This window comes from Aotus nancymaae, unplaced genomic scaffold (assembly GCF_030222135.1).
Source record: "Aotus nancymaae isolate 86718 unplaced genomic scaffold, 86718_ANA_hifiasm-v0.15.2.pri h1tg000009l, whole genome shotgun sequence".
Taxonomy (NCBI): Eukaryota; Metazoa; Chordata; class Mammalia; order Primates; family Aotidae; genus Aotus; species Aotus nancymaae.
Genome location: NW_026988420.1, coordinates 2859541 through 3003719, shown reverse-complemented (window position 1 = coordinate 3003719; position 144179 = coordinate 2859541). Strand labels below are relative to the sequence as shown.

The 144179-nt window shown below is 40.4% G+C and overlaps 1 protein-coding gene across 2 annotated transcripts; it reads left to right on the top strand.

Moving 5' to 3' along the window:
- Window positions 1-36491: 36491 nt before the first annotated feature.
- TNFRSF19 (TNF receptor superfamily member 19) lies at window positions 36492-143807 on the top strand. Of its 2 annotated transcripts, XM_012441496.3 has the most exons (10): window positions 36494-37231; window positions 56688-56791; window positions 59320-59430; window positions 80780-80958; window positions 91795-91880; window positions 126932-127096; window positions 128180-128305; window positions 135704-135806; window positions 136423-136828; window positions 141112-143807. In XM_012441496.3, the coding sequence occupies exons 2-10, from the start codon at window positions 56723-56725 to the stop codon at window positions 141118-141120; spliced, it is 1254 nt and encodes a 417-aa protein (XP_012296919.2). In that variant the 5' UTR covers window positions 36494-37231; window positions 56688-56722; the 3' UTR covers window positions 141121-143807. The 2 variants fall into 2 exon arrangements, with proteins under 2 accessions (XP_012296914.2, XP_012296919.2); XM_012441491.3 differs by lacking the exon at window positions 141112-143807 and having other exon boundaries at window positions 36492-37231; window positions 136423-136855.
- Window positions 143808-144179: the final 372 nt, after the last annotated feature.

Below are 144179 nucleotides of genomic sequence, written 5' to 3'. Positions count from 1 at the left end.
GGTGCTTTTAAAATAAAAGGAGAAGTGACCTGTATGTTATCATTATGTTGTTATTATGAAATAGAGTTTGTATAGTTATTAGTTGTATGCAAAACACTTTCCTACACATGAGCTCATTCAAGTCTACCAATGAGATAGCAAAGACAAGGATGATAATGATGGTGATGATGGCGATGACAGTGTTTATCGTAGCAAAAGACACTGAGATCCAGACACGTTCACGACTGGTAAATGTCAGAGTCATTACTATTGTGACTTTTAAGACCATTCTTTCCCACTTCACACCATTGCCCTATACCAACATTTTGTAGATTAAGTCCTGTTACGGAGCTCTATGGGCAGGCTAAGCTTCTTACCCACTTAAACAATAGCAGTAAAGCTGAATCAGTTGCACTGGAAGCCTGGATGTAATAGGATCCTTTAAGATGTAAATGGCATTCAGTATACCCGAAGTACCAGAAAAATAGGACTTGTTATAATACAGTGCTGCCACATTATCAACCCGAGAACACCAGTTCTGGGGGCATAGTTAATGAAACCACTGCAGTCTTTTCTGCTACAGCAGCTGAGTTCTCTACAAGCCTTCTTGCCCTAGTATCTAGCATTGCACCCAGCAAAAGTCAGTGCGCAGTGCAATTTTTCATTAAATGCTTATAGAAACATGTCATTTACCTCTTCCTAAACATGACTGATGTTGACTCATTTAAAATATTGGTCAATAAACATACATCTTTGAACACACAAATATGCCGCTCCTGTTAATAAACAAAATGTGCACAAAGTATATTTTCCCTCTTTTATTGATTGGCATTCCTGTTCCAGACAGAAATCCTCTCGATTAAGCTGTCTACATCATTTTGAAGCTATGATGTGTACCTGAAATCTCTCATAACTGTCTTTTTTCCCTCTTATTTTGTTGCCTTAGTTCAATCACCTCACAATATCTTTAATTTGATTCTTTACTAAGCTGCTTCTAGACAAGCAAACTGCCCCAGTTCACTCACAGTAAAACACAAACTAGCAAATGGAGTTACTGGGTTAGTATAGACTAATCAGATGCTCACGGTTTCAATGAATGTTTGGTGAGTTCCTGAAAGCACATGGCTACACAGATACCTAATTTTAATGCTGTTGTTTTTAGCAGCACTAAGAACAACAATCCTTCTTCTATAAATCATTATTTCCCTTTTCAAACAGTTCTGATCCATTATTTTCTGTCCCTTAAACATATTATTTCATGAGCCTATGAAGTATGGGAAGTTTAGAGTGCAGGGTTTCAGACAATTCTTCCAAATCTAAGGACTGGGACCCACAGGTAAGTGAAGGTGCTTATGATTGGATAGAAAAAAAAAAAAAAAAACTGAGCTGGGCTTGGGGGCTTATGCCTGTAATCCCAGCACTTTGGGAGGCTGAGATGGGCAGATCACAAGCTCAGGAGTTTGAGATCAGCCTGGCCAACATGGTGACACCCCCTCTCTATTAAAAGTACAAAAATTAGCTGGGCATGGTGGTGCACACCTGTAATCCCAGCTACTAAGGAGGCTGAGGCAGGGGAATCACTTGAACCCAGGAGGCAGATGATGCAGTGAGCCGATATTGTGCCACTGCACTCCAGCCTGGGTGACAGAGCAAGACTCTGTCTCAAAAAAAAAAAAAAGAAAGAAAGAAAGAAAGAAAAAGTAAAAAGAAAAGAAAGAAAGAAAAAGAGAAAACGAAACAGAAGGGATTACTTAATAATTATTTCCACCAGGTGCGGTGGCTGACACTTGTAATCCCAACACTTTGGGAGGCAGAGGCGGGCGGATCACCTGAGGTCAGGAGTTCGAGACCAGCCTGACCAACATGGTGAAACCTCATCTCTATTAAAAATACAAAAATTAGCTGGGCATGGTGGTGTGTGCATGTAATCCTAGCTACCAAGGAGGCTGAGGCAGGAGAATCTATGGAACCCAGGAGGCAGAGGCTGCAGTGAGCCGAGATGACACCACTGCACTCCAGCCTGGGCACAGAGCAAGACTCCATCTCAAAATAATAATAATAATAATAAAATAAATAAATAATGTCCAAAGTCTGTATCCTTAGTGGCAATAATTTAAGAGACGGTGATTCTCAACATGTGGTCCCCAAACCAGAAATAACAGCATCATCTGGGACCCTATTAGAAATGCATATTCTCTGGCCCCATCCAGACCTACTAAACCAGAAGTCCTTCAGGTAGTTCTGATACATAATTTAAATCAATGGTTCTCACAGCTGAGGATGCTTTTCCCCCCAGGGGAAGAAAAAAAAACAAAGGGATAATGGTGATGATTATTTCCATTTTTTCATCACCAGCAGCTGATGCTATGAAGCGATTACAAGTTATCAGCGACATTTTAAATTTATGATTGTGCCTACATGAACCTCTTCATAGGTTGCTCTTTCCAGAAGTTTGACAAGACGCAAGACAAGCAGGCTTGTACAGGGTGTACTGAAGACCCACCCAATATTAGACATCCTGATCTGGATTTGTTTTTCCTCTTCATTTCCTGAACTGACCTGACTATGGATTAATGTTATCTTTAACTCTAGTTTTAAGGCCTTAGAGAGTTGATAGTCACATATCATTTCCATGATCACATGTCATTTCCATTAGGAACCACAGTCATTGTTAGATCTGAGATGGGTCCTATGTACCCATTGTGCCTTAGATTTTAGACTCCATAATAATGAAATTTAACGTGGAAATGTTTCCTGTTGTATTTAACAGAACACGTTTTGACCTACCCAACCCAGGATGAAACAACAGAAATCCATAAATAGATTTTAAAAGCAATCAAATGCAGTGCAAATAATAATCCACGTTCAAGGTTCAACCTTGAAATTCCAGAAAGATTGGATGGCTTTACAAGGTTTACTCACTCATTATATTCACATCCACCTTTTTGTAGTATCTAACTTGACTGTTCTGAAAGACAATTATCAATTTTTTTTTTTTTAACCAGGATTTGCCTATATATAATTTATTTCACTAACTATCAAATATTTTCTGCCTTTGGGGGTAGTATCTTTAAAAAAAATATTAGATGGCTGGGTGTGGTGGCTCACACCTGTAATCCCAGCACTTTGGGAGGCCGAGGCAGGTGGATCACCTGAGGTCAGGAGTTTGAGACCTGCCTGACCAACATGGTGAAACCCCATCTCTACTAAAGAGTACAAAAATTAGCCAGGCATAGTGGTGGAGGCCTGTAATCCCAGCTACTCAGGATCTGAAGCAGGAGAATTGCTAGAACCCAGGAGGTGGAGGTTGCAGTGAGCCAAGATCACACCATTGCACTCCAGCCTGGGTGACAGAGTGAGACTCTGTCTCGAAACACACACACACACAAAACAAAAAACAAACCAAAATTAGATGGCAGTAAGTTTGTCAGGGTGCTGCTTTAGGTGGACAAGATTTCTCTGGTGGAATTAATTATATATGACACTATATAGTATGGTGTTTAAAATCCAGAAACCAGAGTCAGAATCCCTGGATTTAAACCCAGCCTTCCCACTTCCTTTGTGTAAGTCTGTATAAAAAGTATGTTTCCAACTTAATCCTCCATGTCTGTTTCCTTGTGTGTAAAATGCTGATAATAACAGTATCTCCCTCATAGGTCTCTGTCAGAATTAAATTAGTTAAACCAGTGATTCTCAACGTGTGGTCCCCAAACCAGAAGTAACCTATTAGAAATGCATGTTCTCTGGCCCCCATCCAGACCCACTAAACCAGAAGTCCTTCAGGTAGGTCTGATGCAAATAAAAGTTTGAAAACCCCTGTGATAAAACATGTAAAACATGGAACGCTGCCTGGTACATAATGAGTATTCAATAAACATTCACTATTATGATCATCAAATCTCTGTGGGCTTCTCTTTTATAATGTATTTATATTCCTGTCTCTCCTTTCTTTTTTAGAACAGGCCTATTTCTGAAATGTTTCTGGCTTCCATATGCCTCTGGCTTTTAGGGAAGCACAGTGGCCCGCTTGGGTCCTTCCTGGCTTGCTGGACTGTCCTGCCTGTGGTCTTCCATGGCTCCTGTATGGATCTTGTTGCTTCAGGACCAACTGCCTTTGCTTTTCCACAATGCGCATGACTTTGTGAGGAAGGGAATGGACCCTCACGCTGACAGCGCATGTCCACGTCACTAGTTTCCTTTAGAAAACCATCTCCATCCTCAACTCCAGGGGGCCCCATTCATACCCCTTTCTGTAGAACCTGCCCGACCAAGGTGTGCTTCTAAAGAAAGGGAAGGTGCTCCCAGTCTACTAAAAATACAAAAAAATTAGCCGGGCGTGGTGACGCATGCCTTTAATCCCAGCTACTCGGGTGGCTGAGGCGGGAGAATGGCTTGAACCCGGGAGGCAGAGGTTGCGGTGAGCCGAGATCACGCCATTAGCCCGGGCAACAAGAGCGAAAACTCCGAACAAAAAAAAACAAGGAAGGAAGGGAGGAAAGGAGGGAGGAGGGGAGGGAGGAAGGGAAGAAGGGGAAGGTGCTAACCTAATGGCACCTAGATCAGTATTTTTGATAAAGTTCAGACGCAGCCTCTCACCAAGTATCCTCAAAGTGCTGGCCTTGCTCATGCAGTAGAGCTGGAAGGCTTATTTGGGACTTGGGCACCACATAAGAAGTGAAGAGGCAATGTCATACTGGCAAGACTTTTGACAAAGAAAGCTTGTTAGGAAAGGCCCATCCTCACTCAGGTTAATAGATTAATTTAGCCAACAGAAAAAAGAGCAGTAAGTGTCCTCCCGAAGAGTACAGTATGGAAAGGGTGTGGGGGTGCGGGGAGCACCTTTACAGCAGAGAGAAGTACCCTTACACTGCCTCTGCAGGGGATCTAGGTCAACGCCAGCAGTTCCAAGTCACACTGACAACATGTGGTCTTGATATGACGTGATGAGAATGGCGCTTCATCCCTGTGGTCTTCCTTCACAGAATCCATAGCCCCACTTGAATCATGAAAAAAGCATCAGACAGAACCCAATTGTGACCAACGTTCTTCAAAACTATCAAGGTCCTCAAAAACAAGAAAAGTCTGAGAAACTGTCACAGTCAATAGGAGCTTCAGGAGACAATGACAGCTGAGTGTCATGTGAACAAAATCCTGGAACAGAAAAGGGACATCTGGTAAAAACTAAGAAAATCTGGATAGTGTGGACTTTGTTTAATAACAATGTGTTGATATTGATTCATTAATTGAGACAAACGCACTATGCTAGTTGCCTTAGTCTGTTCAGGCTGCTATAACAAAATACCGTAGACTGAGTGGCTTATCCACAACAGGAATTTATTTCTCACGGTTCTGGAGGCTGGGAAGTCTAAGTCCAAGGCACTGCCAGATTTTATGTCTGGTGAGGGTCCATCTTCTAGGTCAAACATGGCTCCTTCTCACTGTGTCTTCCCATGGTAGAAGGGACAAGAATCTTTAATTCCACTCATGAGCACTCTGATCCCAAGACCTCATCATCTACCAAAGGCTTCACCTCCTGTTAGCATTACCTTGGGGCTTAGGATTTGAATGTATGAACTGGGGAGGACTGTGGGGAAACACATTTAAACCACAGAGTTAATGTAGAATATTAATAATAGAGAAAACTGGATGCGGAGTTTATGGAAACTCTCTTAACTAAGCATGGAGAATGTAGATACTCTAACATCTTCAGAATTTTTCTGTAAATTTTAAACTTAATCTGAACTTCTAAAAAAGTTTGTTATACACACACACACACACACACACACACACAGAGCAAGAGAGAGAAGTTATACATAGCCTTCGTGTTTCAGGTCTAGCCCACATTTCTAGCCTTATTTTCCCTATTTAAACCTTGTATGTCAGCCACGATAATAAAATTTCCTTAAGGTCGAAATGCTACTATGTTTATTCCCCACAAAATCTTGTACACAGGAAGTGCTTAATTATTTGAGAATTTGACAGAAGTAGGCAGAGAAGAAGAAAGGCAGAGGCATGACCTTTTTGAAAAATAAATGAGTTTTCTTAGTTTCTTAGAAGACTCAATAGATTAAGCTGAGATCATAAAGTTTAAGTTAAGAAAAAATTCTACCTGAAGAAACTCATGAAACAAAAATGATGGTGAGGAAAGGGAGTGCTGTTTAATTGACCAGAAAATAATTAGCAAATTAATCAGCACATTGCCTTTTAAATGTTCTACTTCAAAAGATGCACACATTTTAAGGCCAAATGATATCATCAATTCCAGTAAACCTTTATTGATGGTATCTGGAGAATGTTCCCCTATTATATCCTTACCTAACCTCACATATGAGACTCTTTAAAGAAACAGTGCAATAGTCTTGATATTCATTGCAGACACTGCTTCTTGCCTACCTGATAATTACTCCCTCACCTTCCAGACAAAGAGCCCGATTGGTTCAGGTATCTCACAACGTGCTCAGGAAAGGTGGGCTCTTCCCCAGGCCCATGTGGTTAACAAGGACTGCTCTAAAACTTCGTGAGAATCTCACTCACCTCTGCCAATGATATCTTTAAGGGTAGGGAGATTACCTAATTTTGAACAATGATGTAAGAGAAGGAAGAAATTTACTAGGGGATTTATGGGAACAGGTGTTTTTGTTCACTATTCAGGGACACACAGGAAGCAAGATCCCTCTTGGTGGTTGTATATTCTGTGGTCTACACATGCTGCAGCCAACTGGGCTGTCCGCCTGTGACCGGGACGAGCCAAGCCAACATACCAAGCTGCACAAGAAAGAGAGCATTTGAGTGCTTGAATTTACCATGAAACTGCCCTATTTCTATATTTTGTGCAAAGTTCACATTTTCCCCATTGTGTAAGCCATTGGTGGTTGGGTATTGTATTATTTGTACCCAAAATTGTCTTAATTAACAGATGTTCAACTGTCTATACCCTTGTTAGCTCCAATAGTGCTCCAATTGTTTCATCTCTACCAAGCTGAAAATTTATTTGAGCAGGGAAAATAATCACTATATTTTTCTGGTTATAATTAGTTTTTCATAATTCAATGTTTTTCTTTTTTTTTTTTTTTTTGAGACGGAGTCTCACTCTGTCACCAGGCTGGAGTGCAGTGGCACATTCTTGGCTCACTGCAACCTCCGACTCCCTGGTTCAAGTGCTTCTCCTGCTTCAGCCTCCCGAGTAGCTGGGATTACAGGCACGTGCCACCACACCCAGCTAATTTTTTTGTATTTTTAGTAGAGATGGGGTTTCACCATGTTGGCCGGGATGGTCTCAAACTCCTGACCTCATGATTCCACCTCCCAAAGTGCTGGAATTACAGGCGTGAGCCACCACACCCAGCCAATTCAATGTTTGTAAAATCATGATACCTTTCAATGTAATATGAAAATGTTGGCTGGCCCTGGTGGCTCAAGCCTCTAATCCTGACACTTTCCGAGGCTGAGGCAGGTGGATCACAAGGTCAGGAGTTCAAGACCAGCCTGGCCAACATGGTGAAATTCTATCTCTACTAAAAATACAAAAAAATTAGCTGGGTGTGGTAGTGCACACCTGTAATCCCAGCTACTCAGGAGGCTGAGGCAGGAGAATCGCTTGAACCCAGGAGGTGGAGGTTGTAGTGAGTGGAGATCACACCACTGCAGTTCAGCCTGGGCAATAGAGGAAGACTCCATCTCAAAAATAAAAAAAAAAAAGAAAATGCTTCTTTTTCCTGAAAATGTATTATTGAATTTATAGCACAGATTAAAACAATTGTGTCTTAAACTCTGAGAAATGTGATAGTAGATTCAGCTTTATCCCCAAGAAAAAAGAGATATATAGAAAATGCCTAAAGGACTTGGTAGACAGTCAGGCACAGTAGCTCACGCCTGTAATCCTAGCACTTTGAGAGGCCAAGGCAGGTGGATCAGCTGAAGTCAGGAGTGAAGACCAGCCTGGGCAACATGGTGAAACCCCATTGCTACTAAAAATACAAAAATTAGTTGGGCTTGGTGGCGAATGCCTATAATCCCAGCTACTCCGGAGGCTGAGGCATGAAAATCTCTTGAATTCAGGGGATGGAGGTTGCAGTGGGCCAAGATCATGCCACTTCACTCCGGCCTGATCAACAGAGCAAAACTCTGTCTCAAAAAAAAAAAAAAAAATTGGTAGAAATATGTTCAAATTGATGTCTAATGTTTTCACCTGGCAAATTTAAGAGCTGGAAGTATCCTTAACAATTACTTAATTCAAGCCCCTTTATATATAAACGCAAACAAGTGTGTGTGCACATATGTCTATCCACATGTGGATCCATAGAAAAGAGATGGAACACAGTCAGACAGTATAATTCCAGAAGGGCAGAGCTGAAAGACGCAAACATAATCAAAGGGCCTCTCTTTATAGTATGGGAGAGCAGAAACGTTAAATAAATTGACTACAGTTACATGCAGTCAATATAAGATAAAAACTATATTTTTTTGCTTTCATTGTTTTGTTAAAAAAACAGATTTCTATTAGTTTTTGTGAAACAGAATGTCATAATTTCTAAGTTATAATTTTTTGTTAATATTTTGCAGAGAAACCGTATTTTTCAGACTATTCACAATTGTGTCTTTTTGTGTCCAAGATTCTATGCAGTTGTGCCACAGAGCTCTATATTTGGAACTTGGCTACTTAAAGATAGAAAAAAATTCTAAAATAGCCAAATAATATTATAACTATCTTTATTTCAATAAATTTGAAAATAATAAAAACACAATACTGTAGACAATGATTATAATTGACTCAAGAAATTTATAAATCACAAAAGAAAAAAAAATCCCTATAGCATTAAAGAATCCAAGTCAGTGAAAAAGAAACAAAAAACAACATGACCAAAGCACCCTTACATAGTTTTACAAGCAAGTTCACTAAACCTCTGAGAAACAAACCCTTTAATTAACCAACTGTTCTTGTAATAGGAAAAGGTGGAAAGCACCTTGCTAACTCTGGGTGTCATCAGATTTCAATGTCATGCCAGGACAAAGCGATAGTTCACTGTGGTTGTAACTTGTATTTCTCTGGTGGCTTGGTGGTGGTGATCAGCTTTTCATGTGCTCATTGACCACTGGTATATCTTCCTTTGTGAAATAGCTGTCCAAATTTTTTGCCCATTAAAAAAAATGGAGTAATTTGTCTTTTTATAATTGAATTGTAAGAGTTATTTATTGGAAAAATGTTTGTTGTCAGATATATATCATATATAATAAAATATGAATATTTTCTCCCAGTCTGGCTTGCCTTTTTGGTCTTTTTAGTCCTCTGAAATGATACAAATTTTGAGTATTATTATCAATATTTTATCTTATGCTTAATGCTTTGATATCCTAACACATTTTTGCTATTTCGAAGTTGCAAAACCATTCTTCTATTTTTTTTTCTGGAAGCTGGTTTTGTTGTTGTTTCAGAGACAGTGTCTCACTCTGTTGCCCAGTATGGAGTGCGGTGTGATGATCACAGCTGACTGCACCCTTAACTGCTGGGATCAAGCTCTCCTCCTACCTTAGCTTCCCAAGTAGCTAGGACTATACGTACACACCGCTGCACCCAGCTAATAGTTGTTTAGACATGGAGTCTTGCTATGTTTCCCAGACTGGTCTTGAATTTCTGGCCTCAAGCAATCTTCCTGCCTGGCCTCCCAACATGTTGGGATTACAGGCATGAGCCACAATGCCCAGCATTCTAGAATTTTTATCATTGTAAATTTATATTAAAATCTGTGATATCTTTTGAGCTTATTTTGTGAGGGAAAGGCCAAAGTTGATTTTTTTTAAATTCAGAAATCTAGTTGTTTCAGCACCATTTGTTGGAAAGATGATCTTTTCCTCATTTAATTGTCTTAGCACTTTTGTTGAAAAGTAATTTGCAAAAGTAACTGTGGTTAGAAAAAAAAGAAAATTAACCATATATGTGTGAATCTATATCTGAACTCTCTATTATATTTCATTGATTTATATATATTTTTATATAAATTTCCACACTGCCTTAATTACTTTTTAGTAAATCTTGAAATCAGGTAGGGTAAGTTCTCCAATTTTTTCTTTCATTTTCAAAAGTGAAAAGGAAAGTGTTTTGACTATTTCACGTCATTTGCATTTCAACATAATTTTAGAGGCAGTTGTTAATTTCTACCCCCCAAAGAGCTTGCTATGATTTTAATTAACTTTACATTAAATCTGTAGATCAATTAAGAAAAATAGTCTTTTTTAAAAATACTGAGTAATTCAGTTCACAGACACAATATATCTGTCCACCACTTGTTTAGATATTCTTTAATATCTCTTGACAGTTTTGTTGTTTTCAGTGTACACATCTTTTAATGTTTTGGTAAACTTATCCCTAGATCCTTCGTGGTTTTGATGCCATTGTAAATGATGTTGTTTAAAGATGGTTTTATAATTTCTTTTCAATTTATACCATTTTCTTCCTTTCTCCCCCTCCTCTTCCATCTCATCCTCCTTCCTTTCTCTTTTCTTCCTTTCTTTTTGGCAATGTTGATCTCAAGTGGTAAGACCATATATCTTTACCTCGTTCCCAGTCTTAGGAGAAAAAAGTGTTCAGTCTTTCTCCATTAAGTGTGATGTTAGCTTTAAGTTTATCGTAGAGGAATTTTATCAGGTTGAGGAAACTCCTTTCTATTTCAGCTTTGCTTAGATTATTTATTATCTGTGGGTGGCAAATTTTGTCCAATGCTTTTCCTTGTATGTATTCAGATTATCCAGTTGACAATGTTTATTCTGTTAATACATGGACAGATCTTGATTGATTTTTAAATGTTAAGGTTTTATCTTTGCATTCTCAGAATAAAACCACTTGAACATGATGTACTATTCTTTTTATAGATTGCTGGATTCATTTGGCTAAAATTTTGATACGAATTTCTTTGCCACTACATTCACAACATATGTTAGTGAATAGTTTTCTTTGCTCATCATGTCTTCCGGATTTGGTGTCTGGGTAATGCTTTAACAAAAAATGAGTTGCGAAGTGTTCACTCCTCCTGTATTTTCTGTAAGATCAATGGAAAAACTTGTCTGGAATGTACCAGTCCAAAATCATGTAGTCTAGAATTCTTTTTATCAAGGGAGATTAAATCACGGTGTAAAATATTTAGTAAGTATAAGGCTATTCAGATTTTCTATTTTGTTTGAGTTGGTAATTTGTATCTTTCAAGTAAGTTTTCTATTTAACCTACATTTTAAAATTTATTTACATTAAATTGTTCATAATATTCCCCTTATTTTTCTTTTAATATAGCTATGAATTATAGTGGTAACCCACTTTCATTTCTAAGAATGGTAATATGGATCTTTTTTTTTTTTCACCATTCTAGCTGAAGGTTTGTAGATTGCATTGATGGTTACAGAAAACAGCATTTGCTGGCAGTGATTTTTTCTATTATTTGCCTAATTTTCTAGGGTGTTAATATCTGCTCTAATTTGTCTTCTTTTCTTCCTTCTACTTTGGGTTTCATTTTTTCTACTTTTTCTAGATTTTAAAAGTATAAGCTTATATCATTAATTCTAGATCTTTCTTCTTTTCTAGTGCAAGCACTTGGAGCTATATGTTTACCTCTAAATACAACTTAAGCTGCACCTTACACATTTTTATGTATTTTGTTTTCATTATCAATCAGTTCAAAGTAGTTTCTAATTTCCATTGTGATTTCTTCTTTATATAATAACATAGGTTATTTAGATGTATGTATTTAATTTTCAAATATTTAGGGATTTTTCAGTGATCTTGTTATTAATTTCCAATTTAATTACATTTTGGCCAGAGAAAATACTTCATGGTATTTTCATTCTTTTACATTTGAGGTTTGTTTTATGGCCCAGCACATAATCTTTTTTGGTGAATATTTCATGCTCACCTAAAAAGGATGAACATTCTGCAGAAGTTCAGTATAGCATTTTATACATTTTAACTAGGTTGAGTTGATTGATAGTGCTGTTCAATATCACTGATATTTCAGTACAAAAAAAAAGAGGTAGGAGGCAAAGACAAGAGTGATTGCTACATATATAACCAGCTATGAATTAACATTCAAAATTTACATATAACATTGGGCAAATTAATAAGTAGAAGACATAACAAGGGGAAAATTGGCAAAGTATATGATAGAGTAGTTCACAGAAGAAGAAATGAAAAGTGGCCAATAAGCATTTGAAAAGACACTCGGCCTCACTAGTAGTAAAACAAATGCAACTAAAGGCCGGGCGCGGTGGCTCACATGTGTAACCCCAGCACGTTGGGAGGCCGAGGCGGGCGGATCACAAGGTCAGGAGATGGAGACCATCCTGGCTAACACAGTGAAACCTCATCTCTATTAAAAATACAAAAAATTAGCCAGGCGTGGTGACCGACACCTGTAGACCCAGCTACTCGAGAGGCTGAGGCAGGAGAATCGCTCGAACCCAGGAGGTGGAGGTTGCAGAGAGCAGAGATAGCGCCACTGCACTCAAGCCTGGGCGACACAGCGAGACTCTGTCTCAAAAAAATAAAATGCAGCTAAAAATAATGAAATATTATTTTATTATTTATGATGAAATAATTTGGCCAAAGTTTATTAATGGCCAATTTGGCCAGAGTTTATTAGTGGCCAATAAACTTTGCTCATTAGTGAACACAGTTTAAAATAGTGGCCAATGTGTAAAACTGAGCACTGGTTAGGAGCTGAGGAGAAATGAGAACTCCCAGAGCACTGAGAATTGGAGCAACTACTTTGGAAAACAATTTTACAATGATTGGTAGATCTCTAAATTCTGCCTTTAGGTTCCCTAGTAAAACTTTAAATACAGGCACTTAGAGTCATACATAAAGATAGTTAATGGACGCCCATTGCCCATTTTGTAATTGTGAAAAGCTGGAAACAAGACAGAGAAAAGCTTAACCCTAAATGCCCGTCACCAGTAAAACGAAGCAACATTAAGATAGCTGTAGCACAGATGTCTCCTTTGTCCTCTCCTGAACCTTAAATAATGTTTGACTCATAGTAGGTGCTCAATAAGTACTTGTTAAATGAATGAATAAATGAATTCTAGACCACGTTATACAGCAGATCAGACAATCTACATGCATCAACATCAATGAATTTCAAAGAAAAATGGCCTGCAATAAAACCTTGTGGAGTGTGATTGCAAATACGTAAGTTACTGAAGAGCACAAAACAATGTGATATATTGTTGGTGCATGTGTAAGTACTGCACACATTCTTTAAAATACCTGCAGAATTTACCCACTCTCCACACAGCCACACCACCCAGCTGAGTCAAATCACAGCTTCTCTGCCCTGGATTATTGCTGCACTCCTAACTGGTCTTCCTGCTTCTGCCATGCCCTTCCTGGGGTCTGTTCTCAGCACAGTAGCTAGAATGATCCTATTAAAACATCTGCCCACCCCAACCTTACCTCTTGAACCTCGGCCTCCCCTTGTGCTTTCTTCTGAAGCGACACCAACCGCTTCATTGTTCCTACAAGGAGCTCATCTTCCGCCATCACTGCCTCCTCAGCCAAGGATCAGTCCCCAGTTATCTGTGAGCTCTGCTCCTCCACCTCTTGGGTTCTTCCCCGAATGTCATCTTTCTGTTGAGTTGTTCCCTGGCAAGCTTATGCAAAACTGAGTAGCTTCCCCCAACCACCACACCCTCCCTAGGGCCCTTTCCTGTACATCTTATCATCTAACAAACCACACATTTTTCTTAATATTTTGCTCACTGTCTGTCGTCACACCCTTCCAAATGTCACCTCCCTGAAGACAGGGGCTTTTGTCTGTTTTATTCATTGCTAAATTCCCAGCAACCAGCCTAATACCTGGCCCAGTGAAGGCTCAGAAAGAGAAAGAAAAGGCCAGGCACAGTGGCTCATGCCTGTAATCCCAGCACTTTGGGAGGCCAAGGCAGATGGATCACAAGGTCAGGAGTTCAAGACCAGCCTGATCAACATGGTGAAACCCTGTCTCTACTAAAAATACAAATTTTATCCAGGCGTAGTGGTGGGCACCTGTAGTCTCAGTTGCTCAGGAGGCTGTGGCAGGAGAATTGCTTAAACAACCTCTGCCGGGGAGGCAGAGGTTGCAGTGAGCCGAGAGCACCCCACTACACTCCAGCCTAGGCAACAGAGCAAGACTCTGTCTTAAAAAAAGAAAAAGAGGCCGGGCGTGGTGGCTCAAGCCTGTAATCCCAACACTTTGGGAGGCCGAGGCGGGTGGATCACGAGGTCAAGAGATCGAGACCATCCTGGTCAACATGGTGAAACCCCATCTCTACTAATACAAAAAATTAGCTGGGCATGGTGGTGTGTGCCTGTAATCCCAGCTACTCAGGAGGCTGAGGCAGGAGAATTGCCTGAACCCAGGAGGCGGAGGTTGCAGTGAGCCGAGATCGCGCCATTGCACTCCAGCCTGGGTAACAAGAGCGAAACTCCGTCTCAAAAAAAAAAAAAGAAAGAAAAAGAAAAAAAAAGAAACAGAAAGAAAAGGCACAATGGTCAGGATGTAGACCTGATCAGAAAGGTGGTGGGATGGCACATAAATGTTACACTGTTTTATATTTTGATCAAGAAAAACAACTGAAGCAAATATGCCTCCGTTTAGCAAATGCTAGCATTAAACAAATCTCAATGACATATTCTCTGTCTGTTATATTATTTTTTATACCCTTACTTTAAATTGATTAATAATATCCATATAATAAAGTAGATAAATTACACTAATCTTAGGTGCACAACTTGATGACTTTTGAATATACAGCCATCCCTTGGTATATGAGGGTGGACTAGTTCCAGAACGCCTCCAAGGATACTAAAATCCACAGATGCTCAGTCCCTGGTAAGAAACGGCATCGTATTTGCATATAACCAATGCACGTTCTCTTGTATACTTTAAATCATCTTTAGATTACTTACACCTCATAAAGTGTAAATGCTACGTAAGTAGATTTTATATCATATTGTTTTATTGTATAATTTTTTTATTGTTGGTATTATTTTAATTTTTTTCAAATATGTTTGATCTGCAGTTGGTTGAATCCATTGACGCAGAACCCGTGGATAGGGAGGGCCAAGGGTATGTATACACTATGTGACTACCACCTAAATTAACGCTGAGAGTATACTCAGCATCTTGCACTTCCCCAGTTTCTTGGACTCCTTCCCAGTTCACACCACTTTTGCCTACAGATAATCATGATTCTGACTTCAATTACCAGTTAATTGGCAAAATATAATATGTGCTTATGTGTCCAGCTTCTTTCAATCAACATAATGTCTTTGAAGTTCATCCCTGTTGTCGGCACGAATAGTTCACTTTTTATTGTGTAGTACTCCAGTGTACGAGTATACCACAATTATTTATCTAATATCCTATTGTGGGTATTTGATGTTTTTTCCTCCAGGTTTGTCTATTAAGCATAAAGCATCTATAAATTTCTAGACATATTTGTGTGTGAACATACTCCCGTAACTCTCTTGGGTATATCTTAGAACTAGAATTGCTGAATTTTAAGGGAGTTACATGCTTACACTGAGTAAAAACGTTGTTTCTAAAGTGGTCACACCATTTATGCTAGCACCAGCAGCAGATAAGAATTTCGGTTACTGCTAGGGGCAGGGCTTAGGCCTGTAATCCCAGCATTTTGGGAGGCCGAGGTGGGCAAATCACAAGGTCAGGAGTTTGAGACCAGCCTGACCAACATAGGGAAACCCTGTCTTTACTAAAAATACAAAAAATTAGCTGGGTGTGGTGGTCGGCACCTGTAATCCCAGCTACTCGGGAGGCTGAGGCAGGAGAATAGCTTGAATCCGGGAGGCAGAGGTTTCAGTGAGCCGAGATCGTGCCACTGCACTCCAGCCTGGGCGACAGAGCAAAACTCCATCTCAAAAAAAAAAAAATTCAGTTGCTCCCATCCTCGTGAACACATACTATCACCAGTTATCTTACATTTTAGCTATTCCGGTGGGCATAGGGCTGCATCTCGCTTTGTTTTTTGTTTTTTTGAGACGGAATCTTGCTCTGTCATCCAGGTTGGAGTGCAGTGGTGCCATCTCGGCTCACTGCAACCTCCGCTTCCTGGATTCAAGTGATTCTTCTGCCTCAGCCTTCTGAGTAGCTGGGATTACAGGCGCGCGCCACCACGCCCAGCTAATTTTTGTTTTTAGTAGAGACGGGGTTTCACCATGTTGACCGAGCTGGTCTCGAACTCCTGACCTCAGGTGATCCACCCGCCTTGGCCTCCCAAAGTGCTGGGATTACAGGCATGAGCCACCGCGCCTGGTTCTGTTTTGGTTTAATTTGTACTTTCCTTATGGATAACAATGCAGGACACCTGCTGCATTTGCTTGTTGAACATTTGGATATTCTTTTCTATGACGTGCTTAATTTCAAAATTAGGTTTTCTTATTATTTGTAGGAATTAATCCATCCTGGAGAAGTCTGTGTCAAGTGTATGCACTGTGACTATCTCCTCCTAGTCTTTGATTTGCTTTTCACTTTATTAATGATGTTTTTGATTTATTTAATTTAATGAAATTTAATGTTTTGATGAGGTCCAGCTGCATACTTCTGGATATTTGAAATATTTTGTAATTAAATATTTTAATTGGAAGAAATAGAAAAGGGAAGGCCTTTCTCTTTCCCTCTTAGACAGAACATATGGTTCGAAGGATCATTCCTCCCTCCCTCCTCTCTCCTCTCCATTTTATTGTACTACCGTGTATCTAACTCCAGGACGGCTCCTCTGCCCTGGCTCCCTGCCCTCCCGGGCTCTCCAGGGTAAGCCTGCGGGCGGCGCCAATTCCCTTGGGGGACAGCGAGAGCGAGGAACGTGGAGGGAGGAGGGGGAAGAGAGGGAAGGGGAAGGGGAGGGAATGCGGGTTCGCGGCTGCCCGGCGCTCAGCAGGCGCCGCGGGGCAGGCGGCCGAGGGCTTAGAGGCTCTGCCTCTTGGAGTTCCAGAAAAGTCCACCTGGACAAAGCCGTGGAGAGAAGCGCAGTCTCCGCAGGGCGAGCTCGGGCGCACCGGCCCTCCAGGATCCGCAACATTTTCCAGCTTGGAAAATAACCTCTTTTCCAGGTACAGTGGGTGACATTGCAGAATAAATATGCTAGGAGAGAAAAATAGATCCCTAACTTCAAAACGTCCTGGAACAAAGTGTCTCTTAAAACTCATGGCGGATGACGCCAAAGCAGTCCGCTTGTTTCCAGAAGTTTCCAGTTGGAAAATTGCGTTGAGAATTTCTTTGCATCTCAGGCGCAAACTTCAACAATGGCCTCAAGTAGTGCTCTCTGCATTGCTGGATTCTGATTTCTCTGGCCTCTGACAGAAGGTTTCTGTTTTACTTTTCAAGATAACTGAAAGGGGTTGATTTAATCTACAAAGCTCAATTCTCTAGGTGAAAATTTCTTAGAGATCTCCGCTTTCCTTTGAACTTACTTACTTCATGGGAATTAAGACGCTGTGCTGTTATATGGCTTGTGATGCAAAGATCTCCGCCCCAGGGAGTATGAAATTTGGTCTTGATGAAGATAGTATCTGCTTAATAATACCCTAAGTGTTAATTAAGCAAGCACAATTCTGAATAATATCCAGGATGCATTTTTTTTAATTTTTAGATTTTTAAAAAAAGTTTGGGTACATAGTAGATATCCCATATTTTATTATTGATAGGAACACATTTTATTATTGCTGTCCCACATTTTGTTATTGATAGGAACTTGAGCTTCTAGGTATATGTATTTATGGGGTACATGAGATGTTTTGATAGAGGCACAATTCGTAATAATCACATCATGGAAAATGGGGTATCCATCCCCTCAAGCATTTATCTTTGTGTTACAGACAATCCAGTTGTAGTCTTTATGTTATTTTTAAATGTACTATTAAGTACGTCTGACTATAGTCAATAATAACCTGTTTTGCTATCAGATAGGAGCTCTTATTCATTCTTTCTATTTTTGTGTACCCAATCCAATATGTCTTTTTTGAATGGAAAACAGAGCTAGATAAGCTAGTGAAATTTTCACATGAAATTGAGAAATATAAAAAAACTAATAGATTTGTAGAATAGTGTCAAAGAAATTATAAAGGAGAAAAATAAAAGTAACACCCCACTAGATAAGACATACTTTAGAAAAAAGAACTGAAGAATGACAAAATCAAGGGGATCAACTTTGATAAACAGATTGTTGTTAACAAACATTCGTCACTTATTTATTCAGCCAGTCTTCACTGGCCATCTGCTGTGCCAGACCGCCATGAGATGCTGAGAATGGCTACCAATTTATACAAGGGATTGATCTGTCTCTAAGGGTGCCCTAAGTTATCAAATATACACAGTATGTATCTTCGGCTTTCCTACTCCTCTTTTTGCAACTTTCTCCCAGCCCTTTTCCCCTTTCTATGGTTTATTTTCTAATTCTACTCATCACAATTAAAAACTTATTTTAGGAATTGTATGTATAGTTAGTGTAGCTATGTTTTGATCCAAATTTAGGTCAATATAGCCTCCCTGTATTTATCGGCTGGCATAAACAACAGAAGTTTATTTCTCACAGTTCTGGAGGCTGGGAAGTCTGAGATCAAGATGTCACAGGTTTGGTTCCTGGTGAGGGTCTCTACCTGGCTTGAGGCAGCTGCCATATTGTTTTGTGCTCACATGAAGTCTTTGGGGTCTCACAGGGAAAGAGAGTGAGCAAGTTCGCTGGTGCCTCTTATTTCTGAGAGCACAAATTGCATCATGAGGACCCACCTTCGTGAACACACCTAAACCTAATTACCTCTCAAAGGTCCCATCATCAAATACAATCAGCTAGGGGGGTGGAATGTGCCCCTCGGTGTTCGAGTGTTGAAAACTTAATCCTTATTGCAACAGTGTTGAGATGGGGAACCTTTAAGAGATGATTAGTCTTGAGGACTCTGGCCTCATGAATAAATTAATGTCATTATCACTGAAGTGGGTTTGTTATTGAGAGAATGAATTTGCTGTAAAAGTGAGTTTGTCTCTCTTATATGCACACGTATTCTCATGCCCTTCTGCATTCCACCATGAGATGATACAGCAAGAAGGTCCTTGCAAGAAGCAGACCCCTCCATCTTGATCTTGGACTTCCCAGCCTCCAGAACCATGAACCAAATGAACTTTCGTTAAGTATAAATTACCCAGTCTCAGGTATTCTGTTATGGCAGCAAAAATAGACTAAGAAGACATAATCACATTGGGGTTTAGGGCTTTGGCATTTGGATTTAGGGGAATGAAAATGTTCAGCCGGGCGCGGTGGCTCACGCCTGTAATCCCAGCACTTTGGGAGGCCGAGGCGGGTGGATCACGAGGTCAAGAGATCGAGACCATCCTGGTCAACATGGTGAAACCCCGTCTCCACTAAAAATACAAAAAATTAGCCGGGCATGGTGGCGCGTGCCTGTAATCCCAGCTACTCGGGAGGCTGAGGCAGGACAATTGCCTGAACCCAGGAGGTGGAGGTTGCGGTGAGCCGAGATTGCGCCATTGCACTCCAGCCTGGGTAACAAGAGTGAAACTCCGTCCCAAAAAAAAAAAAAAAGAAAATGTTCAGAGCAACGCTCTCCCAGTGCTATTCATATTTTACAACTTACCTGTTTCAATTGAGATATGTGGCTGGCTCCAGTAAAGCAAATCAGAAGAGGGTGCAGACAAATTCATTATCCAAGGATGACAACAGAGGGCCCTTTCTGTTACCCCACAAGTATCTATTTTTTATTATTGCTGTCTCACATTTTATTATTGATAGGAACTTGAAGGGCTACTTACTTAACTGTAAGTTTGAAATAACTTTAGTTATAGTCAAAAAGAAAGTCTTGAGTTGGATCAAATATTCTGGGGTTAACATCACAGAACAGTAAAGGAATATTCTGTCTGCAATCTGCTTCTCCAGAGACTCCAGTTGGAATGCTCAGAGCAATATTTGTTAGCAGAAATAAGTTGATATAGTTGAGAGGGTCCAGAACAAGGCACCAGAATGATCAAAGGAGTGACTTGTGCATTAAGATCAAAAGAGCTGGCAGTGCAGGTCAAGTATTGGTGGAGAGGGGATACCTGCTATTTGATAAGAGTCTACAAATATTTAAAAGGTGTTAACAGGGAGGAAGGCAAGCCTGATTTTGCCTGCTTGGAGGTGACATAATGTGAAACAATAAAAGTAGTACCGAAGAATGAACGATGTACCCAGAAGATCAGGAAATATTTCCAGCAAAGAACGCTTGAGGTTTCTGCAAAATTACACCATGTGAAGCATTAGATCCACTGTGCCCACAGCAGAAAGTAACAGTGAACAATTTTCTATTTGCAGATCACTGTGTCTTATGTCTTTCTTGCCTCTATTAGCCCATCATTCAGTACTTAACAACTCACCCCCTTCTACCTGTTACCCAAACTCTTTAACATCGTTATGGGTCCCCTCAGTAACAGCATACCTACTTTTGGAAGAATATGATTTATGTAGCAAAGCTAATATAGAAATTTGCAGACAGAAAAGCATTTGAACACTTGTCACTTTATGTGTTCCATATGCAGCACTTTTGTTAATCCAGGAATACAGAGTTTAGAATCATGAATTTTAAGAAACAGAAGCAAGCTTGGGATGATTCACTCTCATCAGAGAGGCTAGGTGACTTCTACAAAATGCATGAGCCAGAGACTTGTGCAAAATGCACAAAACAGAGCCGAGACTAAAACCCAGGTCCTCACCAAAGTGGGGTTTGAGTATTATCATCTTTTTTTTTTTAATTTTAGAGACAGCATCTTGGTTTATTGCCCAGGCTGAAGTACAATGATGCAACCATAGTTCACTGCAGCCTCAAACTCCTGGGCTCAAGTGATCCTCCTACCTGAGCCTACAGAGTAATCCTTTTTCATTAAAAAAAAAAATGCAATTGTTTCCATTTCTCTTTTTCTCCTAAAAGCTATGACTAACAAATTTTAAGACTTTTTTTTTTCCTTTGCTGGGTTTCCAAAGTCTCACACTTTTATTATCGCTTAGGATGGATTTACTTAAAATTGTAAACTAAGTTTGTTAATGGTACAGCAGTTATCCTAATGGGAACAAGGCCTTGCAGCAAGGCCTGAGCAAAAGTCAACCCATTCATTGCTTTTCATAAGAGAGATGCTTGGGCTGAGTGAAGAGGCTGCTCCCCAACACATGAAGGAACAGCTCTGCCCAATGCAACTTCTCCAGTTAGATCGAGCCTCTGATGGAGCACACCTGAGTCGGAAACAGGAAGCTCTTGAGCTGTCAAGAACCGTGCTAAACAGTTTGGAGACGTTCTTACTAAACAAAACTTTTTAATGAAAATTAAGCTAGGGTTATTTCTTCTTTACGTATGTAAATCAGAAAGTGACTGAGACAGGTCTCAATTAATTTAGAGGTTTATTTTGCCAAGGTTGAAGACATGCCTAGGAAAAAGAGACACAAGTTACAACAGGATCGGTGGCCTGCGCTTTTTCCAAAGGGGGTTGTGAGGACTTCACTATTTAAAGGGGAAAGAATGGGTAGGAGGGAAGAAAGGAAAAAAAAGAGGGAAGAGTAGGCAATGAGGCAAGTGGTTACATTCTTGTGGGGCTTTGATGAGAGCTCACCGAATCCACATTTTACATGTGAAAAGAGGGAGTAGAGGAACTGTCAATTCTTCATTCATCCCAAACTCAGTACATCTGCACTTTACATAGGAGAAAGTAAACACAGAGTAGAGGAAGAAGTTAAATATATATTTGACAGGTGGAGGGGTGATTTCCAGTCTTGGCTTCATCTTGTACCTGTGAAGATAAGCTGTTAATTTATACTGTCAGGATGAGATTCAACAGAACTCTGTTGGAGTTGGTTCATGGGAAGAATATGTGTGTAGTGTGAGGTGTGTGTGCATGTGTCGGGTGTGTAGGGGTGTCTGTGTAAGATGTGTGCATGTGTATCTGTGAGGTGTGTGTGTGCATGTATGAGATGTGTGTTAAGTGATGTGTGTGGTGTGTGTGTGGTATTTGTGTGGTGTGTACATGTGTGATGCATGGGATTTGAGGTCTGCATGTGGTGTATGTGGTATGTGTGTGCATGTATCCAGTGAATTAAATTGGAGATTTTATCTCAAGGGGAGAGCTCAAGCTGCACTGTCTCATGTAAAGAAATCATTTATACCTTAACAACAATCATCTACAAATATTGACGTCAGAAGACATAGAAACATTGAAAACCCTCCAGCACAGAGGCTCAATGCTCTGAAGGTGACTTGATGGCCTAATTTTGCTGCTAGAAACAAGGAGATACTAGTGTGAGTTTGTGTGGCATGTGTGTGGTATGTGTCTGCAGGGTGTGTGTGTGTGTATATATGTGAGGTGTGTGGTGTGTTTGTGTGTGAGGTGTGTGTGTATGTGTGTGAGATGTGTATGTGGTGTATTTGTGTATGTGGTGTGTGAGGTGTGTTTGTGGTGTGTGAGTGTGTGGTGTGTTTATGTTAGTGAGGTCTGTGTGAAGTGTATTTGTGGTGTGTGTGAGGTGTGTTCACATATGTGTGTGGTGTGAGGTGTGTGTGGTGTGTGAGGTGTGTGGTGTGTGAGGTAGGTGTAGGTGTGTGAGGTTTGTATGTGTGTGTGGTGTGTGAAGTGTGTATGTGTGTGAGGTGTGTGTGGTGTGTGAGGTGTATGTGTGAAATGTGTATATGTTGTGTTTGCGTATGTGAGGTATGTGTGTGAAGTGTATGTGTGTGAGGTGTGTCTGTGAAATGTGTATATGCTGTTTGAATGTGTATGTGTGTGTGGTGTGTGAGGTGTGTGGTGTGTGAAGTGTGTGGTGTGTGAGGTAGGTGTAGGTGTATGAGGTTTGTATGTGTGTGAAATATGTGTGTGTGGTGTGTGAAGTGTGTGTGTGTGAGGTGTGTGTGGTGTGAGGTGTATGTGCGAAATGTGTATATGTTGTGTTTGTGTATGTGTGTGAGGTATGTGTGTGAATTGTATGTGTGTGAGGCATGTATGTATGTGAAATGTGTATATGTTGTGTTTGCGTATGTGTGTGAGGTATGTGTGTGAAGTGTATGTGTGTGAGGTGTGTATGTATGTGAAATGTGTATATGCTGTTTGAATGTGTATGTGTGTGTGGTGTGCAAGGTGTGGGTGTGGTGTGTAGTGTGTGTGCATGTGTGTGAGGTGTGTATATGGCATGCATGTGTGGTGTGTGTGAGGTGCATGTGAGGGGTGTGCACGCACCAGCACAGATACACTGAGGAGGTGTCCCCTCTGGGTCAGCGGCATGGACTGCTGCCATGGGATCGGAACAGGCGGGAGGAGGAAGGCGCTCGCCTTCCCTGTGCGCATGTCCTTTGGCTTTCTATTACAGACTCCTGCTCTGATGTGCCGATCTCTGAGTCATGTTTCTCTTTTCAAGCTAGACCTTTAGAGAGGAAATGGTGTAATTTCTATTCTAGTTCCAACACAAGAGACCTTTTTTCTTAGGAACCTCATTTGAGGACAGTGTCTTATTTTGCAGTTTCTCCCCCAGTGTCAGAGACATTCCCAACAAAGGGAATGATTGTCAGAGGCATTTGTTTCATAAAGCTTTGCACGTAGATACAATTCTGAGATAAAGCACCAGAAACGCATTTCATGTATTAAATATCACACTGAAGTAGCACTTAAGATACCAACGAAGCTTAAATAAATAAGAGAGGAAGAACAGCCTTGGCAGAAGGCACAGCGCGTCAGTTACCTCCTCTCTCCAGTATTTGCCAGGAAGGAAGGACGGCCGCGGCAGGAGTCGCCGAGCAGGTTCGTGTTCTCAAAGCCAAGGAATATCTGTCTGGGAGTGTGTTCCACAGCTGTTGACAGGGGTTAACTCTGGGCGCAGAATAAGGCTTTTGCTTCTTGCTTTAACTATTTAAATGTACACAATTGTTTTAAAGAAGAAAATTAGAATTCTAGGTGAAATTGGTAATTTTTTTGCTTGTTTTTTTCTGAAATTATTCAGTTTTCTATAACAAAATGTGCTGTTTTGTAATCACAAAAAAAAAGCTTGAAATTAAACCTTTTTTTCTTTTTTTGAGCTATGTCTTGCTCTGTTGCCTGGGCTGGTGCAGTGGCACAATCTCAGCTCACTGCAGCCTCAGCCTCTTGGGCTCGAGCTATCCTCCTGCCTCAGCCTCCCAAGTAGCTGGGAGTACAGGCACTCACCATGCACTACAGACACTTACCACTTTGTTTTTAGTAGAGTTCGGGGTCTCAAACTCCTGGCCTCAAGCAATTGTCCTGCCTCAGCCTTCTAAATTTTTTATTTTTTTTATTTTTTATTTTTATTTTTTTAATTGCATTTTAGGTTTTGGGGTACATGTGAAGAACATGTAAGATTGTTGCATAGGTACACACATGGCAGCGTGATTTGCTGCCTTCCTCCCCATCACCTATATCTGGCATTTCCCCCCATGCTATCTCTCCCCAACTCCCCACCCGCCGCTGTCCCTGCCCTATTTCCCCCCCAACATACCCCAGTGTGTGATGCTCCCCTCCCTGTGTCCATGTGTCGTCATTGTTCAACACCCGCCTATGAGTGAGAACATGCGGTGTTTGATTTTCTGTTCTTGTGTCAGTTTGCTAAGAATGATGGTTTCCAGGTTCATCCATGTCCCTACAAAGGACACGAACTCATCGTTTTTGATGGCTGCATAATATTCCATGGTGTATATGTGCCACATTTTCCCTGTCCGGTCTATCATCGATGGGCATTTGGGTTGGTTCTAGGTCTTCGCTATTGATGGCTTCTAACTTTTGCCCCGGGGCTTCCTGGGCCACAGAAATCACTACAGGAGGTTTATGGACTCCCCCTTTAAAAAAAAAAAAAAAATCATTGCAGCACTGTTTACAATAGTTTTTTTTTTTTTTAAGGGGAAGTCCATAAGCCTCCTGTAGTGATTTCTGTGGCCCAGGAAGCCCCGGGGCAAAATTCAGAAGCCTTAACACTTCAGTGGCAAAGCTCTGTGCTTGTGAAAACTAAAACACCCTTTTAGAAAGATATTTGATTTAATTAAGAGAAGATAACACGAAAATCGCCACCCATAAAAGGAAAAATTGATAAATTGGACTTCATTGAAATATAAACTTCCTGTAAAATACCCTGTTTAAAATATGAAAAGGTTGGGACCATTGGCTCATGCCTGTAATCCCAGCACTTTGGGAGACCAAGGCGGGCAGATCACTTGAGGCCAGGAGTTCAAGACTAGCCTGGACAACATGGCAAAGCCCTATCTTTACTAAAAATACAAAAATTAGCCGGGCCTGGTGGCATAAGCCTGTAATCCCAGCTACTCAGGAGGCTGAGGCACAAGAATCTCTTGAACCTGGGAGGCAAAGGTTGTGGTGAGCTGAGATCATGTCACTGCACTCCCGCATGGGCAGCAGAGCAAAACTCTGTCTCAAAAAAAACTTAAAATAAAATAAAAAATGAAAAGACAAGCTACAGACTGGGAGAAAATAGAGTCATGCACTGCTTAACAATGGGAATCCATTCTGAGAAATGTGTCATTAGGTGATTTCATCATTGTGTGAACATCACAGAGTGTACTTACAAACAAATCTAGATAATATAGTCTACTACACAAGTCGGCTCTGTGCTATAGCCTATGGCTGGCTCCCAGGCTACAAACCTGTGCAGCATGTTACTGTACTGAGGACTGTAACAATGGTATTTGTGTATCTAAACACAGAAAAGGTGCAGTAAAAGTATGGTATAAGGCTGGGCACAGTGGCCCATACTTGCAATCCCAGCACTTTGGGAGGCCAAGGCAGGTGGATCACTTGAGGCCAGGAGTTCAAGAACAGCCTGGGCAACATGGCAAAATCCCATCTCTACAAAAAATTAGCCAGGCATGGTGACATGTGCCTGTGGTCCTAGTTACTTGAGTTACTGGGTATATACCCAAAGGATTATAAATTATTCTATTATAAAGACACATGCACATGTATGTTTATTGCAGCACTATTTACAATAGCAAAGACTTAGAACCAATCCAAATGCCCATCAATGATAGACTGGATAAAGAAAATGTGGCACATATACAGCATGGAATACTACGCAGCCATAAAAAAATGATGGGTTCATGTCCTTTGTAGGAACATGGATGAAACTGGAAGCCATCATTCTCAGCAAACTGATACAAGAACAGAAAACCAAACACTACATGTTCTCACTCATGAGTGGGTGTTGAACAGTGAGAATACACAGACACAGGGAGGGGAATATCACACACCGGGGCCTGGGGAGATGGGGAGCTAGGGGAGGAATAGCAGGTGGTGGGGGGACTGGGGAGGGATAGCATTAGGAGAAATACCTAATGTAGATGATGGGGTGATGGATGCAGCAAACCACCACGATGGCACGTGTATACCTATGTAACAAACCTGCATGATCTGCACATGTACCCCAGAACTTAAAGTATAATAAATAAATTTAAAATAAATAAATAAGATAATTTTAAAAAAAAGAAGATAATAGTGAAATAGTGTGATCTAGAGTGACACAGGCCTGACTGTATGAAATTTCAGCCACATGACCTTGGAAAGTGACTTAGCCATTCTGACCTCTGGTTTCCCGGCCTGTGAACTTGGGAAGTTGCTTAAGAACCTGCGCAGCACCTGGCTGAAGGCAGCTAGTCAAGCATAATGCATGTGGAAACTGAGAATTCCCCAGTGTCCTCAGCCTCTTAGAGACCCCAAAGGAGCCATCAGATCACAAGACATTCAAGGGAGGGCTGGACACCTTCCTGCCTCTGCCCACACAGCCTCTCCTGCCTGCGCCCCATGTACAGTCAACCTCGGGGCTCTTCCCCTTTAATCACTCTCCTGACATCACCAGCTGGACTTCCTCCATCTTTTACTAGTTGGTATGTACCATTCACCTGCTTCACATCTGGCCCTTCAAGATGACCCCCCCCTCAGACATAGCACGAGAAGTCCTGCGTCTCCCCAGCTCCTCAAGGTCCCTGCTCTGTCTATAGGAAGTCCGAACCACTCCAGAACAGCAGAATCACAAAAGATTGCCCTGCCCGACACTCTCCCCGCCCCCACACGCACAGACCACCTCTCCTGTGTTCCCAGGTGTTCCTCCTGTCTCCATGGAGACGCCTGCCTCTGCCACACTCCTGGCTCCTGTACTCTCGAAGGACCAAACACCAAACATCCTCCTCTCTTTTGGGGCTCTATGCCCCTCCGATAGTGGAAGACTCGCTTACTGTCTCACTGTCCCTGTGTAAGAAGGTCCCTGTCAATCACTGAACTTTGTCCTCTCCCTCTCTTTTTATTTATTTTAAGAGAATCTCATTTGTGATTTCATACCTCCATCTAAAGAATGGTGTATACATAACAATGAATTTTAACATGAACAAAATATTCCCTCTGAAATATGTCCTAACACACTTTGGATTTCTCATATGTATAGTACTGCAATACCACAGTACCAATTTTCAAAAAAGCAAATTTTCATTTGAAAGGGAAATTCCACTTTCAAATGCTATAAAATACGTTGTTTGCCAAAATGCAAAATATTTTTTTTGTTTCAACGTAAGAAATGCTTAGAAAAAGTGGAATTACAGAGACTTTCTCTTCCAACTGGAAACCGTTTTTTCTCACCTGCTACAATCAAAGATGACAAGGCAATTTTTTTAGCAACACTTTAAATAGCTGAGAGTTAAAGTGTGTTCCATGCTCACCACATGCCAGTACTATTCTGATGTTCACAAGAACCCTAGGTGTAGGTGCTCTTATCATTCCCATTTCAGAAACGAGAAAGCTGAAGTTTCAAGTGACTTACTCATACTCAGAAGTTCACTTATAAGTACTGGAATTCAAGCCAAGGCCACCCCATGTGAAATGCTATCTGCCTATCTAACTAGGACACTGGAAGGTAAAAAGTTGACTAAAACAGTTTCCTCTCATAAAATTCCTTATATCTACATCTAATAATATCTCTTACTTGCTTTTCAATTATCTATAAAGCTGGAAAATAAATAGAAACTAAACTCTGAGACTCATACAGCAGATAGGAAGTAAGCTTGATAAACTTAAGAATGTTCCAGAAGTAGTCAATTTCTGCTAATGAGAAATAGTAACTGTGTTGTAGTATATGCTTTATAAACATCTGATACCTGAAGAAGAAATAATACCATATGTAACTGCAAGGAATGCAAAATGGTGCAGCCACTTTGGAAAACAGCTCAGAAGATATTCATAAAACAGCCTGTATCTTTCACATATATGACTTGGCAAGCTGACACAGGGAGTGAAAACAGAGCAGTGGTTACCAGAGGTTAGAAAGGCGGGGAGAGGCCCGGCGCAGTGGTGCACACCTGTAATCCCAGCACTTTGGGAGGTTGAGGCAGTGGATTACCTAAGGTCAGGAGTTTGAGACCAGCCTGGCCAACATGGCGAAACCCAGCTCTACTAAACATGCAAAAAATTAGCCAGGTGTGGTGGCAGGTGCCTATAATCCCAGCTACTCAGGAGGCTGAGGCAGGAGAGGCGCTTGAACCCGGGAAGCGGAGACTGCAGTGAGCCCAGATCACGCCACTGCATTCCAGCCCGGGCGATAGGGTGAAACTCCATCTAAAAAAAAAAATGGCCTGGAGTTGAATATAAAGAGGCACAATGTGGGTGATGGAATCATGGTGGTGGATATATGACTGTGCATTTGTCAAAACCCAAAGAATGGTTTGCTGTAGAGTGAATCTTCTGAAAAAATTCTGTAGTTTAATTGAACAATATTGTACCAAGATTAATATTTTAATTTTGACAATTGTTCTATGATTATGTAAGCTGTTCATATACAAAGAAGTTGTATGAAGGATATGAGAACTTCCTCTACTACTTTTGCAATTCCTCTTTAAGCTAAAATTATCTAAAAATAAAAAAGTTTTTAAAAAGTAATTTTATGATAAGCTGAGTATGTGGTGCCAAATAGGATTTCTTACACAGTTAAAACTGCCTTTATTTTCATTGTGCATATTAGAGAAGAAAAAAACTAATTTGGCCTTAAGAATTTTGTTTTCAAGATATACTACAAGCTGTATTTGTAAATATTCTCTTAACCTATTTCTCATCCTCTGAAATGGAAGGATTCTCCATCTGTATTACCTCCTGACGTTACAGTTGAGTTTTATTTAGCAAGATCATTTTATTTTCCCTTTTTCCCCAAAAGTAGATTTTGTATGTTCCTGATTTTCACCAGTTATTCTAACTATTCTGTGTGTTTTGTGCCTCAACTCTGTGCTGGGTGCTCTTTCCATTGGATGGTGGTTGCATTATTAAATGTTTTGACTTTATTTAGACTGGCATTTCTTGAATCAATTTTTAAGGGCATGTCTGTCTTTATCTAACATTATACTTCCTAATGAAGCTCAGATCTTTTTTTTTGGTAGTGGTAGTGTTATTCTGAAGATGTTTCCTTTTTTTCTTCTTCTTTTTTTTGAGACAGAGTCTTGCTCTATCGCCAGGTGCCAGGCTGGAGTACAGTGGTGCCATCTCAGCTCACCGAAACCTCTGCCTCCTGGATTCAAGCAATTCTCCTGCCTCAGCCTGCTGGGTAGCTGGGACTACAGGCGCATGCCACCACGCCCAGCTAATTATTTTGTATTTTTAGTAGAGACGGGGTTTCACCATGTTGGCCAGGATGGTCTAGATCTCTTGACCTCGTGATCCACCTGCCTCAGCCTCCCAAAGTACTGGGATTACAGGGGTGAGCCACGGCGCCCGGCCCTGAATATGTTTCTTAATGCCTCCTTTTGCATTTTCCTGCTGTTTCACCACAGTTTTTGTTAGCATTGTCAGACTCTACTAAGAACCAAGATTTATAATTAGCCTCATATATTAATCAGGATAAATGCTGAGGAGGCAGAAAAGGAAATGGAAAACATTTGATTAATTTTAAGATATGAGTTGGATAGTTTCTCCAAAAGCCAGCCTGGGCTCAGCAAAGTATTTAGAGGGCAATATGGCAGGTCAGAGTGACTTAGAATCTCTTTTGCAAAATTGGAGAGCAGAAGGCAACTGGGTGCGATTGGATGGTCAGTGGCAGTTTCCAGCATAACGTGCCCTTTCGATCACTGATTCAGGGTGTGCATGTGTGTATCGCTGAATTAACTTGTTCTTGTTGCTGTTGTTGTATCAGAACCGCCACTTAACAGATAGTTTTGCCTGATTCACAAACGGCCTGTTACTTTGGCACCTTCTGGGTCTGACAGATTATTTAAATCACTAGCTGCTCTATTGGCTAGTAATTTGGATAAGTATTTCTAATTTACAGTTTTGCCTGAGGGACCTTTAAGAATTGAAGCTAACAGTGCTGAAGGACTAGAAAGACAAGCTATAGATGGTGAGAAAGTAGTTATAAAACACAAATCTGATATGGGACTTATATCCAAAATGTACAAAGAACTCTTAAAACTCTTAACTGTCAAGGATTTGAAAATACTGATACAATTCAATGCTGGCAAAGGTGAGGTTTTGCATAAACAATGTGTTTGCATTTTACACACTGCTGGCAATATCAAATACTGATCTGACCTTTTTGAGAGCAATGTGGAAGTGAGAGAGCATTTTCAATAAGAAAACATACTACCCAGTTTTAAAATGTGCAAAAGATCTGAACAGGCACCTCACCAAAGAAGATACACGGTGGTAAATAAGCATATGAAGATATGCCCAACACCATACATCATTAGGAATTACAAATTAAACAACGAGATACCCCTACACACCTATTAGTGTGACTAAAATTAAAAACAACATCAACAACAACTGATAACCCCAAATGTGGTCAAGGCTGTAGGGCAGCAGGAACTGTCATTCATTGCTGGTGGAAATACAAAATGTCATTGTATTTTGTATTTGGAAGACAGTTTGGCAGTTTCTTTAAAAGTTAACTGCAGTCTTACCCCGTGATCCAGCAATCATGCTCCTAGGGATTTACTTCAACTGAACTGAAAACTTATATTCTCACAAAAACCTACACATGAATGTTTATAGAAGCTTTATTCATTATCACAAAAACTGGAAGCAACCAAGATGTCCTTCAATAGGTGAATGATAAACTATATCCAGACAACGGAGTCACAGCAAGTCATGGAAGAAAGTTAAATGCATATTGCTAAGAAAGAAGCCAGTGAGAAAAGGCTACATACCCTATAATTCTATCTATATAACATTCAGGAAAAGGCAAAACTATAGAGACTTTAGAAACAACAGTGGTTGCCAGGGGCTCCAGGGGAAGGAGGGATGAGTAGGTGGAGCACAGGGGATTTTTAGGGCAGTGAAACTACTCTGTACAAAACTGTAATGGTGAACACATGTTATTATACATTAGGCAAAATCCAAAGAAGTCTGACTAGGTGTGGTGGCTCACACCAGCATTTTGGGAGGCCAAGGCAGGCAGATCACTTGACGTCAGGAGTTCAAGACCAGCCTAGCCAACATGGCGAAACCCCATCTTCACTAAAACTACAAATATTAGCAGAGCATCGTGGCTCACACCTGTAATCCCAGCTATTTGGGAGGCTGAGGCAGGAGAATCACTTGAACCCAGGAGGCGGAGGTTGCAGTAAGCCGAGATCACGCCACTGCACTCCAGCCTCGGAAACAGAAAGAGACTCTGTCTGAAAAAGAAAAAAAATTCCATAGAAGTCTCTGCACAAAGAATGAATTTCAGTGTAAACTATGAACTTTAGTTAATTATGCACCTATATTGATTCATTAATTATTACAAATATATCATGGTGATGCAAGATGCAAATAATAGGGGAAGCTAAGTGGGGCACATGGAATGTATGGGAAATCTCTGTAGTAGCTGCTCAATTTTTCTGTCAATCTAAAACTGTTCTAAAAAGTAAAGACTCTATATATACATTGAGTGCTAGCATCAACAAAATTCAAATTTAAACTATCATAAGCTACCACTAGACTGCATTTAAGTAGTTAAAATGACAAAGATTGACCATATCAAGTGTTGCCAAGGAAGTAGAGCAAATGGAAATCTCATATATTGCCAACAGGAATGTAAATTGGAAGAAACACTCTAGACAACAATTTGGCAGTTTCTTTTGAAGTTAAACATACATACGCCATATAATCCAGATCTTCTACTCCTAGGTATTTACTTAACAAAAATGAAACTATATGTCCACACTAAGATTTGTACACAAGTGTTGTCAACAAATCCACTGAAAAGGATCTTCCTTAAAAAACAGAAATGCTTTATTCCTACGAGCAGTTTGCACCCAGCCTTCAATACAAAACAAAGATGCTCTCCCTGAGAACAGAGAGACAGGTTATCCTTTATAGAAAAAGCTCCCGTGCAGATTCCCACTCTGGTCTGCTATACAAATGACCACTATGCAAATGAGGGATACAGGCATTTTTGGTTCTGATTGGTCAATGCAGGTCACAAGTTTATTTGTTAGATCCAGGTGTCAAGACGAGACTTCCCAGCAGCCATCAAATTGGGGACATAAACAGGAACAGCCAGCCACAAAGTCCCCAAGTCATGTGAGCACCTGTGGTTTCTCAGAGAATGCAAACTACATTTGTGACCTGGCTCCATTTTTAATTTAGACCCAGTTAGCCACTCGGGATCCACTTAGAAGGATTGGCTCTTTTGGGCTCATGGTGTTCATGGCAGCTTTATTTACAGTAGCCAGAAACTGGGTTATCTCCCAGTTACCTTTAGTGACTTTCAGTCATACTCAGCTTCACTGAACTGTACCCCTAAACTGGCCCTTTAAGAAAAGGAAGGAGCCTTCTGCTCATGGAGGAAGCAGTCCAGCAGGGCAGGGGTGTCCACAGAGCTGTGGGTGCTTTTCAGGAGGCAACTTGGAGGGCACACTGATGAGGATAATGTAAGGCTTTGAAACATGTAGGAAAATGGGAATTGTACTGCCTAGCAGTTTGTTGAATAGTGGCTTTGTATTACTTTCTTGAGGCTGCGATAACAATGTACCACAGACTTCAATAACAGCCGTGTGTTGTCGCACAGTTCTGGGGGCTGGAAGTCAGAGACCAAGGTGTCAGCAGGGTTGGTTCCTTCTGAGGCTGTGAAGGATGAGTCTGTTCCCAGCCTCTCACCCTGGCTTGTAAATGGTCATCTTCATGTCCACACAGCATTCTTCCTGTATGAGTGTCTGCCTCTTTATCCAAACCTCCCTTTATATAGGGACACCAGTCATTCCGGATTGGGGCCCACCCTAATGACCACATCTGAACTTGATTACCCCTGTACAGACCCTACCTCCAGATAAGCTCATGTTTTCAGGTGCTGGGAGTCAGGATGCCAACATGGGAATTTTGTGGGATACAATCCAATGCAGAGCAGGCTTGAGCCATTGTTGTTCTACGATTATGTGGACGATGGTCCCAGATAGTGGCTACTGGTCCCAGATCATGTACAAGTGGTCCCAACATGTGAAGAACCTGAGGATGTCTGGACCGCATGGGCTTTGAAAAACCAGCCCAGAAGCTGTGTGAGAGCCTGCCCTGCCCCTTTAAAATACTGAAGTTAGAGTTGGATCCCCCAGCTAAAATGCTGGCATCTTCCTATGGTTCTTTCATACTTACTTCAATAGTTACAGAGAAAAGAAACGAACCTTAGCTTTTCTGTTGAGGGCTTTATTCTGCTTGATGCTCTCCAAATAAGTTTGTAATTTCAGCAGCACTAATGAGGCAGATGTTATCCTCTTCCTGCAGCTTAGGAAGATAAAGCTCAGTGGGACTAAGTAGGCTTCATCTACACTGCCTAAGCTGTCATTAAAGTACAGGTGGTAAGAGAGATTTGAACACAGGCCTTTCGGACTCCAGCATCCATGTTCTTTGCATAACCATGAGCTATTTCATTTTTTAAAAAGTGTTGAGATGAAACAAATGCAGAAATTATTCTTCTCAATGTATGTAATAGAGCTGTGCTTATCTGATACAATCCAGGATGTAGCCTCTGAATAGAAAAGTTAGAAAAGATGGCATTAGAAAAGACATGCAGACAACTCTAAAAACGATGAAACTTGAGGGAGAAGCTGTGTTATCACCCGAACCTATATCTTACAATGGTAAAAATTTATGGCACCCACCTGTCAAGATAGAGAAACAAAGGAGCCACACTCCAAGTGTCGGGAAGAAAATAGCACACAGTGGCAATTGGGGGTGACATGAGACCCCACCCCCTCATCAAGAATCTCAGGCAGCTCCTCCATTCTTGGATATGAACAATTGAAGTTCTCCATCATTTATTTTATTTTTTTAACTGATTAATAATAATTATACATATTCATGGGCCCCTCATGACATTCTTTATCTGTAAGGTGTAGTGATCAGATCAGGGTAACTGACATGGCCGACATCTCAGACACTGACCACTTCTTTTGAAATGCAGCCTGGAGCTCCCCTCTGTGGATCCGATGGCTGCTGCAGCCACGTTGCAGAGCCAGGTGGCTGAGAGTCAGCTTGGCAAAGAGACTAAGATGGGCCAAGTGTACTGCAACATGGCACTGGAATCATCAATCAAATGCTGTAACTTGGAGTCAATACAACAGAAGTGATGTCAAGTGGAGTGCCGGATCTCTTATCACCACAGCATCACACTGATTTAATCACACTAACCTTGCAGTAGCTCCCCTTCCTGGTGCCGTTCAGAAACAACAATGGTCCAGGCCTCACCTCATAATGAAGCGGGCTCGGCAGCTGGGCACAGTGTTAAATGAGCCGTGGGTCAGGAGGTCACTCCTGCAGCCAGGCCGGCCTTTAGCCACACTCGTCCAGGCGACACATGGGGCCCTAGCCTCATCCCCCTTTCATCTCACATGTTGGGAGTTCTTGGCCACAAGAGGACCAATTCAAAATAATGTTCAGGGACTTGGTGAATAAACTCCTCCATTGGAGATGGTATTGCATTGCTAGATGTATCTTGAACTACAAATCTTGCTTGGGTAGATATGTATAAATTGAAGATCATTTGACTGGTTTTCCTTCAAGTCCCTGCTTTCAAGTGCTTCCTGTATGCTTCCAGTAGAACATAAGAATCCTAATTCAGTCTTTCACCTATTTCTACTGGTGTTGAACTCTATAAAGACAGAATCTACTTGCTTAGCCAATGAGTCTTACAGAGTGTCTAGTTCCTCTGATTTAATATATCAGTGTATCGGGAACCTTTAATCCTGAGTGCAGGCTGATGGAATATGGATTCCATGTTGGTGGTGGGGTTAGACTACCTCAGAAAAAAATGGGCACATGTCTTGTAAATATTTTGTCTTTGTCAATATTTCCTTTGTATTTATGAGTTCAAGGAGCCCAGGAAACGTGAAGACCAGGTGTCACAGGAATTTTCCTGGTCTGCTTTAAGGAAGTCATTAAGCATCACACCTGCCAGTTCAAATACTGTTTGAGCTCTGTGCATTTTTGAGAAATGATGTATAAGGTAGAAATATTATACAAGAGACATTGAAAAATCAAGAGGAATATTTAAATGTTATACTGAACTCATGAACTCTTCAAACCAAATATTTTGCTATTAAAATTATTCAAGAATCATAGAAGTCTGGAAATAAACACTTCAGAAACAACATTTTCAAATATCACATCAGGAAAAATTAGACAAAACCAGTTAGGGAGGGAAGTTACATTTAAAAAGATTGAGTTCTACTATCCCTTAAGTTTTGCAAAAATAAGTTTAACTTACCTTCTAAAGGTTGGTGAGTTTCTGTTGCAAAATGAAAAAGTTGTCTTCATTCCATGAAAGAACTCTCTGAAAATCACAAAAGCACCACATCCTGGATTTCAAGGAAGATGAAATTTCTTCTTATCTTCTATTTTACTAAATACTAAAAATAAAATAATCATATTATATTCGATCTGATACTGTTAAGGAAAATAGTTAAAAATTTTAAATAATGAGCAATATATTTAATTTTAAAATATAAATAATTAGGCTAAGGTGGTAATTTTTTAATGAGTTGAAAGTCCAAACTATGAGAAACAGACCTAAAAGGCAAAGCACATGGCTTTGGAATAATCACAAAGGCAAATGCTTTGTTCTATATAATTCTTCTTTTGTGAATTTTTAAATGCTCAACAAGTATTAATGAATTATGTCTAAGAAGTAGACATTGCTTTAAAATCTAATTTCCAGAGCCCCAAACTAAGGCAAAGAGTGAGATTAAGTCTCTGCCCAAAGTCTTAAGTGAGCCAGTGGAAGACAGTTTATTCATGAATTGCTGGTTATCTGCTGCTTAACTACTTAACACACCCTGGTTTGATTGGCAATCGCATCCTAATAATGTATGTTTCAAAGAAAGGGCAGTTTACTTAAAATCCTTAAAGACTTGTCACTTTAAAAAGGAAAACAAAATGTGAAAATGTTATCCGGTCCATCTGCTGGTGTCCTTGGGTGTTTTAGAGTGGTCTCATAGTGCTATCTAACTATGCTGAATATTTGACACTCAGTCTCTGCAGGAAATTGTGATTTTTATCAGCGAAGAGGCAATTAAATGCTGTCATTTGGCGAGACCATCCATCAGGGATCTTATCACCCAAGAAGCATCCAGCAGCAGTTGCTGTCCTTTCCAGCTGGGAGACAGATAACAGAAACTGTCCTGTGTGAGGCACAATAGTCTAACGTGATTAGAAATCAGCCAAACTCTGGCTTCTCTTGAGCTATACTCCCCCACAGGCTGAATTATAGCTCTCCTACCAGTCCCACGGCGCTGAATGATGTCATGGGATCTGCAGCTCAGCGAGATGAAAGGGATAAAGCAGGACCCGCTGGCACTAGGAAGAGCTTCCAACACACAGTCCACAACACAGCTTGGGAACCAAAAAAGCTACAGATCCAGCCACTCAGCCCAAGCATGGGAGAACTACCAGCATTGCCTCATTGCAAAAAAGGGGAGGAAAACAACGTGATCCATGTTTAACAAAAGAATGTGTGGACTAGGAGGCGGGAGGGTGACTACCTGCTGAAAGTGAACTTTCTTGATATCCGTGCGTATATATAAACTCAGCCCTGCCTTTGATGTTCAGCAACTGATCACTGATCAGATTACAGGCATTTCATCTCCCTGCTCGTCTGCCTTTGATCTGCATGGTTAATTTTATTTTCCTGGATTTGAAGTTTCGTCTGGGCTTGTGCTGACATACATTTTTGGGAAGGTAGAAGCATTTGGCATAGAAGTGCTGCCAGGAGGAACTAAGTTGCTGAACGGGTGAGTACTGCAAAGAGCTCAGCATGTTGCAGATACTTGTTTTAAGTTTTGTAGTAGCTTTCATTGCATTTTTTGCATGTGTTCTGAGAAAAGAATGGTTTTAATTAATTTTGTAGAAAGCATTTATACAGCTGAATACTACATTAGGCTGAATGTGTGTATCAGAGTAACTATGGAACTTGATGCAAGTTTTAGTAGTTTATACAAGAGGGTTTGCAATCTGTCATGCAAATTTTCCTTGGAAATGAGTTTTACAAACAGGACAAAACAAAACAGTGGTAACTTTAGCCCGCAACGGGTACTTCAGCCCCTGAGATCTGTGAGCTACAATTGCTAAGTATTTACAGGTTACCTTATTTAGTAAACAGTCCCTGGAACTTTGCTTGTTGCAAATGCTTTCTTTATTTTTTTTATATAAAAGAGTAAAATGTATCTCTGGCAATACTGTTTCTTTAGTTTATTTATTCTCTCACTTCCAAGACATAAATCTATCAAATACATTTCCTTATGCAGTTTGTACACTCAAGGGAATCACTGAAAAACCATTAAAGTATGATTAAAGCCTTTTATGTGTAAAACTGAAGAATTTAAAAACAGTGAGGAAAAAGTTGCACTAAGTTTGGCTAAAAATACTCTAGTGATTTTCTATAACTTTGGAAACAGCATAAACCTTATTTACAGAAACATTCACAAGGTTAATATTTCTAAATTAACATTTACTTTAAATTTATAGTGACAGCTGTTGTAAGTTACAATTTGCCAACTGTTTATGAAAACTATCTGAGTAATCAACAGTTATTATGTTACATAAAGTGTTTTAGTCACATTTTCACTTTAGCTAATGCCCCACATGACAAAACCAAATTATACTGCTGTACTGAATTTGAAAGTAAATTGTTATTTCTTTGTCAGTTCATCACACACACACACACACACACACACACACACACACACTCACACACACAGAGTAGTATCTTTACAGTGAAATATAAGAACTAAATACAGTGGAAAAGTAACACTGTTACTTTGTTCACACAGGTTTGTTTTAATGTTCTAGTTCTAAATTTATTTGGGCAAAATATTTAATTATTATCACAAGTCTATTTTATGCTAGCTGAACCACAAAGAAACCATAAGTGATAAGACCAGTTATCCTTTAGTCTGAAATTCTGATGAAACCCGAAAGCTCTAATGAGTCTCATTTCATATGTAATTAATTTTTCAGAGCCAATTAATTAAATTACTTTCTACACTTTCCTCTTGATATTAGGCGGGTAATTAGCATTGTTTACTTAATTTAAAAACTTTGCTAGTTGTTAAGTGGAGGCTATTTAAAGCCATGCTAAACTGACTATATTTTTAAAGTGTGTCAGTAAGAATTTAATCTTAAAGACTTAACTGTTGCTTTTAGTTATGCCAGGAGAGGCATTTGCTTTTTTTTTTTTTTTCTAACGACATAATGAATCATGTTCACAACCTCCTGAAATATTGGTTTAGTTTGATTTTTAAAAATTTGTTTGCTTAAAATCTTCCTTTTAATCACAAAAGTGGTATTAATGTTCACATTCAGATAAAGAAAATGAACCTTTTAAAACAATGGCTGGAGATGATGCCTAAATAAATAGTGTGTTTGAAACTTGCTCATTTAGTTCAGATTTGGGATTAAAACATTTTTTTAATGACTGTTTATTCTGCTACTAGGATCATTTTAACAAATGCAGACTCTCCTCAGTGCAAAACAAAGGGGAGAATTAGTAATTATCTGATTAATTTAGGCTTTGTAGAAAACTAGCTTGGGCGAGTCAAGTCCTTGAAAATCCACTTCAGTGTTTGAATTAAGTCAGTTAATTGTTTACTTCTTGTGTCATTGTTAAGAAATGAAACAGAGTGTTTTTGATTTTAAAAGAAAGATGGTTATTGCGGAAGGTCCAGGTACAGTCTCAAAAGGCATTTCCTAATTAATTGCCGCAAAAGGACTTTGGCAGATATAGTCCATAATACTTGTACTGAACGAAACCCTCATGTGACATTTTTCAAAGCACTTTCCTGTCTGTTGCTTCAATGGCAGCTTTGTTCCTACAGAAAGTCCAAGCCTTCAAAAGACTTTTATGTCGAACATGATACTGTCATCAATTAGCTATATGACTTCAAAAGAGTTTTCTCATGTGCAAAGTGAGGGAGTTGATCACATCATCTTCATGAAATAAGCAGGACTGGGCTTTTTATGGCCATTTTACAGATGAGGAAACTGAGGCTATAGAAAACTAATGTCCCTAGCTTAACAAGGTCACATGGCTGATTTCCCAGTTCTCGTCCAATGTTTTTTCCAGTCTAGCACGCGGGGTCTGCTTTCTAACTGCTTAAACAAATGCACCCTGTAGCTGATCAAAGCACAATGTTAGTTTGAAATATAAAGAGAGCCACTTCCTATTGTACATTTTTTTGTTTCCATGATAGATACGTCAGCTGGATTAGTCTGATTATTTCCTAACTGTTCCTTCTACTTCTATTCTTCTAAACTGTCTAAACAGCAACTGCTATACATAATTTACCATCACATGTAAAATAATTTTCACAAAAAATTTAACGTTATCAATGCAACGTGTAATTATATATGTATTTGTGTGTTTGTCTCTGTGTGTATGTGTATATATGAGTTTGGCATTATATCAACACATCTTTGTGTGTTTTGAAGGAATTGATATTTTCTTAGAAGATGCCAATGGCATCAACAAAAAGTTTAATAATTAAAGGTTAATTTTCCTCCAGGGATAGTCCCAGTGGGATTTTGTGAAATTTCAGTTCATAAACTCAATGTGCATTTCAAATATGGTATATGTTTCATATCACGTTTCATTATGTTAGGAATCTTGAGCATGTTTTCATCAGCTCTTTCTGGTTCTTTCTTCCTTGAAAAAATATATCTCGTGTGAAAAATTTTAATTTAGTTATTGATGAAATTTTACACAAATACAGGACTCTGATGGCCAAACAGCTGCCCTCATAGTAGGACTTACCACCCTCCCTAGGGTTCCTATATATACAAGATTATTACTAAGACGACCTAATATCTATTAATTCACTCATTATCAATTAATTCAATAATAAATATTGAGCATTTGTGTGCCAGGCACTCCAACAATATTTTAAAAATACTATGTCATTTAAATTCGAAACAAGTAACTTTGTCATCCCATTCTACAGATGAGGAAACTGAGCCTTAGGAAGGATAAATAATAACATGTGACCCGGTGCAGTGGCTCATGCCTGTAATCCCAGCACTTTGGGAGGCCGAGGTGGGTGGATCACGAGGTCAAGAGATCGAGACCATCCTGGTCAGCATGGTGAAACCCCGTCTTTACTAAAAATACAAAAAATTAGCTGGGCACAGTGGCGCGTGCCTTTAATCCCAGCTACTCAGGAGGCTGAGGCAGGAGAATTGCTTGAACCCAGGAGGCGGAGGTTGCGGTGAGCCGAGATGTTGCCGTTGCACTCCAGCCTGGGTAACAAGAGCGAAACTCTGACTCAAAAAAATAATAATAATAATAATACCAATAACATATGCAACATTATAGGAATAATTCAGTGGCAGCATTGTGGTCTAAATTTTTTTCATTCTGGGGCTAGGCAGTTGATTCTTTCTCCTATAAGAATTACACAAAGCTTGCCTGTAATCTCAGCACTTTGGGAGGCCGAGGCAGGCAGATCACAAGGTCAGGAGATCAAGACCATCCTGGCTAACATGGTGAAACCCCGTCCCTACTAAAAATACAAAAATTAGCCAGGTGTAGTGGTGCGTGCCTGCAATCCCAGCTACTTGGGAGGCTGAGGGAGGAGAACTGCTTGAACCAGAGAGTCGGAGGTTGCAGTGAGCCGAGATCAAGCCACTGGACTCCAGCCTGGCAACAGAGTGAGACTCCATCTCAAAAAAAAAAAAAAAAAAAAAAAAAATTACACAAAGCTGAACTTGACTGTCAGCAAACATCATAGCCAAAATTTTGACCAAAAATGTGGGCTACAGGTTTTTTTCCTTTTATATATTTTGTAAGAACTGTTAGACATTTTTCATAGTAGTTTCCATCAGTTGGCCATAAAGGAACTCCCTAAGCCATGAAGGCATAATCTGTTTTCCCTCTGCTTCAAGAGTGAGCTGAACTCAACCATCTGGCATTGGTTTAGACAGATTCTCTTTCTGTGATGGCAAAGCCAGCCCAAGCCACCCTGGAAGAATGAGTGATTTGGTACCCTTTAAAGGGTGGTTCTTTAAAATGTTGTCCGGCTGGGTGAGTTCTATGATAGGAAGGCAGAGGAGGCTCCCTGGTGGCTATGCTTTAATTTCTCCTCTACTGTCACTAGTCATTCAGCTTTGGCCCCAAAGTTGTTACCTCAAACCCACCCACTTGCGACAATCAAGGCATACTTCTTTAGATTAAGTAGGTAGTTTAACACCCTTCTTTGTGACTTACATTTTTTCTTTGATGAGAAGGGAAAGGAGAAGTTGGGTGGGGGTTTCAAGTGATTTCATAAAACCACTCCTTCCAACATAACCCACTCTGTTTGAGAGGAGTTCTGATAAGGACCGTTTTCTCCATCCTGTTAAATGTCCCCCATTCTTTGGTGGTCCTGTAGCTTAGCACCATGGGCTGTTGCTCAGCCAGGCTGGTCTTAAGCCAGCCCTAGGTCGGGGAGTCCACCATGTTTATCAGGAAGGAGAGAAGGAGAGTCAATGGCCTATCTCTTCCCTCATCAAACTCATGAAAAGGGTCTGGCCGATGAGGTACTCAGGGCCAAGATACCACAAACTTATAAAGATCAGGGCAAGTACTGCAACATGTAGCTTTGCTCTGTGAGTGTCTTGAGTTCCACATTATCTAATTATAAAAAGAGCCTCTGTGGTTTTTTTGTATATGGTTTATGCACCCATGGTTTGGTGAAGATTATGTTAACATACAGGAAGCCCAGATTCTGAATCCAGCTTTGACATTCCAGAAGTCATTGGGCACTGGCCTCACAGTGCTCCCCCAGCCCCATGCTGATAGTCTATAATTGGCAGTAGTGGGTATTGGGGATTAAATAGCTAGGTCTTGGGGGTTCCACCTCCACTTATTTTCTTAACTGTATTTGGAAAATTTTACTATCCTTTGAGATTCTAACTCTCAATTACTAAGTCATCCAACAAATTTTTAATGAGAATCTACTATGTGCCAAGCACTATAAACCAAAAAGACAAAATTTCATATTCTCCTGTGGTTTGCATTCTATTCCATTTTTTTCCAAGGAATAGTGATTTACACTAGAAATGACTAGAAGTCAGGCAATTTTTCATTAGCTTTGCTTCCAGTGAACTAGTTTAGCGCTGAAACCATTTTTTCAAAGAGTTTTTCAAGTTTTCATTAGTTTAACTTTTGGGGAAAAATATTTTAAACAGATGCGCTTTGTATCAGCTCAGATGTTGCTAAAACTATCTTCAGAAAACTAACCTTTATCATAAATCTTAAAAACAAACACCTCTACCAAGATCCTTGTAGCCATTTGGCTTTTCCAGTAAAAATTTTAACCCATTAACGATATGCAGTGTTTTAAAGGAAGTAAAATGCTCCCAGTCCTAATTACAAGCATCAAGTTGCATTTTGCATGAGCCTAAGGATCACAGAAGTTTTTTTTTTTTTTTTTGAGATGGAGTCTTGCTCTGTTCCCCAGGCTGGAGTGCAGTGGCGTGATCTCGGCTCACTGCAACCTCTGCCTCCCGAGTTCAAGTGATTCTCCTGCCTCAGCCTCCCTAGTAGCTGGGATTATGGGTGCGTGCCACCACACCTGGCTAATTTTTGCATTTTTAGTAGAGATGGGGTTTTGCCATGTTGGCCAGGCTGGTCTTGAACTCCTGACCTCGGGTGATCCACCCACCTTGGCCTCCCAAAGTGCCAGGATTATAGGCATGAGCCACCACACCCAGCCCACAGAATTTTCTTTATGCTACCACTGGTGCTCAATTATGTGCCTGAGTTTTTGTTCAAACACTGTCTCCAAATCATGTAACATTCAAATGAAGGAAAGTGGGAACTACAGTGTTCCCTCAGCATCCGAGGGGGACTGCTTTCAGGAGGCCCTCTTGGATACCAAAATCTGCAGATGCACAAGTCCCTTACAAAAAATGGTATACATTTGCATATGGTTTAAATCATCTCTGGATTACTTGTAATATTAATACAACGTCAATGCTATGGACATAGTTGTTATACGGTATTGTTTAGGGAATAATGAGAAAATAAAGTGTACCTGTTCAGTACAGACACAACCATTCATTTTTTTCCAAATATTTTCAATCTGCAGTTGGTTGAATCCATGATGTGGAATCCATGGATGTGAAGGGTCAACTGTATTTAACTGAATGAGTCTCCCCTTTAAAGAATAAAATGTATCTAATGGCTAGAGAGCAGAGGGTCAATGTCCTTTTTCTCACTGTCAATGATCACTTATTGATTGATGCTATGCATTGCATGAGGATATATTGCTACTAAGAATGGCTACTACTTAGTATCAGGCATTGGCCTAAGCACTTTAAATATCTTATCTATTAATACTTAACAACCATTAATGAAGCAACTCATTTTACAGATGGAGAACCAGAAGCTTAGGGAGGTTAAGTAACTTTTCCGAAGTCCAGCCACTAGTGAATGACAGGTTGGCATTGAGACCAGATTGTCAGATGCCCAAGCCCATGCAGGCTAACAGTAGGTTCTCTCTCTATTGTGAGCTAACAGGCTAACTGGGAAAATCAGTCAAAACATGGAGATGATTCAAGAACTAATGAACTCAGTAGTGTGTTACTGTCTCTAAGGACAAAAGGAGGTCAGAGAGAAGAATAACATTTGGTTGAAGTCAGAGATGGTAGTTCCTGAGTTGGCAGATTCAATTCCGCTCAGAAAGCATTGGTTGAACATTTATTTGAATGACCAATACAGTCAGAGATACAAATCGGAACAAAATATGCCCCTTCTCTGAAAGTGTTTTCAGCTCCTTGAAGAAGAAAGTTAGTACACAGAATCTTATGACATGACAGAATAGGCAAGTGCTAAATTGCCACAAACCTTGGAGGAAGTAAATATATAGGCTTAGAATTGAGGGAAAACTCGTGAGAGCCATGGCTTTGAGCAAGGTCCTGAAACAGGAGTAAGGCAAGTAGGTAAAGCTCAGAGGTAAGATGGGAGAGCACGAAGAGGAAGGAGAGAGCAAAGGAAGGGCCATGCTGTGCAGTTTGTAGAGCCTGCTCCAGAGGCGAGGCGAGGCTAGAAATAGGAGTGGGGCGGCACGGGGGCATCTCGGAATGCTAGTCTAAGGAGTATAGAATCCATTCTTTACAATGAGGAACCGCCTGGGACTCTTCAGCCAGATGGTGGCAGTGATGAAAGGTGGGAAGCAGCGTTAATGGCTGAGGCAGTGCTGTGGTGAAGGGTGGGGAGGGTCTGCATGGTAGTGGAGGTGGTGGTCACCAAGGCAGAGAGGACGATGGGGGACGGCCTGAGACCTTGCAAAGGAAGATGCAGTAACTCAGCTTAGATGTGTTGAGTATCGATTGTGGGCTAGGCCCCCAGGATATCAAGAATTAGGATATGCTCTCAGGAGATCCAGGTCTAGCTGGGGAAGGGAACACAGTTAACGAAGTGACTTTTCAGGTTCAGTGGGCTGTGGGAATGAACATGGTAGTGATGTGCACTGAGGACTGGAGTCTATCCAGGTAGCCACTGGGAGATGGGACAGGGAAGCACACACTTGCCCTGAGGTTCAAATAAGATAATGTACATTATTTGGAAATCTTTTACAAATAAGTCGTTATTGTAATCTATATTCCGGATGTTTTAGATTTGAAATATACAGCCTCCATCAAGGTGTGACATCGGGAATGATCGTATTTTTAACATTGTTCATAAGTACCTAGTATACCGCTATGCTGTTGGAAGCTTGGGATCACAAGCTGTGCTTTTGGGCAATTAAATACAACAACCTATTCACTCATTCATTCAACAAATACTGATGGGGCTCCAATGGGCCTTGGGGTATTGAAAAGAAACACAAGACTTGGCCCCATCCAAACAGTGCAGTTGAGTCGGGAAGTCAAAACCAACACGTGAGAAAGGGTGGATGCCCGGCTACCAAAGTCATGCACCGTATCGTGGCTGAACGAAGAGAACAGTAACTGCTTGCACTTTTATAGGATTCTACTGCTGGAAAAGTATTTTGTCGCAGACATGATTCTTTTAACCCTTTCTGCAAAACTGTCCAGTGGGGCCCTGGCCCTGGCCCCGCCTGGCACGCGCGTGAGCCACAGCTGCGGTGCGGACGCCCTCCAGCTGCGCGGGTGCGGCGGCCACGGGGCGAGTCCCGGCCCAGCGGGGCTCCGGCTGGGGAGCTGGGTCTGCGACCTCGGCCGACCTGAGCTCAGGCGCAGCAGCGCAGATCCGGCCGCACTATCCCCTCTGGGTGGGATGCGGACCCACGCGGGAACGGTTGAAAGGTGGGGAACATCCCGGACGAAAAGGAAGCCTCCCTCCCTGCTCTGAAGGAAGGTCTCCCAACACGGCCAGGTTCTTGGTGGTCTCCGGTCCCCCATCCCCAAGCCCTCAGTCTGCCTCACACTCATCCGCGGGGTGGAGGCCTCCAAAGATCCCGAAGGCTGAGCGAACCTGCCGGACTCAGAGGTGGCTGGGCGGGGCTCTGGGAGGGGCGGGGCTACGGCGAGGGCGGGGCTCTGTTTGTGGGCAGGGCTACGGTGTGGGCGGGGCCCGGGCGGGGCGCAGGGTGGGCGGGGCGCCGGGACAGCGGCCGTTGCCGGGCTACGGGAGAGCGCGCAGCCCAGCGCGGGTAGGCGCACAGCGTGCACCCGGGACTGGACCCCGTTGCGGGTCCTCGCCCCGCGCTTTGCCCAGGACGGCTCGTCGCATCCCTGAGCCTCCGTGGAGTCCTGGCTTCGGCCTGGACCTGCAACCTCCCAGGTGGCTGGGAAGGTAGGTGCTCCGCTGTCTCGGGCGCGCGGCATCGCACGGGGTGCCCAGCCCTCGCCCCGGTGGATCCCCGCGGGGTGGGAGTCGGGAAAGGAGGCGGCAGCCCCAGCGCGCGGGCGGGGGTTGCTCACGGGCGGAGGACTGCGCCGCGAAGGGAACCCCCGGAGGGGCTGACCGGGTCCGGGGGCCGGCGGCGAGGCGGCGGGAGGGGAGCGTGTGAAGTCACGCCGGGTCCCCGTGGGATGTGCCGGCGACGCGACCTGGACTCCTATCCGGGATGTTGTAAATAGAAAGATCTGCTTGTGAGGCCCCCGGCTGGGAGCCTGTCACTCTGCCCAAGCCCGACCCGGCCCCGGCGCCCGCCCGCCTTCTGCGGAGGCCCTGGAGTCCGCGCGCTGCTGCCGGCGTCTCGGGGCCGCATCCCGGGTAGGCGCCAGCGGCAGGAGAGCGTTGTCTGTGAGCCGCCCAGGCTATATTCCTTCTGTGGGAAAGTGTTTCTTAGAGGTCAGCAGGAATTATTGCATTCATGGGTAGAGCTTGTGATAATAGAGAGAAAACCAGCTCTTACAACGCGTGTCAGTGTTGTAATGCTGTCTGTCTCATGGACCAGAAATTTGGCTAATATATTCCTGGAGATCAAGTTTGGCGGATCAGAATTCTGTGATCTGTTTTGATGGTAGCGCACTAGTCATCCAGTCTCCGTTCACTATTGTAAGAAATCCATGTCATTTTTTTGCATTTTAATAAAGGACTCAATTTGCATATAAAACAATAAGCATTGTTCAGTGTTTCTTTTAACTGAAACCAAGATATGTATGAAGACGTGGTTTTTACTCCAATGACAGTTTCTTTGACTGCAAGTCAAAACAATTTCTTTATGTAAACAGGAAACAGTTATTGTTAAACATGCCTCATGCAAACGATATTTTTTAGTGTTGTCATTTCACGATCAGATACTTAGATGCAAAAGAGAGGATTACACTGCATTACTTCAGGATTTACACAGTACGTTTTCTGTGGGGCATTCACCTTAGGCGTTTTTGCCAATACTGCTTTCAGGTAGTCTTAAAAATTGCAAGCGGTGCTTATTATCTAATTGAAAGGTATAGAACTGGAGGGGTGAGAATTGAGTCCTAGTGTGGAAGACAATTTTTGGCATTCACAGAGATGTGAGTACTTAGAAAGCTTCTTTGCTTAACATTTATCAAATCGTTCTGAAAGTAAAAAAAAAAAAAAAAATAGAAATGCATTTCATTTGGAAGATATGGCCTTGGTGTCAGTACAAGAAGCATTATCATGAGCTCTGTTAAGTTCTTTACTTTTTAATCGATGAAAATGTGTTACCACACCTACTTTATTACCAAAGCCAGATGGCTTTATTGACTTTAGGAAACTTTTTTCCATACTAAGTGCAAACTGAGATGTGTTAGTATTTTCAGAACAATCACGAAAGTTATTTGTTTCTTTGGCCAGAGTGTGTCTTACAACTCTGAGTCCAGGCTGGATCTTGAATATGCAGTTACGGGCACATGAAGAGCCTTATGTACTCAAAATTGCAATGTCGATGTGCCTTTTTTTTTTTTTTTTTTAGACAAGAGTCTCGCTCTGTTGCCAGGCTGGAGTGCAGTGGCGCGATCTCGGCTCACAGCAACCTCTGCCTCCCGGGTTCAAGCGATTCTTCTGCCTCAGCCTCTTGAGTAGCTGGGACTACAGGCGTGTGCCATCACGCCCAGCTGATTTTTTTGTGTTATTAGTAGAGATGGGGTTTCACCATATTGGCCAGGCTGGTCTCGAACTCCTGACATCATGATCCGCCCGCCTGGGGCTTTCAAAGTGCTGGAATTACAGGTGTGAGCCACTGTGCCCGGCTGTCAATGTGCCTTTTCTATGCAGAAGACTGAATAAAGAACATTGTTCACATGTAAAAGTAGCTGTATAAGTGGTTTTTTAAAGAGACAGAACTTTTTTTTTTTAACTTCAGATAATAGGCTTTTTACATATGTTTTATAATGGAAACTGGATTGCAACAGGTAATGTCACATGCTGTCCTAAATATATTAATTCAGTTTCCTAATTCTAGCTCTTTTACATGAATTTAGGGCATGATGGGGACTTTTTAAACATAAATGAGGAATTCTGCTAACACTCAAAAAGAATTTGAGTTTCTTTTTTCACCTGTTGCAATCTCTGAACCTATGCTTAATTCAGTCCCCTGTGGCCACTTCTACCCCTCAAAAATTAACACAATAGAAACAAAAACTCCAGGCATCTTTAGTACTTGAAAAAAAGGCAAGCTCTTTTAAAACTGATGAATCAATATTTGAAGTCAAGCATTAAAAAGTCTGGAAAAGACCAACATGTTCTATTTGTGTTGACTACACATTGAATATGAATGCTCACTTGAATAAAAGCACACCCCCAAAAAATACAATTGACAGCTGCCTATGTGATAAGAGAGCCAGGGAGCAGTTAAACAGTTAAATACATTTGTCTTGTGGCAGCTGATTATTAAATATTCACAAGCTTTTAAAAGTAGCCTTCTAGTGAAGAGGAGAACAAAGAATAGGAACAGGTTGGTTAATGGATACAAAATTACGGCTAGGTAGAAGGAATAAGTTGTAGTGTTACGTAGCATTGTAAGGTGAATATAGTTAACAATTTGTTGTGTATTTTCAAAAACCTGGAAGAGAGGATTTTGAAGATTCCCAATATAAAGAAAGAATAAAGATTTGAGGTGATGCATAGGTTAATTACCCTGATTTGGTCATTACACACTGTATACATATATTAAAATATCACTCTCCCATAAATATCACAATTATTTAATGTCAACTGAAATTTGACACAACTAACACCCTTAGTGAGATTGATTGGCATATAGTAAGTGGCGTATATTTAAGTTTGTAATTAGGTAAGTTTTGACATACATGTGAAACTGCCAACACAGTCCTGATGGTGAACACGTAAAACACACACAGAAGTTTTCTTACAACTCTTTGTAATCCTTTTCTTCCATATTTCCCTGCCCTCTTGAAGCCCCTGACAACCTCTAATCTGCTTTGTCACTATGTATTAGTTTGCATTTTCTGAAATTTCATATACATGTAGTCATATAGTATGTCATCCTGGGAAGAGGGGTCTGGCTTCTTTCACTCACAATAATTATTTTGAGATTCATCCACATTATTACAGATATCAAAAGTTAAATAATTTTTATTGCTGACTAGTATTCCATTGCATGAACCATAACTTGTTTATTTATTTTCTTGTTTATGGACACATGGTTGTTTACAGTTTTTAACTATTATGCGTAAAACTGCTATGAACATTCATGAGCAACTTTTTGTACATAAGTTTACTTTTCAAAATACTGGGAGAAGAATGTCTGGGTGATATTAAAGATGTATGTTTAACGTTTTAAGAAATGTCCAGATTGTTTTCCAAAGTGGTAGTTATACTTTCATTTCTAGTAACAGTGTATGAGAGTTCGAATGCTCCAAATCTTCACTAACAGTGGAGTGATCAGATGTTGTATTTTAGGCATTCTAATAAGTATGCCATAATAGTTCATTGTGGATTTAATTCTCATTATTCCAATCGCTAAAAATGTTGGACCAAAAAAAATGGTAAAGTAACCCTTTAAGTGAAGAAAAAGAAAATTAAAGTGGTTATGAACAGAATTTTTTTTTTCATGATTTACTGGTTGAGTAGTGAGTTCCTTCATCGTATTTTATTTGTCTAAAATGTTTGCATTTAAAAGTAAGATGCTTAAACAGTATTGGGTTATCTTCTAGTCCATATGTCACATAATAGGTACCTTTATGTCCCTTTTAAACTGAAGTTTTAAAACCTGGGTTTTAAAAAGAGAACATCTACCCATCAGCAACTACAGAAGACAAAGGAACTTGTGTATCTGAAGACTGAATGTTATTTAGCAGCTCTTTGGTCAGCTTGGATTGGTCACATATGTGGAAACTGGGAAAGAATAAGGGCTACTTACACTGGAGAAGAACACTACAAATGGTGTAAAGAGTAGTTTTGGAATCTATCCAAACTTCCTTCTAAAATAAAATTAACAGCTGTGTTTGAGAGAAGGGTATGCGCAATTCTCGTAAGAAAGACTGTGTGGATGTTTGAGGTCCTCTTAGTCCCTGATGCTACCATTGTTCCATTTGCATTTTAGAATAGGAAAACATCCATGAATTTTGGGAAAAGCACATTAGTTACAATATGCTTGTTGACTGGACATTTTGAGAATTTTGACAGTGATTTTCCTAATGCAAAGATGATAACATGTGCAGCTTAGAGAAATAAAAAGAATTAGTCTCAGAAAACCCTGCCCTAGGTTTTTTGTTGTTGTTGTTGTTTTTAGTTTTATTTATTTATTTTTTCTTTATATAAGGGTTTTGGGGAACAGATGGTATTTGGTTACATGAGTACATTCTTTAGTGGTGATTTGTGAGATTTTGGTGCACACATCACCCGAGCAGTATATGCTGAACCCAATTTGTAGCCTTTTATCCCCCACCCCGCTCCACACTTTCCGCCCAAGTCCCCAAAGTCCATTGCATCATTTTTATGCCTTTGCATCCTCATAGCTCAGCTCCCACTTATGAGTGAGAACATACAATGTTTGGTTTTCCATTCCTGAGTTACTTCAATTTGAATAATAGTCTCCAGTCCCATCCAGGTTGCTGTAAATGCCATTAATTCATTCCTTTTTTGGTTGTGTAGTATTCCATCATACATATATATATATGTATACACACACACACGCATACACATATATACACACATAAATATGATATTAGTATTAGTTATATGTATATGCATATAGCCACTTGTTGATTGATGGGACTTTGGGCTGGTTCCATATTTTTGCAACTGTGAGTTGTGCTGCTAAAAACATGCGTGTGCAAATATCTTTTTTGTATAATGACTTCTTTTCCCTTGGGTAGTTATCCAGTGGCGGGATTGCTGGACCTAGGTTAAGTTTTGTTTAAAAAAAAAAAAAAAGGAGCCTAATAGTGGCCCTTACTGTTTTGAACTTTGGGAGAATTGGAGATATGGTATATAGCAGCAGAAAATTTTTAAGCTTTTAGGGTTTTTAGTAGAAAACACCTGATAATTTGAAAAAGAGAAACCATTCTCATTTCCCAGCCAACAGCAACATGTATATTCTTATCACAGCACACCTTTGTGAGTTCCTAGGCTACAAAGAGGTCTGCCAACTCTACTATGTAAGAAGAATGGTTTTCAGAATATAGTAAGAAGGAAGGCTTAGATACAGAATAGCTAGAGGCCGGGAGTTATTGTTTTGTTTGGAAATAGCATTACTCTAAATTTCTAATTAATGTTTTTATTCTCTTAGCATGTGGGACTGACAGTATTTCTAAGTCATTCATGATTATGTCGTGCCATTAAAATGTCAAAGGCTGTATTTATAGTGTTGGCTTTATTTCAGTGCCGATTTATAAATTGTAAAACCATCAGTTTGATGTCAAAACTTTAAAAATGTTTTATCTTATTGCATATTAGAAACAAATGTATAGGTTGAATATAACTTCGTTACATAATGTGAATACAGGTTTTTAGATGAAAACTGTTACCAATTACATGCACTGCATCTGTTAGATAATAAATAGCTTTCAAGAGATAGGAAAAAAAGAAAATTAAATAATTTATTCTGAAAAAAAAATGAGTATCCAGATTATTAGAATTATTCCAAAGCACATATGTTTTAGTCATTTACACAATCAAAAATATAGATAATTCTCAGAAACGTTACTGATTGTAAAAATTAGAAAGATAATTTTCTTTCTAATTATCACTATTCCTCCTCCTTTTCTATATTAGAGCACTATCTTCAATAAACAGGATTCTGACCTGGATTTGTTCTATCACAGTGACTTCATTTCAACCTCAGATTGTATTTGCTTTTTTTTTTTTTTTTTTTTTTTGAGACAGAGTTTCACTCTTGTTACCCAGGCTGGAGTGCAATGACGCAATCTTGGCTCACCGCAACCTCCGCCTCCTGGGTTCAGGCAATTCTGCCTCAGCCACCCGAGTAGCTGGGATTACAGGCACGCGCCACCATGCCCAGCTAATTTTTTTGTATTTTTAGTAGAGACAGGGTTTCACCATGTTGACCAGGATGGTCTTGATCTCTTGACCTCGTGATCCACCTGCCTCGGCCTCCCAAAGTGCTGGGATTACAGGTGTGAGCCACTGCACCCGGCCTTATTTTTTTCACATATATTGTTTTATCTCTTAGAACTCTGAGAGGTAAACTATTATCCCTAATTAATGAATTTCTTCCTTCATTTAACATGCATTGGGCACATATTGTGAGTGACAGTTCTACAGTGAAATCACAGTTCTTGTTATTAAGTCCTTACACGCTGATTGGTGGTCAACTCCAGTGGCCGGGTTGGTCATAAAATGAGGGAAGGCAGCCCAGTGTGACAGTGGGGAGTGGTGGAGACTAGTGTACTAAAGACTATGTCCTTCTATGTAAGGGACAACTGAGCATTAGCTCTAGCTCATGTTGCCTTGATGTGGGACCCAGGGTTGTCAGATTGTCTAATTTTTCAGAACATTCTTTATTTTTAATATTGAAAACAAATTTTGAAGATTAAGTGCTGCAGTGACTAAAGAAAGTAAATGCTGGCCAGATGCAACACAAAGGCTAGAAAGAGAGCAAAGTAACCAGGTCATTATGCAGTGTGTGGAAGTCTAGAGTGCTGTGGAAGCAGAAAGAAGAGGTGCCGATGCAGATTCAGGGGGATTCCAGAGGACCTGTGACAGGCTGGGGGCAGGCATTGTAGAGGAAGGGGCAGTTGAGGGACCCAAAGGTGGAAGCAGTCACTGTGGTTTGAGATCCAGGGATCCGCCCAGCCAATCAGAGATGAAGCCAGGAGCTGCTCCTCCCTGGCAGTGCTCCCCTGCCTCTGCCTGGTGACACAGTAGCACAGGTGTTCATGATTCTAGACAAGAAGGCACAAGGGGTGTGCATTATAACACCTATTGGATTTATCTTAGTTAGAGGGAGGCCAATTAGGACACATCTGTGTTAGTTACCATTCACTCAAATGAGCAGACTGAGCAGCTTTGAGAAGCAGCATGTTTCCCTGCTCTGCACTTGGGGTTTGTGTCCCTTCTTCTTTTCATGCTCCTGGTACTGCCAGGCTGCGTGTTGTTGTGCAATAGCAGATAGGCTGATATTCCATGCTTGTGGAATAAAGTAAACCCGGCATCATTAGTCTTCTCCCTAGTGCTTATGTGGGGCCAGTTTCTCTGCACATGTCCCCCAGGAAATGCATGCGAGACCGTTACAGATGCTGTCAAGACTGGAGGTTTTGGCAAAGTATGAAAACCCCAGCATCCAGACCCATGGTACCTAATCTCAGTCATTTCTATGGCTTGTGCTTGCTAAATCATCCTCCAAAAGCATTTTTCTATCTTTGAGCCACACCCTGAATGTCCAGAATCTAAAAAAATTTTCATAAATAACTTTTTTATTGCCTGATTTTTATTTTAAATATTATTACTTAAACGCTGAGCCTGCTTCATTAAATTTTCCTTCTTTTTATGAATGCCAAAGAATTTCATAAGGAATTTCATTCCACTCCAGGAAATTCAAGGTCACACTTACAACCCTCCACCAGTGAAATGGTTTATTTCGAAAATACTCCTTGGCCAAGCTGTGTCAAAAGGTGTTTTGGAGATCACCACTTCGGCCAAGCTGTGAGCTCCCTTGAAGGAACACCTCGTGCCTTCTCCTAGCCTAGTCCAGCCTCCTTTCAGGCACCTATTAACTGTTTGACCAATGTTTGTTGAATAAATGAATACATTGTTAAGTGTACTATTGCATTCTGTGTTTGTGATCAGTTTTGTTGAGGTAGCCCTGCTGTCCCGAATGGCAGAAGTCACTGGCCGCTGGCAGCGGGGTAGGACTCAACCCTAGGTCAGCATGGCGGGATGCTGAGGAGCCGTGTTACCAGGCATGAATTGGATTTGATTTCCACTGGTTCCAGTATTTGTTCCCTTTGACCTTCAGTTTTCTCTTCCATCATATGGGGATAAATGTCTACTTTACAGCATGGTAGAAAGAAAAACAAACTATCTTTTTTTAAAGCATAACACAGTAGTCAACATTATAAATGCTTGGTTCAAAGTGTTAGTGGATTCTTAGTCCTCAGATGCCTTCTGCGGGTCCCTGGGTCCAACGCTGCTGTCACTTGACTGCAACTGCCTGGATGCCTCCTATTCGTCCGAAGGATTACAGTCTTCAAGGACTGTCATATCCTAACAGATCATTTGATCCTCAATAATCATGTCATTAACATGAAGGACAATATTAGTTGCAAACACTTCTATAGCACTTATCATGTGCCAGAAACAGTTTACATCAGCTAATTCTCCTGAAAGTGCTTTACAGCTGTTAAACTCACTTACTCCTTACAGAAATTTCAGGAGGTAGGTACTGTCATTCTGCCCTGTTTAGAAATGAGGAAACTGAGACTCAGGGTTAAGTAACTTATCCCAGGTCTCACAGCTCATAAACAACAGCAGCAGTAACAGCATCAGCAACTGCTCCGGGCACTGGGCTCAGCACTTTGTATGTGTTAGCCCAGTTACTCTTCACAACGCCCCTGTGAGATGGGTTCTGTTTTTAGCTCCTTATGAATGTATAGCATCAAAGTGACAGTGTTGAAATGCTTCACTATTTGTCCGCCTTTTTCAGTTGTGAGTGTAGTATCCCACCTAGACCATTCTATCCAAACCAATTTCTCGAATATGATATGTGCTGACTGACTTGTCAATCTCCTTATCTCATATTTTGTGTAAATTCCTTGGCATCATCCCTGTTTTTTAATATTAGTTTTAATTCCACCTAAGTTATACTTTTTTTTACTTTTAAAACTTAATACATTTTTTAAAAATTTGAAATCGTATCATGAAAGAAATAACCTGAAGCATGCACTTCAAAGAATGTGATTTTTATCTTCTCACCCTAACCCTGTGTCTACACAAGCAGTAAGTTGCATGGTTGGGTAATTGCTGGATGATTTTGAGATATGCCAGCAAGAAAAAAAAGTTGTGACCAAGAAACTGGAAAAGTGAAAAAAGCTGTTTGAATTCACTTCAAATGGGTCATTCACTCTACAAAGGTAAATGATTTTTCATTGCCCTGGCAACGTGACCTGCCTGGGCAGTGGGCGTGGTTCGTCTGGGTTCAGCCACTTCCGGGGTACCCTCAGCTCAGCCCACGGCGGAGGCAGCTCCGCTCCTCTGCCTCCTTTGCTGTTGTCGTTGTTGTTTTTCTTGAGCTCTTTACCCAGCATTCTGGTTCTGTGCTCTGGTTTCTTTCTAAGTCAGATGATCCACTTGGGATCTCTGTTAGTTTTGGAAGCTTCGACTGTAAAGGAAACAGAACCGCTGTTTCTCTACCTGATGGAGCAGCCAAATGAGGCTTTGCTTTTTCTTTTTCATCTCCTCTCTGGACATGTGTGACTCTGTAAAAAAAACAGCCAGATTTGCTTCTACATTTTAGATCGTTCCTTGTAAAGTTAAGGAGGGTTGGTTTATCTTTTATTGAAATGTTGGGTTAAGTGCTTGTGATTTCATCACTCGTAAATGACTTTTATATGTTTTAAGATGAATGCTTATTTTTCTGCCTTACATACTTTGCACTATACTGGTTTGGGAAAGAATCCACAGATGCCAAATATTATCTGTCTGCTTCTTCGTGAAGACACAGTTGTTAAGATACAAGCATAGTGTCTTCATTTACCAGCGCGTTCTCTTTCAGGGTGTATGTGACACAGTAGCTGTAGAAAGGGACGCTCCCCCTGGGTTTGCATCCAGCTGTGCCTCTTACTAGCCAGTGTGACATCGGGCAGGTTACTCAGCCCTCTCTCGGTCCCAGTTTCCCCATCTCTAAAATGGGAATGATGATAGGGTCTACCTTCCAGAGTAGTTGTGAGGATTAAGTGAGTTAGCATGCTAAAAACAGTATCTGGCACATAGTGCCTAGTGAGGGTTGTTATTTTATCACTACCATTACCCTGTTGTCAGTGTCTAAACCCATATAAATGAGAGGGTTATAAAGTCACTATTGGAATAGAATTTCACACTGGGTGAAGCAGATTGGCCACTGTAGAGACATGCGTAGAAAATATCAATAAAGGTGGGTATAGCCTGGGAACTGAGAGTTTATAAGAGTTTTGCTTATAATGTATAGGTAATCAAAGCTTCAGTTCTCATAATCCGAATTTTAAAAGAATTACATATTATTTGTCTATTTTACTTTTTTAAAGGTGTCTATTTTTTCTTTTAAAACACAAATAATATTTATTACTTGGTCTATCTAGTAAGTGGTAAATGTAGGAAACAGAGCACAGTCACTGATGTTTTTAATATTAACTGCATCTTCCTTTCTATCTTTTATTTAGAACACTTCAACAATAAATACATTTGGTGAAGAAAGATGGCTTTAAAAGTACTACTAGAACAAGAGAAAACGTTGTTCACTCTTGTAGTATTGCTAGGTTATTTGGTAAGTAAACTCCTTGCTTCTCTCATAAGAACGTGGTGAAAGAATTCATGTGTTAATAAGTAGTAGTACTACCAGAAGTATTTTATTTTTTATTTTTTTGAGACAGTCTTGCCCTTTCACCGAGGCGGAGTGCAGTGGTACAATCTTGGCTCATTGCAGCCTCTGCTTCCCGGGTTCAAGCGATTCTCCTGCCTCAGCCTCCCGAGTCACTGAGATTACAAGTGCCCGCCACCATGCCTGGCTAATTTTGTATTTTTAGTAGGGATGGGGTTTCACCATGTTGGCCAGGCTAATCTCAAACTCCTGACCTCAGGTCATCTGCGCACCTCGGCCTCCCAAAGTGCTAGGATTACAGGTGTGAGCTACCACCATAAATTCTAATTTGGAACCTATGACCTACGCAGATTATGAAGAATTTAGAATAGATTTTTAAAAGTTATTATTTTATATAGTTGTTCATATTCTTGTTGGTTCCAAAAAGCATGAAAAACAGATAGAAAAGTTTAATATTTGGAAGTTTGATAAAAGATCTATGAAGGTGTTCAAAAGAATGAAATTTATTTAATCTAGAGATAATGATCTACAGATATATAAAGAAATATTTACACTGAAGACAGTACACAAAGTTTTCTTGAAAGACAAAGTTAGACTGGATGCAGTGGCTCATGCCTGTAATCTCAGCACATTGGACGGCCGAGGCAGGTGGATCATTTGAGGTCAGGAGTTCAAGACCAGCTCAGCAAACAGGGTGAGACCCTGTCTCTAATAAAAATACAAAAATTAGCTGGGCATGGTGGCAAACACTTGCAATCCCAGCTACTCGGGAGGCTGAGGTAGGAGAATCACTTGAATCTGGGAGGTAGAGGTGGCAGTGAGCTGAGATCGTGCCACTGCACTCCAGCCTGGGTGACAGAGTGAGACTATGTCTCAAAAACAAATAAATGAAAATAAATAAATAAGAAAGATAAAGTGGGATTCAGGTCAATGTAGGAGAGCTTCCATTCTGTAATTGGAGGCTGTTATACATTGAATAATGGTATAAGAGGAAGGTTCTGTAATTTCTTTCTTGATGGTCTGAGAGGAAGGTTGTGTAATTTCTTTCTGGAAGAGATTACAGTCTCTTTGTGATGGAAGGGAAGCTCCTACTCCTTATAAATAAACTCCAGGATTGGGAGTTGAGGAGGAGTTGAAGCAAAAGAAGTTTATTAGATCTTTAGCCTCAAATAATTTTCTAGTCTCAAACTTCACCTTGAATTCTTCCTTCTACTTGCCCTAGATGTTAAACCTTTAACCGTAAAGAGGTTGTCAGATACCTTCACAGATATTCCTGCTTCAAGGTGGAGGAGGTTTTTACAGAATTATATGCATCAAAAACAATGTCCTGTGTTCACCTGTGTGGTAAGCATTGGACAGAACAGCAGTGTCTGTTCCCCCAGTACCTGCTAAGATTTTCAGCTTCCATTAAGGAAAACAGAGTAGAGTCAGTAGCACTATTCAGGGCATTCTTGCTTAGGATAAGAGGTTGGACCCAACATCTTCATCAGTTCTGTGATGCTGCTAATACTACCATTATTCATGAAATGCTGCCTGTTAAGCAGATAAACATACTTTTCTAGGATGATATCATACAAGGTGAACTTGTTGTTTTCAGATAAGATAAGAGACAAAAGCTGTATTTTGGAATATGACAAATAACCTTTGTTTTTGCCAAAGTATAAATTACCCATCTAAGTCCTATGCTGTGAACCGAAGTATATGGTTAGGTCCCAGGCAGTGGCTCAGTGGTAACCAGTAAAAGCATAAGCTCAGATTTCAATGGTGCTTCTACTTTGAAGAGTTCCGAGAGTTGGGCCACTATTGCCATCTTTATCATCATCACCAAGAATTTTACTGGTGTCCTAATTGTTAGAAAGTATTCTTTGAAAGACAATCTCTAAGTTAATATAGTTCAGTTGAAAAGGGTTGAAATTTTCGCATCAAAACTGCATAACAGGTAAGTCTAAATAATAAATGAGAAATTTTTGTGGCTATACTAATCTATTCCATTTATTTAATTCATTATATTTGAATATGTTTATTTTTCTTAAAGATTAAAAATTTTTTTAATTCAGAATTTTTCTGATAGCAAAAGGACCTTGGGTCATATATCAAATAAGTCATAACTTTTTTTTTTTTTTAATATCTTCTTACTTAGCGATGAGAACAGCTTCTAAGTCATATTGTATCTTGGGTCCCAGAAGGGTATCTGAGGAGTATAGCAGTTAATTCCAAGAAAATGGAACACCCTGTTTAGAGAATCAATGAGTATTCTCTGGAATACAGAGAATAATTTGGCTCATTGATTTATTTGTTCCACTGACTTATTCAGAAAGGGGTTTTCTTCCTAAAGTGAAAACTGAATTGACCTCACTCTGAACCAATGTTTACATTCAGTGATTGTGTGACTAATATTGAAAATATTGTTTCTTTCTTGCAAAAAATATATTTAACATACTTTAAGATAACATTTTGTTAAATTTTTTTTTCAGTTGTGTAAAGCGACTTGTGAAACAGGAGACTGTAGACAACAAGAATTCAGGGATCGATCTGGAAATTGTGTTCCCTGCAGCCAGTGTGGGCCTGGCATGGAGTTGTCTAAGGTATATTGGATACATGGCAAAGTTGTGGATCGGTGTTTGTAAAATGCATTCTTTTAAACTAAATTCTTTGAGTTAATTATTAATGAAGCATTGGATACCATGACCAAATTCTTTGATTATTATGTCACTTTAGCCAAATATCACACAATTCCCTTTTTAATACTTTTGATTCGTGTGCCTTACTGAGATAAATAGGTTCTCAAACCCAGAATTCAACAGATGTCATTTTTTTATATATTTTAAGATTTGTAGTATTTCACTAACACAATAAAATTTTTAAGGTTTATTTGCATTGATCAAAAACAACCAAAATTCCATTGAAGATTTAAAACTAAAGCACTGGGGGGTGACTGGCAAGATGGCGCAATAGAAACAGCTCTGGTCTACAGCTCCCAGTGAGATCAATGCAGTAGGCGGGTGATTTCTGCATTTCCAACTGAGGTGCCCAGCTCATCTCATTTGAACTGGTCACAGACAGTGGGTGCAGCCCATGGAAGGTGAGCCGAAGCAGGGTAGGGGGTCGCCTCACCAGAGAAGCATAAGGGACTGGGGAACCCCCTCCCCTAGCCAAAGGAAGCCATGAGGTACTGTGCGGTGAGGAATGGCGCATTCCAGCCCAGATACAACAGTTTTCCCACGGTCTTCACAACCTGCAGACTAGGAGATTCCCTCTAGTGTCTACACCAGCAGGGCCCTGGGTTTCAAGCACAAAACTGGGCGGCTGTTTGGGCAGACACCAAGCTAGCTGCAGGAGTTTTTTCATACCCCAGTGGTGCCTGGAACGCCAGCGAGAGAGAACTGTTCACTTCCCTGGAAAGGGGGCTGAAGCCAGGGATCCAAGTGGTCTAGCTCAGTGGATCCCACCTCCATGGGGCCCAGCAAGCTAAAATCCAGTGGCCTGAAATTCTCGCTGCCAGCAGTCTGAAGCTGACCTGGGACACTCGAGCTTGGTCAGGGGAGGGGAGTCTGCCATTACTGAGGCTGGAGTAGGCAGTTTTCCCCTCACAGTGTCAACAAAGCCTCTGGGAAGTTTGAACTGGGCAGAGCCCACCACAGCTTGGCAAAGCCACTGTAGCCAGACTGCCTCTTTAGATTTCACCTGTGTGGGCAGGGTATCTCTGAAAGAAAAGGCAGCAGCCCCAGTCAGGGGCTTATAGGTAAAACTCCCGTCTCCCTGGACAGAGCACCTGGGGGAAGGGGTGGCTATGGCTGCAGCTTCAGCACACTTAAACATTCTGCCCGCTGGCTCTGAAGAGAGCAGTGGATCTCCCAGAACAACATTCAAGCTCTGATAAGGGACAGACTGCCTCCTGAAGTGGGTCCCTGACCCTTGTGCCTCCTAACTGGGAGACACCTCCCAGCAAAGGTCGACAGACACCTCATACAGAAGAGCTCTGGCTGGCATCTGGCAGGTGCCCCTCTGGGACGAAGCTTCCAGAGGAAGGAAGGAACAGGCAGCAATCTTTACTGGTCTGCAGCTTCCACTGGTGATACCCAGGAAAACAAGGTCTGGAGTAGACCTACAGAAAACTCCAGCAGACCTGTAGCAGGGGGCCTGACTGATAGAAGGAAAACTAACAAAAAGAAAGGAATAGCATCAACATCAACAAAAAGGACATCCACACAAAAAGCCCATCCGAAGGTCACCAGCATCAAAGACCAAAGGTAGATAAATTGATGAAGATAAGTTAAATCTGGAAGCATTCTCTTTGAAATCCAGCACAAGACAAGGATGCCCTCTCTCACCACTCCTATTCAACATAGTATTGGAAGTTCTGGCTAGGGCAATCAGGCAAGAGAAAGAAATAAAGTGTATTCAAATAGTAAGAGAGAAAGTCTAATTGTATCTGTTTGCAGATGACATGATTGTATATTTAGAAAACTCCATTGTCTCAGCCCAATGTCTCCTTAAGCTGATAAGCAACTTTAGCAAAGTCTCAGGATACAAAATCAATGTGCAAAAGTCACAGGGATTCCTATACACCAATAATAGACAAACAGAGAGCCAAATCGTGAGTGAACGCCCATTCACAATTGCTATAAAAAGAATAAAATACCTAGGAATACAACTTACAAGGGATGTGAAGGACCTCTTCAAGGAAACCACTGCTCAAAGAAGTAAGAGAGGACACAAACAAATAGAAAAACATTCCATGCTCATGGATAGGAAGAATTAATATCTTGAAAATGGCCGGACTGCCCAAAGTAATTTGTAGATTCAATGCTATCCCCATCAAGCTACCGTTGACTTTATTCACAGAATTAGAAAAAACTACTTTAAATTTAATATGGAACCAAAAAAAAGTCTGTATAGCCAAGACGATCCTAAGCAAAAAGAACAAAGCTGGAGGCATCATGCTACCTGACTTCAAACTATACCACAAGGCTACAGTAACCAAAACAGCATGGTACTGGTACCAAAACAGATATATATATACCAATGGAACAGAATAGAGGCCTCAGAAAATAATGCTGCACATGTTGTCAAACCTGACAAAAACAAGCAATGGGGAAACGATTACCTGTTTAATAAATGGAGTTGGGAAAACTGGCTAACCATGTGCAGGGAGTTGAAACTGGACCCCTTCCTTACAATTTATACCACAATTAACTCCAGATGGATTAAAGATTTTAGCATAAAACCTAACACCATAAAAACCCTAGAAGAAAACCTAGGCAGTACCATTTAGGACATAGGCAGAAGCAAGGACTTCATGACTGAAACACCAAAAGCAATGGCAACAAAAGCCAAAATAGACAAATGGGATCTAATTAAACTAAAGAGCTTCTGCACAGCAAAAGAAACTATCATCAGAGTGAACAGGCAACCTACAGAATGGAAGAAAAATTTTACAATCTATTCATCTGACAAAGGGCTAATATCCAGAATCTATAAGGAACTTAAACAAATTTACAAGAAAAAAAAAACCAGCAAAATGTGAACAAAGGATATGAGCAGACACTTCTCAAAAGAAGACATTTATGCAGCCAACAAACATGAAAAAAAGCTCATCATCACTGGTCATTACAGAAATGCAAATCAAAACCACAATGAGATATCATCTCACACCAGTTAGAATGGTGATCATGAAAAAGTCAGGAAATAACAGATGCTGGAGAGGATGTGGAGAACTAGGAACACTTTTACACTGTTGGTGGGAGTGTAAATTAGTACAACCATTGTGGAAGACAGTGTGGCAATTCCTTAAGGATCTAGAACCAGAAATACCATTTGACCCAGCAATCCCATTACTGGCTATATACTCAAAGGATTATAAATTATTCTACATAAAGACACATGCACATGTATGTTTATTACAGCACTATTTACAATAGCAAAGACTTGGAACCAACCCAAATGTTTATCAATGATAGACTAGATAAAGAAAATGTGGGACATATATACCATGGAATACTATGCAGCCATAAAAAAGGATGAGTTCATGTCCTTTGCAGGGACATGAATGAAGCTGGAAACTATCATATCATACTCAGCAAAACAGATGAACAGAAAACCAAATACCACATGTTCTCATTCATAAATGGAAGCTGAACAATGAGAACATATGGACACAGGGAGGGTAACATCACACACCAGGGCCTGTCAGGGGGTAGTGGGGAAGGGGAGGGATAGCATTAGGAGAAATACCTAATGTAGATGACAGGTTGATGAGTGCAGCAAACCACCATGGCAAGTGTATACGTATATAACAAACCTGCATGTTCTACACATGTATCCCAGAACTTAAAGTATAAAATAATTAAAAAAAAAAAGAAACACTAAACTGTTGATAACAGAAAACATGAATGCCACACTTACTGGCACTTCTTTTTCTTAAAATGAATGTTAGTATTGCTAGTCAAGAAGTAGAGCCTGCCAGTGTCTTAAGTAAATATGCTCCAAGATAGCAGACATTTTCCAAACTAGAGTTTTGAACATTCCTTTGACAGTAGGTGTATTATTACTGATCTCACCACAGTGAGTATGTGTTACTCCTAGAAGCACTTTAAATATATTCATTTCAACCACTATTGCTAAGAAACTGTTATATCAGGACATATTTCAGAGTCCTGGATGTTCTGAAGCCTGTTTTTTGTTTTGTTTTTGTTTTTGTGAGCACGTTCAGAGCTATACATCCATTTGCTTTATTTGCTGATCTTTTGAAGATGTTACTAGTTGTGGAGAAGTGATGTATTGTTTTGTTTTAAATAAAACTTCAAAGCCTTTCTGTTAGAAAAGGAACAATAGATTTTTCTTTTTATTTAAAGGGACTTTTAAAAGAGAAGTCCTTTTTCCCTAGAGACTGCCATTATCTAATGTTGAGTCTTGTCATTCATAGATTTTGGATCAATGATTTACAAACAGCAGGAAACAAAGAATTATGCATTCCACAAGTGGCTCCTGGTAGATTGCTTTTCTCTCTGGCTTTTGTGTTAAATGAGTGGTGGCTTTTAGTATCCTGGGCTTTACATTTGGATTGAAGCTGACTGACCTTCAAAGTCTGTGTGATATCTCATTAACAGTAACATCTCAACAGGTATTTTTCAACTCCTGTTGATTACAGTAACATGCACTTCACACGTAGATTTTGCTGTGTCGGGTGTAAAAAGATTCATTTATGACATATCTACGATCGGTAAACAAAGTAGTTAAAAATGCCATTATGCTCAAGAAGAAAATAGATTGCTGATGAAAAGAGCCGAACTCTGTAAAATATTTGAAGAGATTTATTCTGAGCCAAAAATGTGTGACCAGTGGCCTGTGACACAGCCTTAGGGAGATCCTGACAATATGTGCCCAAGGTGGTAGGGCTGCAAGTTGGTTTTATTCAATTTAGGGAGACATAAGACATCACTCAACATTGGTTCTGTCTGGAAAGGCAGGACAACTGGGAGTAGGGAGCAGGTAGGAAAGGGTGATTTCAGGTCATAGATGGATTCCAGGATTTTCTGATTGCCTATTGGTTATTATCTAAAGACCTGGAATCAATAGAAAGGAATGCCTGGGTTAAGATAAGGGGTTGTGGAGACCAAGGTTTTATCATGCAGATGAAGCATCTAGGTAGCCCACATCAGAGAGAATAGATTGTGTTTTCTTATCAGATTTAAAGAGTCTGTTTCATCAGTAATTCCAAAAGGGAGGAGGGTACCATGAGGCATATCTGGGTCCCTCTTCCCATCCTGGCATGAACTAGTTTTTCAGGTTAACTTTAGAATGTCCTTGGCCTAGAGGGGGGGTCCATTCAGATGATGTGGGGCTTAGAATTTTAATTTTGGTTTAAAGATGATGACATTTCTTTTCCTCAAATGTTCTTCTTTTTCCAAATCTCTGTGAAAATCTAAATGAAACTTTACAGATTCTAAGAGATGAGTAAATAATTTCTAAGAAATTACTGTCTTCATCCTTTGAATCTGCAGAATATAACCTTAAGGTAACTTTTGGAGGATCAGACCAGAAGATGAAAGTTCTGTTAGCCTTATTACTATTTTTTTTTAATTAAGAAATCATTTTCCAGTTTCTGATTTCATATATATGAGGAATTTAGAGGTTGCCACTCTATCCCAACAGCAAGTAAAAAGCTGAACAAACTGAAAAGTCTGCAGCTCTTAGATCTGCAAGAGAAGTGAGGTTGCAAGCAGCTACAGAGAATCACAATACACTGCTGCATAAGACTCCCCGGGAGCCAGCACCGTGGTAGGAAACCTGCACTGTTATTGACAGACTGCTCCAGCCTAGGTTTGGAAAAGTCTGAGAGTTAAAACTTTAGGAGGACCCACTCATAGAGCACCCTCCCTTGCTTTTGTGAGTTTTACCTCCGGGAACTCAAACAGATTCTCACAGTAAATGTCAAAAAAAAAAAAACAAAAAAATCCCCTTGTTTTTCTGACAGGGGAGGCAGAAAAGGAACATTTTGAAATATACTAGAGCACTTTGTTTTTCTTGACTACCCTCAAGAGAAATGCAGACACCAGAGGCTCACCTGCCAGGGCTTTATTAGAACCTAACTGACCTGGGGAAGGGAAATACTGCCTCAGCCTGCTCCAGCCATTCTCTCCCATTTAAAGGTGAACAAGCAACTGAGAGGCACTGGGGAAGCTTACAGTCCAGAGGCACAGTCCTGCACAGGACTATGGAAAGCTGCCCTTTCCCCCACATATCACCTCCACATTACTAAAGGCCTGTTTACAGCAGCACCTTGTACCCAGTGTATCATCTATGACATTTAACAAAAATGTACAAAGCATACTAAAAGGCAAAAAATACCGTTTGAAGAGACAAAGCAAGCATCAGAACCAGCCTTGGCAAGGAACGTGAAATTATGAGAGAGAATCAAGAACAACTGATTAATATGATAATAGCATTTATCATTAGTATTCTAATATTAATATGCTAATCTGAGAAAGGAACAGAAGAAATATTTGAAACAATAATGACTTAGAATTTCCCCAAGTTAATGCCAGACACCAAACCACAGATCCAGGAAATTCAGAGACACCAAGCAAGATAAGTGGCAAAAAGCGACACCAGTTATATCATTTGCAAATTGCAGAAAAACAAAGAAAAAACCTTGGAAGAAGCTAGAGGGAAAAAAACACCGTATGTACTCAGGGGCAGAGATAAGAATGACATCTGACTTTTCCTCAGAAATCATGCAAGGCAGAAGAGAGTTCAATGAAATATTTAAAGTATTGAGAAAAAAATCACCTAAAATTCTGTATTCTGAGAAATTATCCTTCAAAATTAAGGACAAATAAAGACTTTCTCAGTCAATTGAGGGAATTTGTTACCAGTAGACCTGCCTTGTAAGAAATGTTAAAAGAAGTTCTTTAGACAGGAGGAAAATAATATAGGTCAGAAACATGGATCTACATAAAGAAAAGAAGAGCATCAAAGAAATGCTGAGTGAAGGTAAAATAAAAAGTTTAATTTTCCCGTTCTTAATTGATATAACAGATGATAGTGTGTTGAAACTGATAATAGCAACAGTGTATTTGACTGAGTATGCTCGTATGTGTATACACACACATATATAGGTAAAATGAATTACAGCAATGATACAAAGTATGGGAAGGAGGAATTAGCATGATTTTGTTATTATAAGACATTCACACTACCTATGAAATAGTACAGTGTTAATTGAAAGTAGGTTTGGACTGGTTATAAATGTATAGTGCAACCTCTAGGGCAACCATTAAAAAAAGTGTAAAAAGAAGTATAACTGATATACTAAAAAAGGAGCGAAAATGAAACCATGTAAAATGCTCTATTAAAATTGTAAAAGGGAAAATGTGGAAGACAAAAATGAGAACAAATAACAAGGGCAACAAATAGAAAACAGTAATAAATACAGTAGCTATTAACCTAACTATATCAATAATCATTTCAGCATCAGTGGTCTGAATGTACCAATTTATAAACAGAGATTGTCAGAGCAGGTCAAAAAACAAGATCTAACTCTGTGATCTACAAGAACCCACTTCAAATATAAAGACACACATAGATTAAAAGTAAGTGGATGGAGAAATATATACCATGCTAACACTAATCAGAAGGGCAGAAGTAGCCGTATTAATTTCAGACAGAGCGGACTTCAAAGCAAAGGCAGGTGTCAGGGATAGAGATGGACATTACATAATAATAAGGGGTATAATTCTCTAAGAAAGTATAACAATCTTTAATGGGTATGCCCCTAGCAGCAGAGCATCAAACCATGTGGGATAGAAACTGATAGAACTACAAGGAGATACAGATAAATCCACTATTGTAGTTGAAGACTTCAACATTATCAGAAATAGACAGATTCAGCAGGCAGTAGGTCAGTAAGGATGTAGCTGTTCTCAACACTGTCAATCAACTGGATATAACTGATACCTATAGACAACTTCATTCAGCAACAGCAGAAGATACATTATTCTCAAGCACTCATGGAAAATTCACCAAGCTAGAGCACTCTTGGGGCCATAGAACACCTTAACAAATTTAAAAGCATAGAAATCATATAGTGTCTGCTGTCAGATCACAGTGGAATAAAACTAGAAATCAATAGCAGAAAGATAGCTGGAAAATTCTAAAATACTTGGAGATTAAGAACACACTTCTAAATAACACATGAGTCAAGGAGGATACTGCAAGATCAGTTTTAAAATATTTTGAACTAAATGAAAATGAAAACAGAACTTATGAAAAATTGTGGGATGCAGTGAAGCAGTGCTCAGAGGGTACTAAAGGCACATATTAGAAAAAAGAAAGACCCAAAATTGGTGGTCTAAGCTTATACCTTATAAAACTAGAAAAAGAAGAGCAAATTAGATTCAGAGTAAGTGGAATAAAATAAATAATAACTATTAAAGCAGAAATCAATGAACTTAAAAACAGAAACTTAGTAGAGAAAATCAACAAAACCAAAAAGTGATTCTTTGAAAAGATCAGTAAAATTGATGATTCTCTAACTAGGCTTACTTAGAAAATAAGGGAGAGGACACGAATTACTAGTATCAGAAATGAAAGCATGGACATCACTATAGGGACGTTAGAAATGCTATGAACAACTCAATGCCCACACGTTTGGTAACCTAGATGAAATGGATCAATTCCTTGAAAGACGCAATCTGACAAAGCTCACACAAGAAGAATGCCACACTCTGTATAGGCTTATATTGACTGAAGAAATTGAATAAATAATTAATAAACTTCCAAAACAGAGAGCACCAGTTTAAAGTGAATTTACTGGTGAATTCTACCAAAGCGTTAAGAAGAGATTATACAAATTCTCCATAATTTCTTCCAGAATATAGCAGAGAAAATACTTCCTAACTCATTCTGTGAGGCCAGAAATCACCCTAATGCCTAAACCAAAGACTTTACAAAAAAACTATAGACCAATATTTCTCATGAACATAGATATAAAAACTCTCAACAAATATTAGCAAATTGAATCCAATGATGTGTTTTAAAAAATTACACTGTGGCAAAGTGAGATTTATCCCACATACACATGGCTGGTTCAACATTTGAAATTCAGTTAATGTAATCTGTCACATCAATGGGCCAAAGAGGGAAAAAAATCACATACAGCAGTAAGTGCACAAAAAGCATTTGAAAAATCTAACACCCATTCATGATCAAAAACAATAACAAAACCTCTCAGTAAACTAGGAAAGGAAAGGAATTTCCTGTTTGGCAAAGAATTTCTACAACAGCAACAACAAAACCAAAACTCTAGAGTTGACATCATACTTAATGATGGAAACTAGAAGCTTTCCACTAAGACCAGGAACAAGGCAAGGATGTTCCCTTTCACCACTGACCTTCAACATCGTACTAGAAATCCTAACTCATACACCAAGACAAAAAAAAAAAAAAGGAAATAAAAGGTAAACTGATTTGGAAGGAAGAAATAAAGTTCTTGTTCATAGATGGCATGATCATCTATGTAGAAAATGCAAAAGAATTAACAGAAAAACTCTTGGAATAAATAAGCAATTATAGTAATATTTCAGGATACCTGGGTAATGTACAGAAGTCAGTAACTTTCATATATGTTGGCAATGACCAAGTGGGATTTCAAATTAAAAATAATATCATTTATATTAGCACCCTCCAAAAATAAAATACCTAGGTACAAATCTAACAAAATATGTACAAGATTTTTACGAGGAAAATTGCAAGACTCTGATGAAAGAAATAAAAGAAGAAATAAATAAATGGAGAGATATTCCATGTTTATGGATAGGAAGATTCAATATTGTCAAGATGTCAGTTCTTCTCAACTTAATTTATAGATTCAGTGGAATCCCAATCAAAATCCCAGCAAGTTATTTTGTAAATATTGACAAACTGATTTTAAAAGTTTATATGGAGAGGCAAAAGACCCAGAAAAGTCAACACAATTTTTTCGAAGAAAAGGTTGGAGGATTGACACTACCCACATCAAGACTTACTGTAAAAAATACAGTAATCAAGACAGTGTGATGTTGGCAAAAGAATAGACAGATCAATCAATGGAACAGAATAGAGAGCCCAGGAATAGACCCAGGTAAGGATAGTCATCTGGTCTTTGGCAAAGGTGCAAACAATATGATGGAGAAAAGATACACTCGTCAACAAATGGATCTAAAACAACTCGACATCCACATGCAAAAAATTAATCTAGACACAGACCTAACTCAAAACAGATCACAGACCTAACTGTGAAATACAAAGCTACAAAACTCCTAAAAGATTTTCTCTAAAAGAACTTGGGTTTGGTGATGACTTTTTTATATGACACCAAAGGCACAACCTATGAAAGAAAGAATTATTAAGCTAGACTTCATTAAAATTAAAAATTTCCACTCTGCCTAAGACACTGTTAAGAGGAGGAAAATACAAGCCACAAAATGGTGGAAAATATTTGCAAAAGATACCTGAAAAAAGGGCTGTTATTCAAAACATACAAAAAATTATTAAAATGCAAAACTAAGAAAACAAATCCAATTTAAAAATAGGTAAAAGACTTTAACAAACACCTCACTAAAGAAGATAAACAGATAGCAAATAAGCATACGAAAAGATCCTCCATGTATAGTATGCATAAGGAAAATGCAAATTCAAGCAAAAATGAGATACTGCTGTATACCCATTAGAAATCCAGAATCCAGAACACAGACAATACCAAAGGCTGTCAAGGATGTGGAGTAACAGGAGTGCTCGTTCCTTGCTAGCAGGAATGCAAAATGGTACAGCCATTTGGAAGACAACTTGGCAGTTTCTTACAAAACTAAGTATACTCTTGCTATTTGATCCAGCATTTGTGCTCCTTAGTATTTTATCAAGGAATGGACACTTAACGCTTATACAAAAACCTGCACACAGATGCTTATAGTAGGTTTATTCATAATTACAGAGACTTGGGAGCAACCCAGAGGTACTTTAGTAAGTGATAGGTAAATAAGCTGTGATACATCCCTGCAATGGAATATTACTCCGCACTAAAGGGAAATGAGCTATCAAGCCATGAAAAGACAAAGAGGGCCTTAAATGCACATTACAAAGTGAAAGAAGCCTATTTGAAAAGTCTGCTTACTGTATGATTACAACTATATAACATTCTAGAAAAGGCAAAAGTAAGGAAGCAGTAAAAAGATCACTGGTTGCCAGGGTAAGGGTGAGGGAGGGCTGAATACGCGGGGCGTGGAGAATTTGTAGGGCAGGGAATCTACTGTTCTGCATGATACTGTAACGTCGGATGCATATCATTCTATGTTCAAACTCACAGAATATAACAACAAGAATAAACCCGAATGTTAACTGTGGAACTTAGGAGACAGTGATGTGTTCATGGATTGTAACGAATGTACCATTCTGGTGCAGGGTCCTGATAAAATTGAGGCTCTGTGTGTGGCGGGCTAAGGCAGGGTACATAAGTGCTGTCTCTCTACCTTCCTCTCAATTTTGTTATGAGCCTAAAAACTGCTCTAAAAATTGTGTTTATAAACAGAAATAATCCATCTTCTGAGAACACCATCTGATAATAGGTGCTGTGTTTCACTTTCCTATGGCTATCTAGAAGAAATATTTTTCTCTAGATAGCAGTTTTCCTTAAGGATTGAAACAACTGTCCCCGCCGTGAGGGAAGCAGTCGAAGAGAAGCAACCAGAACAATTCTGCCTTTATGTACTTATTTCATTTGTTCATCTTCTGTTTCAGTATTTATTATAATTTTTTTTTGAAAAAAGAACAGGACAAATTGAGTGAGCAGCAATAAAAGTAAAGGTAATAATGTCAGTGAAAAATGAGATCTTAGGACCCACATGCCTGCCCTGAGCTGTCCACCTAGAAGCCCATGTCGTTCAGCCCTGTATCTACAGAGCACCCAGCTCCTGACACACACAGTAACTGAGTGAACAAATCTGTCAATCTCAAATATTTCTTGGAAAAAAAAGTGACACAAATCTAGTACTATAAAAATGAATGAATTTGCGTATATGTTATAAATCATATATTTTGCTGAATCTTTTATCTTAGTTTTAGCTCATAATAAATAAAATCAGCAATTTAACTTTGCTAATGCTCTAACATACAACAGAGAGACAAAGGATTCAAACATACAAATGAAAACATAAATATATTTTTATTTTCCACTTCACTTAAGTCAGAGAGCTTGAACTTTTTAAAAGCAATTACTTTAAGGTTAGATATTTTTTAATTGTCCATTCATGAATTCGCAATTTCTTCTTTTCATTGTGCCTTTTGCAACAGCATATGTCTTTCAGAGGAAAGAAAAATAAGTTTTGAGTATATTAAAGTCAGATAAATCACAGAAGTTAAAATTACATTTACTGGCTAATTCTCACTTCTAAGCTTTACAAATCAAAGGAAAATTTAGTCATTTGATTAAGACTAAGCTTTAAAATTTTTTTCAGAAAACTACATTTATAAATAATCTTTTTTTAAACTTGAGATATTAAATATATAGTTTGGGCTGGACATGGTGGCTTACCCTTGTAATCCTAGCACTTTGGGAGGCCAAGGTGGGCGAATTGCCTGAAATCAGAAGTTCAAGACCAGCCTGGCCAACATGGTAAAACCCCATCTCTACTAAAAATACAAAAATTGGCCGGGCATGGTGGCAGGCACCTGTAATCCCAGCTACTCAGGAGGCTGAGGCAGGAGAATCACTTGAGTCTGGGAGGCAGAGATTGCGGAGAGCCAAGATCGCGCCACTGCACTCCAGTCTGGGTGAAAAAGTGAGACCCTGTCTCAAATAAATAAATAATAAATTAGCGAATAAATAGATAAATAGATAGTTTAGAGGGATACCTTTTAATTTGTAATTAAGTCTGAGAGCCCTTACCTTTTTGACTGAGGCTTAGAATTTTGGTATTTGAAATTTTGAAAGCATAGTAAACAAAACTTTTTAAAGTTAGTTATGGAAAATAAGAAAAGCTAGACCAAATTATTGATATGTACAACTGAAGTTTTTTTATATTGAGGGTAAAAAGCACACTTTTTAATGAGCCATTAGTATTTTCAAATAACCTTTATTTTAATTATGTTACTTGTTTCTCTGTATTAAAGGTATCTTAAAACTTCTGACATTTTCTGTTCTCCACTTCATCTGTCTAAAATAGCACACTCTGGGTCATGAGGTTCTTTCAATTACAAACATGTATCTGTGCCTTAAAACTAAAGCTTGGAAGTGCTTTGGTTAAGCAGGTATAGTTAAACTTTCCATCTGTGGTTTTATTACTCCTAATTATTATTTTCTTTGGAAGGCATTCAATTCTATTTTTTCCCAAGGTGTCTGAGCGTCCCTTCCCATTGTTAGGTTTCTGCCGTAAAAATGTGTAGTCAGGGCTGGCTGGGGCTGCTGGAATCATATTCTTGGCCTCTTTTCACTTCCTTTCAATTATTAGGTATTAAGAAGTCTGCACAGCAGCTCCAGGTCCACCGATGCTGTTGTTGACTTAGATTGATGATACCCTTCCCTTCTTTGGCCACTTTTAAAAGATTGCTTATTTTAACTGTTTACCTTAGGCTATGTTCACGTAAACGACATCTCTTAACATAAATATGAACTAGCTCTTGTAATACATATTATGCAACTAGATAATATTGGCTGATTTTTCATAGAGTGAGCCAGGTACTGTGTGTTTTTTTTGAGACGGAGTTTCGCTCTTGTTGCCCGATCTTGGCTGACTGCAACCTCTTGGGTTCAAGCGATTCTCTTGCCTCAGCATCCAGAGTAGCTGGGACTACAGACGTGCGCCACCATGCCTGGCTAATTTTTATACATTTAGTAGAGACAGGGTTTCACAATGTTGGCCAAGATGTTTTCAATCTCCTGACCTTGTGATCCACCTGCCTCGGCCTCCCAAGGTGTTGGGATTACAAGCATGAGCCACCGCGCCTGGCCAACATATTTTTTAAATAGGGAATATAACTATCCCCATCTTACGGACAGGGAAACTGAGGCACAGTAGTTCATTGATCTGTCTGTTGTGCTAGTAAGTAACAGTGTGGGAGAAAGGAGTGGTGGAGCCACGTGGGGGTAGTGATCTCCTGCTCATTTTTTAAATGGCCTAGTGCAATGCTCTCTGATAGAACTGTCTTTGATGGTAGAAGTGGTCTCTATCTGCTCTGTCCAGTATAAGAGCAACTAGTCACTGAGGTTACTGAACACTTGCAGAATTTTATTGCATTTTAATTGATTAAAATTAAATGAGGCCACATGGGGTCTGGCTATTGTGTTGGACAGTACGACTCTAGAATGATTAACTTTCTTCCAGCAATTCTGGCATGGGACCAGCCTCTAAAACAAGGAGATGCCAGAATCATATTGACCTAACGTCCACGCACCGTGGGAGCTGCCTTGTGGTCAGCCTTCTTCCTGCCCTTCCTTCTCTGAGCTGCCGTCGACCTTGCCACCAGTTCCCAACCCATCTGTTTCCAGCCCTCCATGCTCCTCAGGCCAGATGCTGTTCCCCCCGGCATTCTGAGCAGGCGTCTTTCACTAGCTCCTTTGCTTCTCTCCCTGAAAGCCCCAAGCAGCATCTCTTCCCATTCAGTTCTTTTATAGCAATTCTGTCCACATTTTTGGGAAAATATATGACAGGTCGCTGATCATGTGGAGTCTGAGGATTTTATCCCATTGAGCCATATTTACCCTATCTCTCCTCCACTACAGGATTTCATTTTTGAAAGTGTATGAGAAAGAGAATTCAGAATGTTTTTCCTATTTCAGAGTCAAAATATACAAAATCTTGTTCTCGGTGCCCCATAAGTAGTACCTGCTGGGCATTCTGAGCCATAAATACAGTGAGGGCTACTCGGCCATCAGGCATCCTTTCAGCCCCCGAAAATAAACCTAGCTTTGGGATATGTGGGAGTGGATGATTTTTGTTTTCCTGTAGTAACCGCATTAGACTTAATTCTTACTGCCTAGAATTTACCCAACCCCATCCCATCCTCCTCCCCGGTATTAATGCCAACAGTATACTTTTAACATGATCACCTCGCAGCAGTAAATCAGGAAACTAGTTTTTGCATGAACCACTTGAAACAGGCTTCAAGTCTCTGGCACAGTTTTCAAAGTAAGCTTTTCTAACCAGTTATTGGGAAGACTTGAGTTAATGTGAAAAAATAAACTCTTATAAACAACAACATACTTTCCTCACATGGGGCGTGCCCAGCTTCATATTTCTGGAAATGTTTACATTTTTGAAAACTGTTTTTGTCTCTGTGAGGAAAGTTGAAAAAAAAATTAATGTAATTTGCAAACATAAAAAATGAGATTTGTTTCTGCCATTTAATTACAGTATTGCTCACTTCATTTATGTTTAATTATAGCTGATCTAGCCTAGGGAAAGTTGTCAGATATTAACAAGCTCTTGCTTGTCAGTTTTCTCTAAAAAACTCAAGCACAGATTTTTAGAAACTGAAAGTTGAGGGGAAATATCTCTTCAGTGTTGTTTTAATTAAAGGAAATTAAAAGTTGATTTCTAAGCACCAGCAAAATAAATCTAATTTGTCATTTCCATTTACATGCCCTAGATTTTCCCTCCAAATAACTTCTCCATCCACATTTAAAATTTAACATTTAACTTTTGAAGTTCAAAGGACTGCGGTTAATAACGCACTGGCTGTACAAATAAACAGTGTTTTCCACCCAAGACCCAGAATGTGTTTCCTGGATGTCGAGGGTCTGTGAGTTCTTCCCTGTGGTTTGAAGAGCTGCTCCTCCCACCTGTAGGTGGGACCCATTTATGTTTTTGTTAAAAGACTGGATTTGCAGAGGGAGAAAAGAGAGAAGGGGATTTGGGGACTGTTTACTTTTGAGTCATTTTGCTACTGGAAAACCACCAAATGTGGCTTAAAAATGTTGGGCAGAGTGACAGAGCTGCTGCTGCCGCCAGCTTGGGTGGGTGTAGCCCAGCTGCATCCAACCCTCTGCTGCCTTGGGACCAAGATAAGGAAGCCCGCTGACTCCACTCCACCCAGACATCCCTACCCCAGCCTACCCTGCCTGCCACCCTGCCTGCCAGGAGGACTGAATGCCCACACCACAAGGGAATGATTGCTGGGGCCCTTACAAGCTATTGTTCCCTAGGATTTTTTAAAAAGCATTTAGGAAATACTGCCTTAAACAATATTTGTTCATCCATTCGTTTATCAGCAATAATTTGTTTCTTATTCACTGGCCCATTATGTACAGGCTTTTGGGAAGGAGAGGTGGAGGGAGATGTCGGATACTATCGGTTGTTCACTTCTCATATGATTTAGGAAGTAAGTAGGGATCCTATAATAATACCTTTTTATTGCATTATTATCTGTGTGTATGTTTTCCCATCTTAAAATTTATTGATAAACATATCTTCTCAGGGATTTGGGGAAGTACTAGGTGCTTCCTTCAAGCTTTTAACATGCCAGGTCATAATTTCAAGAATACAGGCTATGGAGTATTTTAAAGCAGAAATGCATTTCTACCATTAATGTTAACAGTGGACCATGCTCCATAAACATAATCCCATGTCCCTCATGCTGAAGCCCAGGTTAATGATGGACATACTCTGCCTGTACTCTCCTTGCTCTCCCTTCACCAGACACATACACACACACACACACACACACACACACACACACACACACACACAAAGTCCTTCTTTTGCCATAACTATCTCTTGCCATGATGGGAGGGACAACCCTAGTGCAACTTGGAAAGTCTCAAAGAAAACCCAGAGCTGGACAGTGGAACAGCAGATTTTACTCAGGACTGTTGCAGTAGAGGAAATGAAGGCTCAGTGTAGAACTGGGCTCCACTCCAAATACAGCATGGGCAAGTGGGGATTTACAGCCAAGGAGCAGAGTGGGTTTGGGGGTTGGAAAATCACGAAGAGGAACCGTCAGGGGTGAGGGAGATTCTGGCTAAACTGATCTCACAGGATTCTTGCTGAAGACAGGCCAAGGTGACCAGACATCACCTGGGGGATGGTGAGGGTTGAGGAACCTGATAAGATGTTGAGCATGGCCAGATTTAGCCAGGTTTTTGGGAAACTGGGCTCTTGAGAACAGGCCCCAACAAACAGTGACTCATAGGAACCTATCCGGAGTTTGGTCAAAGAGAGAATCCTTGTCAAAAGGTTAAACCCAAACCTAGCTCATTTTAATATTTATTTGCTTACTTGTCTGCCTGCAGCAGAAAATAATATACCTAGAGAAATTATTCCTTTCTATCCAAAAGTTATGGAGGAAAAACAAAAGATTTGATATTGTTTTTATTTGCTGCCTGGTTAGGTCATCTGATCAATACAAATGCAGTGGGCCAAACCAAAATGGAGGCTCTCTCTGTGCCAGGACTTGGGGTGCAGTGGTCAGAACAGCTCCAGCTCCATCCATGCAAGGGAATACTCTATTTGCTGATATGGAGCACTCTCCAAGATTCATGGAGTGAGAAAACAAGAAGTCTAGTTGCAGAACAGTGTTAATTAAATACATGCACACACTCTAGGAGGACATTTTTGGCAGGTTACCCCAAAACCTGTGTGGGGGTGGGTGGGAAGTTAAAGACTAGGGATGGGAAGAAAGGTGAACTCTTTGATTATTTTTTAAAAAATCTCTTGTGTAATAGTTTCTTAGTACACAAGTGGTAAAAAGCAAAACAAAGCAAAGATCTCAGGCCAGGGTAGTGACACAGGTCTCTGGAGCAGTGTCAGTCTGTGCTAACCAATGTCACCATTTGGAGGCTGTTGAGTTTCCCTTTCAGCTGTTTTGCCTCTTTCTTTTGTTCTTGGTAGTTATGTATTGAACTTAATGGGGAAGATTTCAAGGCATTTTAACCACCCAGTTTTACTGAATGAAATGAAAACATCAAAGCAGACATTTATATTGGGGGTAATTTAATATTTATATGCTGTTTATAGCCTGGATTACGAGTACTTACAGAGTCTGTGTTTAAGGTGCATTAGAAATATGACAGTCAACTCAAAAAGCGGTTGCTGTCATGGGCACCATTCTGTAATTTGATTCCTTGGAATCACCTCTGAATTTCTAGTTATTTCATGTTTCTAGTTAATTCAACGTGTAGAATGGCCACTTCATCAATTTCTTAGACTTTTATGAACTGAAGGCTATTTCTTAATAGTTTCAAATTAATATTAGGCTTTTAAAAATATTATATTTTTGAAAACAGTAAATACTTTAGAGAAAATATATTTTAAATACAATTTCCCAGATAGTCTCTATAAAAGTTTCCATGAGTATTTGGGATATGTTCAATTAAGTTTATTATTTTGTCAAAAAATAAGCACAAAGACCTCCCCCACATTAAGCTGTATGTTCGTTTTCAAAAGAGATGTGACACTCAAACTGTTGAAGCCTGTGGGTTACTTACACAGTTTCTCAATGAAGGGAGGAGGTGACTTGGAGACAGTCAGTAGGGCAGGGAGCGACAGTTGACTGACTGGCAGGGACACAGGACTGTCTTACAGCATGGTGCAGCAGTTGACTCAGATAGGGTTGAATTAGAGTTTGTGTTCCATTAAACTTTTTTTTTTTTTTAGAAAATTATCATTTCTTTTTGAAAGATTTTTAGTCAATAAAAATGTCTTAGATGGAAATTAGGGTCTGATGTTCCCTTATTTCCAGAGAAGCTTTATGATACTTGAATCAGCAAAAGTGGTTTATTGGGTCATCAAAAATCCGAAATTATAACACTTATAGGTATAATTTGTTTAGAGAATACGCATTCTGTGCTTTATTTAGAGTTTAGCAGCTTTATATGTTTTCCCATTTATTCCTCACACAACCTTTAGGGCAGGTATTCTTATCCCCATCTTTCAGATGAAGAGACTAAGGGTCGGAGAATTCCTAAAATATCTTGGCCAATAAGTGTCAGAGCTGGCATTGAAACTTATGTGTCTTTGGATCCATTGTAGGAAAACACATACTTTTCTCCTATATCAACCTGGCTTGAAACAGAATTTCAAAGGACATTTATTCCCAGTTAATGCGCCTCTTCCTCTGCATTCTCCTTGCTCTTTCCCTTTGTTTTCTCTTCTACTTCTACTTTTCTTTTCCTTTGTTGTGTTTTAACTTGTACATGAGACTCTTACAGCCTCAGGCTTCCTAGATCAAAGTGTGATTTTGAAACACTCTGCTCTTGCCAGAACCTTTGCCGTGGAGATGGCTAGCATGGGAACAATGTGGAGACCACCCCCAGAAGTCACGTGTACCCGTGCTTTGATCCCGAGGGACTTTGAGAGTGGGAGGCTCTCTCCTGTACTTCAGAAAGCCTGTGCCTGCACACAGTTCTCCCAGCAATCAAAGTGCTCAGCAGAAACACAGCTGTCACAGCACAGAGCCAGAGCCACAATGATTACCTCACAAAGACCCAGCACATGACCAAAGAAATTCTTCTTGAATATGCATCTCTATTGTTTTCCTATTGCAAGAGTAATGGATGCTTTCTGCAAAAATTAAATTATGTTTTGCAGAATTATAAAACTTGAAAACACCCCATAATTCTAACCTTCCCCTCCCCTGAAAGAGGTAATCCCTTTTAACAGTTTTAAAGAAACTCTAACTTGTTAATCAGTTCTTTAAATCAAGTGTTGTTTTTCTCCCCCTCTGTCTCCTCTGTGCCTCCGATGTAGAACATTGTGTGGCTGGAGCTCTCAGGAGTGAGGAGGAGGCTGACCTTCCACCTTTTCCTCCTTAATTCTTTGTTGTGTGCGTTCCTGATGTACATTTGAAAGACAGGCAGAGTAATTCAAAGGAGGAAAGAAAGTATCACTCACCCAAAATGTGAATGAGTTAATTAGTAAGAATCTAGATGGAAATGATTCCTCCGCATCCTTTGTTGAGTAGTTTATTAAGTACAGGCAGCACTACCCTTCAAGTTGATTTTCATTTAATTTTTGGTCAGTAAGTACTGCTTAGTTGATTTGTATATAAATATGGATGACGAAATTAAAATATATAAATTTTACAGAAAAATGGGAATGTTGAACTAGGTGGGACTCGCACTCTAGCATCCAGGGTTTACAAATGAGGAAACAGATTTTGTGCAACCCCTCCTTCCTCTGTGGCGTCCAGTCTGCATCTGTGGGCTTGCCCAGCCCGCTGCCTGCATGAGTGCCCTTCTTACTCCTCCTAAGCCGCTGTTTTTTGTTAATGATGAGTGTTCTATAGAAACCACCACAAAGATCAACAACAGGTGTTACCAACAGTGTGTAGTCTTTCAGACACCTTCCTATGGGTAATATACATAGATGTATATATAAAATACCTGGCAAGCCCTATGGTGTAGTGGTAATGAAGTCTGACTCTGCAATTAGATGACATAGGTTCAAATCCTGGTTCTAACACTACTTCTGTCACCTAGCACAAGGTATATAACTTCTCTGAAGTCCCTTCCCCCAACCTATGAAATGGAAAAAATGGCAGTGCTCCCCAAATTGGGAAGGAATATGGATTATTTAGATAATGGTGTAAAGTCCTTGGCCAAATGTTGGTACTTACATGAATGTTTTGGTAAACAATGGAATCGTACTTCTAATTCTGTATTAAAATTTATTTTTTAAAAAATTGTCATGAGCACATCTCACATCTACATTCTTCGTTTTATAGTTGCATTACAGCTATGTTATACGATATGCTATAGTTTACTGAATTCTTGAACTTGTAGAAATGATTGTATGTAGGTCAAAGAGCCATTTGTTTGGCCCATTCTTGGAAAACAGTATGTTCTGATGTTCAAATCTAGAGAAGCTTGAGACCTTTAGTACCACAGATTTTGTCTCAACAGGAAGTTAACATCCTTTTAGCAAAAGTGTAAGACTCTTTCTACTGTCAGGAAATACTAAATTTCTAACAATTTCAAGAAGCTCTCCATTTGGGCTGATTTCTAGGCTTGTCCGCTAATGAAAATTGTTACGAACTTATCCTCATTTTTTAAACTAATACCCCTGATATCAGAGTACTGATTTTCTGCCCTGGAAGTAAGTGTCTGAATGTTTCTCTGGCTTTAGCTTCTGAGCATGTACATGACTGGCTTAATTAGAGGAGAAGAAAGCGCCATAATTCTGCCATCCACTGGTAGTAACTCAGCGGTGGGAGCCTGAGAGTCCCTTGATTATTCCCGTGCTCGCGGCTTCTTGAATAAAGTGGATGACTAAGTGGACTTACCATAGTAAGAGAGATCATTAGCAGTGGAAGACACATTTGAACTTGCTGAAAGAGCTGCCTTTGTGTCTAGGAAGGCCGGCACTTGGTAATTATTAGACCAGGTCTTCGTTTCAACCCAGCGGTCTTTCCTTTTTCACGCTTGCAAAGTCTGAATAGCTTTCTATTGCCCATTAATCCCCACAGGAATGTGGCTTCGGCTACGGGGAGGATGCACAGTGTGTGACGTGCCGGCTGCACAGGTTCAAGGAAGACTGGGGCTTCCAGAAATGCAAGCCATGTCTGGACTGCGCACTGGTGAACCGCTTTCAGAAGGCAAATTGTTCAGTCACCAGTGATGCCATCTGTGGGGACTGCTTGCCAGGGTGAGTTGGCCAGTTTCTTTCCCTTGTAATTACTTAATTAAGTAACTTTTAAAAAGGCAATCCCCTTGTTCCATTCTAAACTGCAATGCATACTGATGTTAACCTGAAGATGCTGCTGGAGTATTTGTGACTTCTCTCAATATTAACCGCTGGATCCTCTGTGGTACCGTGCGCCATGCATGCAGCAGACGGTAGCTATAAATACAATGAATAGGCATGCTAACAAAGGATTTCTGTTATGAAAATCTAAGGAGTTCCTACAAATCAATAAAAAAGGAAACTTGGACAAAGCGACACAAGAATGAATAGGCAACCCACAAAAGAGGGGACCCATGATGGCTAACCCTTGTTAGCGATCAGAGGAGTGCAGGTCATACCATTCAGCCATTCAGCAGCTATTTGCCCAGCTGCCTTAGGCATTGCTTTACTTACTTGAGCTACGTCAGAAAATAAAGTGGCAAAGATCCCTGCCCATGGGGAGCTTATATTCTTATAGGTTTTTTTGTTGTTTTTTTTTTGAGATGGAGTTTTGCTCTTGTTGCCCAGGCTGGAGTGCAATGGCATAATCTTGGCTCATCGCAACCTCCGCCTCCTGGGTTCAAGTGATTCTCCTGTCTCAGCCTCCCAAGTAGCTGGGATTACAGGCATGCACCACCACGCCCAGCTAATTTTTTTGTATTTTTAGTAGAGACGGGGTTTCTCCATGTTGGTCAGGCTGGTCTCAAACTCCCAGCCTTAGGTGATCCGCCAGCCTCAGCCTCCCAAAGTGCTGGGATTACAGGTGTGAGCAACCGCACCTGGCTTCTTATAAAAAGTCTTTAAAAATATTTAAATGGTAAATAATAAAGAAGCAAATTATGCAGAAAGAAGATGAGAATTGCTGTGGAAGAAGCCCTAAAGCAGACAAGGGCGATTGGACGTGGCCACAGTGAGGGAAAGGACAGTAACAGTGTTAGATTGGATCATCAGGGTGGGCTTTATTGACAAGGTGAGATCTGAGCAAAGACTTGAAGGAGACGAGGCGCTGAGCCAAGCAGAGAGCTGGGGAAGAACACTGCAGACAGAAGGAGCCTGCAACGAGAGATTCTCAGGTGGGCATCCACTTGGTGTGGGTAAGAAACTGCCAGCAGGCCAAGCGAGTGGCAGGGAGAGGGAGGAGTGCAGTACACAGAGATGCAGAGCAGGGGAAGGGGCGGGCAGGTGCAAACACAGAAGCCTTAAATGGACTTGTCAAAAAGGCAGCCAGGCCCAGGGAAAGGCCACACCTGGGCCAGGGGGAGCGTCAGGGAAGAGGGAGTCTAAAATTCTGACTGCTTCTAAGCAACGGTGAGATGGATTAATATAGACAGCTGGAGGAGAGAATCTGGATGAAGAGCTGGACTCAGGGTGGCAAGGGTGGCAAGGGGGGTGGTCTGTAAGGCAGGGAGGAGGCGTTGCTACACCAGGTAAGCAGAGAACGGGATGAAGCAGAATATCCTGAGAGCTTAATGGGGATAGAGTGGAGCCAGAGTTACTGACTAAAGACAGGAGAGAGGCCGGGTGTGGTGGTTCATGCCTATAATCACAGTACTTTGGGAGGGTGAGGCGGGCGGATCACGAGGTCAGGAGTTCGAGACCAGCCTGACCAACATGGTGAAACCCCATCTCTACTAAAAATACAAAAACTAGTTGGGTGTGGTGGCAGGCACCTGTAATCCCAGCTACTCGGGAGGCTGCGGCAGGAGAATGGCTTGAATCCAGGAGGTGGAGGTTGTGGTGAGCCAAGATCTTGTCATTGCACTCCAGCCTGGGCAACAAGAACGAAACTCTGTCTCAAAAAAAAAAAAAGGAGAGCGAGGAACCAGAAACCCTGGAGCAACAGAAACCAGTCCGTTTTGCAAAAGTAAGAAATAACCAGAAACTGCACGAACAGTGAACATTTATTACTTACAGTGTACCAGGCACCTGGCCAAGTACTTTTCATGAATTATTTTCTATAATTTTCACAATGTTTTAAAGAGGAAGAAACTGAGCCCTATTCAGGCAAGATCACCCAACCTGTGTGTGATGAGTCTGATGTCAGAATTCATGCTCCAAGGCATTACAGACAAAAGACTAACTGGACCGACCATAAGGTCAAAGGGGTTTTGACCAGATGTGTCTTGTTGAGGCCAGAGGGGAGATAAAGCTCTGCACGTGAAGAGTGGAAACAGAGTAGAAAATAGCCCAGTGGGCCCAGCTTGGCCACGTACAGAGACCCAACACCGAGGGAGCTGGAAGATGTAGTGGGCTAACACCGGAAGCACGAGCAACAAAAGAAAAAACAGCTCTGTTGGGCTTCGTCAAAATTTTAAACTTTGTACTTCAAAGGAGACCCTTTGTGGGGTCCTTAAATGGAGACAAGTCCATTTAAGGCTTCAAAGGAGACCTTTTGAAGTACAAAACAAAACCACACAACCCACAAAATAGGAGAAAATACTGGCAAATCCTACGTCTGGAAAAAAACTATCTTAAGGAGAATATGTGAGGAACTCTTACAATGCATTAATAGAAAGACAAATAATCCAATTAAAATAAGGACAAAGGGTTTGAATAGACATTTCTCCAAAGAAATGTACAAATAGCCAATAAGCACATGAAAAGATGGGCAACATCATTAACAATCAGGGCCACATACATCACCCCCACTAAGATCGCTGTAGCCAACAAAAACCAGACAATATCTAATGTTGGTGATGACATGGAGAGATTGGAACCCTCAAACACTGTTGGTGGGAATGGCAAAGGGTACAGCCAGGTTGGAGAACAGTCTAGAGTTTCTTCGGAAAGTTAGACATAGAGTTACCATGTGATCTGACAGTTTGACTCTTAGGTATATAACCAAGATAGTTGAAAACTCGTCCACACAAAAACTTGTACACTAGTGTTTGTAGCAGCAGTTTACATAATAGCCCCAAAACTGAAACAACCCAGCTCTAGTTTGAATGCGTCCCCTCCAAAGTTCAGTTGTTGCCAATGTGATTATATTAAGAGGTGGGGCCTTTAAGAGGTAATTAGGTCATGATGGGCCCACCCCTCATAAAGGTGTCCTGATACAGGGGCTTGACAGAGGGAATTTGTTCCTTTTATTGCCATTCCACCATCTGCCATGTAAGGACACAGCATCTCTTCCCTCTGAAGGATGCAGCAGAAAAGCCCTCACCAGATGCCAGATACTGGTGTCTTGATCTTGGACTTCCCAGCCTTCAGAACTGTGAGAAATAAATTTCTACTATTTATAAATTACCCAGTCTGTGATATTCTATTACAGCAGCACAAAACTAAGACAAACCCAACTGATGTCTATCAACTGATGAATGGAAAAACCAAATGGGATATATTCAAACAACAAAATATTATTCATCAGTAAAAAGGAAGGAAATTCTGACATATGCTATGAGATGGATGAACCTCAAAAGCATTATGCTAAGTGAAATAAGCCAGTCACAAATGACTGTATATTAAATGATTCCGTTGAAATGTCCAGAATGGGCAAATCTATAGGGACGGAAAGGAGATTAGTGTTGCCTAAGAGCTGTGATTGGGGAGGGTTGGGAATGGGAGGTGACTGATAAGGTTATGAGGCTTCTTTGGGGCTGATGAAAATGTCCTAAAATTGGTTGTTGTGATGGTTGTACGACTCTGTGACTATATGGAAAACTATCCAATTGTACACTTTAAATGGGTGAATTGTGTGGTGTATAAAGTATAACTCAATAAATCTGTGCCTTAAAAAATAGGAATGGTCTATAATCTCATACCTGTGATGATATCTATGGATATCATTACCCAAAGTTTTGAGCTTGTGCAAATCTAACTGAGGACATGAACTGGACGTCTCACACATCTCTGTTGTTCGTGTTATCCAATTCTCTGATAAAAAGCCTGTCTGTGCACATCTAGTCTCTTCATCTGGGGGTAGGGAAGTGAGGAGGTCTTCAGGGACTGAGGTAGGCAGTGCCCAGGGAGGGTGGGAAAGACCTGAGTTTTGGACGGAGTTTTCACTCTTGTTGCCCAGGCTGGAGTGCAATGGCACAATCTTGGCTCACTGCAACCTCCGCCTCCTGGGTTCAAGCAATTCTCTTGCCTCAGCCTCTGGTGTGGCTGGGATTGCAGACATGCACCACCACGACTGGCTAATTTTGTCTTTTTAGTAGAGACGGAGTTTCTCCTTGTTGGTCAGGCTGGTCTTGAACTTCCGACCTGAGGTGATCTGCCTGCCTCAGCCTCCCAAAGTGCTGGGATTACAGGCATGAGCCACTACCCCTGGTCAGTACTGGGATTTTATAGAGCCCACACTGGGCTGGGCTGCCGGAGTGGGGTAACAGGTCTGCCCAGGACTCCACCACGCCTGGTTCCTCCTGCTTCCCTTGGTCATTATCATTTGAGCCTGCTGCTCTAGTTTCTACAGTGTTCATTTGTTCTTTAAGTAAATACTTAACTATAGGAAAGTTATAAATGAATAGACATTTGAGTGATATTTCAGTTTATTTATATGATTACTTTAAATCCCATCTTTGGCCAGGTTCTGTGGCTCATGCCTATAATCCCAGCACTTTGGGAGGCTGAGGCAGACGGCTCGCCTGAGGTCGGGAGTTCGAGACCATCCTGACCAACATGGTGAAACCGTGTCTCTACTAAAAATACAAAAATTAGCTGGGCATAGTGGTGTGCACCTGTAGTCCCAGCTACTGGGGAGGCTGAGGCAGGAGAATTGCTTGAACCCGGAAGGCGGAGGTTGCAGTGAGCCGAGATCGCGGCAGAGCAAGACTCTATCTCAAAAAAGAAAAAAAACAAAAAAACCCCATCCTTTCTAAGTTAGCATTGGCATATGAGGCAGGCATAATTACATAGTGACTTTTACCCAGGTCTTTTCAAAGTGTTTTCAAAGTACTCTTCCAGTTTAACTATACTTCTGTGAAGAAGCCAAATAGTTGAAACCCATTTTAGAAACCGAAAAACTGAGGCAGAAAGACATGAGCAAAATGCATATTGCTCCCTGAAAAGCAATGCAGAAGTCAGGCATAAGGCAGGCATTGCTCCTTTTGGTGCCACTCTGCCTCCTGAGGCCTCATTCTCTAGCAAGAACCTGCTGCTGCCCATAGGCCCAGGCCCCCCAGCACAGCAGCTGCTTCCCTCTCAATAGCAGGTGGGGTGTGGAAATCATGTCTTCTGTGCCCACAGTTTGAGTCATTCGAGAAAGCCAGTCCCCTTATTCCCAAATCTGCTCTGTGACTTTAGGCCAGTCACTTAACTTCTCTGACATGCGTTCTTCTCACCTGTAAAATGACCATGTCATAAGAATCCACCCTGCAGAACTGTTAGAAGGATTGGAAGTATAAGGCATGTAAAGTGCCCAGCACAGTGCCTAAGCCATAGGAAGCCCTAATGAAATATTGGACATTATTGCCAGTTGATGGTTTGCGGGGGCCAGTAAAAAGTTGGCATGAGTTTTTCAGTGTGTGGCCAACAGGCCTCCAGGCTCCTCTGCTAGCCCCCGGTTCCGGATTCCTTCCCGGCTCAGGGGAACTGCAACCCGCCCTGATGAGTAGGCCGGCCCCCGCCAGCTCTTTGCTTCTTGTGGTGACAATGACAACTAGCATTGAGCACTTACTGTTGTCTGAACCACTCTGTAAAGTAGGGATTCCTACCATCCCCTCTTTACAAAGAGGGCAACTGATCCTCAGAGTGGATAAATGACTTCCCAGAATCACTCAGCTTGTAAATCAAAGGACTGGGATTGACCTCGCAGCTCCTCTGCCCCATGCTTAGGTGCATGCCTGATTTCACTAGGAGGTCCCCCTGGGGCTTCTGTGACTGATGGGAAATACAGAGACTGCCTCCACCCGTCTGTGCTGTGTGCCCGCTTCCCTCTCAGCAGACCCTTTGCTCCTGGAAGCTGCCTGAGTTGCCTGGGTTTTCACATCCCCTTGCCTCAGCTCTCTGTTCTGTGCTCAGGGTAACCATGGCACTGCTTAGGAGATCTAGACTCTTACTCTAATGATTAGTCTTGTCATTAGTATTTGTTCATCTTCAAATAAGGGGCCATTGCTGTGGATTGCTGAGGAACACACACAGCAGGCTGACCAACCAGTATGAAGCAGGGTGCTAGCAAGAGCCCAGGACAGAGCAACGCTGTCATCCAGTGTCTTGCAGACACTGTAGAAAATCCAGCCCCGACTTGACTGTGATTTACAGGGTGTAGTAACTGCCTTCAACGTTGTGTTAAGTGAGGTCATTGTAAAACCAGAACTGTTCTATGACATGTCATCTCCTTGCAGAAATGCACTCATTGATTGAAGAATTAACGGTCTACAGCCAGATTTTCTTAAAATAGCAGTTGACAAACACTGTGTTCATTAGGCTAACCAGTGCTATTTGGATTCAGTTCAATTAAAAATGCCTCTGCATTGGGAGGCTGAGGTGGGTGGATCACTTGAGCTCAGGAGTGTGACATCAGTCTGGGCAACATGGCAAAACTCCATCTCTACAAAAAATACAAAAATTAGCCTGGTGTGGTGATGTGCACCTGTAGTCCCAGCTACTCGGAAGGCTAAGGTGGGAGGATGGCTTAAGCCCAGGAGGCAGAGGCTGCAATGAGCCGAGATCACACCACTGTACTCCAGCCTGGGCGACAGAGTGAGACTCTGTCTTAAAAACAAACAGACAAAAAAGAATGAAGAAGCGAGCAGACCAGACCAGATACTGCTGATAGCTGCTCTCAGAGCTAGGTCTGAGCATCACCTCTCCATGTATAGTAGCCACCCGGGAGCCCCGCTTACCCTCCTTTCTAGGTAGCATTTCTAATTATTTCTAGTTAGTATTAATTGTTGTTCACACCGAGCACAGTGGCTCATGCCTATAATCCCAGCACTTTGGGAGGCTGAGGCAGACAGATCAGGAGGTCAGGAGTTCAAGACCAGTTTGGCCAACATAGTGAAACCCCGTCTCTACTAAAAAATACCAAAAAAAAAAAAAAAAAATTACACGGGTGTGGTGGCGGGCATCTGTGGTCCCAGCTATTCGGGAGGCTGACACAGGAGAATTGCTTGAACCAGGGAGGCGAAGGTTGCAGTGAGCCGAGGTTGCGCTCCTGCACTCCAGCCTGGGCGACAGAGCAAGATTCCATCTCAAAATAAATAAATAAATAAAAATTTTTAAAAATGGTTATTCAAAATATGACAACCTTCTAATGTCATTTGTCTCATGGTCCTCAAACTATTTAAAATAAATTTTTGGCAAATATATTTTCTTTATCAGGGAAAGTTCAGACCTCAAAACTGTTTTGTCACAATTAGAGTTCTTTATTTTTAAAATGTTCAGTAGTGTCTGTGCTTGATCCTCAATACCTCCCATTTCCCTAACTTTTTAAATGTTAAAAGATGGATTTCTGTATCCTCAGAATTTGTTCTTGAGAATGTTGGATATTACATTTTTTTACTTTTTTGCTTTTTACATGAAATTAGTTTTTATATGTAAAACAGTATTTTGGGCTTTCTCTGTATTTAATTCAGTGAACCTCTATTGGGCAAGTTTTCTGGCTGAAAAGATGAAAAGTATTAGTCTGCATATGTTACAATGTTTAGCAAGACATCTTAAAGAAGAAAGCTCCTTTATATTGTCCTGTGATTTAAAAAAATTTATATACATTTTTTATGGTGGTGAAAAACACATAACATAAAATTTATCATCTTAACCATTTTTAGGTGTGCTGTTCAGTAGAGTTAAGTATATTTACATTGTTGTGAACAGATCTCCAGAACTTTTTCCTTTTCTCAAGCTGAAACTCTATACCCATTAAACAACTCCCCTTAGCTTCTTCCCCAAGCCCCTGAAAACACCTTTGTTCTGTTTCTGTGAATTTGACTACTCTAAGTGCCTCATATAATTGGAGTCATTCAGTGTCCATCCTTTTATGACAGGCTTGTGTCACTTAGCATCATGTCCTCAAGGTTTATCCATGTTGTAGCATGTGACATGAACCCCTTACTTGTTAAGACTGAGTAATATTTCATTCTGTGAAATACTTTGTTTATCCATTTATTCATCAGCAGACATTTGGGTTTCTTCTGCCTTTTGGCTACTGTGAATAGCGCTGCAATGAACATGGGCATGCAAATGTCTCTTCAAGACCCTGATTTGAGTTCTTTTAGACATAGACCCAGTAGTGGGATTGCTGGATCCTATGGTAGTTCTGTTTTTAATATTTTGAGGAACCTCTGTGCTGTTTTTCATTGTGGCTGTACCATTGTACAGTCCCATCAGCAGTGTACAAGTGTTCTAGTTTCTTCACATCCTTGCCAACACTTGTTATTATCTGTTTGTTTGTTGTTATTGTTTTGATAGTAGCCATCCTTATGGGTGTGAGGTGATATCTCAAGTGGTTTTGATTTTCAGTTTGCTGATGAGTAGTGATGTTGAACATCTTTTTATATACCTGTCAGCCATGTGAGATATTTCTCCAAAGACATTTCTTTGGAGAAATGTCTATTCAAGTCCCTTACCCATTTTTAAATTAGGTTATTTGATTTTTTTTATTGATGAGTTTATAGGAATTCTTTATATATTATGGATGTTAACCCTTTATCATTTATATGATTTGCAGATATTTTCTTCCATTCTATAGGAACGTTTGTGTCCTTTGATGCACAAAATTTTAAATTTAATGTAGTCCCATTTGTCAATGTTTGCTCTTGTTGCCTATGGTTTTGGTGTCATATCTAACAAATCACTGCCAAATCTAATGTCATGAAGCTTTTCCTCTGCATTTTCTTCCAGGATTTTTATAGTTTTAGGTCTTACTTTTAGGTAGTAATCTGTTGCATGTGGATGTTCAGTTTCTCCAACATTCCTTAAAAAGAATGTTCTTTCTTTCCTGAATGGTCTTGTTACCTTGTTGAAAGTCATTGACCATACACAAGAGTTTACTTCTGGGCTCTCTTGTCTATTCTACTAGTCTAGTTGTCTGTCTTTATGCCAATACCATACTGTTTTGATTATTGTTGCATTGTATTATGTTTTTAAATCAGGAAGTCCTTGAACTTTTTTTTTTTACTTCATAAATCCCAAAATGAGTAATTTTATTAATATCTAGTGGGAGTCACTGTATTACATATCCTTTGGAAAGACTGTCATCTTAAGTGAAAGCAGAATGTTGAGCAATTTCTGAATGTATCTGGGCATTTGCGATAACTTACCTAGTTTCAAATGCAAATTTTGCCTCTACCATAAATTATACAGATTTGCTACTATATTATCCAGTTTCACAAAATAATTGCATCTACTTCTTGTCCTCTCTAGACTCGTTCTCTATATTACTGTTTTTGCCATAGAAAAATATATGTGAAAAAAGAAAATCACTTGAATTCCCACAATCTAGAAATAGTCACTGTTAATATTTAGTATATAATATCCTCCCAAACTTTTTTCATTGCAAATATATACACATAACTATTTTTATCTATATTGGTAAGCAGTCTGAGAACATTGATACAAAAGTGTGTGCCTGCACAAAATGGAATCATATTATATACATTCCTTTGTTTTCATTTAATGATATTTCATGAATTTTTAAAAATGTGTATAGTAGGTCTTCATCATCATTTTTAAAGGCCACCTGGTATTCCATTGCCTTGGGTCTACCCTGATGGGTTATTTCTATCGGTGGACATCAGGATTGTGCCTAATTAGCTTTTTCTCTTTTACAAACACTGCTGTGATTGTATTCTTACACATACAGCTTTACCCAGTTGATTTCTTTAGGATCAGTTTCTAAATATGAAATTACTAGATAAGAAGTGTAAACTACTTTATTGAATTCTAGTGACAGATTGCTAAATTGCCCTCCTAAAAGTGTCAATTTATGTTCCCATAGGCAATATATGCATATACCTATTGATCTATACCCACACCAGCACTTTCCCAATTTTCTAAGTAAAAAATGATACATTTTCATTTTAAGTTGAAAGTACTTGATTAATAATGAAGTTAAACATTTTTATTTTAAATTTAAAAAAATTAATTGCATCTGGCTTTTCAGTTTAATTATGAAAATTTAAAGTTATGAAACATTCTTTTGGGAATGAATGTTCTTTGCTTGTTTTTAATTATAGTGTTCATTTCCACCATCATGATTTTTACCTTATAGACTGAAGGTATAGACAATACTATAATTAGGACAATTTTTCAATCTTTGTTTGCCCCTTACCTATATTGGTGATGCTGTATTTATTTTTGCCCTTCAGAGGTCTTTAAAAATCTCTCTCTCTCTCTCTCTCTGTGTGTGTGTGTGTGTGCATGTGCATGCGTGTGTGTGTGTGTGTGTGTGTATGTGTGTGGTTGCTGTTAATCTCTCCACTCTGATTCCGGTTTTTTGTTATGCCTAGAAAGAAATTCCCGTATCAAGATTATATGAGTATCTCTCTACGTTTTTCCATTGCTTTTATGGTTGCTTGGTTTTTTTTGGTATCTGAATTCCAAATGCCAAAAACTAGTTCTTTATTCATTTATAAGGTGTTTTGTAGTTTAAGTTGCAATAGAAATGCCGAAGACCACTGACTTTATATTCCCCCACCCGCACCCTGCCCTTAATATAGAAGAAGTGCACTGAGTAGCATCTGCAATTACGTTTAGGGGAATTGATATTTCTTAATTGTTTGCTGCTTCGTCTCCAAAAATGTGCCAACGTAAGATACTATTGTTTAAGCCTCTGTGTCCTTTTAACCATAGAACTGGTAATAGAGACTGCTGGTAATTTATGACCACAACTGTACGCTTAGATGAAAGAGCTAACGAGGAGTATTTTCCCTCCTTTTCTAGATTTTATAGGAAGACAAAACTTGTTGGCTTTCAAGACATGGAGTGTGTGCCTTGTGGAGACCCTCCCCCTCCTTACGAACCGCACTGTGAGTAAATGTGACACAGGCAGAGCCAAGGGCACGCCTGGCCTTTTGAAAAAGTTTAAATTTGTGTATCTTTCTTCTCTCGCCAATGGAGCCAAATCTGTCTCTCCTGTAGGGTGTACAGTGTGTCCTCTTTTATCAGGCTTTTAGCAGGACGGAAGGCCCCTTTGTTGTATGCCTCAGTCAGCACACCAGGCCCAGGGATTTGAATCTCAGAGTGGAGTGCAAGACATTTTGCCATTGCTCTGCTCCATTTGAAGCCTTCCCTTGTATCGTGGGTCTGTAATTCAGGTGACTGCGATTAACCAGGCAGCCTACTCATAGGTCTTCATGCCCTGGCCCCAAGATCCTGGATTTTCCTTTCCTTGTCCCCAGACTGGATCATGTAGTGGCATCTCTGCCTTCTCTGAAAAGTTCCTCTCTGTGAGTCTCCTGCCCTCACTGTGTGTCACTAAATGGAACTCAGTTCACTTCATCCATTCCTTCTTTTCTCTCCTTCAACAAATAAATGAGAAAAGAGAACTCATTGCATGCTAGGGATACAACTGTACATGAGAAAATTCTGGTTTTTCCTCTTTATGTTACCATTAGTCACTCCTTTTGACTATATATTTTGCATAGCTATAAAAGCATCAATTTTGAACAGGAAGAAGAGTGGCCTCTCACTCTTTTTAATCCTAAATACAAACCTGGTCAATGAAAACCCACAGGAAGGGTACTGGTGAGCAGCGCCTATGTTGCAGGACACGCTTGTCTATGCCACAGCAGGGCTCAGGTGAGCTGCACTTCACCGTGCACAGGAGAGTGAAGGGCAGGCAGGAGGACAGAGGAGGCTGCTTTATCTCACACACAGGTCTCTCATACCTTTCTGGGGAGCATTGTTTTGATGTCACTTCCAATGCATGGGCTCTGTCCTCTTGCTCCTTGCTATGATAAAAGTCCCCTCTGAACTAATTGAAAGTCATTGCATCATTTGATAAGGTCACATAGTTCTTCTCTTTCCAAAAGTGTCATGGAATTTTGCAGTCCATATTATTATGTCCTTTACCAAAATGCATTACTTTCTATTCTTCATTGGAAATGATAGAAAAGCAAAAGAAATTGGAAGACTTACTTTCTTTCCTTCCTTCCTTCCTTTCTTTTCTTTTCTTTCCTTCTTTCTTTCCACGGAGTCTCACTCTGTCGCCAGGCTGGAGTGCAGTGGCCTGATCTCAGCTCACTGCAACCTCCGCCTCCTGGGTTCAAGCAATTCTCCTGCCTCAGCCTCCCAAGTAGCTGGGACTACAGGCATGTGCCACCACACCTGCTAATTTTTGTATTTTTACTAGAGATGGGGTTTCACCATCTTGGCCAGGATGGTCTTGATCTCTTGACATTGTGATCCACCTGCCTCAGCCTCCCAAAGTGCTGGGATTACAGGCTTGAGCCACCATGCCCAGCCGGCTTTCTAACTTTTATAGAAAATGTATATTGATACGCCAATAGCAGACTTAAAGAGAGCCAAATCAAGAATGAACTGCCATTCACAATTGCTACAAAGAGAATAAAATACCTAGGAATACAACTAACAAGGAACGTAAAGGACCTCTTCAAGGAGAACTACAAACCACTGCTCAACGAAATAAGAAAGGACACAAACAGATGGAGAAACATTCCATGTTCATGGTTAGGAAGAATCAGTATCGTGAAAATGGCCATACTGCCCAAAGTAATTTACAGATTCAACGCTATCCCCATCAAGCTACCAATGACCTTCTTCACAGAACTGGAAAAATCCTCCTTAAACTTCATATGGAACCAAAAGAGAGCCCACATAGCCAAGTCAATTCTAAGCAAAAAGAACAAAGTGGGAGGCATCACACTACCAGACTTCAAACTACACTACAAGGCTACAGTAATCAAAACAGCATGGTACTGGTACCAAAACAGAGATATAGACCAATGGAACAGAACAGAGGCCTCAGAGGCAACACAACATATCTATAACCATCTGATCTTTGACAAACCTGACAAAAACAAGCAATGGGGAAAGGATTCCCTGTTTAATAAATGGTGTTGGGAAAACTGGCTAGCCATGTGCAGAAAGCAGAAACTGGACCCCTTCCTGACACCTTACATTAAAATTAACTCCAGATGGATTAAAGACTTAAACATAAGACCCAACACCATAAAAACCCTAGAAGAAAATCTAGGCAAAACCATTCAGGACATAGGCGTAGGCAAGGACTTCATGACCAAAACACCAAAAGCATTGTCAACAAAAGCCAAAATAGACAAATGGGACCTAATCAAACTCCACAGCTTCTGCACAGCAAAAGAAACAGTCATTAGAGTGAATCGGCAACCAACAGAATGGGAAAAAATTTTTGCAGTTTACCCATCTGACAAAGGGCTGATATCCAGAATTTACAAAGAACTAAAACAGATTTACAAGAAAAAAACAAACAAGCCCATTCAAAAGTGGGCGAAGGACATGAACAGACACTTTACAAAAGAAGACATACATGAGGCCAACAAACATATGAAAAACTGCTCATCATCATTGGTCATTAGAGAAATGCAAATAAAAACCACATTGAGATACCATCTCACGCCAGTTAGAATGGCAATCATTAAAAAATCTGGAGATGACAGATGCTGGAGAGGATGTGGAGAAATAGGAACACTTTTACACTGTTGGTGGGAGTGTAGTTAGTTCAACCATTGTAGAAGACAGTGTGGCGATTCCTCAAGGACCTAGAAATAGAAATTCCATTTGACCCAGCAATCCCATTACTGGATATATATCCAAAGGATTATAAATCGTTCTACTATAAGGACACATGCACACGAATGTTCATTGCAGCACAGTTTGCAATAGCAAAGACCTGAAACCAACCCAAATGCCCATCGATGATAGACTGGACAGGAAAAATGTGGCAAATATACACCATGGAATATTACGCAGCCATCAGAAATGATGAGTTCACATCCTTTGTAGGGACATGGATGAACCTGGAAACCATCATTCTCAGCAAATTGACACAAGAACACAAAATCAAACAGCGCATGTTCTTACTCATAGACGGGTGTTGAACAGTGAGAACACAAGGACACAGGGAGGGTAGCCCTACATACTGGGGTTTGTTGGGGGGAAATAGGGGAGGGACAGCGGTGGGTGGGGAGTTGGGGAGAGATAGCACGGGGAGAAATGCCAAATATAGGTGAAGGGGAGGAAGGCAGCAAATCACACTGCCAGGTGTGTACCTATGCAACAATCTTGCAAGTTCTTCACATGTACCCCAAAACCTAAAATGCAATAAAAAAAATAAAAATTTAAAAAAAATTTTTTTAATTAAAAAATAAAAAGTATTACTCTATCTACTCTGTGCCCGTTGGACGAAGGTGACAAGTAACTGGATGAGTATTTTAATAGACAATGTGAACCATCCAGAATTGATACCTAATCAGCAAAGATGATAGTGCTGAATGGTTCTGAGAGAGAAGTAGCATGCCTAAAAAAAAAAAATAAGAAAATGTATATTGATCTTCGTTTTTATAATAGGTAAACGTTCACCAAATAATTCATTGCAAATAACAAATGCAATATTGAATGCCTGTTATCAGTCACAATGCATGTGCTTTACTTATTTTATTTTACTTACTTTTCTCAATAATCCTACCATCAGTCCAGATTTTTCAATGAGAACACTAGTGCAGAGAGGTTAGTCCTGTTACGTTGTTGGCTGCTAAATGCCAGAGACAGAATATCAGTTCCCCTAACTAACTCTTTCTGCCACAATCTTCAGTCTCCCTTAAGCTCCCTAAGAAAAAACAAGCTATCTAATCTGTCCGACACGTTGACTCTTTCTCGTGTTGTTTGCTTTAATATTCATCACTTAAAAAAACGCCAAAAATCTAACATGTAAGAGACACTGGAAGAGTGTCTTTATGCGACTCCACAACCCATCAAAGGACAAGTTCTCTCGCCAGTTTAACCTGGTCTCGCCTGTGGGTCAGCCCAGCCATCACTCTCTCAGAAAGGCGAGTTAAAATCACGCACTGCAGCGCAGACTGCTGCACAGAGATTCCACGAAGTCAGTATTGCCACTTAAGAGTCAGAAAATCTTAGGGTTTTTTCCCCTTTAATTTATTGAATTTAAATTTAATACAGTCAAGTCAAAACTCTGAAGCTTTGGGACTTTCTGCCTTCGGGGTTCTGGCTAAGCTCAGATATCACAAATTTGCTTTTGAGGTAGATCTCACATGTAACTTTTAGTGTCTTATAAAATCATTAGTAATTTAGTGTTGTGTGAAGTCCTTAATATTTTAAAAAGAAAATTAACCAGTATGTGTGTGTGTGTGTGTGTGTGTGTTTCTTCATATATAAAACTTTTTAGAAAGCAAGGAAAGATAAGCTATTTGTGAAAGTAAGAAATGCAGTGTGCATAGCTGATAGCCTTTCAAATCCCAAAGCAAGACAGGCTGGTAGTCTTCAGTGAGCATGAGTCCTTATCTCTGTAAAACAAAGTTTGCTGCCTTTGGCACACTTCTTGGCAATAATTCCAGAACACAACTAATCTCCTCAAAAGAGATTTTGAAGTCTTTTGGGAAAATTATGTAAGGCGCCTTGTGTTTTCATTTCTTCTACTGTGGGCTTTTTTAGCTCATCCACAAAGAGCTACTGCTTCAGTGATTTTTTTCTCCCTTCGAGGAGTTCCTGTGCTAGACTCTCAACTAAAAGAAAGTGACACCTCTTAAGCTAACGTAAGGATTGGGGTTTGTTTCAAGGACATGCCTTGTAGTGGGAGAGACAGGAACTCTCTGTCAACCAGGAGTAGCCCTCCCTCAGGGTCCCAGGTGGCTCAGAGTCTAGGGGCACACTGCACCTCTGCAGAACGAGACCCTGTGTGCTGTGTGCTCTACAGCTGCTCTCTGGTCCTGCGGGCTTGCCTGTCTGTCCTAACATAATGGGTGTCTTTGCTCTGGATCTTCCCATTTCTGTCAGGTGCCCCAGGGACCAGCCCAGTGCCACACCAGTCTGTGGCTGGTGACCTGAGCTCACCTCCTGGAGGGCTAGCTCTTCCCTTGTGACATGGAGTGGTACCTGCCTGCTAAGGAACAGACCCAGCCGCCTGCTGTGGTTGTGTTGCCAGAAGTGTTGGATTCACATCTTGGCTGTGCTTTGTACTGATGGTGTAACCTTAGGCAAATAATCTCCCCTACTTTGAACCTCTGTTTACTCTGGAAAATGCCCAGGTCTACAGATTTTGGTTAGAACTAAATGAACTAGTGTCCAGCAACATGATACCTACCCCCGGGGCAAGCTCTGTAATGACTGTCTACCTGCTGGCCTGCCTTTTTCAAACCATGACCCTGCCTTCCCTCAGCCATGTCCTGACCCGGATGTGCTCTTCGGAGGGTCTGCTGCTTTGGAGTCATCTCGGACAGGGAGGATGTCATGGTGCATCTGGCTCTGATGTTTGTCTTGCTGGGGCTTCACCTCCCCTGGTGGGTGAGCACTGAAGGGTACCAGAAAGGGGGTGCCATGGAGTTTTATGCCTGAGAAGCTCAGATGGGGGCTGGGTGTGATGGCTCGTGCCTGTAATTATAGCACTTTGGGAGGCTGAGGTGGGAGGATCACTTGAACCCAGGAGTTCAAGACCAGCCTGGACAACATAGTGAGACACCATCTCCACAAAAAATAAAAAATTAGCTAGGGGTGGTGGCGTGTAGCTTTGGTTCTAGCTACTTGGGAGACTCGGGTGGGAGGACTGTTTGAGCCCAGGAGGCTGAGGCAGCAGTGAGCTGTGATTGTGCCACTGCACTCCAGCCTGAACGAGAGTGAGACCCTGTCTCAAAATAAATAAATAAATAAATGAAAAGTGAAAAAGAAGCTCGGATGGCTAGACTGAAGGCTGAAGAGACCCGAGTTAGGCCAGTCTCTTTCCTCTGCATCTTGATCTGAGGCCTCCAGCCCCCTCCCTACCAGATGATCTCTAAGCCCCACCTCCCCAATAACAATGGATTTGTGATGATAATCAGTTAATCCTCCCATAGCCCCTCTGTCTGTGCACTAATAGCATTAATGTGTGGTACTGACTGGCTGAGCATGGAGCTCAGGATTGATGAGTGACACGCCTGTAAATTGCAGATAAATAAAAGACACCCGTTACATAGAAATGCCTGCTGCAGGCCTTGTTCCCCCAAGTAACTTCAGTTCCGAATCACCTGTGCCCACTTAGAACTTCAAGGAGAAGTAGAAAAAAACACAAAGTTTAGAACTGTATCCTGGCTTCAGTCTGATAAGAAATACAGATTTAGTATGATTTCTTTTAGCAATGTTTATTTTATTTGGAACAAATACTGTGGTTGGAACAAATGGTTTTGAAAAAATTCAAAGCAGTTTTCACCAGAGTACAACTTTATTTAAGTATGTTTAACCTAGATGTTTGCTTTGTTCTCTGGGGCTTTGTAAGACAAGCCACGTGATTCTGGAGAGATAAGGGGTCAGATAAATCACTGTGTGGGGGAAAAGAAAGCCTGAGCTGGGCTGACCCGCAGCTCTTAGGAAATGTTTAAAAGACATAGTCTTAAAAGACAGCAAGCAGTTGTTTGCACCAGTAAGTAATAAGTCACATTATTAAAAGTCTATTATTTTCCAAAGGAAGTTTAAAATATGTTTTACATAATAAAGGTAATTTCAAAATAAACTTTTAAAAGAAGTATTTCCTCATTAAAGATAATTTTTAACATTTAGTAGAAAAAAGTGAGGGCTGCAAGGGGACCCCAGTAGACCCCTAAACAAAGCATTCACAGCATTGATCATTACAAAACCAAAGACAGCATTCTAAGGGTTTTCTTTTCAGCCTTTTTTTCTATCTATGCTTCTGATTTTGAAAAGATAGACATAATTACACTGTCCATGCTATTTTGGATTCCTTTGCCTCTTCAGATATACTTTTTTCATATAATGACTTGTTAGGGTAAAGTGTCACACAGGTACGTGGCTTACAGTTGGACTTCTAAGGCTGTCCCTAGTCCACATGACACTGCCATCCCCTTCTGTGTGGGCTGTCATGCCTTATTCATGCACTAACGGATGGATGCCCATTGAGTGTATTTCTGTGTCCGAAGATACTCATATTTTTGTCTCTTGACATGCAGTGTTAAATTATTTTAAAGTAAGAGTGCCTGATAAGTAAGAGTACCTCTTTTAAACAAAACAAAAACAAATTTAAAAGGAAATAAATTGGGAGCATTTTGAAATCAATACAAGTTGTCCTTAAAGGAGAAGAAGGGAGAGGAAGGAGCTCTGGGATGGAGGCGGAGAAGCAGCAAGTTCCTCATGGTGAATTCCAAGCTGACTTCAGCTGTTTCCTGAGTATTTCAGCCAGCCAAACCATGGAGTTAAGAAGCCAGTTCTTGGTATCCTCTTCATCCCGGGTACTTAAACATTTACTGAATCTGATCAGAGTAAATGACTGCATAATGAGACACAGATGAGATAGAGATAATCCAAAAGGATTTTCCATTTGCTGGGAGCGTTATGTGATTTTTATTCTGTGTGTGGATGGTTTTTTGTTTCTGCAGTGGTGGAGTTGTTTCTGATGAGTTTGCTAATACTTAACGGCCTCCTTTTCCAAGAGGACTTCCTGGGGCCTCTGCATGACAGGCCCACAAAGCCAGTGCATACAGGACTAATTAAGGACTGTGTTTACTGAGGGTTTTCAAGTCGGCTGTGGTCCTCAGACCAAGACTCCTAAGTGTCCAGCCAGGGGATCGCTGGCACAGCTGCTCTTACGGGGCCTTGCTTTGGGGATTGTTTCAGGAACAGATAACTGTATCTGAGGCAGCAGAGAAGGGGCACTTTTTATAGACAAGTCTTAAATATTTAGCTCTTTACTGCCAAACAGAACTTTCAGGGCAGGCAATAGGAAGACAATAAGATCAAAGGAAAGCATAGACAAACCAGCCCATGGTGTGTGGAAAACAGATTACCCAGCCAGGCCTCTCTCTGAGGTTTGAAGCAGGGATTCTCTCCATTGTTCACTCATTTATGGTTGGTTTAAGACACTGTTGCACCTTCTTCCCTTCCCCCTATTGTCTGGAGTTCCTTGGTTTTCTTTACTGTGTCTCTTTGTTAGTAACATGTGATTTTATTATTTTACCGGAAAATAATTTAAAATAGTAGTAGTCAAAGGTTGCTTATGTGGAAACCAAATAAACACAGCCAAAAATATAAACCGAGTCTCCCCACAAAGTCCCAGCTCTACAGCTCTATCAAGAGGACACCTTTTAATCTCTCCCTTGGAACTCATTTATTTTTTGTTGCAAGCATTGCTGTACCAAGCCAAACCAGCCATGGTGGAGAGGATTAGGAGAGAGAGGAGAAAGAAGCTAATCGAGGCAGAGACAGAGGCAGCCAGAAGTGGAAGCGCTGCCTTCAGGGACGAGTCAGAAACTCAAAAAAACAGCATGAAGAACCCCAAACACACTGTCATTTGATGCCTTTTAGCGTAGAGCAAACGGACCTTTTCATCCTAATGACTGACCCCTGAAATTTTCTCTCTAATACCCCTTAGTATGATAATTATGGTTATTATTCTGAACCCCTAAAAGAGGTGGAGGGATGATGAAAACATTTGTTGACGTCTTTTTTTCTTTGAAACAGTCTCACTTCTGTTAGCCCAGGCTAGAGTGCAGTGGTGCAGTCACCGCAGATCACTGCAGCCTCAACTTCACAGGCTCAAGTGATCCTCCCACCTCAGCCTCCTGAGTAGTTGGGCCCACAGGTGCATGCCACCATGCCTGGCTAGTTTTTGTATTTTCGGTAGAGCTGAGGTTGAACTCCCAAGCTCATGTGATCCACTTGCCTCAGCCTCCCAAAGTACTAGGATTATAGGCGTGAGCCACCACACCTGACCATGAAGTCTTTTTCAAGAAAGCAGAAAAGTACTGTAATTCATTTAAAGATGATTTACATCAAAATGGTCCTCTCTTAGGTCATTTGCTTATTGAGATAAACAATTGTTCTCTGAAAATACGTTGAAACTTTGTTACAGAAAACTCCTCATTTTCTGAGGATGTTCGAAACAATAGCTGGGGCTGGACATGGTGGCTCATGCACTTTGGGAGCTGAGGTGGGTGGATCACCTGAGGTCAGACCAGCCTGGCCAACATGGCAAAACCTTGTCTCTACTAAAAATACAAAAATTAGCCAGGGGTGGTGGCAGGTGCCTGTAATCCCAGCTCAGGAGGCTGAGGCAGAAGAATCACTTCAACCTGGAAGGCGGAGGTTGCAGTGAGCCGAGATCGCTCCATTGCACTCCAGCCTGGGTGACAAGAGTGAAATTCCATCTTTAAAAATAAATAAATAGGCCGGGCGTGGTGGCTCAAGCCTGTAATCCCAGCACTTTGGGAAGCCGAGGCGGGTGGATCACGAGGTCAAGAGATCGAGACCATCCTGGTCAACATGGTGAAACGTTGTCTCTACTAAAAATACAAAAAATTAGCTGGGCATGGTGGCGCGTGCCTGTAATCCCAGCTACTCAGGAGGCTGAGGCAGGAGAATTGCCTGAACCCAGAAGGCGGAGGTTGCGGTGAGCCGAGATCGTGCCATTGCACTCCAGCCTGGGTAACAAGAGTGAAACTCCGTCTCAAAAATAAATAAATAAATAAATAAATAAAATTTCAAAAAAACAAAACAAAAAACAAAAGCTAGGCAGTTTAAATGTCTTGACACCATAAATGTAATTGCTTTATATGATTATTTAGCTATTTCAAACATTTATTCTCCAGGTATGTCTCCATAGCCCTACTTTCATTAAAGTTATAGAAATCAGAAATTATTTAAAACATTTCTTAAACACATGTGCCTACATTCATTCTTGTCTCCCAAGAAATGTCCTTTTTCTCAAATTGAAATCTTTCAAATTTAGCAAATTTCTTCCATAAAGTTGTTAAATATTTGTAAGTCATTAATTTTGTCTGTTATCAGTAAAAATGGACAAGTTGAATGGATGCCTTGACTGAATGAGTTGACAGCACCCCTTGAATCTGGAGCTGCTCTTCAAAGTCCCTGTGTGCCTGAGCGTTTGTGGGGCCCTCTGAAAACAGTAGCAGTTGATTATTACCCAGTCACCAATAGATCTAATTTCTCTGGCTTTATCTTCGGTCTCTGTTAGACATTTAAAACCATTGAGCTGGTTTAAATATTTACTCATGAAGAAGCAGATTGTGATTTGTTAAAGGGCATCACTAAATTAAATGAATTTCAGATTAAGTACAGTTTATTTTAAAAAATATAAAATCCAGCAGGACCGTTTCACTAAGTTGTGGACTTAGTGAAATAATCTGGACTTAAGTCCACAACTTAGTGAAACCGTCCATTTGTGGCCACACGCATGGATCAGTGATTTGTGTGTGTGCCCATCAAATGCTTAAAATAAATAAATGTGAGCTTATGGAGAAAAGCAGATGCACGTTTGATGCCAAACCTGTAGGGGAAATACTCAGAATTCAGGTTCAGAGATCACTCCTTTTCGTATAAGGGAGCATTTACCCTCTTGAGGTGGTATGTGAGGGCCTGCACCGTGTGGGGACACAGCTCTTTGTCCTCTTGGGTTCATGTTCAAAGGAAGATGAGGGGATTTGACCTTAACCAATGGATTGGGATCCTTTTGTCTTTAAACTTGGGTGTCTAGCCACTTCTTAGGGGGCTTACTTGAATAACATCATTGTTGAGAGGGGAAAAAAGAAGTTCCAGAATAGTGTGAAATGCAAGTATTTCTTGAATTCTGAAAGGTACTGGCATTTCATCTGCATTTCAGCCTGCCCTCCATGTAACGGTCTGTGATGTGCGTTTCCTTAAAGCCCTCATTCCATAGGAAGTGATCACGTGGAGGGAAGATGGGTCCCACCCCAGGCCTTCCTGACAGCACAGACAGGCCAAGCTCAATACGGCTTCTCCAGGCAAACTCCGAGGTACAGGATTTAAGAGAGTTTTTAAATAATTTAAAAATTAAGAAAAATTCTGAAACTGTAAATAAACTGTAATTGAGTCATCCTACTTGAAAAAATGGAGTAAAATGCCTCAAAGGTTGAAAAGGTCATTAGAAAGTTAAAAATGGATGCTTGAAGTCAAATTTCAAACAGGTATTAGTTTAGAAGATAATATCTCACTTTGGATTTTTAAAACTTTATTGTTTTATTTATTTTTTGAGAAGGAATCTCGCTCTGTCACACAGGCTGGAGTGCAGTGGTGCGATCTCAGCTCACTGCAACCTCCACCTCCCTGGTTCAAGCAATTATTCTGCCTCAGCCTCTCCCAAGTAGCTGGGATTACAGATGCATGCCATCACGCCCAGCTAATTTTTGTATTTTTTGTAGAGACGGGGTTTCACCATGTTGGCCAGGCTGGTCTCGAACTCCTGACCTTGAGTGATCCACCCACTTTGGCCTCCCAAAGTGCTGGAATTATAGGCGTGAACCACAAGCCTGGTCTAAAACATTATTTTAACTGTTTCATTTATTATTTTGATTGTCTCAGAGAAAATATTTTAAGTATTCATGAGTGTTTTGTCTATTGTAAATCACGCAACAATTTTCTTAATTAGATATTTAAGAAACATTTTTCTTGATAATTGTAATTTTAAAAGGAAGTTTAACTGTTTCTAAATAATTTTTTAACTTTATGGAATATAATTTATATACAAGAAGATGCATCCATTTTAAATGTAAAATTCAGTGAGTTTTGATGGATGTATAACTTGTGTAATCATTTCCTCCATCATGATACAGAACATTTCTGTCGCCCTCCCATAAGGAAAGTGACTATTTTTGAGCATTGGTCTTCTTGGAGTGGCCTCAGAGGGGTCCATTAGTGAGCTGTCTAGAGGATATGGTGTAGGCATCTTTTTGCTGTTACTATTGTAAAATTTGTACATGTATGTGTTAGTGTTTTTTGTCCTTGCTTCATTCTCTGTCAAGAGACAAGAGCATTATGTTATGAAATTTTCTCTTTAAATGATTTTCTGAAAAATCTTCAGTATTGAACTTTCTAAAATGCCATTGAAAATAATTCCCGAAAATATTGCCAGTGGTCGTAGGAGGTATGGTTTTCTTGAAAATAAGAAAAATTGCTTTCAAAAATTCTTGGTATTGGGCTGTTTAACACAGGAAACATGACAGGGAGTGTGTTTGGAGTGCAGAATGCGAGTCTAGATATTAGCGAAGTGCTGCAGAAAGACATCTCTCCCGCGTTGTAAATGATCTGTTCGTCATCTGCTTTAGGGACAGCTATCTTGAATGCTAAGATGGTGTCTCTAGCACTGATGAGGACACTGGGGCCTCCCTGGTGAAAACCACAGTCTGACTTCCCAGTTCTCAGGGAGTTAAGATTCTGGTGCTGCAGGGTGGAGGTATTATTTACAAAAGATGCTGAGGGAAGGTTTATTAAGGTGACCCTAGGACAGTGCCCTGAAAGAGGGGAGGAGGCAGAGACGCCCGCAGCAGAGGCTGCCGTATGTGCTTTGAGAAACAATGTGGCTTTCCATCCCTTTCTCAATTAGTTTATTTAACTAATTCAATTTATTTAATTTAAATAAATCTTATGTATTTACTAGTTATGTATTAATAACATTACAATATTGTTACGTTTTGTTTGCCTCTTCGGATGTTCAATGAAAATTACAGAGTTGGTTGAGTATTTTTTTTCTAAACTCAGGTGAAACACACATTTGAAAGAGGTTAACTTGAGCTTTTACATTCTACTGTAAGCTTTTACGTTATCATAAGTGTTTTCTATGATTTTAGGCCTGGGGAACACAGATAAAGGCCTGAAAAAGAAATCAGGGAAAGCATTCTCTGATTACTAATTTTTTCATAACTGTCTCAGTTGATATCCCAAGACTAATGCAAACCCATCTACTCAGTGTTTTTCATGGCAGCTCATTTAGGCCTCGCTGTGAAGAAGGCTTGATTTTGAGTCCTAACACTTAATTCTCAGACAAGGTATTTAACTTTTCTTCATTCCCATTTCCTAAAATGAAGATGCTAATGCTTGCAAAAGACGCAGTAACGCGGGGGCTGAGCTCTGAATCACCTTCCTCCTTCAAGTCTCAAGAAAAACATTCTCTTTCTAATCTAACCTGGCGTTTTAGCTCTTTGCCCTAAGTCCTGTGAACTGTAAAATTATAAATGAATTAATGCTGTATCAGTTCTGCTGGCATAGAAGAGAGCAGGAAACACTTTCTAAATCCAGATTTTTTCAGTCTAGACTCAAACAACCATATCAAGCTGTGCACAGATACACTTTGTTTTCTTAGTTCGAAGTTAATGGGTGGAAATAATTTGAGTTTCATCATCTGAGAATAATTTCACAGATTACTTCTTCAAATAGTGCAGTGAGGTAAATAAGAATTATCCACTCAAGACAAGGAAGGCAGCCTCACAAGATCAGGGTCCTCAGGCTAACATGTGCCTGTGTCCACGTGGTCTTCTCCAGATGGGAGGGAAAATGGACACTGAGGCCTGAAATGCAGTCTGGCACTCAAAGGGTTAAGGAGAGTCAGTGGTGGAACTGGGAGGGCAGAGGCCCAAGTTTCTGGTCTCTGTTGGATTCCCAGATGGCAGCCCCAGTTGAAGCACAACTATTTTTGAGCTTGCTCTCCCTCAGCACAGATGTTCAAGGCCATAATAATGTGTTTCTTTTACGGTGTCTTTTCTGTTTCTTGGTGTAGAAGTTTAAAAGCTTCATTGTTTCATCAGTCAAATAAACACAGCAAGACCTTATGAGTTGGTAGAATAATAAAAAGAAAAACATCCTTACCGGTCGGGAAGTTTCCTTTACTCTCTCATGTTTGCGAGAAACGCTGTAGGTAATCTGCTGCCATTGTGTGGCTTTTAATCGTTTTCAGTGTTAATGATGGTATTTATGGTAATTCACGTACAAAACTGTTGTACATTTAAGCCAGCAACTGCAGAAGAGGAACCTGAAGCAGTGAGCTGGCCCAGTGTAACTGGGTGCCTTGGGGGTGGGGATGCACCTCCCTGCCTCACCAGCCCCTCCCCGTGGTCATTACTTTTTTGGTCTTCTTTTCTTTTACTCAAAGACGGTCGTGATCATATTTGGCCTAGTCCATCCTGCTGGCAGCAGGTCTCTAGGCTAAGTTCCATAGAGGAACCAACCAAATCTTAGCCACAGTGGCCTTCAGCCCCTACAGCAGCTCCCTACCTGACTTCCTCCCTTCGGCTGTTGCCTCTGGGTCCAGGGTTTGGCTTCAGGATCCCACTGCTCTTACTGCCTCCAAGGCCTTCATGGCGTTGCCCTGAGTCCCTCTCCCTTACCCTGTGCCTCTGAACCATCCTCCTGACTCCTTTTCCCCCTCAGCTTCCCATCACACTCGCGGGGTCCTGTTCCTGGGCTGCAGGGTGCCCTTCAGTCCAGTTTTCCTTGAGTTTTACTTCCGCATCATGCCAACATTTCTGCTGGTCTGTCAGATAATTAATACACATGCACAGCATAGAGTGGAAAACTCTTTATGTCTTTATCTTGTCCATTTGTAATTTTCTTTTGTCCTGTTGAGAAGAAATAAGAGCTGTTTAGTTCAACTCAACAATTAATTTTTATTTTCTGGATAGAAACATTCACATTTATACTAATAAATAAAAGCCAAAGTCAAAATTAAAGAAATTTTAAGGCCGGGCATGGTGGCTTACACCTGCAACCCCAGCACTTCGGGAGGCCAAGGCGGGTAGATCACTTGAAGTCAGGAGTCCAAGACCAGCCTGGCCAACGTGGCGAAACCCCGTCTCTACTAAAAATACAAAAAGTAGCTGGGCGTGGTGGTGTGGGTCTATAATCCCAGCTACTCAGCAGGCTGAGACAGGAGAATCACTTGAACCTGGGAAGCGGAGGTTGCTGTGAGCTGAGATCATGCTACTGCACTCCAACTAGGCAACAGAGTGAGGCCCCATCCCAAGAAAAAAAAAAAAAAGGAAAAAATAAATTTTAAAAATTCTTTAGCACTCACAGTTGATCGTACAGCCAAGAGTGAATTGGTAACCACCCAGTTTTGGTGCTCTTGGGTGACCGCAGGCATTGACCAATTCATATCATAGCTACTTTCCTTTGCCTCCCCTTAGCAGCCCCGCTGTACAAAGCTATAGCTACATGCCAGGGGGATTTGTCTTCCCCTTTCCCTGGAGTATCCCGTCAGTGTTAGGAGCAGACTGTGAAAGATTACAGCTCTTGGAGTTCATGCTTGGTGCTTCTTCCCTAGCTAGGTCCCCAGCCAATACCACCTGGCACAAACCAGACAGGCCCCCTGGAAGATTTGGCCAGTAGGACAGTGGTCCGCATGGCCTGGCCTGGTCCTGGCTGTGCACTGGAGGGAAGGGGTGATAGCAAGAACTGAGGCAGTGGCGGGAGGGAAGGAGAGAAGGAGAGAGCCCAGAGGATTTGGAAAGACCATTTCCAAGCACTGCACATGGCTGGATATGAAAGGATATGCTAACACTATTTTTTATTTTTCTAGCAATTGAAATACAAAGTACTTGTTATTGCAGTCAGAATGAATGATGATACTGTGGGGTTTTGGCTTAGGAACAAAACAAAACTCTGCTGACATGAGCACAGTCCTCTGTGCTCAGGTTGGTAAGGACCATCAACTCACTTTATAGTCTCAGACAGCCTTGACACCTGACTAAGACACTGGAGTGCTGTGAAGCCAAGCAGCAGAGATGTTCTGGGTGGTGCTGACCCGCAAGAGAAAGGGGTTTGGCTGCCTGAGAGGCTCTGTTATAAAACACGCTGCGGGAGGCGGTTTGCGTAGTTGGAGGAAGTTCACCACGGAAAATAACGGTCCTGACTGGACAGGGAACCAGTCCCATATCTACACACAGCAAGCAGACACTTGGTGACTTCTAGCTTACTTTTAAAAATCAATTTTAATAACCAAACAGGATACTAATACAGGTGAGAAAACGTAGCCAGCTGTGCTGATGAGAATGATTAGAAACTTCCAGATTTCTACCTAACTTCATGCTGCCAGCTTATCGCCAAGTAAGTGCTATCACAGCCTTCCTCCACTACTCACCTACACCCAGCTTTGAGTAAGAGTGTGATTCTCTCTAGTTAAAACTAAAACAAACAGTCAAAGAGAGAGGGAGGCATCAGATGACGTATCACCAACATTGGATATAGTTCTTGCTGATGAGTTGATCTTTCTGGTTATAAATGCCAGGCTGGGCCAGGTGGCCTCCCATCTTCCTTCTCCTGACCACCTCTATCCTGCACACTTTCTCCTCTCAAGCAGGCCTTTGTCTTTCCATGTTGGAAAACTGCATGCCCCATATGTTCATCCGAGCACTACCAGTCCACTCTTTGAATGAATGAAATCAAATTGGCTTGTCTATAAAGAGAATTCTCATATGCTCCTGTCACCAACCTTTTTTTCTGCCATAATTTTGCAATAAGTGAGGGAGACCATTTGAATGTTGACAGTAGAACCAGAAAACATGAGGCCAAGAAAATATAGGTTTCTTCTCTGCCCTTTTTTTAATGTTCGTTTCTATCAGTCCCTTTATCTTCAGTGCCTCTTTGTTTGCGTGTATTTTAAATATGCAATGTTATTTTTGCTTAACGTTCATTAACATTGCTATTTACTTGTTGCTATATAGTTGATAAATCCAAACCCTGGTTTTGGTGCCTAAGCAGCTAGGGAGGAAAGCATCATATTGTTTTAATTCATTTAATAAAAGCCTCCAGGAAAGATTTTGGAAGGTTTGTACAAAAATTACACTCAGTTATGGTACTATCAGCTGTGTCTCGCCCATGCATAATTCTCTAATGATCTATTTAAGGAAAATCTTTTTTTTTTTTTTGAGACAGGGTCTCACTCTGTCAGCAGGCGCCAGGCTGGAGTGCAGTGGTGCGACCTCAGCTTACTGCAACCTCCACCTCCCAGGTTCAAGCAGTTCTCTGCCTCAGCCTCCTGAGTAGCTGGGACTACAGGCGCACGCCACCACACCCAACTAATTTTTTTGTATTTTTAGTAGAGATGGGGTTTCACCGTGTTGGCCAGGATGGTCTTAATCTCTTGACCTCGTGATCCACCCACCTCGGCCTCCCAAAGTGCTGGGATTACAGGCGTGAGCCACCGCGCCCAGCCGAAAATCTTATAAATACAGATATTGGCTTGTTAATCTGTATTCCTGGAGTGAGAACATTTACCATGATAGCTTCTTTAAAAATTTGGCAGTAGGGATCTCAGTTATATATTCTGAGAGCTGTCTATGTAATTGACAAATAATTGCATGTATTCTTATTTGCAGATGAAGGATTTTCTTTTTTGCCAGGGGATGGAGTCTTGCTCTGTCACCCAGGCTGGAGTGCAGTGGGGCTATCTCAACTCAATACAACCTCCGCCTCCTGGGTTCAAGCGTTTCTCCTGCCTCAGCCTCCCAAGTAGCTGGGATTACAGGCATGCACCACTACACCTGGCTAATTTTTTTGTATTTTTAGTGGAGATGGAGGTTTCACCATGTTGGCCAGGCTGGTCTCCAACTCCTGACCTCAAGTGATCCACCTGCCTCAGCCTCCCAAAGTGCTGGGATTACAAGTGGGAGCCACTGTGCCCGGCCAGGATTTTCTTAGTAATGGCTTTATCATTTCATTTGCAATATTCCTTGAGTTTGATTATTTTGCTAATTGTTGCTTATTGTTATGTAATGTTGCTTGATGTTACCAATGAAGAAATCATTTTGGTGAAGTCCTTTGAGATACTCACATAAATATACAGATGCTGCTTGATCTACGATAGCACAACATACTGATAAATCCGTCGCAGATTGAAGATATAAGTCACAAATGCATTCAGCACGCCTCACCTAACGAACAGCAGCACTTAGCTTAGCCTGCTTTTAACGTGCTCAGAACACTTATGTTAGGCTACACTTGGGCAAAATCATGTAGCATAAAGCCTGTTTTATTAGATTGTTGAATATCTCATGTAACTTACTGAATACTGTATCATATATTATGTCAAAATTGCAATGGTTTCATGCCATTGTAAAGTCAACAAATTTTAGATTGAATCATTGTTAAATTGAGGATTATCTGTCACAGTGTCTATGCTTTTTATAAGAAAGAAGTCTAAACTTCTGGAAAAGATTAATTTGGTTTGTTTTTAATCATTAATTCTCCTTCTTAACTTCAGTACTTTAGGGATAAGAGGACACATGCATCAATAATTAGTTGCAGGTCACTCATTCCATCATTTTTTTCAAAGGCCTATCCACTGTGTAGGTGGTTTAAGAGACAATCCAGATTCTGACATAATCATTATAATGTCTGATTCCGAATAATAATCGGAGAAAGCATGACTGACACTTACTGTGTGGCAGGTTCCATGCTAACCCTTTACGTGCAGTACTTCATTCAGTTCTCACAAAAGTCCTGTGAAGTGCATATTGTTATTCCTTGTTTTTACCAATAAGGAAACTGAGGCAAAAGGCTGTCATTTGCTGGTGGTTACACAGCTTGTTTATGGCAAAACCAGGAGGTGAACCCAGACTGTTGGCTGCAAAGCTGTTAACCATTAATGTGCAGCATCTTCCAGTAAGTTTTAAAGCCAGGAAAGAGGGAAGGGAAGAAGGATGATGGCCTGCTGATGTGCTTGTTATCACACATGGACCAGTGGAGGGAAGCTCTATCTACATCCTTTTAAAATTTTAAATGATGATCCCTCAGAAACAAAGTGCTTAAATTTACCAATAAGCGGTGCATTCAGTTGTAGCACTATCTACCTACCCCAGAGCTCCAGCAAAAAAATCAGGTCAGGTCTTTGGAGTAGATGTGTTTCCAGTTTACTTCTCATTGAGTAAAATCATGTTCATGTAAGCACAACTTTAATGTGTGTTCACAGGCACATGAAACATTTACATCTCATCTGCTAATGCAGTTTTTTCATATATATATTAATTTATCTAGATGGTGCTGCCATTTTCTGCTTCATCAGCAGGTGTAATTAAAAGCAACTATTCTTTGTAATTAATATGTTGATATTGCATCCTTATCTTTAACCCTTTGAGCCAGAGTAATGTTCTGTCAGTACCCAACTAATAACAATAAATTTATTTCTCTCTCTGAGAGGAGATTTAAAGCCACTGGCTATTACCTAAGATTTCCCAAGAGCAGAGAACTATCTAAGAACTGATAGAGTAAGAAGTTGTTATTTAAAGAAGTTTTTACTTTTCTAATAGCATACCTCTTCTATTTTATAAATTCAGCAACATGTTCTGATGAAAGCTTTTGAGAGTGCAGTAGAGAGCTTTGATTCATGTAATTCCAAGATTTGGTCCTTTCTGCCTCTTAATTCAGAAGATAGAAATGAGATAATGGAAACCATCTTGGAACATTGGCTATAATTCTGTCTCTTTAATGCCTTATAATAGAGAGTAATGTTTGTTAATAATCTAAAGGAAACTTTTTTTAAGTGATTCTTGTAAGAACTTGAGAATTAACATAAATGTGAGGGGCACCAAGTGCTTTAAATTTCAGAAGGAATATAAACATCTCCCCCAGTTTCATGAAGGACATTTCACATTTTCTTCCAGGTTTTTTTTCCAACACACGGTAACAGGCTGAGGATGGCAATAAAACAATGATGGGCAGGGCAGCCAGAGGAAAATAGAAATAAGGTGGGAAGATCCTCTGTGGGGTGTCTCCAGGGGGAGTCCTGCTCTGTGTGGTTGTAAATAACTAACCTCCACGCCTCAGTGCCCCAGTTGAGATCCCATCAGTGCCATTGTAATAGAATGAGCATTTCTTTTGTTCCAGGGATAGTCTTTCATCGTTTACATTTTCTTTACTTACCCTGGCTCTTAGCCCTTAGACACACAATCTAAGTGGGGAAAAAAAGATACAAAGTGTACCTCTTAGGGGTGAGTTCTCCTCACAATGAAAGCACAGTTATGAATCGTCAGTATTAATATTAAAACAGAGACAGCTTGGGGCCACCATAGGGTTCTGCCTTGATTCACTTACATTTAAATCATAAAAGGGGATAATTAAGGCAGTGCCTACCCAGGGAACTTAAAAGAAAAGTCAAGCTCAGAAGTTCTGTATTTATAAACCAATGTTACAACATTGCTCACCACAGGGGAAAGCTTGCATAGCTGTACTGGTTTTGATGTGCCCTCAGTTTGATATGGTTTGGCTGTGCCCTCACCAAAATCTCATCTTGAATTATAGCTCCCATAATCCCCACATGTTGTGGGAGGGACCCAGCGGGAGATAATTGAATCCCGGGGGCAGTTTCCTTCATCCTGTTCTCGTGATAGTAAGTTTGTTCTCACAAGATCTGATGGTTTTATAAGGAGCTTTCCCCCCTTTGCTTGGCACTTCTCCTGCCGCCATGTGAAGAAGGATGTGTTCGGTTCCCCTTCTGGCATGATTGTAAGTTTCCTGAGGCCTCCCCATCCATGCTGAACTGTGAGTTAATTAAACCTCTTTACTTTATAAATTACCCAGTCTCAGATGTGTTTTCATTAGCATCATGAGAACAGACTAATACACAGTTCAAAAAAGAAAATCAATGGAAATGATATCAGGTACTAGCTTGGAAACAGCCCTCGGAGCATATTTGAGGACTGTGGTCTGACGTGATGAACTTTTGCTTCTAGGTGCAGTCGGTGAGCTGTCCTAAACACGGATGGTGGAAAATAGGCTGGCCTGTATATCTGTCAGTCTCAGAGGCTGGTGAGCAGAGACATCAAGCCCCTGTGTAGCTATATATATTTGGGTGAAGATACAAAAGTAACATCAGAATGATTCCTTACGAGAAAGATGCAAATCCTAGTGTAATCCTTCTGTGATCATCCATTCGAAAAATGATACTTTCTTAGCGGAAACAACCCACTTCAGTAAAAGATCATGAGTACTCCTATTTCCATTGAGCTCTGCTCCTCTTACTTTGTGACATCACATTTTCAAATCACATTTTGGTTTCATTTTAGTTCAGAATCCTCATTCGATAATAAATTTGTAAGTGGTTACAATGGGTGGGGTCGCTAATTTTACAAAAATCACCTGTTTTTCTTCAGAATGTACACATTTGCTTTCTGTAACTAATCTCTAAAATAAAATATCCTGATGTAGTCTATCTTTTTTTTTTTTTTTTCTTGAAGCAGAGTCTCACTCTGTTGTCCAGGCTGGAGTGCAGTGGTGTGATCTCAGCTCACCACAGCCTCCATACCCTGGATTCAAGGGATTCTCATGCCTCAATCTCCCAAGCAGCTGGGATTACAGGTTTGCTCCACCAGGCCTGGCTGATTTTTGTATTTTTAGTAGAGATGGGTTTTTGCCATGTTGACCAGGCCGGTCTCAAACTCCTGGCATCAAGTGATCTGCCTGCCTTAGCCTCCCAAAGTGCTGGGATTACAGCCGTGAGCCACTGGGGCTAGCCTGTTTTAGCTTACTTATTTAAAAATCAGAAGAATTCATCCCACAAAGTCTTGGTTTATTTGTGTCTTTCTTGAAATGTGTTCTTTATACTTGCTTTGAATGCAGTATAGAATGCAGGTAGGCTTTGAAATTAGGAAATCAGATAGAGGAGGAGCCAGCCTCTATCTGATTTCCTAACTTCAAAGCCTACCTGCATTCTGCCCTAGGTCCTCTTCTTTACACTGTATACCTCCTTCCTCCCTCCACCAAACCCATAGTCTCTCAAAACTTCACTATCTCAGTAAATTAATAGACAGCACCTAATTCACCTGTGGTTTACTCTAAAACCTGGGTGTCATCCTTGATTCTGCCTTTCCTTGCCCCTGACTCACAATCCATCAGTGTATCCAGTTACTCTTAGAACAAGCAGTTCTCAAATCAAGCCACCTGACAATACCTCCATGACTGTAATCTTAACCCAAGCTATCAGCACCATCTTCTGGACCAGTGTGACGCCCTCATGCCTGCTGCAGTCCTTCTCTCTTTCCCTCCCTGCTTAGCGGACAGTGATCCTTCTGAAGTGGAAGGCAGAGCATGTCACCCTCCACCCTGAAACCCCCCAGTCACTTCCTATTAGCTTTCTTTTTAGTTGTCAGAAAACATACATAACATAAAATTTGCCACTTCAGCCCTTTTTAAGTGCACGAGTCAGTGATATTAATAACATTCATGATATTGTGCAGCCATCAGCACTAAACTGCCTCCATAACTCTTTCATCTCCCCAGAGAGAAGGTCTACACACATTAAACAAAGATTCACCGTGCCTCCATTGCCCCAACCCTTTTAATTTACAATCTTTCTGTCTCTATGATAATTTGCCAATTCTAGGTATCTCTTGTAAGTGGAATTGGATTAATGCTTGTCCTTTTGTGTCTGGCTTATTTCATTTAGCACAGTGTTTTCAAGATTCATTCATGTTGTGGTATATATCAAGTTTTCTTTCCCTTTAAAGGCTGAATAATATTTCATTGTATGTCTATACCACATTTTGTTATCCACTCATCTGTTGATGGGCAACTGGGTTGTTTCCACCTTTTGGCTATTGTGAATAGTGCTGCTATGAAGATATACAAGTATCTGATTCCTTACTTTCCATTCTTTGGGGTGTATACCCAGGAGTGAAATTGCTGGGCTGTACGATAACTCTGTGTTTAATGTTTAGAGGACTGCCAAACTGTATCCCATAGCAGCTGCAGCATTTTACGTTCTCGTCAGTAATAGTCACACATTCACACAGGTCCCAATTTTTCCACATCTCCACCAAAACTTGTTATTTTATATTTTTTATATTATAACCATCCTAATGTGTATGAAGTGGTATCTCATTATGTCTGGATTTATATTTCCCTAATTATTAATAATGGTAAGCATCTTTTCATGTGCTAATTGACCATTAGTAAATCTTTGGGTAAATGTCTCTTCAAATCCTTTGTCCACTTTTGAATTAGTAAATCCAACAAGCTGAATTAGGTTGTTTGTTTTTTGTTTTTGTTGAGTTGTAGGAGCTCTTTATATATTCTGGATATTAAATTCTTACCAGATACATGAATTGTTAATATTTTCTTCTCCTCTGTGGGCTGGCATTTCATGTCCTTGATGGTGCCCTTTAAAGCACAGAAGTTTTAAATTTTGATAAAGCCCAATGTATCTATTGTTTTCTTCTGTTTTCTATGCTTTTGGTATACAGTTAAGAAACCATATCAAGCCCAAGGTCATGAAGACTTTCTTCTATGTCTTTAAAAAAAAAAATTTTTTTTTTGAAATGGAGTCTCCCTCTGTCACCCAGGCTGGAGTGTAGTGGTGTGATCTTGGCTCACTGTAACCTTGAACTCCTGAGCTCAAATGATCCTCCTGTCTCAGCCTCCCAAGTATCTGAGACTACAGGTCTCTCTCATTGTGCCCAGTTACAATTTTTTTTTCTTAATAGAGATATGTTCTTGCCACATTTCCCAGGCTAGTCTCTAAGTCAAGCAATCCTTTCACCTCAGCCTCCCAAAGTGTTAGGATTATAGGTGTGAACCACTGTGCCCAGCCTCTTCTAAGAATTTTAGTTTCAGCTCTTAAATTTAGAGCTGAAATTTTTAATCAACTTTTAAATATGGTGTGAGATAGTCTCCAACTTCATTCTTTTGCAGGTGGATATCCAGGTTTCTGAACAACATATTTTGAAGAGGCTTCTCTTTCCCCATTGAATGCTACCGACACTCATATAAAAAATCAGTTGACCGTAAGCGTATAGGTTTATTTCAGGACTGTCAGTTCTGTTCCATTGGTCTTTATGTCTGTCATTATTCTAGTACCACCTTTTTTTTTTTTTAACTGTAGCTTTTGTAGTAAGGTTTGAAATTGGGAAATGTGAGTGCTCCGTGTTTGTTCTTTTTTAAGATTATTTTGGCTATTTCAGGGTTCCTTGAAAGTCCATAGGAATTTTAGGATAGGCTTTTTCACTTCTGTAAAAAAATGCCATTGAATTTTGACAGGGATTGCATTGAATGTGCATATCACTTTGGGTAGTATTGTCATCTTAACAATAGTAAGTTTTCCAGTGTATGGACATGGAAGGTACTTCCACATATTTTGATCTTCCTTAATTTCTTTCAACAGTGTTTTGTAGTTTTGAGTCTACAAGTCTTGTACCGCTTTAGTTAAATTTACTCTTAAATGTTTTAGTCTTGCTGATATTTTGTAAATGGAATTATTTTCTTAATCTCCTTTTTAAATTGTTCATGGCTAGTGTATAAAAATTCAGCTGATTTTGGCATGTTGATTTTGTATCCTGCAATGTTGCTGAATTCATTTATTAGTTCTAATTTTTTTTTTTTTTGGTGGAATCCGTATAGTTTTCAACATGTAAGATAATGTCATCTACAGAAAGAGATAGTTTTGCTTCTTCCTTCCCAATTTGGATGCTTTTATTTCTTTTTCCTGACTAATTTCTCTGGCTAGGACTTTCAGTACTATACTAAGTAGAATTGCTAAAAGTGGGTAGCCTTGTCTTCTTGATCTTAGGGGAAAGTTAAGTGTTTAGTTCAGTCTTTCATCACTGAATATGATGTTAGCTGTGAGTTTTTCATGTATGACCTATATCACGTTAAGGAAGCTTTCTAGTTCATTGAGTGCTTTTATCATGAAAGAGTGTTGGATTTTATCAAAGGCTTTATCAGCATAAATAATTTTGTCATGTATTTTTGCCCTTCATTTTATTATTGCTTATTGTATTGATTGACTTTTGTATAATTAACCACCATTGCCTTCCTGTGGTAAATCCCACTTGGTTGTGGTGTATAATCTTTTAATATGCTGCTGAATTCAATTTGCTACTATTTTTTTGGTAATGTTTGCCTCTATATTTATAAGGGATCTTGATCTATAGTTTTTCCCCTCATAGTACCTTTATCTGGCTTTGGTATGCAGCAATGCTAGCCTTAGTAGAATGAGTTAATAAGTATTCTCCTCTCTTCATTTTTTGGGAAGACTTTGAGAAGAGTTGATGTTAATATTTCTTTAAATATTTGGTTGAATTCACCAGTAAAGCTGTTTTCCGGTTGTGGGATTTTCTTTTTCAGGAAGTATTTGATTACTGATTCAGTCTGTTCAGTTATATAGATTTATTCAGATTTTCTGTTTCTTCTGTGTCCATTTTGTTACTTTATGTGTTTCAAGGAATTTGTCCATTTTATCTAATTTATTCCATGTGTTGGTATACGGTTGGTTTTAGTATTCTCTTGTAATCCTTTTTATTTCTGTAAAGACCTTAGTAATATTCTCTCTTTCATTTCTGAATTTAGTAATTTGACTACTCTCTCTTATTTTCTTAGTCTAAAGTTTTGTTGATTTTATTGGTCTTTTCAAAAAGACAACTTTTGGTTTTATTCATTCCACTATTTTTCTGTTCTCTGTTTCATTGATCTCTGTCCTAGTCCATCTTATTTCCTTTCATTTGCTAGCTTTTGGCTTAGTTTGCTTTTTCCCCATAATGTTTTAAAGTAGAAGGTAAAGTTACTAACTTTAGATATTTCTTCTTTTTTAATGTAGGAATTTATTCATATAAATTTTCCTCCGAGCACTGCTTTTGCTGTATCCTGTCAGTTTTGGTATGCTGTGTTTTTACTTTTATTCACCTCAAAGTATTTCCTAATTTTCTTTGTGATTTCTTCTTTGACTCATTGATTATGTAAGAGTATATTGTTGAATTTTCATATATTTGTGAATTTTCCAGTTTTCTTTCTCTTATTGATTTTTTTTTTTTTTTTTTTTGAGTCGGAGTCTTGCTCTGTCACCAGGCTGGAGTGCAATGGCTCAATCTCGGCTCACTGCAACCTCCGCCTCCGGGGTTCAAGCGATTCTTCCACCTCAGCCTCCCGAGTAGCTGGGACCACAGGCACATGCCACCATGCCCGGCTAATTTTTTTGTATTTTTAGTAGAGACGGTGTTTCACCGTGTTGGCCAGGATGGTCTCGATCTCTTGACCTCGTGATCCACCCGCCTCGGCCTCCCAAAGTGCTGGGATTACAGGCGTGAGCCACCAAGCCCAGCTTCTCTTATTAATTTCTAATTGTATTCCATTATGATTGGAAAAGCTACTATGTGTGATATCAGTCTTTTTAAACTTACGGACACTTGTTTTGTGACTTAACAGGTGGTCTGTCCTGGAGAAGGTTCCATGTGCATGTGAGGAGAAGGTGTATTCCGATGTTGTTGAGTACTCCTGTCATTCTTAGAATAGAATCCACACTTCTCACTGTAGCTGTAAATCCCTACAGGAATTGACCCCAACCAACTCTTCTGGCATAAAATCCCTCCATTCTTCCCCTAGCTCTTGCTTAGGAAGTATTTTTGACTGACATTAATTAACATAAGCTTTAGTGTAATGGCAATAATGCATCTTTTGGTAGCATGTGAGACAAGTACAATGTATTTTTGTGGAATGTTTTTAAATATGTGGAATAATCTTGTACATGAGTGTGCATAGCAGCACTATCCACAGGAGCCAAAGCTGGGAAAACCCAAATGCCCGTCATCTGATAAATGGCTAAACAAAATGTGGTGTATCTATACAATGGAATATTATTCAGTCATTAAAAAGTGAAACTCTGATACAAGCGACACCATGGATGAACCTTTAAAACATTATACTAAGTGAAAGAAGCCAGACATAACAGGCTGTATAATACTGTATATCCATTTATATGGCATATGCAGAATAGGCAAATCCATAAAGACAGGAAACTGATCAGGGCTTGCCAGGGGCTGGAGGGATGGGGGAAAGGGAGTGACCACTTAATGGGTATGGCGTTTCCTTTTGGGGACATAAGAATGTTCTGGAATTAGTGGTGATGGTTGCATAACATTGTGAATGTTTCAGTTTCTTAATAGTAAATCTTATGTATATTTTACTATAATTTAAAAATCAGTTCAATTTAAAAAATGTAGGTATGAATATAAGTGGAAGAGCAAACAGAACAAGACTGTTTTTGAAACAATATTTCTTTTGGTTATTGAAAAAGAAACACAGTCCTAAGACTAAAGTCTAAAATTTAAAATACATAAATGATGAAGGCTTATTCTTTCACATTTATCCAGTGTCAGAGTGCTTGGTATAAAGTAGATTTTACAAATTCAACTATTTTGTTTATTGGCAGACTCTATTGTGGTACATCTGGAATTCATATGCTAAGTGTTACATAGATATTTTTGCTTAACCAGTTTAGATTAACAAGATAAAGCTTACACTCCAGAACTGTGTGCTTGTCTCAGTTAAAATTGCAAAGAGCTCTTTGTTAATAATTTTTTAAATTAAAGAACATGACTAGAAATAGATTCATCATCGAGTTTTAATTTCATTAAACTTTGATTTCATTTGGGATTTCAGGGAGGGTGTTGGTAGAAAAGCACAGAAGGCAGTGGATTGAATTGTAGTTTACTTGAAGCAAATATGAAAGTCAAAGATAAAATATTTCAGTGAAAAATATTTTTAAGTGCCTCACTTGTATGCTTATATTCCAGTACTTATTGCTCATTGAATTGCACGTGTCAAACATAGTCACCAGTAAGTAAAAATGTTTGCATTTCCAATTATGTTGGAGTTGCCAGAGTGATACGTTACACAGCAGGAAACCAGATGTGTTATTTTCATGGGCTAAACTCTCTAATGAAAACACAAGACGTTAATGAAATCTCAAAGGTGGAAGTCCAGACAGAAAGCATAATTAGTTCATTTACAACTTGATCTTCCCTACTACGTTTATTTAATACTCATCTAATGATACCACATAGACCTTTAAAATAATGCTTAAAAATAAAGTTTAAAAACCATATGTTGTTTTTTACTCTAATAAAATTCAATAACCTCCTTAATCTTGGGTTTAGATAAAACAGATTGGATTTGGAAAGCCATGCTTGTGTTTTAAATTAGGTCAAGCTATGTTTTATGTGTTAGCTGATTCACTAGAATATACTGGTCTACACAGAATCTGAACCAGTAATCCTTCACACTGTAGTCTATTTTTTTACTTTAAATGGTTGGAAAGAACATAGCATGCTTAAAAGAAAGAGTGTAAGTTTTAAGAGTCAAACAAACCTGAGCTTAGATCTAGATCCAGCCACCTAATTGTTGTTTGGCATGAAAAAGCATTTACAGGTACATATCAGCTTCTCCATCTATGAGATCCTTACTGCACAGGGTTATTACAGCGCCCAGAAAGTGGATACGCAGGGGCCAGCCCTGTGTGGTTATATGGTAGCTGCGATGGTGTTGACGATAATTCAGATAACTTTCAACAAAAGACAAATATGGGCTCCTGTGGTTAACTGCTCTCCAAGCACTCACTGTTTTCTCCATACCTCTGTCTAGTGTTCGAGGGGAGCGAATAAAAATGTCAGATGAATATGCCTAATTTGGTAAAATGGTATGAATGCTTAATTGTCCCCATTATCCAGTTCACCTGATACTTTCTGAAACTGGTACCAAAGCACTTGTGTTGGAAGAAGCGGTTCACCTTCTGAAGCTCTTCCCCTTTTCTTCTTTGGGCATTCATTATAAAACAGTCATCATTTTATCTAGATTGTTAACTAAGATTACATTTGGCATATAATAAGATCTTTCTGTGATGACTCCGTGGAATGCTACTTACAATGGACTAGAGAAGGCTAAGTATTTGTTTGATATTCATTCCAAGGATGTGGTCAGTGGTCTACATGGATTGTCACTGATACATCTGAGCAGCCCTTGCTCTTTCACGCACGGCCTGATTAACTGCATAAAGTGAGTGCATGCATACAAAGCTGTTCTTTGCTCCAGCTGCTCCCATCTGCATTGTCATTAGCTACATAGCCCAAGGTGGAAGGCTATTAGACAGCCAGTGAACACATCATTGGCATAATCTCATCTTATTGATTGGACAAGTCCCTATTAAGTCACCTTTCTGAAATACTTGGGGTTTTTCAGTTTCTTTGATAGACATTCATTCATTCCATCACTTAACACATATTTATCATGCACCAGCTAAGTGCCAGGAACCCTTAATAGATGTTAAAAATACAAGCAAAACTCCCTGGCCTTTTAGTGGGAGATGTAATTGGTTAAGATAAAGGCAAAGCTGCTGTAACAAAGAGACCCAGAAATATCATGGCCTAAGTAAGATAGAAGTTTCTCTCTCTGTTGTTTAGCAATTCAGCCTGGGAAAGCAGCTCTGCATCAGGATGTCTCAGAGCCCAGCTTCCTGCCCCGTGTGCTGGGCCAGCCTTGGACATCTGCTTCCCACAGAGGATCAAGGCTTGGCTGCTGCATTCACCTCCCAGCTCACAGCGTGGGGGGCAAATCTAGGTCAAACAATGGCTCCCTACGTGGAGGTGACCCACACATAACCCACACCGCTTCTGCACACTTTCCTCCCCATTGGCTCTAAACTGGACATGGTCAGGCTCAGCTGCAGAGTGTGACTTCTTGCTGAATCTAGCTTAACCACAAGCCTGGTGGGTGTGTTTAAGAAGCAGGGGGTGCTCTCCAACTCCTACCTTGGGAGAGAATGACAATGAATGAAACAAGTAAAGTATACAAAATGTCAGATGATAGTCAGTGCTGTGAAGGAAGAGAAAGCAGGGCAGCGGGTAGGAAGTGCTAAGGAGAGACTGCAATTTTAAATAGATTGGTGGGAAGCCTCACTCAGGCAGTTACATTTGCAGAGGGACTCCAGCAGCTGATCCTTGTGGCAGCAGTCTAGGGGAGCATTGCAGACAGAAGCACTGACAGGTGAGGAAGATCTGTGGGACGGCAGGGAGTTTGTTGCAGGATTTGATTGTAGTGTGGGGCACGTGCTTTGGACATGGTGAGTTGAGATGTATCTTTATCCACGCGGAGGTGCCCAGTAGGCTGTGGGATATATGACTCTGGAGTTCAGGAGAGCAGATCAGACTGGAAGGAAAATTTCACAGTAGTGAAATACAGCATCCTACTTCATCTTTCATGTAAACATCATGCTCATTTCTGCAGGGAAAACACAGCCAGGCCACAGTGACCACGGAACTTGCTGGACAGCAGATCTGTCGGACTGTGCCTGGCAGCTGGTTCCGCAGGAGGTCACCTGCTCTAATAGAATGTTCAGGCCCTTACACTTCAGTGGGTCTAGGTGTCTGCATGAGGAACCTGTCCAGGGAGGAAACTGAGATTAAGAGTCGTGAAAAAAGTCTTGTTTGTGGCCAGGGTGGAAAGTGGCAAGAGCCAGGTTTTGGACACTGGTTCTCTTCCTCCCAAGCAGCACCGCCTGAACGGGGCCCTTTGTTAGGAAAATTCTCCAGGAAGAAGGATGTTTTGTTGAGCAGGTTTTTAAACATTGCATAGTAGGAAGTAGGAGAGGTTAAGCAAGTAGGGAGTAGCAGTAGAAGGCAGAGGAGGGAGCCTGGCAAGCCCAGGCGGGGGCCAGCTGTGACTGCCTGTGTGTGTCCTTTCCCATTCCCTCCCTCCGTGGGCCCTTTCCAGACACAGTCACCTCCACAGAACACCGCCCCCCCGCCTCAGGACATCCTGTCATTGCTTAGCGTGCTCACTGCCCCTACGTCTGATCACAATGGCCCCTAATGCAGACACCGAGGCCACGGTAAGGTGGAGGACCCGGAACATCTCTGTGGGCAGGTGAACTCTTGCAGAATCAGCTGCCATGCACACTCAGGCAGCTCTGCTGTCTGGAAAGCCCTGTGACTGCTCTGTGGCCTGGCTCAGTTCTCCCCACAGAAATGAGCGTGGCCCTTACATAAACAAACATGAGTTATACTTTGGTTTTCATTACCTGACAGAATGTTTTGATCTCAGAAGCTACCTGCATCTGTTGGGCAGTGCGGTTTACTAGAGGGGCTCAGAGGGCTCGATTCCAGTTTTCAGGCTGCCTCTGCTTTGCTGGGTAACCTTGAGCATGTGACTCAAGGTCTAGATTTTCTTGGGTATCAAACGAAGCTTACCAATGAACATCCACCACTTCTTAGTGAGGAGGGTGAGTCACTGAAGCTATGTGAGAAGCAGTGTCTAAAGAAGCTAGCATGCACATTTTAGCCACCTCTGTGGCTTGCAAATGGGTTCCTCATTTGCAGCATCTGAGAAGTTGCTCTTGCCTTTGTCCTGTGAGACAAATCTCTCCAATATATATGTTTCAAGGCTTTCCAGCTATGCTTGAAGCTCTTTAGGGGATGAAATGTGGGGAGAGGATGTGGATTTCTGTACCTCGGTTTACCCCAAAGAGGTTCAGATGGGACTTTACAAAAACACTTGCCAGACTGTGCTGGAGACCTCTATTTCCTTTTCTTCTATTCAGATTTTCATCCAACTTATTTAATGCCTTGTAGGATGTCATACTCATAATAGACACTCAGGACATAATTACTAAGTTGTGTTGAACTCCTAAGGAGATGCATAATATAAAACTGAACCCATGTAATATATGTAATGTAGGTAAAATTTAAGCTGAAAGAAAACAGTCCTTGTTCTGAAGTAAATTGCTAAAGGGTACTGCCAAGATTATGGTGGAATTTAATAACTTAATTGGTTAGAGTAAGAAATACTTTGTATTCCGAAAAAGTTAAAAACTTTCCAAGGCATGTGGTTATTCCTATTTCCACTTACTCAGAAGTACTGTCAGAATCCTAAAAAGATACGGGCAGAATTTCTGGCAGGCATTCAGTCTGCTTAGTGAACTAGGACGGGGCGTTAGTCAAGGCATGTGAGCGGAAAGAATCTTTCATCTCAGTATCATTGCCACAGGTTAGCAAAACAATACCTTTTCCTCTAGAGTAGAAAGGTTTTTTCTTAGGAATTATCACAACATCTCAACAAAAACTTTAGAGTGGAAGCCACTTTATATAGCTAGCATAAATCTGCCCCCCTTGGTACCTTATTTTTGGTTTTGTTTTTGGTTTTTCGCTGCTCAAGTCAAAAAGAATTATAAGAAAATAGATTTTTACTAGAAACTAAAAAGAATTCGTTTCTAGAACTGTTCTAAAATCAAATGATATTCAGTCCAATCTCCCATTTTTGTCTGCATTGCTATATGCAACAAAGCTAAAAATGATGAACCCCTTTCCTAGAAAAAAAAATTTGCTCTAAGTGTTATCATAAACTTGACGTATAAACAGGAATCAAGAATGTAGTTTCTGGACCCCTGCTTCCCATGAGGACTCTCTGAGGGTGTCTGAATCCATAAGATGCCTATTGTTATATAGGTGTCAAAAATCAAGAAGTAAAACTTGTATGTTTTTCTTGTTCATCTTTAGATGCTACTGCCTCAGGAAATGTGTAGAGGAGGGGCACATTGGATGCACTTTTCCTTTGAAATTGATATTACTGTGGCAACCAGATATCACTGACATTACAGCATTGTGCCCTATAGTATTAGATACGTGTTAACAAGATGTGTTTAGAGAATATAAATCCTGAGTTACAAACTACCAAATTAAGAAGAAAACCTCCACTCTGGGGACATTTTAGCCTCTCTGTAAGTTAGAGACAGTTTTTTTATATTAAGGAAAATAAGTTAACGAATATATATTAGAAGGGTTTTAAACAATAATAACTTAAAGGACTCTAATTATGATACTACTTTAACCTGAAATTTCTATTCTTACAAGGATTTTTCTGAATATCCAGTGCTGTGTCAATTGATGAGCTTAATAGTTACAACAGTTGAGAACTTGGAAGTCCTCCACTCAAATCATGTATTAAATTTCATTTTTATCACAGCTCTTGCTAAAACTCCATATTGTGTAGGCCTGGGTTATTTGACCAAAAATTTAAGCTAAGGAGATTCTTCTCACCCTGAAGTGAGTGCCTTCCTCACCAGTGTAAATGACAGTCTCCCACAGCTTCACCATTTGGTCCAGATAGATAATGCTTTCATTTCCAAGTCACTTCCCCTTCTGCTATTTCAACTTGCGTGGGATGCAAGTTCCTCTCCAGTTATGCATTTTCAGTGTTTGCACAGCTGTGCTTGTGCTCATAGGTCCTTTTGTGACTCTGTCCACTGATAGAGGCTGTTTCAGATTAGATTTAATCTCTATCAGGTCAGGGGTGTCGTTTAACTTGCTGTATAACGAACATATAGTGTGTGCTGTTTGCTTATTATAGTGTTCTATAGAGTTAGAAGTGATCAAATATATCTTGTGAATATTAAACATGTTTACAAATAAATGTCCTTTAAAATGCATGATTGGATTATGAGTCGTATTCATCTAAATCCAAAACATATGATGTGTGTACCTTCCCAGGTGGCAATAAGAGGCCTTCATATGTGTGGCCTAGAATCACTGAGACTGGACATACCAAGACTCATGCTCCAAGATGACAGTTCCTGCTATCCTGTTTTTATGATTCAGCAATATTAACCCAGGTGTTTCTCTCTGGCTCTAACCTCAAGTGTCATACAATCTTATTGGGAGTGAGGGGTTTGTAGCCAGGAAGCAGGAGAAAAGCACCAGATGACAAATCGGCTTGTGTTTGGGTGCCAGCTTGTACAAATGACCTTCAGTCTCTAGAATTGCCGTGTCCATTACATAGCCATTAACCATGTGTGGCTACTGAGCATTGGAAGTGTAGCTAGTCTAAATTGAGATGAGCTGTGTCTGTAAAACCATACCGGATTTTGAAATTTTTTTTTTTTTTTTTTTTTTTGAGACAGAGTTTCGCTCTTGTTACCCAGGCTGGAGTGCAATGGCGCGATCTCGGCTCACCGAAACCTCCGCCTCCTGGGTTCAGGCAATTCTCCTCCCTCAGCCTCCTTGGATTTTGAAATTTTAATACAAAATAGAGAATGCAAAATATGTTATTAATAATTTTTATATTGAATACATATTGAAATGCAATATTTAAGATATATTGGCTAAGTAACATAGACTATAGTTATTTTTACCTGTTTCTTCTTTTTTTTTTTTTTCTTGAGACAGGGTCTCTCTTTGTCGCTCTGCCTCTCTTACTCTTTAAATTTGGTTTCTAGACAACCTGAAATGACATGTGAAGCACACATTACACCTCTATCTAGAGTAACCCTCAGTCAAGGGACGTCTCCCGTGGTGAGCGGCGCTTGCCGAGGAAGCAGAGTGAGGGCCCCTCAGCTCACTCAGGGCATCTGCTTGGGAAAGAGAAAATGTAACTGCCCCTCTATGGAGATTTCATGCCCCTTTTAAATCTATTTCTTTCAGATTATTTTGGGGTTAGTTAAATAGGATATGCTGTTTAACTGCACTGGATATAGATCTCTGATTTAAATGAGTTTGTTTATTCTGGTACCCTCAGGATAATTAAAATGCAGTGGCTAATGATTCTACAGCACAGCCAGTCCTACACACGTTACATAACTCACGAGTCAGTCGCTATTATTACTTCCATTTGAACAGATGGCAGCTTGAGACTCAAGCCAGTGTCTCAAGGTCACACAGGTAGAGGTTGACCTAGGCCATGGGTGCAGAATCTGCCCAGAACCGCAAAGCAGTACTGCCTCTAAAATAACATCTATTCCTTGACTCTCTTAGCACATGAGTATGCCTGTTTCCAGTAGGTTAACAGATAAGCCATTCAGAGATGTTTACTGTCTCAAAAATCGAGGTCTACTGTAAGGTTCTGGATGATCCAATTCCTTGTTTTCCCCTAGAGTTGCCCAAAAAAGCATACATGCATTCAGTCTGCTTAAAAATATGGTGTAATTCCAATTAAATAAGAAACATTAGTTCCCTGCCACATAACAAGTACTGGGCAGCCGGAGATAAAGATGACAGACTCTCAGCTCACAAAGAATTCTGCTCTGGAGGAGCTGAAGGCAGATTCTAGCAACACAATGTGTTGAGGGGGGTGCGTCTGTAGTGCTGTGGGAACAGAGGAGAGGGACACCCAGCACATTGTGGGATGCCGAGTAAAGGTATCCCATTAAAGACGTCTTCTGGGTGGAGGGAATGCTTGAGCCATCTTTAAATGTCTTGTGTCAGTTTTCTCACAGCGTGGGAAGGCCACTGGTAAAGGTGCCCACCAGTGCACCATAAGCACTGCATCTCTAGTTGTTCAGAGCATGCTGACCCCATTCCTGTGGTTTCAGGTGCCAGCAAGGTCAACCTGGTGAAGATCGCATCCACGGCCTCCAGCCCACGGGACACGGCACTGGCTGCTGTCATTTGCAGCGCTCTGGCCACCGTCCTGCTGGCCCTGCTCATCCTCTGTGTCATTTATTGTAAGAGACAGTTTATGGAGAAGAAACCTAGCTGTAAGTTTTGAGCTCATTCCATTTCTTAGCATTTGGGGGAAGGGCATTTATGACATTGTTGCGCAAGTGTTTCACAAGAGACTTGGCTGAGACCAGCACCAACAAGCTGTGAAAAAACACAGGGCACAAGAAACACAGGTGATCCCTGAACAGCAGGAGGCTAGGAAGCAGCTGAAAATCTACACGTCAGTGTTGACCCCCCCCAAAACATCTTGTATGTTATTTTTTTTTTCCCAAGACAAAGTCTCGCTCTGTCACCCAGACTGGAGTGCAGTGGTGTAATCTCAGCTCACAGCAACCTCTGCCTCCTGGGTTGATTCTCCTGCCTCAGCCTCTTGAGTAGCTGAGACTACAAGCGCCCACCACCACACCTGGCCAATTTTTGTATTTTTAGTAGAGATGGGGTTTCACCATGTTGGCCAGGCTGGTCTCGAACTCCTGGCCTCAAGTGATCTACCCGCCTCGGCCTCCCAAAGTGCTGGGATTACAGGTGTGAGCCACTGCACCTGTATGTATTATACCTTATATTCTTACATTAAAGTAAGCTAGAGAAAAGAAATGTTATTGAGAGAATCATAAGGGAGATGAAATAGATTTACTTTTCATTAAGTGGAAGTAGGTCATTGTAAAGTCTGTCATCCTCATCCTCTTCAGGTTGAGTGGGCTGAGGAGGAGCGGGGGGTTGGCCTTGCTGTCTCAGGGTGGCAGAGGCTGAAGAAAATCTGTGTATAAGTGACCTGTGCGGTTCAAATCCACACTGCACAAGGGTCATCTGTAGACCTCACTGAGGTGGCACGGCTTTGTAAGGAGACTGACAAGGCTGTGATGTCCCTATGCCAATAGGCAAAAATAAAAATCATTCTCAGTATTGGCAACGTTAGTACCTTACATTTTGAACTTTCTTAACAAATTATTTCATGTTTGTGCCTCCATGTAAGAAGAAGTCATCAGACATTGGAAGGATAGCTGGCTTGTTCTTTAAAAATATGAACGCTAGAATGGCACAGATCTGTGTTGGATGTTCATGGGACTCTCCTAGAGAGAAGACTGTGTTCCCTGACAGAGTTCTCACCCCTCATTTAGGGTCTCTGCGATCGCAGGACATTCAGTACAACGGTTCTGAGCTGTCGTGTTTTGACACACCTCAGCTCCACGAATATGCCCACAGAGCATGCTGCCAGTGCCACCGAGACTCAGCGCAGACCTGCGGTAAGTTCAGCAGGGAAGGGTCCTCAGGAGGACTGGAGGCGACCACAGAACTGGAAGCAGCAAGAATGGGTCCTGGTTTATTCACCTCACAGCGAGGTGGCTGTGTTGAGTCTTCTAGTTAAAACTAAGCTTGTTAAATTACGTTGGTTTGGATGTTTTGAGTCTCTTAAGTATTAAAAAGGAAATAAGCATCCCGTTAAAATTCTAGAATTTTTCAGCAACTTCTGGGGCATGTTTGTCTTTGTTTTGAGTCAGTTTATCTAAAATCACTGTAACTTTTTGTAGAGTAGGAGTCTGTATCCTTTATGGATACAAACGCTAATGTGCCTATTTTTAAAATATGTCTGTTTTTAGGATTTCTTAAAGAAGAGAGAGCTGAGAAGTCCATTTTAAGGTTTCATACAATTATCATTGCCTCTTAGACGATTGACAGAATGAAAGTTTAGGAAAGTAATTCAAAGGGAAACTCATCTCTAACTTGAGCAAATAGGGGTAATACCAACTTTTTAACTTTGATTTTAGGTTCGGTGGTACATGTGCAGGTTGTTATATAGGTAAACTCGTGTTACATGTTTATTTTACAGATTATTTCATCACCCAGGTATTAAGCCTATTACCCAATAGTTACTCCACCCTCCACTAGACCCCTAGTGTGTGTTGTTCCCTTCTTTGTGTTTATGTGTTTTCATCTTTTAGCTCCCACTTACAAAAGTAAGAACATGTAATATTTGGTTTTGTGTTTCTGCATTAGTTTACTGAGGATAATGGTCTCTGGCTCCATCCATGTTCCTGCAAAAGACATGATCTCATTCCTTTTTATGGCTGCATAGTATTCCATGGTGTATATGTACCACATTTTCTTTATCCAGTCTGTAATTGATGGGCATTTAGGTTGATTTCATGTCTTTGCTATTGTGAATAGTGTTGCAGTGAACATTCACGTGCATGTGTCTTTATGGTAGAATGATTTATATTCCTCTGGGTATATACCCAGTAATGGGATTTCTAGGTCAGGTAGTAGTTCTGTTTTTAGCTCTTTGAGGAATTGCCGCACTGCTTTCCACAATGGTTGAACTAATTTACACTTCCACCAAAGTGTGTAAGCATTTTCTTTTCTCTGCAACCTTGCCAGCATATGTTGTTTTTTGACTTTTTAATATTAGTCATTCTGACTGGTATGAGATGGTATCTCATTGTGGTTTTGATTTGCTTTTCTCTCATGATCAGTGCTGTTGAGCTTTTTTTCATATGCTTGTTGGTCACATATATGTCTTGTTTTGAGAAGTGTCTGTTCATGTCCTTTGCCCAGTTCTTGATGGGGTTGTTTTTCTCTTGTAAATTTGTTTAAGTTCCTTATAGATGCTATATATTAGACCTTTATCACATGGATAGTTTGCAAATATTTTCTCCCATTCTGTAGATTGTTTACTCTGATGATAGTTTCTTTTGCTGTGCAGAAGCTCTTATGTTTAACTAGATCTGATTTGTCAATTTTTGCTTTTGTTGTGATTGCTTTTGGTGTCTTTTTCATGAATTCTTTGCCCATTCCTTTGTCCAGCATGGTATTGCCTAAGTTTTCTTCCAGGTTTTATAGTTTTGCTTTTTACATGTAAGTCTTTAATCCATCCTGAGTTGATTTTTGTGTATGGTGTAAGGAAAGGGTCCAGTTTTAATCTTCTGCATGTGCTAGCCAGTTATCCCAGCACCATTTATTGAATAGGGAGACTTTCCCCATTGCTTGTTTTTGTCAGCTTTTTCGAAGATCAGGTAGTTGTACATGTGTGGCCTCTTTTCTAGGCTCTCTATTCTGTTCCATTGGTCTATGTGTCTGTTTTTGTACTAGTGCCATGCTGTTTTGGTTACTGTGGCCTTATAGTTTGAAGTTGGGTAATGTGATGCCTCCAGCTTTGTTCTTTTTGCTTAGGATTGTGTTGGCTATTCAGGCTCTTTTTTGGTTCCATATGAATTTTAAAATAGGTTTTTTCTAGTTTTGTGAAGAATGTCATTGGCAATTTGATAGTAACAGCTCTGAATCTGTACATTGCTTTGGGCAGTATGGCCATTTTAATGAAATTGATTGTTCCTATCCATGAGCATGCGATGTTTTTCATTTGTTTGTGTCTTCTCTGATTTGAGCAGTGTTTTGTAATTATCTTTCACCTCCCTGGTTAGCTGTATTCCTACCTAAGCATTTTATTCTTTTTGTGGCAATTGTGGATGGGATTGTCTTGCTGATTTGTCTCTCGGCTTGGCTGTTGTTGGTGTAGAGGAATGCTAATGATTTTTGTACATTGATTTTGTATCCTAGAACTTTGCTGAAGTTGTTTATCAGCTGAAGAAGTTTTTGGGCAGAGACTGTGGGGTTTTCTGGATATAGAATCCTGTCGTCTGCAAACAGGGATAGTTTGATGCCCTCTCTTCCTATTAGATGCTCTTTATTTCTTTCTCTTGCCTGATTGCCCTGGCCAGGACTTCCCATACTATGTTGAATAGGAGTGGTGAGAGAGAGCATCCTTATCTTGTGCCAGTTTTCAAGGGGAATGCTTCCAGCTTTTCCCCAACAAGTATGATGTTGGGTGTGTGTTTGTCATAGATTTCTCTTACTATTCTGAAGTATGTTCCTTCAATACCTAGATTATTGAGAGTTTTTAACATGAAGGGATGTTGAATTTTATCAAAAGCCTTTTCTGCATCTATTGAGATAATCGTGTGGTTTTGTCTTTACTTCTGTTTATGTGATGAATCACATTTATTAATGTGTGTATGCTGAACCAACTTTGCATCCCAGGGATGAAGCCTACTTGATTGTGGTGGATTACGTTTTTCCATGTGCTGCTGGATTCAGTTTACAAGTAGTTTGTTGAGGATTTTTACATTGATGTTCATCAAGAATATTGGCCTGAAGTTTTCTTTTTTTGTTGTATCTCTGCCAGATTTTGGTATCAGGATGATGCTGCCCTCATAAAATGAGTTGAGGAGGAGTCCTTCCTCCTCATTTTCTTGAAATAGTTTCAGTGGAAATGGTATTAGCTCTTCTTTGTACATCTGATAGAGTTCGGCTGTGATTCCATCTGGTCCTGGCCTTTTTTTGGTTGGTAAGCTATTTATTACTGATTCAGTTTTGGAGCTCATTTTTGTTCTGTTCAGGGAACCAATTTATTCCTGGTTCAGTGTTGGGAGGGTTGTATGTGTCGAGGAATTTATCTGTCTCTTCTAGGTTTTCTAGTTTGTGTGTATAGAGATGTTCATATTAGTTTCTGATGGTTATTTTTATTTCTGTGGGGTCAGTGGTAACATCCCTTTTGTCATTTTTAGTTGTGTCTATTTGGATATTTTCTCTTCTCTATTCACCTAGTTAGTGGCTTATATTATTAATGTTTTCAAAAAAACAACTCCTGGATTTTTTCATCTTTTGAGTTGTTTTTTATGTCTCAATTTCCTTCATTTCAGCTTGGATTTTGGTTATTTCTTGTCTTCTGCTGGCTTTGGGGGTGATTTGCTTTTGCTTCTCTAATTCTTTCTGTTGTGATGTTAGGTTCTTAATTTGAGATCTTTCTAACTTTTTTGTTTGGATGTTTAGTGCTATGAATTTTCCTCTTAAAACTGCCTTAGCTGAGTCCAGAGATTCTGGAATGTTGTATCTTTGTTCTCATTAGTTTCAAAGAACTTCTTGATTTCTGCCTTAATTTCAGTATTTACCCAAAAGTCATTTAGGAGTACCTTATTTAATTTCCATGTAATTGCATGGTTTTGAGTGATTTTCTTAGTCTTGACTTCTATTTGTATTGCACTGTTGTCTGAGAGTGTGTTTAATCCTAACTTTCTTTGTTATGTATTTATATTCCTCAGCACATGTTTCTACACTTACATATCCCACTCCTCCCCACCCTACCACCTCACCTCCTCTGCAAATTAAAACGCTCTATGGCCAACCAGCCTCTCTAGAAGTCTGCCCCAGTTCCCCTGTTCTCTTACTACTTTACAGTTCTGTTAGCATCCATGGAACCAATACTAATGACACCATTTTGTCTAATGACCCATCTATATTTATTTTAACCATATCCCATTAGATTGACTTGTCCTCTTGGAACTGTCTAATCTTCTCAAGAAATTGTCAGTTTCATGTTGTATATGCAGCCATGCATTGCTTAATGATGGAGATACATTCTGACAAATGCATGATTAGGTGATTTCATCACTATGTAAACCTTGCAGAGTGCACACAAACCTAGATGGAATAGCCTGCTACACAGCTAGGCTATGTGGTGTAGCCTATTGCCCTAGGCTACAAACCTGTACATGTGACTGCACTGAATACTGTAGATAGTTGCAACACAGTGATAAGTACTTGTGGATCTAAACATAGAAAAGGTACAGGAAAAATAGCGTATTATAATGTTCCGGGACCACCATGGTTTAGATGGGCCATCATTGAACAAAACACTGTAATGTAGCACATGGCTATGTGGAATAAGAAACTTTTATTATAATTATTTTTCTGCTAATTATTACTATCTCCTGTTTTAGGAATGGGTGAAGAATAAAATACACTTTCTGTGGTATGTGGATCTAGTTTTGCCTTTGCCTACATAGATAAGACTCTTAGACACTATTAATGGTAACTGTGTGATTCTTAAATGCCCCCCAACCATTACATTTTCCTAGATATGATACCATGGACACTGTTTCTAGAGTCAGAGTTAGTGGGAATACTTTCTGGAGAGATGAACTCTAATTTTAAATTTTAAATGTAATAAAATGCAGTTTGTCTTACTTCAGTCTGAAGAGAAAGATTAAATATACAGATGGCCTGTTGCATGTCCTCCTAACAGAACACAGGGGCTGTAAATGACCCCCATGCCAACGCCCTGCTTCAGTGCAACTTATTTCAAGTGCTTCCTTTTAATGCCAGATACTTTTTTCCCTTTAACTTTTTATTTTGATGTAATTTCAGGAATTTGATGTAATTACAGAAATATTGAAAGCGTAGAACAAAGAATTCCCATGTATCCTTTATCGAGATTCCCCAAATATTAACATGTTATCGCATGTTCACATTTGCTTTATCCTTTCTCTCTCTCTCTGGGGGGTGTGTGTGTGTGTGTACTTATTTTTCATTTTCTATTTTAAATTCAGTTGCAAATACGATGTCCCTCTCCCACTTAGTATGCCAGTGTTTGCTTCCTAAGGACAAGAACATTTTCTCTCACGTAACAACAGCACAGTTATTCAAACAGGAAATTTGTGTTAAATCAGTGCCATTCCATCATCTACAGAGCATACTCACATTTTCTTAATTGTCCCAATATTTTCTTTTCTAAGAAATACTTATTAAATAACAAAAGAAAATTATGAAAACTGCTGTTGCATTTAGTTGTCAAATCTCTGGTGTCTTTTAATCTGGAATGGTCTCCTAATGTTTGTGTTTCATGATATTGATTTTTTTTTTTTGAAAAGTACACGCCAGCACTTTTCAAAATTCTACAGTTTTGTAGAGTGACTCTCAGTTTGGGTTTGTCTGATGTTTCCTCAGGATTAGATTCAGAAATAACTGCTGAGGGATACTGGGTCCTCAGCGCACTGCATTGGGAGGCAGAGCTGTCAATCTGGTCTATGCCTGGTCAGGCTAAGCTTGGTCACTTCGTTAAGGGGGTGTCTGCCAGGTTTCTCCAATTTAAAATGTCTGTTGTTCTCTTTGTAATACATAAATATCCCGTGGGGGATATTTGGAGACTGTGTAAATATCCTATCACTCCCCAACTTTCACCCTGTAGCTTAGCATGCTCTGATGATTTGTACTGGAATCAGTTGTTACTATGATGGTTAACAAATGCTGGCTTTCTAATTCCATTATTCTTTCCACATTTATTAGTTGGCTTCCTATGGTAAGAGGGAACTTTCCTTTTCCATTTATTGATTACCTTAGTGTAGACTCATGGACTGTATTCAGTGAGCTGCAGCCCTTTGGCATCATTGTTTATTCTGACGCTCAGGTTGCCCTGGGTTGGGAAGTCCCTTCAGGCTGGCTCCTGTGCCATTGTGACATGGCCCCATTATTCTTTTAGCCCTTTCTTTCTTTCTTCCACCAAAAGAAGTCCCAGGCTTATTATGTACTTTCCTGAGAGTGAGCCATTTCTACAAAGAATAGCAGTGCCTTTTGCTTTAAAATAATTTTGAAATGTCCCGTGGTGAGCATGACACTTGTTTATTGGGTGGCTGTGAACCCAGGCGAGTTCAGTGTGGTCAGAGCACTGTGTTTAGATGGGCCAGATGGAGGCCTTGCTTTGAGGCAGACTCAGATGCAGCCAGGCCAGTGCCTTCCTCTTTCACACTGGCTTGCAATTGCAGCTCAATATTTGGCATTTATTTCTCAAAAGGGAGACTGTCGTTTCATAATACTTTTTCCTGTTTATAAAAGTAAAGAGATATTCCCTATGGAAAATTTGGATACATACACATATAGATATATATGTAAATGTATATTTTCTCCAGGTCTTCCTCTGTGTATATGTGTGTGTGTCTGTGTGCATTAGTGTGTTTGTGGTTCTGTAAATCAGAATGATGTATCTATGTATAAACACAGTGGGAAATCAAGAAGGCTGTTAAAAAAGGTGAGTGTTTATTTTCAGCTTATAGGATTGGGAGAAGATTTATTTTTTAATTTCTTATCTAATCTGTTTATATTTTAGATTTTTTCTTCAATACCTTATTTTATCTTTGTAACACAAAATACATCCAGCTTCAGTGATATATTCAATTTGTAAAGCTGTGTGCACACATCTACTTATTCCTTAAGTGACATTCTTAGCAATAAAAAGAAATGGTGTGTCTGTGTGGATGGAGTTAGAGGGTTCGAACATTCGCGCTCTCGTCTGTGTTAGGAGGCCGCTCAGCGGGAAAGCTGTCCTGCTCCTCCTGTCTTCAGCGGGGCCGAGAGTCTCGTTTCATGCTCCCCCACAGACTGCTTTATTGCTTTCTCCACTTATTATTGTAGTGAAGTACACAGAACATAAAATTCACCATCTTAACCATTTTCAAGTGTGCACTTAAGTGGCGTTAAGGACATTCTCATTGCTATGCAACCATCACCACCATTCACCTTCCAGAACATTTTTCATCCCCCCAAACTGAAACTCGGTCTCTATTAGACAACAGAGGCTGGTCTCCCCCTTGCTCCAGCCCCCGGCATCCACCCTTCTTCTTCTGTCTACTCTCGGTAGCTTATATAAGTGGTTCATCATTTGTTTAAGATGAGAAAAAAGAGAACTTCATATTCCCTTTCCCCCAGAAGTCACCCAAGGGGGAACATCTACATTTCCAAGAGCAGTGTTGAAGTGTTATTAGAGAGGAAGCTGCTGGAGGGGGGTCCTGTGCTTCACACCTGTGCTGTCTTCCTAGGGCCGGTGCACTTGCTCCCATCCTTGTGCTGTGACGAGGCCTGCAGCCCCGACCGGGCGACTCTCAGCTGTGGGGTGCGTTCTGCAGCCAGTCTTCAGGCGAGGTAACTGGGTGCTTTCAATCAGTCATTTCATATCTTCCTGTGCAAATATGCATTCTGCTAATTTACCAATTTTCATCTAATTTACCGATGGAAACATTGCCTCTTAAATATCATTGACATTCTGGATATTGGTGGGGCACAATTCTCAGGCAAGAATTAAGTAGGTCTCTCAAGAGCACTCATATCCAGTGCAGCATTCTTTATATTTTACGCTCCATTAACTTTATTTTTGTCATATGTTTGTGATTTTTGACACCTCTGTCATCCGTAAGTAATTAATATGTAAATACTTTTTACCCAAGGCATGTTATTTTAGAATTTTAGAACAGCACTCAAGGAAACTCAGTTGAGACCCAGGAAACTGCATGTTTTAGACAATGGATTAAGTAGAACTATATTAATTAGAAGGAGGTGTCAAAATTCAGTTTTAAAGTAAATGGAGTAATTTGACTTACTGTACTGAGGCAAGTTTATAACAATAGGAAACACTAGAATTCTGACTGAGTAAATTGCTGTTTCATCTAGAAGACCTAAAATTATAGCCGACGTGCTGCTTTGCAGTAGTGTTTTTCTCCCTATCATCGAAGACTTTACGCTCTTTTGAATGTGTGTGCAGAAACGCAAACCCAGCTGGGGAGATGGTGCCGACCTTCTTCGGGTCCCTCTCACGGTCCATCTGTGGCGAGTTTTCAGACGCCTGGCCTCTGATGCAGAATCCCGTGGGTGGTGACAACATCTCTTTTTGTGATTCTTATCCTGAACTCACTGGAGAAGACATTCATTCTCTCAATCCAGAAAATGAGAGCTCAACGTCTTTGGATTCAAATCATAGTCAAGATTTGGTTGGTGGGGCTGTTCCAATCCAAGCTCATTCTGAAAACTTTGCAGCAGCTACTGATTTATCTAGATATAACAACACACTGGCAGAGCCAGCATCAACTCTGGATGCACTAACTACGAGACGCCAGCTAGATCAAGAGACTGGCGCTGCCATCCACCCAGCCACTCCGACGCCCCTCCAGGTAAGACAGCAACTGGGTTCCCTGTGAACATAGCATTGATTTATGGAAGACCAGCATTCTGTTCCCAGCATAAAATTTGGGGGAATCTGATGAAATTTTTTTGCATCTTTCATAATTTCTTCTATATTGTAGAATATGTTTTAAAATAAATTTCAAGTCTTTTTTTTTTAAACTAACACAGCTAATATATAAGAGTAAAGTGGACAGCTGCTGCTTTTCTTCCTCTTTGTAAATGCAACCACTTAGCACCGCACCTGCTGCCTCCTTCCCTGGTTGAGAGAGATGAGCTGGGTATGGGCGCATCTTGCAGGCAATTCCTGACCTGCATGTCTTCCTGTTATATGTAATTATAACATATGTATTACTTATGCCCAATACTTAAATATACTTCATTCACTGCCAAGTTTATGTGAATTCAGATCTCCTAAAGCTGCTCTTTTCCCTCCTCTCTCTTTAAGAGCTATTGTTTTCTGGATCACTCTGCTTTGACTGGTTGATTTGGTTGGAAATCGATTGTTGGTTGTGACCTGAGGCCATGTCCTAAGACCCTCTCAGATGGAATGGTTTAAAATCCGGTTTGGGTGGAGCGAGGGTGGCACCTGCAGAGAAATGGGGGCTGTCTGCATGCTGCAAAGCTGGAGGCAGCGAAGGATTCGGGGTAACTGGGCACATCTCTGCTTTCCCCAGGCGAGGACGTGGCCTCTGTGGAATTTGACATTATGTTTGTAAACATTTCCTTAAATGGGAGCACATGTATTGTTAGTGTAAGTTCTAGAAGAATAGCATCAGCCTTGAGTGTAAAAGGGCAGAGTCACAGCAACAGACCAGCTCCCAGGCCCACAAGACCCTGCCCTGTACAGATGGCACTGCCCTCACCGCCTGTCCCTCCCTGCCGTCATCAGGGCTGTGGGTGCTGAGGAGGCAGCTGAACCCGCTCCGGAGGGGCCTCGCTTCCATGTGGTTCTGTATTCCGTCCTGATCATAGCAGAGACTTAGCGCACAGTCAAAGTGTGAATGCAGATGTGTTCCTTTAAAGGTCACTGCATTAGTTACATACTGACCTAAGTCTGCAGTACTTATTTTTTTGTTTTTTGTTTTTGTGTTTTGAGACAGTATCTCTCTCTGTCGCCCAGGCTGGAGCTCAGTGGAGCGATCATGGCTCACTGCAGCCTCAAACTCCTGGGCTCTAGCCGTCCTCCCACCTTGTTTGCTTTTTTTTAACTACAAAAAAAAAAAATCTCTGGAGAATTTATAGGGGATTCTGTAGAGAAAACATTTTTTTACCTCTAGAGGAGAAAAAATTGATTTTGTTCTCAAAATAGGGAAATGGAGAAGTAGGAGAAGGGAGATGAGTGAATGCAGGAAAAACAAATTAGGCAGTTAACAGGCACAGAGCACCTACCTCTGAGCTTTGCCTGGAGTTAGGAAAAGCTGTTCACTGATCTTGCTCTTTTGAGCCATCCGTAATTTGTAAAAATTTTTATGATAATAAGAAAATACTTAAGAATTAACCTAGTTGAGTATAAGTCTCAAGAATGGACTGTGCCCCACAGAACATAGGAACTGAAAGGGCCCAGCAGCCATGAGCGGGTAACAAGTCCTTCACAGCAGCAGAGTGTCCGCTAGTGGGTCAGAGGATGCTGGAAACGGGAGGGGCTCCCCCGCTCAGCAGCAGAGGGCTCAGCTGCCTCCCAGGGGCTCTAAATGAGGGGCCCTCGCCATGCATCGTCCGTGCCTCTCTTGATAGGAGGCCATCTGAGGAACTAGGGTTACGGTGCTGCCAGCTGACTAATGACTGTTTTTCAGAGTTTTGTCAGGAAACAGAATTACCACTCACCTTAATATTGTAGCTTGTACCCAAGTTTGTGATGTCAATTGCTGAGACTAAAGAATGAAACATCTTCATACGAGGTCATACCGGAGCCAACTCACTGCCTGCCTTTTTCTGTGTAGGTTGGTGGTGTGGTGGGGACAGGATTGACAAGCACTGTCATCACAGCTCTATGAACATGACATTTTAGAACCATGTTTCAGTTAAGATTGGCTTGTCATGACGTATTAACTCTTTTTCAAAGACACTCATGGTAGTTCTCATGATTTATATATACTTTCAACTCATTATGAAAAGAAAGTTGTAATTATCTAAAATGAACCTGATGAGAAAATATTACATTCAAGTTGCACAGCATACTAATTCATTAACAAAATTTTTACTAACTTTTCAAGAGGTATAGTCCTATAATTACTGGATAATTTAGGTAAAGCTAAGTATGACATTGAATTTTAAAAAGAAATTGTTAAAATACAAATCATTTTGATTTTTCCCCTACGCTAGTAAATAATATTTTGAGCCCATTTTAAGAGACAATCATTTCCAGATTCTGAAAGAAAAAAGCCTTCTCTTCAGTTGCACTTACGGGATCTGTGAAATCTAACAAATGAACCTTAATCTTCAAAAGAAAATAGGAGCCAGCAGCCGCTGTAGGCCTTGAGAGGTGTGGTCCTCCTCTTTATTTCAAGGTCCAACCAAGTGTTTAACTCAACTGGTTTTGCTTTTGGTTTTTTTTTTTTTTCCCCATCTAAATTCTAAAAACCAACCCGCATTTCCCCAAACAGGCTAATTTTCCAACTAGAGAACACATTCACTTCTCATAAAGAATCTGATTTTAGTCTGAGGCAGGAAGATGACTTGAGCCCAGGAATTCGAGGCTCTAGTGAGCTAGGATTGCACCACTGCACTCCAGCCTAGGCAACAAAGCAAGACCCTGTCTCTCAAAAAATAAAATCATTTGATTTCAGCTACTCACTATTATGAGCCAAAGCACAGGGCTTCTCGTTGATTTTATCCATTCCACAGGTTCATGTTCAGTTAGCTCGGCTCCATGACATGGCTTGTTCATGGCTCAGGAGAACAACATGTGTCCATCTGGGAGGTGGATAAGGAGCAGCTGTGGCTAAACTGCACTCTGTCTTTACGTAGTGTGAGACCACGATTTCAACGCATGATGCGTTTGTTTCCAGAACCTGCATTTTCACACACTAGTTTTCTTGTGGGTGATTTAAGATCACCCATAATCTGATGATAGTTACTGTTCTAGATAAAGCAAATAGGTGTGAAAGCCTTCTTTAGTCTGTATGACTCAATTTTAATCAAGTTTTTTCTATACACGTCTCTCCAGAATGGAACAGAGCTGAGATGTTTGGAACATTTTTTCTGAGATATTTGAGAGAACAAAGCCAGTCTGTTTACTTACAGGAAAAGCATTTCCTGAAGTTGTTTTTAATGCAACATTTAACATGTCGACAGGAACAAACAGAAAGAAGGTTAGAAAAGATATGAGGGGAGCTGGGTTCTAGTTTTTCAAGCTATCAAAATCTCTACTTTTTCCTTATTGGCAAAATGAGGATAATTTGCCTCCCACAGAAGGGTTAATGTAGTTATTATAAGCATATGTCAGTTGATCAACATATTTGGTAAAACCATCTCCTGTTATTGGAAGTATTTCAGAAGATTTTACTTCTAGATAACCTCCTTAGACCTAGGAATAATTTTTTTGCATACACTTACCTGGTGTGTCACCAGTGCCAAGTGAGTGGTGAGCAAGTTAGTGAAGGATTAATACGTGAAATTAATGTTCAGTCGTTTCACTTGTCCCCTTCCTGCACTGAGGTCAGTGCCCTTTGTGATGAGGACATGCCTAATGGCTACACTTCGCTGAGGATATTTTCCCCATGAGGATGGTGAATATTCTAGGGAGATCGTTATAAGAGAAATCTTATTCGCTACTATTCTGAACTTTCTCTAATAGTTTAATGGAAGTTTTACATTCAAAGACTAAGTTGGCAGATAAAGAATGGCACTGTTCATTCATCATCTTTGTTCTTTGAAAGAAAGGAATACAGAATCCTAAAATATTTACCTACAAATGCTTTAAAGGAACACAGCACAGAAGAAAGACGCTATAAATGTTTGAATATGGTTGAAAGCCCACAAAAGAATTGTTTGTTAATACCTTATGATTGCTGTGGGTTAAAGTATCATCTTTTAAGTACTCTGCAGATATTGGGTGACTGTGAATTGTTATGAAAACTTTTATTTTATCCTGAGATTACATGGGTGACTGGATATTTGGATACTACTAAATGAGTTTCTTGTCCATTTGCTATTAAATTCATGTATACTATTAGTAAAAGTTATGCATAATAATTATCCACCGTCGAAATTTAGCAGAATTAATTTGCAAGACATTGTTTTTAAAATGTCCTTTCTGTTTCTATTTTAGGAAGCTTAAAGGGCCTGCTGCTTTCTGCAGTTGAAGTGTGTGCTGGCACCCGAAGAGTACTCCTTTGTTAGGCTTATGGACTGAGCAGTCTGGACCTTGCGTGGCTTCTGGGGAAAAATAAATCTGAACCAAACTGATGGCGTTTTAAGCCTTTCAGCCAGTTGCTTCTGAGCCAGACCAGCTGTAAGCTGAAACCTCAATGAATAACAAGAAAAGGCTGTAGGCTAACTTATGATATTCTGCATCTTTCCTACATAAGAAGCTTCTCTGCCACAAAAGTGACTTCAAAGACGGATGGGTTGAGTTGGCAGCCTACGAGATTGGGGACACGTAACGAGAAACAGAGATGCCTTCTTGCTTATTTTCATGGTGAATATGGTTTTACAAGACTGAAGACTCAGAGTATACTTTTTCTTTGCAGAAATATTTTCATATCGCCTATGAAATGTCAGATAAATTACCTTAGCTTTTATTTAGAATGGGTTCAAAAGTGAGTGTTTCTATTTGAGAAGGATACTTTTTCATCATCTAAACTGCTTCGCATTGGTGGTTAGAATGGCCCACATGTTGTCTGCCTGAATCTTAGGTTTATTAGATGAAGTTAACTGAATCAGAGGAATCAGACAGAGGAAGATAGCTATTTCCAGAGTCCACACTTCTGACCTCAGCCTCCGTCTCACGAACACCTGCTGGTGCTGATCTCAGGAGAGCACCTGGGCTGGGGAATGTGGTAGAGAAAAGGCAGCCCATTGCCCGGAGTTAACACATAGCGTAGAGACTTGTATGCAAAGGCTGGCATATTTATATGAAAATTAGTTGATATAGAAACATTTGTTGCATCTGTCCTTCTGCCTGAGCTTAGAAGATTCAGAATTTCTTTTATAGAAAAAGGATATTTATAAACATAAATGATCTTTTACTTGCATCGTATCTTGTACTAAAGGCTTTAGAAATTACAACATGTCAGGTTCCCCTCCTACTGAAGCAGTCTTCCCTGAGAACATACCACATGTTAGGACTAGAAGAAAACGCACAATTTGTAGGGGTTTAGATGAAGCAGCTGTAACCACCCTCGTGTAGTTTGACCAGGACATCGTCGTGCTCCTTCCAGTGGCGTGAGATGAGTTGGCATATCATCTCCTACTTTAACCATCTGATGCGGGATTTAAGAGGATGGTGCTTCTTTCTATTCAGGTGCTCCATCCCCTACCAGCTTGGTATTTACACACCAGCATTGTCTCTAGAGCCAAGACAGAAATTAACCCCGTTCGGTCACAAAACAGGGAATGATTTATTTGCTCTTAATCTTTCCACCCCGGAGAGGACTTAATTGAAGAGGGTTTATTTTTTAGACTTTGAACATCAGTATGTTCGAGTGCACTATGAATTGCCCTGCCCAAGACACTGTCTTTTAACATTTAAACTGAATATTAAAATGTATCCATCTTTCCTAGGACATTTGTATCTTCTCACGTATTACCCATGTTTTTCTCTCTTTGTGAGGTATGAGTAAATTTTAATGAGCCCTTTCTTGTGGCCTTTTCTCCATAGTTTTAGGTTCTGATATGTGTTTACTAGCTTGCCTGTGTCTGGTACATCTCATGACCTCAATTCCCTCATCTGAAATAGGAAATAAGAGTGTTTCATTGCAACCCCCAATCTGTCATGTCAACCTAGTGCCCAGTCATAGTTAATTGACTTTTCCTGTTTTCCTTTTTTTTAAAAGCATAAACTAGTGGTCTGTTGGTAGTCATGAACTCTTAGGAAAATTGCCTTTAGGACGTGTAAAATATTTAGGATTTGACCACACAATGGCTATGAAAATGCAAGTAGAGTTTCCTCGTGTGACCTCACCGTGATTCACATACGTGCCGCTGTTTGCAATCCGGTCCTTTCTGCTATGGCAGAGGGATGATGTAAGTAGGCAGGTCTGTGTTCCTTGTGGAGCCTGTATATGTTTTCCATATGTAGAGCCCTGATTAACTTCAAGGACAAACACCTGCTGGAGAAAGTCAGACTGATGGGAATGAGACTTAGGCCAAAAATCCTAAAACATCGTTTTCCATCAGTAGAGAAATGCTTAGAGTTGAAAAATGATTTCATTTGCTACTGAATTTGATAAATCCTGGGTAATTTTTATCAAAGTGAAGATATTTTACCCTACCTACTCTAGAAATATACAGCAATGTTCTATTTTACACTCTTTGTGTAACATTTTGTAAACATGTGAGAAAAAAAATCCAATTTGCACTTCACTTTGTTGGAATATCCCATAGCGCTCAATAAATTCAGCTGCTGGAGTGCTGATGTCAGGAAGGCTGCATGGGTGTAACCACTGTGGCTTCTTGCGCGGCAGAAGCTCGTTGACAAGAATGAGACAAGGATTTCAAGAACAACCAAGTCAAGTCACGGATTTTCTAATTTCCTGTATATGGAATATATTTTTAAATAGAGATTTTTTTACTTTAGATAAAGTGTTAATACTATTACCTAGGTTAAGCGCTACTGTCGTGCTAGTGAAAAAGAAAAGAAAACCATCATTGCTTTAAAATAGCTTAAATCAATTTAAATTTCATCATTACTGTGCAAATTTCATCATCATTTACGTACTGGAATTTATAACTGTGTAAATTTATCATTTTCTTAAGTAGTTTTGTAATACCTTTTTTATTTGTGAATAAAATTGTCACCTGGTATTCTTATTTGTGTGTTCAGTGACAGAGTGACTATTTCTTGGATGCAGACATGGTTTTTTCTTTCAGAAGTCTGTGGGAGGGCCTTGCAGAATTCTCCTCCCTCTGGGCACAGCGGCTTCTGCCTGTGGTCCCAGTTATTCAAGAGGCTGAGGCAGAAGGATCATGAGCCTAGGAGTTTAAGGCCAGCCTGGACAACATAATGAGGCCCTGCCACTAAAAAATCTGCTCCTTGGGATGGAACGCTCTCTGACTCTTCAGGCTTTTGGAGGGTGATTTGTAATCCTCACTGGTGGCCTGTGAGGGACAGCTTGGGAACATAACCAGGCCATCAGGCTACTGGAAGGTCTCTGCGACCCCTGAGAAGCTTTGGCA

Coding starts and splice junctions, on each gene's coding strand:
- TNFRSF19 (XM_012441491.3), top strand. CDS start 56,723: ATGGCTTTAAAAGTACTACTAGAACAAGAGAAAACGTTGTTCACTCTT. Junction 80,959..91,794: donor TGTGGGGACTGCTTGCCAGG/GTGAGTTGGCCA, acceptor CTCCTTTTCTAG/ATTTTATAGGAAGACAAAAC. Junction 128,306..135,703: donor AGACTCAGCGCAGACCTGCG/GTAAGTTCAGCA, acceptor CTGTCTTCCTAG/GGCCGGTGCACTTGCTCCCA.